Below are 104,750 nucleotides of genomic sequence, written 5' to 3' on the forward strand. Positions count from 1 at the left end.
TTGGTCCTCACTATCTGCATAATGTTGCTTTACTATGGATAAAGTTTACCTGAAAAAGTTTCCCCTTTGGAAGTTTACATCTATGAAATTGTATTTTGAGAAGCATCTCATTGTTTATTTAGGCTTTTGTTTATTTTTTTTATTATTTTTAGTATTGTTGTACTTATTTTTACTGTTCAGCTGCTCATGTTAAACTTATTACGTGTATAAAAAACATTGAAAGCTTTCTAATATGATTAATAATAATCTACACTTTACCCCATGAAATTTATAGCTACAAATCACAAAAAATACGTTTTTCACTTACTAATTGTTACGATTCTTATTTAAAACAGGAAAAGGATGTGGTTACAAAAACAAATTTGATAAGCGTTTTTCCCTTCCTTTTATTTTGTTTCGCAATAAAATTGGAACAGAAATTAAAGCGTTTAACAACAGGCTTCGTAATATTAAAAATGTGTGAGTGTGGTACATAGTTTTTTTATACTCCCTTGCTTGATATCTGACATATTTTTACAGCAGGAATGTTTCGGCCAACTTAAAAAACCCCGGGATCCTAATATAACACTAGATTCCAGAGGTCAAATCCTTTCTTTTTTTTCGTATCTAAGAAAACCATTCTAAGAAAACCATTTTTTACTGGAATGTCCTAACAATAATTCTATTTTGCGACAAATTACATTTGACCTCTGGCAGTAGATACTTTCTAATACGATTGAGGTACAGATTACTGTGAAGATGCATCATCAGGAGCACCCATAAGTACAATTATAACATAATTATATTATAATTGCAACACAAATAACAAAAAGAAGTAGTTCCTTATTTTCGACCCCAGAGCTCTTTGAGATAAACTCGAAAGTAGAGGTTTTAATCTCAAAGAGCTCTGGGGACGAGAATGGTAGTTACCATTTCGCAATAGCAGAAAAGCTTGTTCTTCAAAGATGTGATTATTGTGTCAACTATTCAGCATTATCAAAAACTTTTACGTATTCCGGTGAGGAATGTACGTCAAAAAAATGATGCACAATGATGATAAAAAAAGTGGAGAATGTCTGTTCGGGGCCCTTTTTGGGGCTGGGGAGAAGGGGTTTCAGCGGAAATAAACCCTACGTCCTTTTTAACGGTCAGTAAAGTTATCCACGTCAAAATAAATATGGCAGCTCAGAGGCGGTGCTTGTAGGTACAACAAAGAAGATGTGATAACTTATTATATAGCTACCCATCCTAATGTGGTTAAGTACCAGAAGCCCAGGTTCTCTTTATAAATGCCTGTCCGTCATCGCAAAATATTGGAAAGTCACTTCTAACCCCAAGAAGTGTCTTTTTTTGCAGGTCGTATCCATGTTTTTATAGGTCGGCTATTATATATACCTAAAAAACTGCAGCGCAGAAACAGCAACAGAATGCAGTTTTTACTCGGTCTGTGATCTGTGGATGCGTAGGATTTAACTTTATTTTTTAGTGTTGTTGTCCAGTAACGTTTAATCTAAAAAATGAGCCACAACAAAGAACGCAACGCAATGATAGCTACAATTTTGCCACTTTTTCCAAAACAACTTTAGTATTTGCTAGCTAGCTATCTAGCTACAATCGTGGACAAAAATATTGAGACTAAGGCAGTTTTTTACTTATTTTCCAAATATGGACAAAAGAGTGAATTAGTCAATACTCTGCAGCCGGCAGTCTGCAAAGTCGCTACTTTTGCACACACGCAGGCCAGGCAGAGAGTGTTTGCTAGACATAATTCACGTCGGGGACCATGAAGGCCCCGAAATCGTGATTAATGGCCTTGCTGACGGCAGCAACAAGTAGCACATTTTAAGAATTTCGGATTTACCAAATAACCTAAGATCCGAAGTCCTAAGTCCACTCTGAACATTGAAAATTGAACTTTGACAAGTTGAAGATATGTGAATTTAATATAGAATGAGCCTACACACTTACTTGTGGTTACGAACTTCGAAATTCCTTGTCTTGTCCCAACATATTGTGACAACGACTGTAGCTATATATAGTTCTAGTTTACTATGCCATTTTTCATTCACACTTGCAATATTGAATTAAAATTTGGGGTCCTCCAAACAGTCTTGACGTTAATCATATTATGGTTTTGCAAAATTTTGCTATTCGACTCATGTCTTTGAATCTCGAAGAGCATCATCCAGCACCGACATATCCAGAGGGGTTTTGCTACCAGTTTACCCGTATGGGATCCCAAATTCTTATACCAAAAATGAAGTAAATATAAGCTCTAAGTAGTATGTTTTTCTTCAGCAAATTTGCGATCCTTCAAAACGATTAAACTGCTTGGGTTTGACGTACATGCGATCACATTCGTAACATTTGAATGTTTTGAATTCACGAGCCTACCACCATCTTTACTCACTTGGCAATTTCAAAATAAATCGAGTGAACGATAGCTTCAGCCTATGTAATAGACCTAACTCTATGTCTGTGAACGTAGGCTAGTGAAAGGTTTCCCGTCAAAATCAATACAGCGCTGGGGACAAGGTTGGTAATCACAATTTTATTGGTTGGTAATTCGTATCAAAACTTCGTATCAATAATTCATAAGGCTTAAATTAACATCAGCATTCGGCACTGCCGACGTTACAAAGATACCGTAGTTTCGTCGGCAAAAAAAATTGCCAACATAATTTTGTTGTGAAATTTAAATGAATGGTATTATGAAGAACGTAAGGTATAGAGAACATTAAAGTCACAAAGAATACTGTGAGAAGAGTGCGCACCCATGCAAGTTAAATGTAGCCAGAACATGTGATAGGTTAGGTGTCCCGCACCTTAATACAGCTTTCGGACAAATGTTCTCATGATGTAATACCAAAGAAAACACATGTTCAATAAAGTTTAAAAAATCTTTTTAAAAGGGAAAAGAGAACATGTTTAGTAATAATGATCAAAAAAATTGTATATTGTATTAAAAAGAAGTCCAGAAGTTCTGTCTCCCACACGACACAGCAGGCAATAAGTCAGTCCTGCCCTCGGTTTTGTGAGAAGAGGTGTTCTGCGAAGACTCTAACAATTGAGTCTCCTGTACAGTTCTGCTTTGCATTGAACTGTGCCTGTGACAAGCACTGTCGAAGCATGTCACCGGTGACTTCTTCGATGTTCAACTTAATGATCCCCTGACCTTCAGTTCGTAAATAGCATGTGTACAACTTACTTTTTAATCAGTTTATCTTTAAACACAGAAAGCTAGTTGGAACAATTATGTAAAAAATGCAAGTATATAATAATTCTATAAAATTTTGCTGTTTTGAGTGCCGCAAAGCCATTTTCCAGCAATCTAGGGAACTCAAAACCCAAAATTTCCCCTTCTGCACCAACCTTGGTGGTGCCTCACGGAGATACTAACCTAAGCAAAAGTTGGGTATAAGAAAACGGTAGTCCCAAAAAAACTCTGAATACGTCACTATCCAGTCACCTGTATGGTAATTTTGAGCTCCTCAAATTCTCTGATATTGTCCAATGTCACAATATTCTATTTTTACATAAACTATTTCATGAAAAATGTCCTGCTTCTATCTTTATACATTTGCGGTTGACTTCACCCATGCTCAAGGCACTTGGGCAAAGAAGATTGGTTTGCTCAATCTCCCTACCTTTAATATATGCTGTTTCTTTTGGTAAAAACTTAGTTAGATTTAATGCCATTAATTCCTGGAATAAGTTGCAGTCTTTAATGACTAGAAAATTTGTTTCCCTTGATTATTTAATCCTAGAAGTGATCTGAAAAAGTACTTTGTTTCGTCTTACTAATCCTTCTCGTTTCTCGCATGGTTGTTTATCATTTGACCCACTATTATTACTGGAATTGGGACAGGTAACATTGTAAACAGGTATCCTGCATGGCGCACTGAATCCACTATGCTATCAGGATCTTCACAATGAGAAAAGATTGTGATAGCATTGTGATTACCATTTTAAGGTCCCAAAAGTCATGATGGTTTGCGATGTTCATGTTAAAGTGCCATGTGTGGTGTGTTAAAAATTGAAATATTTTGTTTTTAACTTTAAATCATATATATAATTGTTATAATTATCAGACCATTAACCATGTTTAAATACTGTTTAACTTGTTTTGCTAAACTTCTGGACTGCAAAAGACATTAGATATTTTTAAAAGGCATGTTTATTAGCAAAAAAATTTTTTTATGTAAATGTGGGACATTTAAAGTCTTAAAAAGTTTTTTTTGCATAAGTATATATATCCTAGCCATCAACAAAAAAGAAATCCAAGATTACATAATATCTTGCATGTCTTTTGTTATCTAACTCATGCTCATGCTGTATGTTATTTAGAGCAACAAAATGTTAGCGTTGACCTCAAAAGGAAGATTGCTTTTTCAACAAGGAACTCGTTTGTGCTCCACAGCTGGCTATCAGTTTTTGGATGTCACCACAGATTCGAAAAAAGGGTATGGCATATTAGAAATGAAGAAGGGCCGTGTCAACAGTTTGAGTTTAGAAATGATAACAGAACTGAACAATGCAATAGACAATCTCGAAAAGGACAAGAATTGTCGTGGAGTTGTAATCACTTCAAAAGTACCAGTGTTTAGTGCTGGTCTCGACATATTAGAAATGTACCAGCCTAAGCCTGACAGGTTGCGAGAGTTTTGGATTAGCTTTCAAGATTTAAAGTACAAATTATTTAGTAGTAGTATGGTTTTGATTGCTGCCATTAATGGTGCTTGTCCTGCAGGCGGGTGTGCAATAGCATTCAGCTGTGATTATCGACTATTGTCAGATGGAAAGCACAAAATGGGATTAAATGAAACTTTACTCGGGCTTGCTGCTCCTCTTTGGTTAAGCAACTCCATGAAGCTTCTTGTTGGTCATCGACAAGCTGAAAAGTTGCTTAGTTTAGGTATAATGTGCCCTCCTACTGAAGCTCTTAAAGTTGGCATGGTTGATGAAGTAGTAAAACCAGATGAGTTGATGAACAAAAGTTTGGCAGAAATGGAAAAATGGTTGAAAATTCCAGATGTTGGCAGAATCCAGACAAAAGTTTTAACAAGGAGGAAGTTTCTGCAAGAATTTCAGGATGGACGGGAGGATGATTTAAACTTTTTTCTTCAAAGTATTCAGAATCCTCTGCTCCAAGAACAACTTGGTCATTACCTAGAAGCATTGAAAAAGAAATAATTTGACTTAAGAATCTAGATATATTTATTTTTTTATCTTGTCTCTTTAAAGATCCCTGCTAAGTTACTAGAAATAATATCTTTTCCCTTTTATTTTTATATGAGTTGTTCAGTTTTATAAAATAAACTAGAGATATCTATTCAGTTCAAACAATCATAACCATTTGGATGCATTTGACTAGTATATATATGACCAATAATGACCGCTTTGTGAAGTCCTAATACTCCTTATATATAGCTTAGTAAAATGTGTTACCTATATGGTTGTTTTTTACTGATTTAATTTGGAATGAAACAAAAAAACATGTTTTTTTACGACATGAACATTAATATGTGGCTAATTTTTGTACGATGCCAAACTAACAGTGATGTTTTTATTATTGCATTACAAATTGGCTTTTTTTTCGTAGTACATAGCATGTATAACAAACTGGTGTAACAGAGTAAAATTATTTTCGTATGCTTATATTGTTCTCATACTGTCAAGTTAGGGATATATTTAATGTTTGTGTAATGGTAGTAGCGTTGTCACCTGATTTAAAATGGTTGGGCTCTCAAAATACATAGCTTCACATAATACGCTCTTTTTTTAAAAGCATACTTAACCTCAGATTCTCTAAAATATAAGCATAGAATGAGCATAGAATAAGCCTAAAAACTTTTCCTCCCATTGATTTGTTCCTAAATCAGGTGCAAGGAATACTGTTACACAAAGAGATACATAAAAAAATTGATGCGGTTACAAAAAACAGCATGAAGTGATCTTGGAACTACTATGTACAAAAATGAAACCTGTAACCAAGGCAACAAATTTAATTGAAAAAAGTAGAATAACAACAGAGTGGCTTTTCTTTTCAGAGAGTAAAATTAGTTTTAAAATTAAGCAGATATATATTTCAAGCAAAATTTCATGTTTAAATTGAAAACATCTTAAGCATATTGAGGTTGTATTTAATCTGAACAACTGAGAATCTAAACAATTTAATTTTATTAAAAGTCATATTCTCTTAATTTTTATATTTTTTAGGTTTAAAGTGGTAATAGTATTTACTAATAAAGCACAACAAAATCACAAGGCCGTTATGCAGCAGGTTTAAGCAATTTTATTACACAAAGACAGATGTGGCTTACAGGAGGTAATTTTCAGCTTTTTCAAAAAACTTTTAGTTCAGTGTTTATGTAACAAAACCATGTGTCAAGTACGTTGTGCTTAAAGTCACACTGAATCGCTTAAGTCCTAATAAAGGTTGGCATTAAAAAAATAATAATCCACATTCACATTTACCCACTGCAATGTTTTCTTGATTAACAGACTATTTGTTTCTGAACTGTGTTCCTCTTATGACAATCAATGTCTAAAGACAAATAACATTGCGTGCAGAAAGTGATTATGTCTTTCTTCTGTATCTTTTTGTATTTTTATGCTAAGTTAAGTTAATTTTTATTTGCCCATTTTTTATGTCAAAATATGGCTACCAGTAGCAGTACCTCCAGGACCCACAATAATGTTATTTTCTTTTCTGTTTCAAATGTTTTTGTTACTAAAAGTTGGATAATATTGCTACTGGTCAGGAGGTAAGGTATTAAAGGTGCTGATTGACACGCAGTAAAATATTTTTTGGCTGTGATTTTTGATTGTTTGATTTTTTCAGACACAGATTTAGTCAGTGGTACTGACAGGCTAAACCTTTTCTATTGTTTGAACTAGTGCTAAGCAGGATTTCTGCTGGTAAATGTATTTATTGCATATAATTTCTCTATTTTTTAGTTGCTACAAAAGATATAATTTGCATACTTGTTAAGAAACAAGACAAGTTATGTCTGTCAACTATGCAGCTGGTTTGAGCAACTTTCCTCATATACACAAAGGCAAATGTGGTTTACCAGAGGTAAAAATTATTTGTTTCACTAAATGTAATTAATTTATAAAAATGCTAGTGTTACAACATGTTTTCTTGTATTTGAATAGATTTACGATTCTCCAGATGTTCTGAAAAGAGGAGTAGACCAGTTAGTCGAGTTGATTAAAAACTCGAAGCATATGGTTGTACACACTGGAGCTGGCATAAGCACTGCAGCTGGAATTCCAGACTTTAGAGGGCCCAAGGGTGTATGGACACTGGAGTCGAAAGGCCAAGCACCAGTTGTGAATATTGGTATGTATGTTACAGGCTTAAGAAAGTGTTTTAATTATTTGCACACCATTAAGTGTGTTTGCATGTATGCTGATTCTTACTCCTAGAGTATTGATAAGAAAATCGTAATCAAAAATGTCAATATTTTGGGGTTTTTTTGGTGTATATATTTATATATGCAATTATACTTTAAACATTTTGATGTGCGTATGTTTAAATTTAAAGGGTGTAAAAATGTACGACAACTTGTCATGTTGACCAAATGCTTGGAAAATTTAGTATGCCTGAAAAATCTTAAAAAGTTTATTTTGTTTCTAAAAAATTCTTTGAAATCTTGTTGTTGGTAATGCTTTTTGTTAAGAAAACTTTGGTATTTGTGCACACCATAAAAATTTCGTTTTATTATTATATTTTCAACATTTCTCATCGGGACATACAGCTAGTCTGATGTTTAATTAAACTTCTGAAAGCATTTGCCTGCAAAACTGTTTTTGAAAGCACCAATTTGTCCTGGGAATTTTAGTAGAATTCCTAAAAAATGTCTAAAAACTCCTGAAAGTTTCTATTTCTTATTTTACCGTTCCACCGCAATTATAGTACACTCTTGTACACTTGTATATTTTGTGATCTTAGATTTCGATGAGGCTATTCCAACTAAGACACACATGGCTATTCTTGGCCTGCAACAGTCTGGTATTGTGAAATATGTTGTGAGTCAAAATATTGATGGATTACATTTGAGATCAGGCTATCCCAGGTAAAACTTGTGTGATGACCATTCTGTGGCATCGGTGTGTTAATTTTACAACTTATGTGTGTTCTAAGTATCTTGTTTTCTAGCAATATGTTTGCTAAGGATTTTTAACCCTTAGCCTTTTGTGTTGTTATTGGTGGTCACGGATAAGTCCTAAATGGTATCTGTTTGGTACCCGTTGGAAACCTCAATTTATCTTCTTCCCAATGAAAGTCACTTTTTTATAGCAATCTAGCTCTTAGGAGTTCCGGCGCTCTCACTGTGGACATTTTTTGCTCGATTTTCTATCGTAGATCTACATAATCCATCGTCTATAGGTTGACATTGTAGATGCTGATTTTTTTGTGATTGCTTTTGTGTTCTTGAAGTAAACAGTTAAATGGCTTATTATTAGCTGTAACACGAGACAGCTACACAGTTACCGCGTAAATTATGAACAAATATATGTTACTCTTTGTGGTTGCTACAAGATTGACCCAATTTTTATAGTAAAAATAAAAACCTTTTCTTTTTAACTTATCTTGCTTGAAAAGCGTAACTCTTAGGTTTCTAGCAACATAGAATGCTTGGAATGCTTTGGGAAATCTTAGAAGATACTTTTAATAATATAAAATTTTCTAACCTAAACTGTCGCATTTGTTACCTATTTAGTTCTAATTTTTAAATTTTATTTTGAATTAAAATTAGTATTTCTGTGTTTTTGAATTACCTTCGCACGAACAAATTCGTTTGGGAAAATTGGTGAAATTTTTGTCAAGTGATGAAAATTTTATTCCTAAAGTATGATTTTTTCCGACTGATTTATCTAGCTTTCTTCAACGAATGTGTTGATAGCTTCTTAAACCAGAGGTTATATTCATTATTTTCTGTTTTCTTTGATAAAAAAAACCATCCAGTGAGTAACATAGAAATGCCACTTGAATTAATCCGAAAAAAAAAATTGACAAAAAAATTTGCTAAAAAAGTTTTCTTCCACGAAGATTTCTCTGATAAAGTACTTCAGGTATCTCAGCTGTGTTATGAAATTAAGGGTGGCAGATGATGGTACAAATTATAGCCCTTGAAAAACTCCAAAATATGTATCTTTTATTTTGCTAGATCGCAGTTATCTGAATTACATGGAAACATGTTTGTGGAAAAGTGCGAGAAATGTGACCACGAATATTATCGACGAACACCAGTTTCTACCATGACACAGAAGCGAACAGGTAATGTTTGCATGCAGAGAGGAAAGCGTGGTCTCACGAACTGCAGGTTGGAATTTTTGTTTTTAAATTATAAATTCTCGCGCGCACTATTTTTCTCAAGCATTGGCACAAAAATCAATACAGTCGTACCAGTCTAAAGATGAGTTAATACGCTCAAAATAATTTTCTCTGAAAAAAATATCCGCTTGCGAGAAACATTTACCTTTTTACCAAGTTTGACCACTGCATTATGTATTCCTTGCTATAAGGTTTTGTTTGCACTTTTGTAGAGGAAAGTTGAGAGATACAATACTTGATTGGGAGGATAACTTACCCTCGGGAGATTTGTATAACGCAGAAATTGAATCGAAGTATGTATACTTTTTGTGTGTGGTTTGTATCTAGACTTTGGTATGACGAGCTTTAATGAAGTCTAGGACATTTTTGATTAAAGATTTATCTTTAAGGAGAATAGCGTTGACGAAAAGGCCCAAAGCAGGAAAAACTCTGGTTGATTTTTTTTATCTTTCAGAATTTTTCATGTTTAGAAAAGCCGATCTGTCGTTATGCCTTGGCACGACATTGCAAATCGTACCAAGCGGTAAGCTGCCATTATTTACGTTGAAAAACAAAGGCAAGATGGTGATTGTAAACCTACAGAAAACAAAATACGTAAGAAAGTCTTTTATTTATTCAGTCACATTTGTTGCTAATACAAAATTTTTCAGTTCTCGCGGAACACTTTCCAACACATTATGCTTAGTCTTGGTAATCTATTTGGAGGAGAAAGAGAGGGGAAGTGGGTGCAAAGGGTAAAAATGTCGTTTCCTTAATTATCCAGTAGAATAGAAAATGAAAGATAATTTCCAATTTAAAGCCCTTTAAAACAAAAAATTATGGGAGTAGAAATATAGAAGATTGATTCTGAATTTTGAAGACTCTTCTCAGTGGGCATTAATATTCTATTCACATTGCTGTTGTTTCGGCATCTCTTCGATATCCAGGCTTGATGTGCATTTCATTGCATTTTTAATCCTTCAGCGAGCCGTTTGTTTATATGTTAAGAAAACGTAATTTTTAAACAAAATACGACTATTCTGGAGCTGTGGTGAAGTGTGAGTTGTCATAAGTATTTTTCCAAATATTTTACATACTATCGTAGTAACAGTATTTGATAACCTTCGTTAATGCTTCTGTCGCGATAATTTTTTCTTCATTTGGTTCGCTTTTCCACAACATTTAGAGAGGGGCGTGCTTATAAAATTAATTTTAACTTAAGAGCGATTATTAGAGGGGGGCTTAAATGGAAGGGACTCTAAAAGGGACTTCAAAATTCTTTATTGGTTTCCTTGAAAGTTTAGCTAATTAAGCGGAATTATAACATCATCGTTTAGATGCTCCAAAACAGTTGCTAGTATAAGTAAGTTTTAATAAAGAGTTTGATAAATTTAAACTTCATTTTTATTTCAGGACAAAAAGGCCGACGTTCTTATTCATGCCTATGTCGATGACGTCATGGAACGCGTGATGAAAGGACTGGGTTTGAGTATACCGGAATTTCAGCCAGAATTTTATTTAAGTAGCGTGATTATGTTACCTGACGACCAGCTTAAGATTAAAAAGGTAGATGTTTCAGAAGTTAAAGCAGAGGACAAATCCGCGTCTGAGCAGGGTAGGTTAGACCACAACGATGACGAAAGTAAACATACCGAAGATGAAAAATCAAATGTAATAAAAGACGATAGTTTTAAATCTGACAATTCAAATATTAAGAGTGTTACAGACCAGCTTGGTGTCAATAACAGTAATGAGATTATTCAAGAGATTAAACAAGAAGATAATGCAAATCCTAAGAGTAATGATGAGTCGCACATTAAACCAACGGTAACCAACGGCGGTGCAAATGACAGACTTCCTAAACGTGAAATGACCGATATTGAAATTTTTGAAAATAAAAAACCAAAAATGTGAAATCAATTTTATGATTTAATTTATTACACTATACTAAACACTTTCGCTATTTCGAAAATTTGCGACTTTACGAAATGATTCTACGCCGGTGGACTTTTTTCGAATAAAGCTAAACCTTACTGGACAAAGTGTTTGTCACCTAAAGAATTCGCTATTTCGAAAATTTGCGACTTTACGAAATGATTCTACGCCGGTGGACTTTTTTCGAATAAAGCTAAACCTTACTGGACAAAGTGTTTGTCACCTAAAGAATTTTTTTATTGACAAATACTTCGATCCAATTAAAAACAATAATTCCAATGTTATGGGTATTTCAGGCATCCAAATTTGGACCCAAATTGTGGATTCATCCAAAATTCTCTGAAAATTGTTTTTACCGGAATCCATATGTTAATGAGTTATATTTTCATCACTACTGAAAGTCGAAATGAATACCTTCTCTGATATTTGAACTAGAAGAGGCTAAAAAGCATTTTCTCCTAAAGTTTTACCCTTAAACCTCATAAATTCCTCCTAAATGTCGTAAAATTGTAAGTTTTAAATCCATGACCACGCAGTGTCTAAGTTAAGCTAGTATACAACTTTTATTCGAATATTAAGCACCTCTGAGAAAATTCGTCATTTTTGTCGATGAGAAAAAGTATATACAGTATTATATGTTGTTACTCAATTTTTATTGTTTTTAAAGTATTAAATTTACTGTATATTTATAAACATAAAAGACGAACGTACAAAAAAAAAACACTACCCTGGATTATTGCGGTGAGAGTGACTTTAGCTTTAGAGTGTAGCCTAGTGTTACCCTAACTCTTTATATGCTTGCGACGCCTTGGGAGGAGACGTGCAACAAACAAATACAAATTTATTAGCTTAGCTTTGGAAAAGTTATTCAGAAAAGAAATTAATTTTCCTTGGTATTTTATCAACATATATTTTATAACTTTTGTCTGGGCTTTTGAGATTTAAATGTTCAGACATGGCAAATGTGGCTAGGATGGTCCATTCTGTAAAAAAAAGTTTGTGAATTTAATTAACGAACGCCTGTGGTGCAATCATTTGTCCGCTGATGAAGGTGTCCGCGAAGTAGGGAATCTCATTTCCCCGCTTTAATTCAACGGAAAACGGGTTTACAATCTCTGCCAAAAGTAGTTCAGACAAATGGAATAACTGAAAAATGTCAGAAAAGAAGATAAATAAAGAATTATAATTCCCCCCCCCTCCCTACCCTTTGATTTTTTTGACACAATGTTGGACAACCATAGCAGCAAACTCTACCCCTACAAGTACTGTAAATAACGGTGCCAAAGATGTTCTTAAACGTGGCCCCTCAACACCTTTATGTACATGTCGACAACCCTGGCAGAAGTGTTCGCATTTTGAAGTGTCCGTTAATTAATAAGTCGATTGTATTAGTTTTCTTGTATATTGAGTCTCAAGGCAAGTGCTGCTGAATGCGACAGTCGTTTTCTTGTCATTACACTCCACCTGATTAAAGTTGTTTTCGATCTTTTACGAATCTTATTTAGTGTGATTCTATTTGGCGAGGGTTGAAACATTTGAACTCAATTTTGTAATTACGTCAAAAAAGCCAACTTTTCTCAATACTAACATTTACCTGCTGAGTTGTAGCTAAGAAGCTTGCTCAAAGCAACGCTCGCTTTGACACAGCTTTTATCTTCAAAGCAAGTTTTATGTTGTAAAAAATCCAGCTTTTGTTTCTCACAACAACCTCTATTATTCTCTTAATGGCGCTGCGATTTCTAACAGTTCTAGCTTGAAAATTTAGGCAATGTTTTCACTAGACCTTATTATTATTATTATTATTATTATTATTCCGAATGTTTATACAGGATATAGCCACTTCAGTGTTTGAAACACTGTTATTAATGTGGGTCCTGTGTTCGGAATGTATACATGAAGTATACACCGGCATTACCTACCCAATTTCCCTCACATGGCATGGGTTGACCCGTAGCTGTAGTAAAGACACTTGCTAAACATGCCCGCGCTGTGGACCGAACCACGGACCTTGTGATTACGAAGCGAACTCCATAACCACAAGGCCACGCGCTATGAACCGAAATGAACTTATATCGGCATAAAGTTTCATACCGCAATGAAATTCACGGAGTTGTTTTTCATATCTGTTTTTTTTTTGGGTCTTAGATTTAGAGGTAGTTAGTACAGATATCGTTTTGGTAAAGCGTTAGCTTCCAGCGCAAAGGATTGTGAGTTTAGACCCCGGCTAAGTCATGTCAGGCTATAAAAAAGCGTGGATCGATCCCTTTTTCTTATCGTTTAGAATAAAAATAGAATTGATATTTTAGGCGGTAGTCTATTTTAGCCGCAGTCGTGCTTTCTCAGCTTTCGTTACTTCAATGGAAGTTTTAAATGTACTTCAAGCGCCCATTCGCGACAACCTCTATGGACAAGATTGAAGCTTAGTCAAACTATTAAGGCAATGGTTTTAATGGTTATGTTGGTCATCACTGTAAAAATTAATTACGAGAAGCCAATAATCCGCAAATAATAACGCAGCTTTAGTCACACAAAAGAAACATCAGAAGCAGTTGGCAAAATCACATTTCTTCAGTAAACACAATCATCCACGAAGATTAATAATGTATAATTATCACGTTTATCCACGTGAATTAATGCTGTGAAATGTAGCTTTGTTGAACCGGCAAATTATATTCAGTGAAACGTAAATTAGTACTACTTTTGGGGTATAAAATCTGAAAAAGTGTCAAAGCATTATCAACAAATAAAGTTTTGGTTTGGTGATAGATAGTTTGCCAAAGAATGTTTCGTGGAATTTTCTGACTTACCTGGTCTGTTGTTCATATTTTCTACCTACAGGAATGAGTGCGCATGCATATTGTTCTCAACGCGAAATCAAAACATTACCTTGAACGGAAAATAATCCGTGAGCCTTGCTCTTAAAAAAACTGTTTCCGTATAAAATTTAAAATTTTCGAAAAAATGTTTATTAGATCGAAAAGTCCTTGCAGACTCATAGATTTCAAATTTCCTATATACGATTCTGAAATTAAAATTTGTAGTGGATTCAAGTTGCACTAACAATGGGACCAGATTTCGCAACACCAAAAGCAATTGATGTCACTTTCATGACGTTACATTTGACACATCAGGAGGACGTACGTGATATTTAATTCACAAGTTCGTTTTTATTTTTAATTATCTTTCGTCATTGTTCATTATAATTCTTAAGGATAGACGTCAATAAAAGGATTAATATGTTTGACAAATAGTAATATTCGATGTAATTTATGACTTAGTGTAAATAAAATAAGCGAATAATAATATTTTTGTTTCAAAGTACTTTTAAAGCATAAACTAATAAAGTTAACCCCCTTACCCATCCTGCTAACGTATGTTAGGTACTAAATTATAGAAATAATAACTATAGAAAAAAAATTTGAAAAAATATTTGCAAGATTCCAATAGAACTCTACTTTCTGTCCGTTTTTCAGAATCCCTACTACGAGACTAAAAATACTCAACTATGTTTTTAAATACCGTAGCGAACGCCCTGTAAATAATAAATGCTGATTAGCTTACTTAGCAAAACTGTGGCAAAACAAGTTTTGATATAGTGACGTCGTCATCATTCTTTGTTGTTTACATACATAAGTTTGTTTACATTAAAAAACGATATATATGTCAGCAAACGATATCGTAAACAAAAGTAATTTTTTAATATCAAAGAACGAAGAGTGAACATGGTGGGTGCGAAAGTGTTAGTATTGCTTGTGGTGTGTTTCGCTGTTGTGGAAATTGAAGGGTTTAGAAGACGCCAGTGCAGAAATGATTGCAAATCTGTGAGATGCGCTCAGCCTAAAAATTGCAAAGGTTTGTAAAAGAGTTGTTTAACATTCTCATCTTCATTTCTCAAATTTGCAGCCCTCAAAGTTTTAGTTTCTTAAAGAAAATAAATACTTCTAAAAGCGTGAAAGTATTTTGCGTGATTAGTTTGACTTTTTTGTGAATTTTTTAAAATTCTGAAATTTCAGGCTCAATTATTAAAGATCGTTGCGGGTGCTGCAAGTACTGTGCAAAAGTTGAAGGCGAGCGATGTAATCCATTTACCGCCAGGTGTGACAAAGGTTTACAATGTCGAAGTCGAGTCTGTAGTAAGTTTTGTTGTCGTTGCTTCTTTTCTTGGTTGTTTTTTTTTTGATACAGTTGACGTTATTTATTTATTCGGTGTCGTTGTTGTTGTTGCTGTTCTTGGACCATTTTAATTACAAATACCCAAACACAAGAGGCAATTAAGAAAGTCTTTTTAACCCTAATAACACCGGGTTTCTTGATTTAGTGTAGCACCAAGGGAAGGGGGAGTGGATTAAGTGGCATACTTACAGAATATCAGAATACAAAGAAAATACAAATAAGGTCATTGGGTTCAGAAATGACGTTACATATGCCTAAAAAAAGGCATTTTCCAATCATTTAGTACATTAGAATTTCCGAAACATTGATTGGTAGATTTATTAGATATAAAAAAATTGATTTCATATTTAAAAAAAAATAAAGTTTTGATGACGTCATTGGGATATTTAAAAACTGATAACCGTGCATTCTTTATCGTTAACCGTGGTCTTGAAACATTTTATAGGAAAACCGTGTCCTCGCAAAAGATGCAAGCCGTGTCAGAATGGCTACCTGCGAGATAAGACTGGATGTCGCACATGTAAATGTAGACCCAACAGTAAGTGTAACATTTCGTTCTTATTAAAAACGAAAATACTTTCTGTCTTGTTTCTTGTTGTCGAAATTTCGAAAAGATTTGAAAAAGAACTGTCAATCACGTGGAAAACACTATTTAGACAGTAGGCTACGAAATCTCTGTTTTAAAGCGTGAGCGTGGTAAAAAACGTTTAGAATTAAACTACCTTTATTTGTACAAAATTCGGTTTAAGAAACAATCGATAGAATGGACCATGCAAGGTGCAAACAAAATATATTATCGTTTAAGATTTTAGATCTAACAAAATAAAATTAAGAAGACTGAAATGTATATGTCCTACCAAGGAGGTAACCTCCTTACCTCTTTAAACTTCCTTGGTTCTACATAGCTAAAACAGTGTCGTTAACTGCTTACTTAGACGATCTCCAAAATTTATCCCGCTTTTAGCCATGTTTATGGCCGTGGTCGCAGAAGGTTGTAAAAAATTGATGTCATTTTGTTTTTGTTTTTGACAGCATGTGTTGCTGTTAAATGTCCACCATGTATCCATGGTTACCTTAAAGACAAGAATGGTTGTAAAACATGCAAATGTCGACCAAAAGGTAAGGACATGTGAATAGTACCTTCAGAACACATTTTTTTTTCAAATTTCCTGCAAAGCTAAAGTGGAACTGTTCAGCATTTTTTGGGGGGGAGAGGGCAAAGATTTTTTCTGCAGTATCCAAAAAATTTCTGCAAACACTTATTTCTCTTAAAATGGATCATATAAACGGATTTTTTCTTAGTGACCAGGATTCAATGAGCAAACGAAAAACCGAACTTTCAATTATATTCTCTCATGTAGCTAAGAATTTTAAACGTAAAAAAGTAGAATTCGTGCAAATGTTTCATGTATGTATACCATTTTAAAGTTCTGAACTACAAGGGTTAGTTTTATAAAAATGGAGCTCAACACTCCTTTACCACTTCCTGGTATACGTGGCAGTCACTGGGTTTATTAGATATAATAGCTTTGACTAGAAAAAATCTGATGCAAAAACTATTTGCAAATATATGCTTTAAAAACATTAACGTCTTCATTACAATAAAACTTAAAGCAACCTCCAACCATCTCTGTTTAGTTTGTCCATTAAAAGGTTGTATAAGACGTTGTTCAAATGGCTATCTTACAGATCGAAATGGATGCAATACGTGCATTTGTAAAGGAAATGGTAGGGAGTATGTTTTTATTCACAATAATACTTAGTAGTCATACCCACCCCTATGTATCAATCACCTGCGAGTACCTTTATTTTTCCATCTTCATAACCCTGCTTCGCATCGGGCATGAATGACACTGTCGGGTATACGAAAACGTTTTGTTTTCTGGCGTCCTGATTAATATGCTTTATCATTTTATTATTAGAATGTCCTCAAGTATTGTGTAGACGACATTGCAAATATGGATTTGCTGAAAATGCTCAAGGCTGCCAGACCTGCACTTGCTTACCAAGAGGTATATAAATTGTGCTGATCTCTAACTGTTATTACATCGAGGAATCAGCATATTTATGATTCGTAGCACAGACTAAGAGAATGTCTATATTTGTATTTTAGTATGTCCTCGAATACAGTGCAAGCCATGCCGTTATGGTTACATGAAAGATAGTAAAGGTTGCCAAACTTGTCAATGTAGACCACGAGGTAAAATTCTTTAATACTTTCATCAAATCATGTATTTTCTCATGAATCAAAATTACTTAACAAAGACTAGTAGTAATAATTCTGAACATGATATCTATAACAATTTAATGTGCTTTTATATAAAGAAAATATATGGAATGCTTGTAAATCGCTATCTGACTTTAGTTTGTCCTTTGAGACGTTGTTTGCGACCTTGTCCAAATGGTTATGTAACAGATCGGAATGGCTGCAATACGTGCATTTGCAAACGAAATGGTAGGCAGTATGCTTTTAACCACAATTTTTTCTTGTTACATTGCAAGTAATATTTATCCTTGTCCCTTTGTATCAAGGACCTGTAATTAACTCTATTTTGCAATCTTTAAGAATAGCTAAGTAAACACAATTTTTTTTGTTTTCTGGCGTCCTGATAAAAATGCAATTTCATTTTATTATTAGAATGTCCTCAAGTATTGTGTAAACGACATTGCAGATATGGATTTGCTAAAAATGCTCAAGGTTGCCAGACGTGCACTTGCTTACCAAGAGGTATATAAATTGCATTGATCTCTAAGTGTTATTAAATCGAGGGATCGGTATATTTATGATTCATAGCACAGACTAAGTGAATGTCCATACATGTATTTTAGTATGTCCTCGAATACAATGAAAACCATGTCGTTATGGTTACATGAAAAGTTTTGATGGCTGAGAAACTTTTATCAGTATTAGTATTGTAGTTAGAATATGTGACCAGAAACTGGTCACAAGCAGTCAATGCGTAAACGGAGGCAGTTATGTAACTCAAGAAATCACAATAGTAACTTAAGCCAGTGGGAAATATTTGAGTTCGATACCTCGTTAAAAAACAAAAAACTTAAAACTTAAAATCAATTTTGAATGCAAAGCTCGCTTAAACGGATATGTATGATGGAAAGATGCTTGTGAAACATGTTAATGCACAAAAGAACTAACTTTTATTCTGCTCCGGTAAAATGAAAAAAGTTAACCACCTATTATAGTCTTATATAGAAATCTCGTTTCTCAGTTTTTTCAAAACATCTTCAGTTGTTTAAATGTTTCTAAGTATTGTATAAACGAAATTGCAGCTATGGATCTTTAAAAATATGCAGTGTAATGTTGTCAAAAGGTGTACAAACTACGTTGTGCTTTGATATGCGAAATAAATTGTTTAGTAGTTCTTTTCATCAAGATCTTTTTTAAAGACCTCAAGAAACGCCTACATCTTTTTTTAGCATGTCCTTTGCTCAAGTGCAAACCATGTCGTTATGGTTACATGAAAGATAGTAATGGTTGCCAAACTTGTCAATGTAGACCACGAGGAGGTAAATTTCTTTAATATTTTTATCTAGTTGATGTAATTTCTCATGAATTAATATTATCCAACGAAGGCTAATTTTAATAATTCTGAACATGATATCCATAACAATTTAATCTGTTTTTATATAAAGAAAATATATAGCATGCTCGTATCTGACTTTAGTTTGTCCTTTGAGACGTTGTTTGCGACCTTGTCCAAATGGCTATCTGACAGATCGAAATGGATGCAATACGTGCATTTGTAAAAGGAAAGGTAGGGTATCCATTTAAAACCCAACCACTAGGCAATTTCATTAGTACTACTATTGTTTTTAAAATATCCTATTGCAAATTAGTCAATAAAAAGATAAGTGCTGACAGGTGTGCGTCTGCATGCCTTTTAGCATGTCCTTTACTCAAGTGCAAACCTTGTCTTCTTGGCTACATGAACGATAGAAATGGCTGTCAAACTTGTCAATGTAGACTACGACGTAAGTTAATTGGAAAATCTTTTTTTATTATCGGAGACTCTTATAGCCTGTTTTATTTGTTATAGTTTTGACAATACTAGAAATATTTAGATATCAATGAGCTAAAATTAATGTTCTTTACTCGTCAGAAATATACCTTAAGGGAACTTATTTTGGCGGGAACTAATTTTGGCGGACGAAGGAAATCTAAAAAAAATTTAATTTTGGCGGGAACTAATTTTGGCGGATCAACGAAATTTTTAATTTTGGCGGGAACTTATTTTGGCGGGTGGCGGTTTTTTTTAATTTTGGCGGGAACTTATTTTGGCGGGTCAGCGGATTTTTTAATTTTGGCGGGAACTAATTTTGGCGAGTGAAGGATTTTTTCAAATTTCAACGAAAATTTTCTTTGGTAAAGATGTAGAAATAAGCATTACAAAGCAAAGAATTTTAAAACAAATACTAAAAATCTACTCTTCTTCATCGTCTATGATAATGTCAAATGCATTCCGACTAAAGTCTATGTCATCCTCGTCACGCGTGTACTCCTCTTCTTTGTCATCGTCATTTTCGACTCGCACGTTGATGAAGCTATCCTTTAATAAATCTGGCGCATTGATTATGTCGGTTATGGGCTGAGTAATTACACTATTGCTTTCTGGCAGCGGTGATAGATCTTGAAAAGGGTCAAGGGATTCAAGTGAAGTGGATCCCATGCGAACTGCGTCGTAAATTCCAGATGCTTTCCACCCATTCAAAACGACTTCACGGCCATCTGCCGAAGTGATATGGTTATAAAACTGGAGGAGCCAACTTGCATGAAGAGGCTTGATGGTGGTCAGCTTTAATTGAATATTTATATCTTCGATCTTTTTGTTAAGGGATAGCTCTTTCTCGATCTGTTTTGAATACCATTCAGTGAACAAATTTCTCATGAATTGCTTGCAATGATTATTCACAGTAAGATCCAAGGGCTGGAATATATGTGTCATGTTACTTGGAACCAAAACCAGGAAGATGTTGTTCTTCTTCAGCAATTCGGTAACTTCCTCAGTAATTTGTCCTCGAAAGACATCGAATATTAGAAGAGCAGCTTGCTTTGGGTTATTTAACTTCTTCCTCTGGTCTTCAACGTGCTTTAGAACGATCTCTTTGATGACTTTGATGGATTCTTGTGTATTGCTGTAGTGTTTGGGATTAACGCTTAGTGAGAACGATTCGGGGAATTCAAACTTTGGGAGGCTTTGATTTGTTTTCCCCCCATATATCAGTTGCATTGGCAGAAAAGAACCATCAAGCGTAATAATAAAGGTACCAGTAAGGCATCTTTTGTCGGAAGATCCAACGATAGGGACGGACGATGAACCCTTTTTCGCCATGGTGTGATTCATTCTTGGAACAAACTTAAGAGGTGTCTGGTCCAGATTCATAACAAGTTGGTGAGGGATGCTGTGTTGTTCGATGGTCGAAACAATATCGTGAAGAAATAGTAATTCGCACTCCTTTTTGGCTCCTTCAGTGATTTCAACTTTGGAGGTCGTTTTCATTCTTTTCTTGAAACCCATTCTCTTGAAGAGGCTTTTTGCCCAACTGTTATCAATTTTAATATGCCCCAACTCAAATTGAGGGTTTCGTGATATTAGAGCTTTCGCTGCAGCGGTTGCAACTGTTCTTGAAACAACACCTCCTCGATTTCTCAGTGCAATTAAAAATCTTTGTACCATCTCATCTAGACTGCCAAGGAACAGAGGTCTACCGCGTTTCAAAGGAACAAATTTGGTTACCACGCTACGTTTTTCTCGGGTTGAATCTTTCAGCTCTTTTTTGTAAAGATTGCCAAATCTTCGAGCTGTACTCTCACTTAACGGCCTGTCTTTGGTTTGAAACTTTGTGATTGCAGCCGCACCACCATGAATCGCAACATATTTTCCGATATCAAATCTTTCTTTTTCTGACCAACGGTTGTATGATTTTTTGCCACTGGATTTAACATTTTCAGTCGCGTCTGTAACAGCTTCGTAGTCTAACGAACCAAGGGATGATTCTTGCTGGAAGTCAGTTGGTTGTGGGCCTAAAATGAATAAAACGAACCACTATGTAATTGCGAATTTTGACCAAAAATTAAAAATTTTCAAACAAAGAAAGAAACTTCTTCGCAGGTAGGTATAACAAAAAAAAACATCAAAGAGAAATACTTACTTTGTTCCCTAGAACTGTTTGAAGGTGTTTCGTCTGAAGTTTTTTCCTTTTCAGCGGCCCTTTGTTGAGCTTCTTTCTCTTGTAATTTAGCTAACTTCCTGATGTAAGACATTTTGAAAGCCGGGAGATAAAAAAGGAAACGTAAGTTATCTGTATCCTGTATATTTACTCGAACATAAACATTCCATTCACTTGGCCTATATTTACACTAAAAATCGAACAAAAACATTCTTTTTTTCTTGGCTAAGGCCCGTTTAGACTACCCAATCGAACAAAAACATTCTTTTTTTCTTCGCTAAGGCCCGTTTAGACTAACCAATCGAACAAAAACATTCTATTTAATTGGGAAAGTTCGGTCTACACTGACAAATAGAACAAAAACGTTCTATTTTCATGCTAGGCAATTAAAAAATCGATCGATTGACATTTTTGTTTTTCATCAGAGCTAGAAAAGAAAAGACGTCCATATGGCTTACAACAAGACGTTCGAGTTTACAGCTGCTGTCAGAGGATTCCATTATTATAAAACTTATTGGAAACCTGAGGAAAATCAATCACTGGACTGCTTTCATGAGAACAACAATGTTTTCGATAGATTTGCAATCAAAGTTTGTGAATTCGGAAATGACAAACCAGTTGGCCATTTACCCAAAGAAATCTCAAGGGTTACAAAATTTCTTCTGGACAGAGGAGCGTCTATGAAATCCACGTTGACAAGTGTACACTATCGAAGATCACCTCTCGTTCAAGGAGGCTTGGAGATCCCCTGTAAAATAACTGTTACTTTACCAGGGACAGTAAACAATCTTTTGGTTCTTGCAAGATACCAACAACTTGTAGAAGCCTTGTATACAGAGCCGAAAGAGGAATTGATTCTTGGTTCGTTCTTACATATTGCAGTTATTTTAGATGTCGTGGTTCCAACCGAAGAGAGACCAAAGCGTAAAAAAAATACAGCCAAAAGCCAAAGCAAAGAGACGAAAAAGCAAAAAGATATTCGAAACTTTTTTGGAAACACCTCAGCTGCACCAGCCCCAAAAAGGCAAAAAGTTAACAACAAACCTAAAAAGTCGTCACCATCGTCAAGCAAGGACTTAGAAATCATAAATATTGATTAAAAATTATCTTGTATTAGAGGTTTATTATGACATAATATTTCTAGCGCAAAGGTATATTTCTAAAAGATATAAAAAATTGAAAAAAAGTTGATTTTTGTCGATTTTTTAAGGGGAACTTATTTTGGCGGATCAACGAAATTTTTAATTTTGGCGGGAACTTATTTTGGCGGGTGGCGATTTTTTTTAATTTTGGCGGGAACTAATTTTGGCGGGTGAGTAAAATATTTAATTTTGGCGGGAACTAATTTTGGCGGATTTTGCCCCAATCCGCCAAATCCGCCAAAATTAGTTCCCGCCAAAATAAGTTCCCTTAAGGTAGTTAAAAAGTTTTATATGAGATGGCTTTGCACAAAAATCAATTTGGGCAAATTATACTCCAGCTCGACATGCGCAAATGGATGCTAGCAATAAGATATCTTATTTCATCTTAAATTATTTATTGCGCTAACGATAGTTTGCTCGAAACAGTATAATTCTTTGCACATTATATCATCTAAAACACTAGACAAAATATATTTTGCAAAACGTAGTGTTTCGCCATTTGACAAAACGGGTAACCAATCATATGGCCAGTTCTTTGCAGCAGTCGGATTTCAAAAGTTTTAAATTTGCAGAGATGTAGGCTAATTAATTGAAGTCAAAAATAATGGAATAACCTAAAATCATAGGTTTGCTGTGAAAAACAACTGGACTTAAAAAGTCCGGAGTCCGCTCTACTTATATATAAACTGCTTTCCCAATTGCTCGTGGGTATACGAACTTCGAAATTCAGCCGGGCTTTGCATGTCTTGGATTGTAGACGGAAGGCTATCATCTTATTTGCTAAAAGGATCAGTATTTGCTATAGCTTGAAAAGTGTCCATAGAAGGATGGGTCCTATTTTTACGTTGAAAATGATTGCAACCCAAAGTATTTCTTCTAGGTTGCCCAACCCCATTGTGCAGATACAGATGTCCTATGGGATATGCAAAAACTGAAGACGGATGTCCAACATGCTCTTGTCTTAGACACTGACAGGTAAAAATGGTAACCTTTTATTCAGAGCAGTAAAATGTACCTTGTTTTTGTTCATGGTAAGATCGCTTACTTGGCCCCTAAAAATCTTGACTGTCACCAGTGAATATTTGATGCAAGTACGATTTTAATTGTCACAATTATTTAATGTCACAATGACGAATTGATTCTTTGATATGCGCAGTCTATTTTTAGTTTACATATTTAAAGTGATAACTACTTATAAACTGACAACTAAGCAAAAAGTTAGCAAAAAGACCACGGTTAATTCTTGTTTTTACTGCAATTATAATTCAAATAATGAAGTAGATCCAGCTATAAAACGGTTTTAAAATGAAAAAATTACAACCAGTTTCAAATTGACAAGGGTTGCCATTTTTTTAGAGAACAAATTTAAAGAGATTTGAAGATTTTTAATGAGACTCCTGAACAATTTTTGGTGATATTTTCATAAAAAATATTAAGGAGATTTGAGGAAATTTTTGTATTTTTCCAATGAAATTGAAGAGATTTCAGTTGATTTTTATTACAATAAGGTCGATGTTGTACTGGACAAAACCAGAGATTATAACTTCTTGAATTTTACCTTTTACCTTTCTCCTTTAGGTTATTCTTCCCTTAACTGCAGGTTACAGAAGAAAGAAATGACGTGGAAATAAAAATGATTTTGTAACAAGTTGTAATTTTTTTACTGCAAGTGCAATGCCTTTTGAACCATTTTGAGCATAATGAACACATTTCATGAAGTAATGCTTGGGACTAACTGATCCAAAATTACTATTTAATTTCAAGTGCTTGCTCGAGGAATAATATTTTAAGAACGATACTGCAATGGCAACACCCAGTTGGTCATTGTACCTACTGAATTCTTTATTAAACAACAAATTGATAGTGGGAGTGGTTACATGTGCGCATATAGCTCTGCTCGACTTCTAACATCCTTGCCTATTTTATAAAGGCCTTTAACGGTTATCCTCTGTGTATATAGCTACCAAGTTATTTGCTGAAGAATCAATTATCTACAAATTTTATTTTTCTTGTATTGTCAATAATTCTGCTGCAAACCTTTTCCTCCTTAGACTTTATTTACTCCTGAAAGCTAATTAGTCTCCACTAAAAATCCATTCAGCAAATTCCGGAAATATCTAGTCATCCGCAAAAATATATTCCCCAAAGATTTCCTTGGCAAGTAATTTGCATCCTAGACATATAGCTACCGTAATGGATCGCTTAACAACACATTTGTACATTATGATAATGATGATAATAATTATAAACCTATCTATACATGCCTGCATTTTCTTTTTCTAAATAAATGATTTTTACGCGCCAATATACTGTCATATTCTAATCTACCTTGCAATACACCTTTCTCAAATTTTATAAATTATAATGATTATGACGTCATCCAAAATTTTATAATGGTTTTATGCTCCTGAGGATATTCAGATAGAATATTAAATTATCATGACAAAACTAAAGTTTTTAGACCAATATAATATTCTGGTTGGATTTTATTTAGATTTGTAGAAAATTATTATTTTAAAAACGAGACTATTCTTAGAAGCTTGGCTATATGAAGGGTTTGACCGTAACTTTCAGCTCGCAATTGAGGCACTTAAGGAACCAAAATATTTACAAAATTGGTAATTTGTTCTACCTTTTGATAAAGAACTTAGAGCTGAGAATCATTTTTATTCTCTACCTCTTTAATCGAGTTTGGCATAATTGGTCGGAAAAAAGTCTATTCTAAACAAATGTAATCTAACAATATTTACTTTTTTGAAATTATCGACGGATTTTTTGATGATTTGTTTGGTCTGCGAAGCTCCATAACTGTTAATTTGCGTAAGGTATAAACAACATGCGCCACGATGAAATTCGTCTATTGGCTTTAGCTAGAAATAGACTGTTTAGGTTATGCGCAGCCATTTTAAAAATATTCCACAGGAAATTTAGCATATTTCCAGACACAACGATGGTCTTAAAGAAAAGAAGAAAAGAGCTGTAACAACAAACGCTATATCTCCTGTCAGCACAAGTAATATTAGAAAACATATTTAGGTCATCAAGAGGCTGATAGAATGTAGCTAAAAAATCGTGGCGACTATGCAAAATAAGGGCGATGGGCAGCAAAAAACCATGTTAACAACCCAATTAGAAAAAATAAATCGCCTAAAAGAGACTATTGTAGCTTATTTAGGTCAGTGTTTAGACCGTGCGAAAATGTAATTTTGAAAATTCCAAAAATTAGTTTTTTTGGTGTTGCAGGTTCAGTTTTTAAAATTTCTAATTGAAATTTTCCCACTTGATGTATAAAAAGAAGGGGAATATATATGTACCCCAAATTTTCAAGAGCTTTCTGGGATTAGATATTCCAATAGCGCGATAATTGCAATATTATCTACTGCAAATTTTCTCCAAACAACAATGGAATAATTTCATTCTAAAACAAAAATCATTGGATTTTCAAGCATTTTCGTCTAAAATAAACACACACTTAGACTATAAAAACCTCAATTGTCCTGTAGATGTGCAGAAATTTGAATGATTTACCTCAAACGGGAGCTTTAAGGTCCCTCCTGAAAATAATTGACATGGTAGCTATATTCGTTGTAATTAGTAAGGCTAACCACATAATATAAAAAACACTTATACTGCTACATGGTTAACGTCACACATGCTCCCATAGTTAAAAGTGTCAGATACTTCTTTCAACGTGCCAAAACTCAAGATTATGGTTTGCAAATGTCCATTTTCTAAACAAAAGTGATGAATCCTGTAATTGATGTAGGCAGTGCACGAAATGTCATTGTTTCATTTAAAATAGGGCGACCACTCAAAACTGCACATGCTCTAATCTTACTGTAAGTTTTATCTAAAGTAAAACAGAGTTTTTAATACATAAAATTTTGGACTTTCTCTTTTACGTTCTTAAAAGACTTTTTTCCTTTATATTATTTTAAAGTTTACCCCCGTAAACATTTTATTAATCTAAATCCACTCAATATTTGTTTGGATTTGCGAGTAAAAATTTGTTTTCTATAATCCGTGTTTATATTTAAGATAAAAGACAAAATTTGTTTTTAGACTACTTCTTGTTTGCTCACTACGCCACACAATCTGGATTGCCATTTTTTTAATAAGGTTAAAGTAATGTTTAAAATAACGTCGTTTTTCAAACACGTAACGTCAAAATGAAAGTCGCTTCCGACGTTTGTAAAAAAGTTGGAAACATAGTTTCTTTGCGGATTCTGCACTACAATACAATCGGGCCAGTGCTGTTGTAGCATCACAAACTAAAAATGGATAGACACCCAAATGAAGAATCATCAATTCTCGACGATCGTATGGCTGAAATCGTTTCCAAAACAATAACTATTCCAAATATGGAATGAAGAAAATATTTTTTGTTTTATCAGACGCACAATCCGGGAAAAAATAGTCCAATGATTCACAGTCCGGCGAAACACAGTCCGGTGATTCACAGTCCGGCGAAACACAGTCCGGTGATTTACAGTTCGGCTAAACACAGTCCGGTGATTCACAGCCCAGGGAAATTTTGTTTATTTTTATCCTATTGTAATAATAAAAAAAAAACATTTTCATGACCGTATAGCAACGCTTTTGTTCAATGCTTCACGGTAATTTTTCATGCATGAACCATGTCGGGCAGAAATACTTAAAGTCCGGCGACTAACAATTTCTCCCGAACACATTATACATAAAAATGCTGACCAGGCTTTTCTCAACATGACATTTGCTTGTTTACAATATAGATTTTTCACTCCAGCTTCATATATTATTTTGTTCTCAAGATGAGACGGATCCATGTTTTTTCACATCAGGCAAACTTTTGAGGAGGCTAGTAAGCGTAATTTTCACGAGGTAATTCGGCGTATTTTGAGACTCCTCTTTGTAAGTTTTTTGCGAAAATAATAGTATAGGTATATTGCAAAAATGTTGTAGATGGCTAAAAATTCTTAGAAATTATGTTGAGTAATAAATCTACAAATTTCTAATGCTCAGTGATGCGCACTATAATTCAAACTAATATACACTCCCAATATTTATGTGCACAACTGTTTTAAGCATGCAAAAAGGAGGCCTATAAAAGAAGTAGTTTTTATTAAATGAAAAACATTTAACCAAACACAACAACATATGTAGACAATACTTTTAAAAAATGACAACATTACACCAATTACTACGACTTTGAGAAGGATGGAAAGGATCTAATAGATAAATATAAAAACTCAGAAGTATCTTAGCCATGTAGCATACCAAAAAAAGGGTCATTGAAAAAAACCCTTCCTTCCAGTATTCTTAGGGTTAAACATGCTACTTATGTAATAAAAATTTCGCGAAAATAAATTCTTGCGAAAGTTTATATAATCTTTAAAAAAGCATATCTTTTAAAAAGAAAAAGAACTAACTGAGATGAAAATTAAATCTGAGGTGATTAGAATTCGATAGCCACCACTTCAAACTTTTGTGGAAAACTAAATCCGAGGTGCTCAATAACTCTTCTAAGCACCTGTAGCTGGCGATATAACTTAAAGGTTAGAACACTGCAAAACGTATACAATTTCAATTGCTATTTTCAAAAAAATACAGCGGAAAGCAAATTCTGACTGCGTATGCGAAAGTAATCATTCATCGGTGTTTCGGTGTTTGCTTTAAGCTTTATTATGGATAGCTTTAACTGATACAGTTGATTACACTCAGAGGTAGGCTGTACTACATTTTGAAATGAGATACTGACATACACCGGACACAAATTAAAAGTGAAAGGATTATATTTTTAGTGACGTAAGAAGGTCCACCGTGGTTGACCCCGACACGCAGGATGAAATTTTAGAAAATAAAATTCCAGGATGCCAAAAATTTACATTTCCGCCTCGTTTTATGTAACTTTAAAACAACCTAAAGTTTTTTTTTTGTTTTTATAACAATTCAGAGTTCCCGTTACTATTATCTTTGTTAAAAAATTGGGAGTACATAGGTTGAAAGGTTTGATGACAATATTGACAATAGCACACTTTATATTAGCCAGGAGATCCAGCATAATTTTTCTTACCAGCAGAAAATCGGAATTGCTAAGCTGGGTCTGATTTTTCTGCGGTCAGAACACTGACCGTGCTTTTTGATTGGTTAATTCTATTATTCCTTGCTCGCGTGGGCAATATCGGGAAATGTTTTGTTTAGAGCGCACCTCACTGCCCTGAACAAATATGATTAATTCACAAATAGAGGGTAAGATGTGACCACGCCGACCTAGTGCTAATTGGATGGTTGTAATTTGAGATTTGCTTTTAGGTGGATTTAGATTTTAGGAATTTGCTCAAACATTTGTTTGCGTCAAGCTTTCGTTTAAGAAAAAATTGAATGTGATATCCACGAAGAAAGCTTAGTTATCTAGGCTAACTTTTATATAGGCTGTAGACTATATTATTAACATATATAAACTATCATTTAAAATCATTAAGGGTATTACAATGATGTCTAATTTGTAAAAAAACTCGTGGCACCAAAACTAACGTGTTTAAGTAATAAATGCAAATGCATCGTTATAAAAAATACGTATACTCACAACCTCGATCCCAGGACAAGTTGTCTCTTTTTGAATATCGGACGGCGAGACGAACATGGCCCTGGTGGAGGCTGGTCAAAAATCTTTGATTTTCGCAGATTTTTAATTAATGCACTCGTGTCTCGTTTATCAGGAATTTTATACTTCCTAGTCTTTGGTAAGCGAGTTTCAATTTAATTATTAGGGTCTGGATTTTATCGTGATCGATGGAAAGAGAACTTTTTAGTGAAGACTGGACCTTGAAGGCTTTATGTCGTGATGGCTCTAACGTATATTGATATTTTAAAGCGAATATCTTTCGCATTAAATAATTACATTTTTCAGTTTTGCCTGAAACCAAAGCAAGTCATATGTTTGGAAGCTTTGTTAAAGGGGAATGATGTGGTGGCAGTTCTGCCTACTGGATTTGGAAAATCAATTATTTTTCATTTACTTGCTGATCTCTTCCCAGTTAAAAATAAAAAGAATATTGTTTTGGTCATCAGCCCTTTAACTTCCATTATAAATGATCAGGTGAAATACTTGAATGGGATTGGTTTTTCTGCTGCTGTATTGCACTTGGAACAGAGGAAGTTTGAGGCAGATGAGAGCTTGTTTGGAAGTAATGATGCAGTGGAGGACGACCATGATGGTACAAATATTACAATTGATTGTGGTATTAAAAACGGAGATATTAAGATTTTATTTGCCCATCCAGAATCCTTTTTATCTGATCAAGGGCGTTCAATTTTAAAGAGCAAAATTTATCAACAAAATGTGGTAGCTTGCGTGGTTGATGAAGCGCATTGTGTTGAAATGTGGTAAGTAAACTAGCTCTAGCTGGCTATTCAAGAATATAGATTATAAAATTATAAAAAAACTTTGGTGGTTTTTAAAATTCATTTTATAAAATAATAATGAAGTACTGTAGGTATGTATATAGACCATATCATATGAAATATTTAACAAAACTGAATATATACAGTATAAAAATCTGTTATATATATATAGCTATATGTAATATATATATGAAAATATATAATGAAACTAATATAAACGAACATATCTTTTGACAAGTTGATAATATATATCTGTTGGTACATAATATAATAAATTGCTAATATATTAGCTATACAAAATTTTAAAAAAAACACTCCATTTATATGTTTTAGGGGTGCTGAATTTCGTGAAGATTTTGGAAAATTATGCACACTGAAAGCTCTTTTTCCAAGCACACCCATGATTGCTTTGACAGCAACTGCACCCCCAAGCAAAATAAAAAATTTAAAAGAGAAACTATGTTTCAGTCCTTATTGTAAGGTTGTTGTTGCAAATCCAAATAGAAAAAATATATTTTTAAAGAAATTGCCAAGACGCGGAAACAACTTTGGCTTAAGAAGCTATGACGATATTTTAGTTCCCATTGCTAAAGAGTTAAATAAATTACGGGATGATTATCCCATGACAATCATTTACATGAAGCTAAAATATTGTGGCTATGCTTATTCGTTATTTCAGCAAACAGTAACTCCAAATAACACAAAACTATTTTGTCAATTTCATGCTCCTCAAACATCTAGAATGAAGAAAGAAATCTTAGATGAAATTACAAAACGAGATTCGTCTATTAGAGTTGTGTTTGCAACCACAGCACTCGGGATGGGTGTTAATGCACCAAAGGTTACTGAAGTTATCCACATAACGCCTCCAGCCAATATTGAATCTTACATGCAAGAAATTGGTAGAGCTGGAAGGCGTGGGCAAAACTCAACTGCAACATTGTATTACAATAATGCAGATATTGCTGTTAATAAAAATAATGTTGACGATAGCATGAAGTGCTTCTGCAAAACAGATCTGTGCTTAAGGGAATTTATTCTAAATTTCTTTGGTTTTAAAAAGTATGAACAAGATAATTGTTGCTCAAATTGTACAAAGTCTAATTTGCTGATAAAAGAAACAACATTACCTTGCCGTGATTTAGTATCAGAAGATGCTTTTAAATGCTTACAAACTGAGCTGAAAGAAATTATTGAAACTTGGAGACTTTCGCTATTGACTACCCTTGATCAAACTTATGAACTTCCATCTATCAATAAAAATTTGGTTCAAACACTATTGAGTAAACTTCCATTTATAAGATCTAAAAATGATCTGTTATTTGAATTTCTAGATTTTCCTTTTTCGTTCTTTTTCTCACTTTCAATAGTTTGATTTTTCTCGTTATGCGGAGACAATATGCCACGTTTGACAGACACGTTTTGTCGTAACTGAATTTGATTCAGTTGAACATTTTTCCGAAAGTCTGACATTTTCTCGACAAAGGTGACACAAGACTGACATATAACAGTTGGAAGAGCATCCAGTTCCGTTGTTCTTAACCCACATGTTAGACTTATTTTGTTCTCAATGTTTTTGTTTTTTCCAATATTGCTGAATATTTTTATAAACAAAGATTTTTGTAGAAATTTCCATCATTGGAAGTGTTACGAAAGTAAATCTTCTTAGGAGTAGCTGGCTTAGCCATTCTTCTATACCTTGAATAAAAAAAGAAAATTTTTATATTTAGCAATATAGATGTATATATATAAATGTATAGATAGCTTTGTGTTTTTATCTTATATATAATCCCTTACCATTTTAAGAGTTAACAGAATTCTTGCAATATGTAAAATCTGTGTAATTAGCATGGAAAATACATCCAATCCTTTATCTGTTTTTGCGTTGATGTAGCTAACTGCGCTTACTTTGTATTCTGATGTTCAGTAGTAATAATAATAATAAATAACTAGTAGCTATCTATCTGTAACTATATATATGTCTACACTTCTTGTTTTATAACTAGCTAGCTCTAGACAATCTCTTGGTCAGTTGCTAATATTAATTTGAGCATAAGTAGCATGTAGTTACATACAAGCACATCTGGACTAAGAGTTAACTAGTTAAAACTAATTGAAACCATAAAAGTTTCTTGCCAAAATGTATTTTTCAAATATTTTTTTCTGATACAAAACATGTATGCACAGTGTCGGCCATCTTTATTGTTTACAGTTAGTTTCAGCGTGAATATTTCACGGACCGAGTGACGTTTTATCTTTCGCATAATTAGGTGAAATTCTCGACCAATCACGGCTCGGAATAAAACCAGCCTCCTCCAGGGCCTTTTTCGTCAGACCTATCAATAAGCGCAGCGCCGATGAGAGACAAAAAGCCCTGGGAACGAGGTTGGTATACTCACCAATTTTTGCTTCAACTGGCGTATGTACTTGTTTTTTATTTATTTATACAAACTTTACCCCCAAACTACCTGCTAATAAAAATTTTTGAACAAACACGGTTGTTGTTTTAATGTGTTTAGCTCTGCACTTTTTCATTCACGGATAATAGGCTCTGCACTTTCCCAAATAAAATAGCTACAAAGAACTTTTATTTCGCTGTGGATTTAAAAAAAACTTTATGAGAAACTAAGTTAAACTTACTGTGACACTGTAGGGCGGTTTATACTGACGCAAAAAGGTACGAAAACCGAAAAAATGCGTGCCTGGACGGACAGATTATTAAAATGATACGGTGAGATTTCGTTTAGGGGGAATACTCACGTTCTCAAGACCGCACGAAAGTCGCCTCGGCATTAAACTTTATCATATAAACACGTAACAAATTTCAAGAGTTAGTGGTTACCAACTTTACTCCCCATTCCAGATATAAACAGCAACTAAGCAAGCGAAACTGGAGATTGGTTTTTGTCACACGAACATAAACACACACTCGAAACTTCAGATAAAGTTAGACCTCCAGGCTTCGTCAAAACATTGTAAATCTTTGATCTGACAAGGTCTAACGTCATACAACATCGCTAAGCTTGGTCTAACGTCATGCAACATCGCTAAACCTTTTAACACTTGAAGATTGTAGTGGTTTTTACTTGTGCCAATCCTCATTTTTTTATCCTTACATTTTTGTATAACCGTTTGTTAAAAAATTCTAGTGAGCAAATAAACATTTAGATAGTGAATAAAATCTTGACAAACGCTTTAAAAAACAATAGTGTTTCAAATCTGTTCGATAAACAGATATAAAGATATGAAACACTTGACTGATTCTATAACCTGAAATAAGCGTGATAGCTTGATGGAATATTTGCTGAGCACTGTAGCTAGGAGCGTGGTGAATGGAGGAGGGGTGTATGTTTATGTCACACGTAATCTGTAGGTAAATGTTCTCCTTTTGATATAATCTCATACTGTAGTCCTAAAATTAAGACTGAAATTTAAACAATAAAGAGGATTAAAATTTCAAACTTTTCTGCTCAGAAGGCCTCAATCTTAGTGAAGTCTCCAAAACGTTCAAACCTACAACCTCGCCCTTCCAGCCCAAAAGCTATAGTTGAGCCTCTGCAGATGTGCCTTTCTATGCAATTTTCAGATTTAAGAAAGTGCTTGTACAAGGGGTGGGCTAGAAGGGGAAGCATTTATATTTTGTTTATGGAAAAGGTGCAACAAAACAATTTATGGGGAATTTTAAAGAATGTTCAGATGTTTCTAAATAAGAATAATTTGTTTATGCATTATTGTTTGTTTACAGATGGAAACCGGCTTGTGAAAGTTTCATATGCAGTGTGTTATTAAAGCCTAAAAAAATAACACTAAGACGTGACACTCTTCTTTTGCTTTTGAAGTGGGATAACCACACTTTCAAGTTAATTAATGCAAAAAAGTACGACGATGGAGTGTTCGTGATCATTAATAACCTTTAAAAGCAAGTGTTTTTCTTTTACTTGCTCAATTTTCAAAGTTAGTAAAAGAAGAGAAGATGAGAGGAGATAATCTCCTAATACTGATCCTTTTCTTTGGGCACACTGCTGCCAAAAGGTGAGTGCCTATTGTCAATGTTGATTATTGAATGTGGTTGTAGCGCAGTTGATAAGTGATCGTCTAACACAGATAAAAACAACATAAAGTCAGACTTTCTGTAGCAGGTATGTTAAATAACCATTTCCGTAGATTCCCGCTAAAAAACTTCGATACTCTCATATAAAAGTTTGTATATACCGACCTTTTAAATACAAGAATCGTATTTTTTTTGGTCGAGTCTCGTGATTCCTAAAAAATCGATATTTTAGTGATTAATTTAAAAAAAAAATTCCCGCCAAAAAAATCGAAATCTGTTCAATTCGCTTAAATATGTAAGTTAAATAAGTAAGATTTGTTACTCTTGAAGGTTTTAATTTCGCAAAAATTAATTGCAGGGCTGACTAATTCTAGTGAAACAAACTTTTTTTAAAAAAAGTGTGTACAGACAAAAATAAATTCTTAAAGCAGCCGAAACTTTAACATAAGAAATCTCTCTCCTTACGCGAGGTTTTGTTCTAATGTCACGTCGAGTTTTGTCCACAAGCACATAAGTAAGAAACCCAGAAGCTGAGTACAAAAATCCCCTGAACCTAGATAGACAAACTCTGGATCAGCATTAAAAAAAAAAAACTGAAAGTAAATCAACGTTTTTGACCTGAATTTTGCCACAAAAAGCAACAACTAAATCCGAACGTAACTTAGATAGGGAGATTTAATTTTACTTCGCGACCATTTGTTTAAAAATCATTAACATTCCAATTACTCAAATAAGTGTAGTGTAGATATTGGAAGAGTAAACAATTTCAATTAGCTACGGCTTTGACACTCCACCACCTCCTTTTATTTACCAATGCAAATAAATTCAACCTCGTTCCAGAACTTATATCTAGTGTTCATCAATGCATAAAGTTTAAAAGGTCCTAGGAATAAGGTTGATGCAGAGGGGTTTCCAATTCCAATTTTTTGTAGTCCAGAACGGAGGTGCGTAATCAGCCCGGCCACGATCGCACAACGGGAGGTCAAAAACCGAAAGTGAAAAGAGATGGAAAATATCAGAATATTTGTAAGATTTAAACAGACGATGCAAACTTTCTATTCTCATACTTCATATATCATAAAATGGAATTTGGACTCGAAAATGGAGATTTTTAAGTGGTTTTCTTTGACTAGCATGTTAAGGAAGGAAGGTTAAGGAAGAGGCCTGGTTGCGAATGGTGTGCGAATAAACTTGTCTGTTTCATGCCACAATGAATTTAAGTTGAGCCGTGGAATGTACATTAATATGTTTTGCGTCAGCTTAATCATTCTGTTATTCAAATCTGTATTTACACAATATCCAGTGTATATTTACTTCACTTAGCATAAGTATAAACAACAATAATTATCACCATAAGTTTTTTTATCCTTTTTTTCTCAGCAATTTGAGTGTGTATAATAAATTTAATTGCAGGAAAGCAAGGGTGTTAGTCACTAGAGCCATTACGTCTTTTCTATTTTTTATCTCACAGATATGCGACAGCTTTGTCAAGTCAAAGACACTGGTCAACATTTTGTGTTATAATTTTTATAAGATTTCGCTGATTTTGGCCTAATCTGCGAATTTGTAAACAATTGTCTGATCCACGAAATTTATATAGAAAATTTCCGATAAATTTGCATGGTCGAAATCTCCACTTCCACAATCGTTCGTACTTTCCTTTACTTCTATTGTCACCTCCGCGTTTTCCGATAAGAAAAAAACGAGTAAAAATTATGAGATATGATTTATTCTATATTTCAAAATAAAATACTACTATTAGTATTTACTTTTTCGTCTGGCTTGATTTTTGACAATAGATTTGGCTGTTTGTCACGAAAATTAGCCGAGAGCCGATTTTTCCAGTTTTGAAAAATTGTCAAAATGTCGAAACGCGAAATTAGGTCCCTGCGAAACAAAAGAAAATGCATTATCCGCGAAAATAAGACCCCGCGAAATGCTCGAATTTTGCGGATAAGCTCAACCGCGAAATTTAATCCTCACGAAAATTTATCACAATAAAGTATTGTTTTAGTTTCATGCTATGAGTTTTATTAATCCTGTCTAGAATAAACTATTTACTAAGGCATTATTAATAAGAAATTTTTTATCAGAAACAAAACAAAAATCTTATGATTTTGGCAAAGATAATTAGAACGCGAACAATCATGCAGTTTTCCATATTAAGCATGCTAAATAAGCGACCATGAAACAGTCTAAAAGCAGATAAACCTTGTCCAATAACTGCGAATTGTGCAAAAATAAAGTTACGTTGTTTAAATCCAAAAGATAATTAAATTGATTTAGATAAACTTTCTTGTCAAAGGAAAAAAGTTAATAACAAAAAAATTCTATATGGCAGATACAGTAACGCCTGCTACTGCTCTGTAAGACAGCCAACTCTCTTATTGCAGTCCAAAATAACCTCCATGAATCTTTTAGTACAAATGCTAATGTGTAATGCCTTCTCAACACAACCATCAAAAGACAAATAAAAGAATTACCTTCATATTTTACTTCACCTACGAACACAAAGAACTTGAAATGCTTGCAGTCCTACCGAAGTTGGTTGATACATACCTATCATGTGGAAACGAGTTGATCTGTTTGTCAGTAATCCTAGACATTATCCAAAGAGGAAAACCTTAATAACCACAAAGCAAAATATTTTCTCTACAACTGAATGAACATTTCTGTTACATGTCTTTTAATAGACTTTTTTAAACTCTGCAGAATCAATTTAATAAAAAATTTGCTCAATCAAACTTGTGTGGCTTGGGTCTTGTTAAAGAAGTATGAATGGTGGCACTCAGGGAAATCTGCAGGTTCTGAGTTGGTTTAAATTATTGTTTCTTGGTGAAAGTTTCTAGAATAGTTATAACAGACTAGCTGTATTATTTCCAGAAGTCGTCCATTTGTATTACACACATAAATTTATATATTTTCTTTTAGTTATTATTTTATCTCAACACCTGGAATATATCATGCTGGCGAATATGCAAGTATATTTGTCAACATCGATGAAAAATTTCCAAACTCGGGTGTTACTGCTGTGTTGAAAGATTTACATGGGAATGTTCTGTCGCATGTTTCACAATATATATGGAAAAATCATGACGTGATGCGCCTTTATGTTCCCATCTCAGTGAAAAGGAAAGTGATACTGTCTATAAAATCCAAGAATGGAGTAAAATTTAATCACGAAGAGAAGATTACTGTTAAGACATTGAAAGATACAATATTTATCCAAACTGATAAACCCACATATAAACCTGGAGACAAAAGTAAGTAAGGCCCAGATTGTTTTTTTTGGTTGCTGTGGATTCAAACCTCTTATAATTTCACAGACAATAAACAGTAACACAAATTTTATGTACTTAATGTGATTTTGGAAATGAAAAATAAGTTATATTTTAGATCACAAGAAAATAAAATTTTGTGCAGGAATAAAAGACCGAACGTGATATTACAATAATGTATAATTAATGTAACTACACTATCTAATGTATAGGGAACTTTAATAATTTGAGAAAATATGACGTAGAAGTTTGTTTTTGTAAGAATTTTATTGAATTTAAAAAATGATAAAAATTTGGAACAAACGCTTGTGAATGACAATCCTGATATTTTACCCACTTTGGGGATTTTACAAATTCGGGAAATTTTATTCTTGTGAAAATGTATTCCCTGTGTAGGCCCTATCAGCAGCTATACTTTAGGAGCTGGGAGCATTCTTGTATAAAGTTTGTTGTAGAGAGGTTGTAAATCTTGATTTGACTAGATAATTTTCAAAGGGATAAAAAAATGCTGCATTTTTTTTGCTCATGGTCAAATTTTTGCCATTATGGGTTAAAGGCCAATGTTAATTTGTATTTTCAAAAATTACCTTTGGCCTCTCATTTTTTAGCAAATTTTATGCCGAATCAGAATATAAATATGACTCTTTGTTGTCAAAACAAGATTTTGTATGTTTCGGACAATCACATCAATATCACACACGTCAGAACCACAACTTCAATATTTACAATTGTGCCAACTGCCTGCATCTACAAACGAGGTCACGTGTACATTTCTTGCTAGAACAAGGGAACGGAAAATTATATGGAAGAAGATTGTGCTCAGGAAAAATAATTGGCTCCATGACATCAAAATTTACACTAAAAATGTAAAATTTTAGTGATTCAAAAATATTGTTTTTGCTCCTATCTAATTTTATAATAACTGCAATTAAGTATTAAAACTTTTACTTGAGATGCATAGAAGGTAGTGACAAAAACAACAACATATATTTATGTCGTAAAACTTTCTAACAAAGCTTAATCAACATCGCCGCAAAATAGTTTTCTGATGCATGTTAAACCTTATTGTCTAAACCATTTTCTAACGGAAAAGAAAATTACTACCCGGGCTTGATCCATTGAAAAATTATTTGCTGCTCAAAACGCCCAGGATGTTATTGTGCACGCTTTAAGCTTTACTAATCCTGACGGAACTTAAACTACCAAAATACTGTTGATTCACTATAATAACATATGTTTCTGTTTGTAGTTCGTTTTAGAGTGGTTATTGTTGACAAAAACTTAAAACCACCATTTAGACAGGTACCGACTAAAAATTTGTTAACATTACATAATTTTTATTCCATCTTAAATTCTCTTCAATTTGTGCAGTACCTTCTCAGCAAACTAGTGTTTTAAATTGTGTGAAAAAGTGTTAATGACAATATGAAAAATGGTAAATTTCTTTATACTGAAAAAACGTTGGATTAGATTCTTGCAGTGCTCTAATTGACATTTTAGGTTGGATCAGAAGTGTACATCACAGTAGGCTTTTTTTTTGTAAAATTTCTTATCTTTATATTATCTCACATTTCAGACCAAACTCTCCTTTGGTTTTAAATTTTCTTCTTGGTGATCCAAGTGTGTTTTCAACAGCTATGTCTTTAATTTCCCTTTATTTCTATAGAACGCAGGAGGATCTCGAGTTATGCAATGGTCTAACGTAACATGGGATAAAGGTAAGGTTCTGTTTTTTCGATGGGATCCCCTAAAAAATCACTTACAATTTTGAAAAAGCTTTATATTGCTTTCATTCATATCGAATAGCTTATCCAGTAAACAAACACTTCTTTCAACCGATTGTTAGACTAATCAGCGGCCATATTTGTACACAGACAGACAAAATGCATTTTGATGTGTATGATGTTGAAAAAACATATAATTGACTAAATTATAAATAATTTGGATTTAGGTATTATGAGTCTTGAAATGCCGATATCTGTAAAACCTGTTCTTGGAAAATGGCAGATCACAGCTACATACGGGGTAATAATTATGTGAATCAATGCTAATTATGTAATATTTTTAGTTTCTGTATAAGTTTTTCGAGGGGAATTTACCAAAGTAAAACATATATACTTGGATTTTAAGTATTTGAAAACAAGGCTGACTGTGAAAGCCAGTTAAACATGTTTTCTATGTTTTCGGAAATGCTGTAATCAATTGCTGTATTAGATGAATTGTACATGTCCTTCTTTTAAAAAATAGAAAAGAATGTTTTTGTTTTACACATTATAAAATGATGTATTGCACAGTCATATTGTGAAGCCATTTTAATTCCCCCGCTTATTTTTAACCCTCTTTAAGTATTCCAGCATTAGTTTTAGATTCCATCCCCTTGCATAGCCCATTAAATTTTATCTCCTTTCTGTCAATTAACCCCCCCCCCTCTCCCCCATCCCCAATATCTCTTAAATTTACAGTACCCAATTAAAGGCGAACTTGCAAATGATCTACCCCCAATAAGTGGCGGCGGGGATCACTATAGACAGCTATTATGATGTGAATGTGCATGTTGCAAAAAATTGTAATTAAGGTCTTGAATATAATACGGGGAGGGGGAGGAAGGGAGCACTGTGAATACAATTACAGTGGTAAATGATGCTTATTGTAATGTAGAGAAGAGCAAATGAGAAATTTTGATTCAAGATTGTATTTCGTATTTAGGCAACTAAAGCTACACAAGATATTATGGTTAAAAAATATGGTGTGTATGACACTTTCATTTTTTTTCTTGCAAATATTTCAGATGTATTGATTCTGTTATTCCTTTATTTTCACTAAGAAAGAGATGCCTATATGTTAATTAACTAAAAACATCTTTATTCTGGTCCAAAATATAGCACTCCATTAACGGTTTTAGCGTTTTTTTTAGTGTTTTAAGTTCCTCGCTTTGAAAAAAAGTTAAGATTTGAGGAACAGTGTGTTTTTAGTGCTTCCAAAATTTGAAGTCAAAATACAGTCACCGTCGTATCTATTGTGGTCGATGAAAGAAGTACCAATAACAATATGTGCTAAGTATGTTTGATTGATTATATTTTGTGATATTTCCCTTGGCTGAAGCTATTTTGTTGGCTGCTGAGGCTAACACACAAATTCCTTTAGGATCATTTTTATTCAAACACTTTTTTTTTATTTAAAAGTAAAAACATGCTTACGCCATTCATCCTGTGGACATGTATAAAACAAAATAAACATACAGATATTGAACCTCGTGTTGCTTGCACACAGGAACATATTGAGAAAAAATTCTTTGAAAATAATGTTATTTTCTAAAAAGAAATCATATTTTCTTCTAAAATTCTCAGGTCAATAGGATCTTACTCTCAAATTACAGGCGTGGATATATAAATTAAAATTTCATATTAACGGATTTTGTGTGGAGACTACTGTAAATGCCAAGAAGTTTTCTCTGCAAACTTGTAACATTACAATACGTTTAGAGACTGGAGTGAGCTTATAGTATTACAATAACAAGAAGGATAAGTTTGGAGATAAAGCTTTGGAGTTGAATACCTTATATGAAGTTAGATCTACCACCTGTGAAAAATGCCTTTAGCGGCACTAAACTATAAAGAAGTAAAAAAAAAAGGTGAAAAGTTGGTTTTAATTTCAAATAAAAACATTCTAGTGCATGCTAGATTTGTGAAGACAGATCCAGAAAACAATAAAATAAATGAATTCTTTAACAAATATGCCATACCCTGTCAGCTATTTTTAACCCTCACATATAAAGGGCTATTTTAAAGCATAAGCCTGGTGAAAGCTTCACAACATATATAATTATTAATATAAACAAAACAAATTTTGATTGATATCCCAAACTAACCACAAAAGTGTATACTATAGCTGTTTGGCATAAGGTTATGGAGGTTTTGTTATGTAATTCTTGCAAGAATAAAACGTATAATCATTTTTTAATACTGTAAGCTACATATAAATGCAGAATAAGTTTATTAAAAACATGCATTAGCTCGATACCTACCGTAGCCCATACTTGTGATCTTAAACTATTTTTGCTACTTGCTAACTGGCTAGCTACAGATCTTTGTTTTCATTCAGATCTGGCTAATATGTCTTAGTAATGTCTTAGTCTACCTATAATGTTATAATTGTCGGTTACACAAAAAGCAGGTGCAACTTTAACCATTTTTTAAAAGATATTTTAATTGGGTTTTATTTACTTCCTAATTTAGCATTGCGTTCAATTTGCGTAAAATTATGTTTTGAATAAACCCTGGATATTTAATTAAATAAACACAGTAATCAATTAAAACAGATAAATAATATATGGGAATAGTTTGTAATTATAGGCTAGTTATCGAGGTATTGAGGCTTTCATATTTTGCGGAGCAATGTCAATGCTTAACAGCTTCCTTTGGTCTTATAAATGTTGCAACATCATGTTATTTTCTATCATGTTATCTTCAATTTTTAATGAATAAAGTGCAAAAATATGATCTTTTGTTGAGCAGTCTTTAAACAATGCTTTTTAAATTGTTTATAAATTTTTTTTCTGTCCAGGACTCCCTTCTACGAAAAAGACCAAGGTTATTGACATCCAGTTTAATTCATGTTTTGTCTTTATAAAGGTACACATATGGAAAATCTGTTGTCGGAACATTAAAAGCAACAACGTGTTTTTCATCAATTATTCATGGTCAAAGAAGATGCATGGAAATTTCAAAATCTTTGCTTTTATTTCCAGTATGCTTTTTCTTTCTATCTTCTTGTTATTTTTTTATTTCTTAGTTGAATATAGATTTCAAGAAAGGACACTTATTTTATCTATTCAAATCAAAATACTTTCATTATTTGTCTCATAAGAAATATAAAGTTTTAGCTATCATTGGTTAAAATAGAAGAAAATTGTTGTTATGAATTCCCGCGAATTGTCAAAATGATGGACGTTTTGTATACAACGTTTTGTTATTTTGCTATTTTGTTTTCTGTTTGTTTTCCCTAAACAAAAATTTCTGACAAATTTTATTTTTTGGGCATTAATTTTTTGCAAACTTGACAAAAACCTGTTGAAATCAGTTCATACGTAAGATAGCATGTTTGGTAAGACATGCAAAACTTTCAAAGAAATGGAAAATGATAAAGTTATTTTTCCAATAAGAAGGCAAAAAGAATGTGTCAATAATTTTCATTTTCTGATGCAAGTGATTACAACAATTGTTCATTTTCAAAAAAGCCAAAACTAAAGAAATTAAGGAAAAGTCTGTTGTAACTTATAGAAGTCAGTTGTTACGGTGAAAACAATCTTCTCCTGAAACCCGAAAAGTAAGAAATCTGCTTGTAAATTTAATTTGAAATATTTTTAGATCGATGGATGTCTTACCACCATGGTTGCTGTGGACAGAGATAGAATCAAGAGAGACCATACGAATCCTATTGCTGTTACAGTCAATGCCACTGTAGTAGAAAATGGAACTGGAATAGCGCAAAACAGAATACACACAACAAAAAAATTTCTTACAAATGAAATAACATTAAAGTTTGACGCACCCAAGTATTATAAACCAGGATTTATGTACAAAGTGAAGGTAATATTATTTTTTACTCATGTATATATATGCTCCAAGTGCTTTTAAATGTATAAAGGTTCTCTAGGAATTTTTTTCAATTTCGTAAAAATAATAGATAATAGATACATGAATTTCAGTTCCAGCATGTTTCTAACATAAAAAAGACCACCAAAACGATAATTAAATTCCCTTCACAATATTGATATTGTTATTCCTATAAAGTCCAGTGTTATTATCAATAATGTCGCGTACAACTAAACACTGCGTATGCAAGAATTGATTTTTAACATGCTACATAAACATCTTAGAAAAATAGTGTATGGAGGAGCTTGCAAAGAAGGAGGTGCTAGCAAACATTTTCCAAGAAAGATTGAATTTGTGATAGTATTGTAGCACCTACTAGATTGACCTATCACAGAACTCAGATGACAAAAGCTATCAAGAAGGTTTAATTCTTCACTATTGATTACCATATGTAAATCATTAGGAAAACGATAAATCACTTCTTTTATGTGCCTTTAAGACCCTAGCCAGTAAACTGAGATTTTCTTGGGTATATCAAATTTAGTTTCTCTCAAACGCAAGCTTAGACGCAAGGAAATGTCACATCAAATCTCTAAAAATCAAATCCAACTCATAGCAAACCCTGAATTACAATCAATGAATGAGCATAAATCCGGCGTGGTCACACCTTATTCTCTTAAATAATACATGGAAATTAATTATATTTTTATCGGGTGAGTAGGGCCTTTTGCGCTTAAAAGAAAGGATTTCCGATATTTACCACGTGAACAAAGAACAATATAATTAACAAATGAAAAAGCACGGTTAGTATTTTGACCGCGGAAAAATCGTTTGAAACCCACCGTAATTTTTCCCACCTTAACTGTTCCGATTTCCAGATGGTAAGCAAAATTATGCTGGTTCTCCTGGCTATTAAGACCCATGTATTTCTTTTAAACTGATTTGCAGGAAATGGCACATTTAGCTCTCTTCTATCTGACTTTCTCATTATAACATCTCTTTAGTTTTCTTTATGTCAATTCTAAACAATAAATGCTAATTCAACTGTATTCATGTACAGTTCTTTATTAGTTTTAGTAGTTAAGACAAGTTTGTTAGCATGTAGAAGTTACAATAAACAGCAAACTCAAAATTTCAAAGATTTTGCTTCATTATGATAATAAATAAAAGTGGGCTTTAAAGAAAGCCTCGTCATGGAATAAAAATATCTCCCTTTAAACTAAAAACAACAAAGTATCGAGATTTCAACATTTGTCCTTATTTGTCAAGTCACAATAACGTAAGGAGTAAATGCATTTCCTTTGTGTGCAGACTTGTCAAGAATTTAGGAGCAAAAACAAACATTTACATTAAAATATTTATACAATCTTGTAACAATCTTTAATTTTAAGTCATGACACAAACCATTTTGCAAGTTTTCAATAAAAAAATGCTAAAAATGCCTTTTTTGACAGACCACATCAGATATAGAAATTCTTTCAGCAACTTCTGTCGTTAAAATTATATGCAAGCTAAATTTTGGGTCTACAGCTTAACAACCATTTAAAAAAAATCAGCCTAAAATCATGTCCAATGTGCAGGTGTAAGTTTAGAAGTTTGTTTTACCTCGGTGTACGTTCTTTGTAATACAACGTTTTGTGGCAGTATACACAATAATAGAATGCACTAGCTGTAATCATTCTCCTACTATTTATTCTCATTAGTTATATGCCACAACACCTGATGGACGTCCAGCATTGAACAAGAAGGTGAAAATTATTCTTACATCAAAACGAGGGCATGCTTTAAAAAGACATGTACGCACGTATGAACGACATATTACCAATGGCGTTTACTCATTCAATGTCTATCCAACTGAGAGTGCTGATTCATATCACTATGAAGCTATCTATCGTGAAAAAAATGCATTTTCACAAGTAAATATGATTTTTTTTTAGTAATTTGTATTATAAGTGTTGCAGATCATAGAATGAAAATTCTAGCAAGTAACAAAACAAATAATCTTTTTACTTAATGCAATTACTTTTTTTTACCTTTTCGTCTAGGGAAAACGCAAAAACTACAAGGTATATGGAAGCTCCGAAAGAAGGCTCTCACCCAGTTCAAACTATATTGAAATTGCAAGAATGAGAGATCTCACAGCTGGCAAGACTGCAAAAATTACTGTAGACATTACAAAGCATAGTGAAGTTCTTGGAAAGGACGTACATTATTTGGTAAAAATGATATTAACTAGTTACTTCATTTTTTAAGTTACATTAAAAAGTTCTATTTTAATTCCCATGCGATACTAAGAAAGAAATCTATTCTATAATTCTCGCTGTGCGTCTGTCTGTCTGCCTGTTAGCCAAAATAGTAGCTGCAAACAGCGCAGGTTTCTTTACAAACAGAGGCTATAATGGTACATTACTTACAGTATCAATCCCCATCCAGCCTTTTCTAGATATCAATTTATTGCACTTTTGATCTTCAACAATGGACAGAGGGAACGCTTAATCATGACTATATGTCACGACTACGTTTTAAGTGATGGAAATTTGGTCTTTCTCTTATATATAACGGCAACTGCTTGACTTATGTTTGAGGAAACATACTTTGTAAAAAAGGCTGTGACCAAGCAAAAGGGTTCAAATACAGTTATCATGTAGGGACATCCGACGAGTGCTATTTAGTACCATTAAAAATTCTTAGAGTGGTAAATTATAATTAAAAGAACATACTTTGAAAATAAACAACTGAGGCTCCCATTTTCATCAGCCCTATGCGTGATGACATATTTGTTATTTTTGTAGCTAATATGCAGAGGTAAGATCTTGTTGTCGGATCGAAAGGTAGTTTACCACAAGCACGTGCATATTGATTTTCTGGTCCAACAGGAGATGTTACCTGTTTGTCGAATGTTTGTGTATTACATCAGGAACGATGGAGAGCTAGTCTCTGACTTCAAGAAAATACATTTTGAAATGTCCTTCGAAAACAAAGTTAGTATAGATTTGTTTATGCCAAAATACTTCTTTAGTCTACGCTTCATGTTAGCAGAATATAATTGCAGTATGAACGCTGGAGTTCTCTGTGTGTCCATGAAAGATACAAACTGCGTTTTATAGTTTCTTAGTTTTTTCAACTAACTAACAGCGCTGCATTAGTTGCTAACTGCGTTAACATTTTTTTGACTTTTGAATTGAACTTCTGCCATATTTTACCATGTCTTACTTAAGAAACATTTGTTGATTTTTTAAATAAACATTCTTAAATATTGAAAAATTGAATGGTAGAAATTTTTCATTTAGGTATCACTGTCATTTTCTGATAACAAAAAAAAGCCTGGAGAGAAAGTAAAACTAACATTAAAAGGAACTGCAGGATCCAAATTTGCTTTGTCTGCTGTCGATAGAAGTGTCCAGTTATTAGGTGCTGCTTCTGATCTCAGAGAGAAACAGGTGAACACACTTCTTACCTACTATAAACAATTTTTGAAATTTTCAGGGTTCCTACACCTCCTAAAAGTTCTTAAAAAGTCCTGAAAAAAATGAAATCTTCCTAAAAAATTCCAAAGAAAATTTTGTCTTGTGAAACCTCCTAAAAATCTCTTTTAGCAAATGCAGAACTAAAATTTCATTAATCCAATTTATCTTCCTTAATTCCTGAAATCTTCTGAATGTTTTTGTGTGAGAAAACCTCTGCTAATTGATCAAATTCACTAAAAAAACCCAGCTAAAATTCACCTTAAAAATCCTAAATACTCAAAAAGTTAGTTGCAAAATGAGTGGAAACCTTTGTTTTGTAAGTTGTCAATTTCTTAGTATAAGAAACTCAATCTAAATCTGTAAACATAAAATATGCTTAATTTAGTAAAATTGTAAACTCGATTTTCGACTTTATACCAATGTAGTACATGATTTCTTAATTTCTACTTTGCAATCTCACAAGGTCCGCAAATCTAAAGTATAGAAGCAGTTTGTTTTGCTTAAAGTTTTAGGGATTAACTTCATCATTTCATTAAATATTGTATAGCATAAAAATATGTAAAACTAATAATTGTCACCCTACAGATTCTGGATATATTGAACGAACAAGATGTTGATGGCCAAAAATTTCAAGTCAGAAAAAAATGTGATGTTTCTACACGTTACTGGGGTGAAGTCCTATCACCTCCAACACTGAAGTTCGATAGCAGGCTAGCCATTGAGGTGATATTACAAAATAATATTCTTTATTTTTTTTATTTTTAAGGTTTTTAGCGGTTTATTTTATTGACTTCTATGTTGTTTATGTTAAAACCTAGTAAATTAACCAAGTAAAGTGACATTTTATTTTACCAAAGCTAGATTCCAAAAATTAATACTTACATGTAAAATATGATAAAAGAATGACAAATTAATAAAAAGATTGTGTAGCTATTATTGAATACACAGTCTATGTTAATTGCTCGCTGTCTGTGTGTGGGTAGTTTTTCCACAGGCTAGCAACTACTTCATAACACTTTTCCACAGGCTAGCAACTACTTTGTAACACTTTTTCCACAGGCTAATAACTACTTTGTAACACTTTTGCACGGGCTAGCAACTAATTTGTAACACTTTTTAAAGAGGCCAACAACTACTTTGTAACAATTTTTCCATAGGCTAATTACTACTTTGTAACCTTTTTTCCACAGGCTAGCAACTACCTTGTAACACTTTTTCCAGAGGCTAATAACTACTTTGTAACACTTTTTCTACAGGCTACCACTACTTTGTAACACTTTTTCCACAAGCTAATTACTACTTTGTTACACTTTTTCCACATGCTAACAATTGTCAAACAAACTAATTTAGACTAATCTTGTGATGAGACGCATAGTTAGCCAAAATCATAAAATCCAAACAAGATTTTTCAAAATCAGATAACGATTCGTAGATTTAAAGTGAGGTAGGGCAAAAGACTGCAGGTGAACGCTAAAATATCTTTTTTTAGCTGCCTTTTAATCAAATTAATTAGGTTTGAAACAAACTTACCTGTGAATACTTGTCGAATAGTAAGTTTAGCGATGATATTAACTTTTTATACTTTGGAATTACTTTGGCTAGGTCGGTCTGCATATACACTGATCTAAAGGTTTCTGTAAAAGAAAAAACTCACTTGATGAGCAGTCTCTGAAAAACCCTTATAATTTATCAATACTTTTATATATTTTTTTATTTTTCTTTGTTCCTGAATGCTTGGTGAAAGACTTTTTTGGATAGTGTTATTTTCATGAAACGTTAATTTTCCAAAAAGGAAATATAATGAAATAAACACACACCATTTTGTTTTTCACCAGACGTTTTAAAATGGCTTCTTTTTCCGAGTTCTCGTTTTTGCACCATTTAGCATAAATTAATTTCAAAAAGGTTCCCGTTTTTTTTTTTCTAATAACGTTGCTATGAAATTATTTGTAATTATATATAATTATCTAAAAGAATGCATTTTTTTTTCTTTCTGTTGTCATAATTCGCTAATCAGTAATTTATACAAACGAATCCGGGAACCTTTTCTGCATAATTTATTCAGCTTTCCATTACCGAAAATTTCAATGAGCCAATAGGAAGCTTTCGGAAAAAGACACCACAAACGTAAAGGGATGTATGCGAAAATTTACTAACGAGATATTTGTTTTTAAAGATTTTCGTAGGATATAACACCTCTGAAAAGGCTTTTTCCATTTCCAAATATTTTAATGGAATATAAAATATGTCTTTCGAAAGAAATTTTTTTTTCTATATGTCATGAATTTTTTGCAAAAAAGCTTTAAAAAAATTTGTTTCCTTTACAGTAACCTAGAGAGATGTTGCTTTTGTTCTCCTTTTTTTTCTTGGTTGGAAAATAGAACTAGATACAGATACGAACACATTTTTAAATGTTCGATGATTGTTAATATGGTTTTGAAAACATGTCTTGAACATGAATCCTGAAAATAACCAGTGTGTACAATTTAGTTTTCTTTTATAGGATGCTGGTTTAATATATTTTAGTAATGCGGAAGTTGATTTGGCAGATTGTCCCATAAAATGTATGAATACTGTAAATTCTTTTCTTTTCAAGGCACGCTTTAGAATAAATAGTTTAGACCTTAAATTTCTAGGTTCGTCTTGTACGACTCTGTTTGATGTTGTTAAAGTTATTTAAACTCTTTGGTGCAGTACATTGGGATTAAAGTGTTTTTGCATGTTTTATTTCATAGATAGGCTTAGACTTATAACATTGGCCAGTGCACCTGGAAGATCACTACGAAAAAATCCGTTATCGAGAAAGTACCTCATGAAGGAGAGAAAGGTTGCTAAAGAGACTGAAAAGGTTGTCGCTAAAGTTAAGAAGACCAAAAAAGTCGTAAAGATAAGATCAAACTTTCCTGAAACATGGTTATGGTCAGACGAAACAATTAAGTAAGGAACTTGGTTTTCACAAGCTTGTGTTACTCAACAAGTAAAATAACTTGTCAGTAGGTGTGACACTGTATAACCACAACTTACTATAACTTACTTGTTCTGAACATAAAATACAGTAAATTTCAAAATAATCAACTCTCCTCACCCTCAGGTTTGTCTAAGTTTGACATTCTTTGTCATTGTTAAATTGAAAAACAGAAGGTTTAAAATATTAAATGTATCGAAAGCAAAATATAAAAATTCAACATATTCCTTTTGTAAGTGTTCATACTAATGTTGTTACTTTTAATCAATCCCAGTGCTTCTGGTGAAAACGTACTTGAAGTGAAAGTCCCTGACACAATCACGACATGGTATGCCAGTGGATTTGCTATGTCGACAACAGCTGGTATTGGCGTAGCCGCACCTGCTAGTATCCAGGCTTTCCAGCCGTTCTTTGTTTCACTAGCATTACCATATTCTCTTATTCGAGGAGAAACAGTTAAAGTTCCAACTACAGTGTTCAATTACTTGGATGATTGTTTAGTGGTATGCATGTGATTTGTTTTTGTACTTCCTGACAGACAATAAAATGAAAGTGATTTTAGAGTGTTCGTTCTAGTGTGTAAAATTATTCAACTAGTGTGATTTTGCTGTCACATGGAATAATTTAGTATTAAGTGATGTTTCTTGGGGAGAAAGTGCTTCTTAAAAACTTATGAAAACTTACCTTTTGAAATGCATTTCCAATTGCTTTATTATGATTAGATCTGAAGGATACATATCTTATTCCATAAAATTAACGATTCAAGAAATTAACGCGAAATAAATTAACGGTCATGAAATTAATGCGGTTCAATGATATTGTTTTCAAAAAGGCATTTAATTAATGCGGTTAAGCAAGGTTTTTTTTAAAAATGCAATTATAGCAAAAATTACGGCAAAAATTACGGCAACAGTCCAATCCACGGTAGTGAAGCAGTCTCCTCTATTACAAGGCGGTTTGGAAATCGGAAGAATAAAATCTAAAAGGGTCAAAAGTATATTAGGGCTATTCTTGGATTTTGGACTTCAACCGGAATATAGCATAAAACATATACCCCTCATATGTTGTCTTTTACCCTTTTTGTTTTCTTGCATATAATTACTCCATATAAATGTGTCCTATCTATCTCCAATATTAATGCATTGCAGATGTGGAATGTAGCTTTACTTAGCGAAACATCATTTTATAACTGCATGTACTATTAAACTTTTATACAGTATTTCTTCAACATTTTTATTTTCTGTTAGATACAACTTAGTTTGGACACTTCGAATGATTTCGACATTACATCGGAAAGATTTAAAAAAATGTGCGTATGCGGTAGTAAATCGAACACTTTCAAATTCAGCATTAAACCAAAAACACTTGGGAAAATTGATATCACTGTCAAAGCACTCTCCTTGCAGCCTGACATTTTGATATGTGATTCAAGTAACAAAATGGCAGAGGATGTAACTGCAGCAGATGCGATGACAAAGAAGTTACTTGTTGAAGCTGAAGGAATAAAGAAAGAGTTTTCTACCAGTTCTTACTTCTGTCCTCGTGATCATTCTGGTTTATATTCTGATACTTTAGTTGTAACAATACCTCAGCCTGTTGTTCAAGGATCAGTATATGCTGAGTTAGCAGTTGTGGGTAGGTTTTATGTACATTTAATAACAGGAATATTTTTAGCGGAGTGGATGCAGCATTATTAAGTTAATATTGAATTCTTTGGGTCACAGCATGAATAATTGATTATTAACATCTAGAAAAATACAAAACAAAAAAGAATTGATTAAATAAATAATTCTATACTATTTATCATGTTAATATTAGGTGATCTTTTGGGACCCAGCATGGATAATTTGGACAAACTCCTGGCAATGCCATATGGATGTGGCGAGCAAAATATGTTGAAGTTTGCACCGAATATTTACATTATGGACTATTTAACTGCAACCAACCAGTTGACTGAAAAAGTGGAAAGAAAAGCGAAAGAGTACATGAGATCAGGTAAAATGTATTTTTGTTATTATATAGTAATCCACCCAGGGTAATTTATTGCCAAAAACTACAGTTCTTTGTAAACTGATAACTTCTATACCTTTTCTTGAACGATGCAGAACGATGCAGATACCTAGTGAACATTCTGCTTTTACAGATGCATTGTGCATACCGTAAACACTCTCATATGAGCGCCCCTCTTAAATAAACGTCAACCATTTTCCATAATTATTTTTATATGCTGCCCTATCGAATAAGCACCAATGGGTGATTATTTGAATATATTACTAGACCCAAAGGGGGTGCTTATTCAAATATTTTGGAAATCGGAAAGGAATACCTTTTACTAATATGTCAAAATGTTTCTATCTTTTTGTTTAAACAGTCCGCTCATAATTCATTGACGTAAAAGAAATTTAACCATAAACATTTATGCTCAGAGACATGCTATATTGCTTCTGTTTTTTCACTTAACGACCATTACAGTTTTCTAGCATAACATTTTATATAAAACACGAAGAAGATTTTTTATAAGCGCCTTTGTCAATTTACTGCCTCTCTGATCCGATTAGGTATTTGACTCGATTGACCTGACTCGATTAGGCATTTACTCTAAGTAAATGCCTAATCGAGCAGTTACGGCATTAACTTCTTTTTAAATATGCTACTTACAATCTACCATATTACGATACTATCCACGCAAAGTGAGTGCTCAAGCCTTGCGTGGAGGACCTTTAAAGTTGGGAAAACTTGTACTGTGCAATTGTAAGGATAAAATAGTACCGTTGCACTTTTTGAAACTAAATAAATAAACTAAGATCCCAAGTCCTAAGTCTATTTTGTAAGTATTGGCAGTGTACTTTGCAAGTCGAAAGAGTCATCTGTATCTGTACGCAGAGTATAAATGTCCGCAAACTACTTAAATTAGGATGTCTTTGTTCTAATTATTTTGTTTTTTCATGAAAGGTTATCAACGAGAGCTGACTTACAAGCATTCAAACGGAGCGTATTCAGCTTTTGGTGAATTCGATAAGGAAGGAAGCACCTGGTTAGTACTTTTATCGTCTAACTTTGAAGTTTATTGCTATTCAGAATGTATTTACTTTCACAGCTTACATTTTCAGGCTTACTGCATTTGTTCTGAGATCGTTTTCTCAAGCAAAAAGATATATTTTTATTGACGACAAAGATATTGAAAATAGCAAACGTTGGTTACTTTCCTTGCAAGATTCGTCTGGTTGTTTTAAAGAAAGCGGAATGATCCATCACAAAGAGATGAAGGTAGTTCTCTGGTTTGAATAATTAACGCAAGAACCGTAATTAGAGCGTTTTGGATGGAGTCCTACCAAACTTAGATGACAAAACATCTTATCCTGTTTACCTTTCATAGGGAAATAGTTCTACAGAAAGCAATAATTACAGTATTTGTAGTTCTTGGGTCTATCTCTATTTTAGGGTGGTGTGAGCAGCGGCATAACAATGACAGCTTTTGTGGTCAATGCTCTTCTGGAAGCTGAAGTTCCACATGATGTTAGTTTATTATTTGCTTGTGAACTGTTGAATCTTTTGTAGGGTGACTTGGGAAAAAAAAAAGAAATCTATATTTGAGTAGAAGAAGCAGAAGTCTTTTAGCCTATCTTCTTAAGTGTTATGTTGCTTTTCAATTTGAATACATTCAAGAAACTCAAAATATTCATACAGATTTATATTTTATACTTTTTGTCAGGATTTCAAAATACAAAGCGCACTAGGGTGCATAACGAATGGATTGGACAAGATATCTGATCCATACACTACAGCATTGCTTTCATATACATTGTCACTGGCTGGTAACACTAAAAGGTTTGATATGTTGAACAAGTTGGACAGTATGTCAAGTCAAGCTGGTAAGCACATTGCGCCGTATCTATTGATTCAAATTACATGTTTTTTTGTAAGAAAATTTCAAGATGCTTATGTAAAGTACTTTTTCAGGCTCAAAATATGCTTAGATTATGCCTTTATGGCAAAAAAATTTATTGGAATATTCTTACAAAAGACATGATCAAGCTCAAAATGTGCTTATTTAAAAACAAATATTGCAATTTTAAACATCTATATTTACAACTTAAAGGTACTGTCCGATTAAAAATCAACTAAAATTTTGACAAAAAATTCTTATTTGGAACTGATTTCTATAAAATAATTAAATAATTATTTGTTTTCTTTCCTAACACCAACTGAACAATATCTCATTCTTGTTTACAAAAAAAGCATGCGGTCTCTCGCTTCGATTGTTTATATGGATGGCGGATGATAGGCACTAAAGCGAGGCTGAAATAATATGTCGCGTGTGACGTATTTACCTGGAGCGCGCCGAACTGACCAAAATAGATAAAACGTGGGCCAGGGCTGATATTTTATTATATGTTTAAAAATTTTGGTAATTTTACCCCCTGAATTGTGAAAGACCGCTTTTTATGAATTATTCATATGGAATTAAAAAATCGAAGGCGAGAGATGTGTCTAGACCTTAAGGTAAGCACACACTGTGCTAATTCTGTACGAACCTAAGTAAGAAGCTTTCGCTAATAAACTTGAAGTTCAATATGACTTTAGCCTTAGGGTTGCATAGTTGTTTCAGCTACTCTAAAGACAACCAATCAATAATTAAAAATTAGATTCCTCTTCACTAGATGTCCCGCCACAGAGAGATTAGACTCAGATCCGACATTCAGTAAGGTTGAGAGGCAGAATAATGTCTTGGTGCGCTGTTGTGAATTGCACTAACAACAGTCGAAAAAAACAGGATAAAATTTTTTTTTCGCTGCTCAAGGATCCAAAAAAAAAATCTTCCGTATAAGGAAAAACCAAAAGTCAGAGAAATATCTGAACTGAGGAAAGAAAAGGATGTTAAGGAGGTGAGTGGGGGCTGGTAACTAGGTGGTCGTTCGAAACTCTCTGTCATGGAGTGCCACCAAAGATGTTCACAGCGTACTCTTCAATAAAACCACCGCTCGGAATTCTTCGTGTTCCGTAATACATTTTTTATCTGAAAAATATTACAATATTACTCAATCACACTCGCATCTAAGAATTACTCATGAAGGAGTAGAAACTTTTATACCATGTAATTGAAAATATTTAATAGAGTCCAGTCTTTTTCAGGAGAGGCGTGCGATCGCACGCGCACGCCTTGGCACACGCCTAAATCGTTTCAGGCGTGTGATTAATCGCACGCCTGAAAAATAAATATTGAGTTTTCAAAATCAACCTATAAAATCCATTTTGTAGCGTGCGATGCCAGCCCTCGAAATAATTTTTGGACAGTCGTCAGACAAAACGTCCGATAGATTTCCGTATTGGTCGGACACTTTTAGATCTCAGAAATTATTGAATAGTCCTGGTCCTTTTAATCCACGAGCAAGCCTATTCATAGCCAACCTGACCATCCTAGCTAATTCACCGACTCCTGACTTAGTTAAAAGAACTACGTAGACATAAATCTCTTTTGCCTGGCCCCTTCGTCGTTGGTAACCAGGTCTTACACAAGAAATCCAGCCATGCGGTTCTTAACTAATGCGGATGTGAACGCCGACGAAGCACGGATGAAGCAAGTCTGCAAAACTGCACTTACAGGCGGAATAGACATTTTATCATGGATTTAATTGTAGATAATTTCTTCATTTGACAAAATAATTGGAAACCATAGCAGGTTCGAATTTAATGGATTTTTTCTTTATGCCTGTAAAACCGAAACCCACGGGCGGTATAAATTTTTTTCTGTAAAAATTTTGGTAAAGTGTAGCTGAACTTTTTGAATGAATTTTGAAGTTTTGTTTAAGCCACGTGGATTAAGATTTTTTTTAATTTGAAAACAAAGCATATTTTTGCCTATTTGCTTGTGAAAAATAAACAATAAATATAAAAATGACAGTATAGTCATGCATACTATTTCGGACATGTAGAAAAGGAAGTTAAGATTGAGAGAGTCGCTATACCAGTAGACGCTCGATCATCGTGTTTGGGGTTCACGATTTAAAACGTCCCCCACTTTTCTACCGCAAAATGAATTCGCAACAAAAATAACCTCGGAGCCCGTATCGCAGGCGTAACATTCTTTGCACGTGCGTTTTACATCGCACGCGTTACTTCATTTACACGTGCGAATCATCGCACACCTACTCAAATATTTCTGAAAAAGACTGAGAGTCTGTCTCGTGACTGCAAAAACATTCTACACTTAAGAGGGCATCCTCTCACATTTAGGAGTAGGAGCAACAAGGTTTCCAATGTTATGTTCGTCTACGTCTTGAAAAGTCGGAACTAGCTCATCATTCGCTGTTCTTTCCGGCTCGAATTGAAATCCTAGAACCTGCGAATTATTTTCATTCATTGCTATCTTCATGAAGAACTTTTTTAAACAAAGGAAAAAAATTATAAATAAACATTTAGTCGTTCGATGCGCAATTCGGGGGGATTCGCCTAATAAGAAGCCAGGTAACTACGTCACAAGCAAAAATGTACTGAATAATGAATTGACCCAGTCCTTTTGCCGCGTTTGAAAGTTCGTGAAGATGGTAGGCTAGTGCAGCAAGATCAAAACAAACAAACGATGGTGCTAAGTATTGGATAAATCTTTGTTGTTTAAGAGTGCAATCTTCGTTATTTTTGATACTTAATAAAACAAAAGAAAAGATATTGTTTTTTAATCGGACAGTACCTTTAAATCTCACTACATATTGGATAATTTAGACACACAGAAAAATAGAAAAACTGCTCACAAAGCAAAAAAAATTAAAAAACTTCAGAACATTTTCTTAGGCTTCACATAATGCTTAGCATATACTTGAAAAATGATGATGCGGATGCCTATAAATGTCATTCTTATAAAAAAACATGAACCTGCCTAGTTATCTTGTAAGTTGTGTTAATAAATGAATCTATCCCATCAATCTCTATTAAATCCTTGCTCAAGTCCTTGTTTAATTTGTATATTTATATCGCCTATTTGTGGTACTCTAGCCCATTTCTAAATCTCTAATCTTTATTTCCCTTATTTTCAGATGGCATGTTACATTGGGAAGCGACATCCGTAAAAGATCACCGTTCGAGCTTCTGCTATCAAGCCCCTTCCAAAGACATCGAGATGACAGCGTATTCTTTGATGGCTTACATTGGTGGTCGATCGCCGTTCAAGTCAAGAATCGAACATTTGAAAATTGTAAAATGGTTGGTGAAGCAGAGGAATTCATTTGGTGGATTTGCATCCACGCAGGTTAGCTTGTACTTTTTACAATGGTATTATTAGGTGACATTTTAAATTATTATTCCTCTGGTTGAAGATATTTAGGGCAACATTTATTATCCACAAAGTACTGTACTAGAATTGCTTCTTAGCTAACATACATGCAAAGATAATACTTATATTAGACTCAAAACTAGTTGGGTTCATAACTCTATGAAGTAATGTTTCCTCATTTTTGGCTCATTGCATGTTATACCTTGTTGACACCCTATTTTTAAAAGTGCTTTTCGCATTCTTTTGTTTTTGTTTTTTCAAAAAATTACTTTTAACTTTTTGGAGGCGTTGTTTTTTTTAAAAAGAATTACTTTTTTCTTTTTTAAGGAGTTGTTGCGTTGTCAAAACTATACGTACTTACTAAGATTTTGTTCTGTAGGACACGTGCGAGACTTCATCACAGTATTCTGCAGCCTCTACTGAAAAATAAATCTTACAATCAATATTACTTATAGGACACCTGCGTTGGACTTCAAGCTCTATCACAATATTCAGCTGGTGCTTTCGCAAACATCTTCAACCTTACCATTATGGCAACAACTCAAACTGGTTTCACGAAAGAGTTTAGAGTTCGCAATGATAATAAGTTGCTTCTACAAAGAGCTAAACTTCCAAACATACCAAGTAACGTTAGTTTACAAGCAACTGGTGATGGATGTACTCTAGTGCAGGTTTTTTTCTTGTTGCTTTATCTGCCTGCCTGCTTGTTTCTCCGCCTGTTCATCTAACTGTCTGTCAGCCTAAATTTATGCAATTCGTGTGTTGCTTTTCAGGCGAATGTAAAATACAATATACCTCTACCGAAGGAGAAGCCTTCGTTTTATTTGAATGTTACAGTTGATAAATTAAAAACAATAAATTGTGAACACAAGATTAAAATTTGTGGAAGGTATGGTTTTTATTTGTTTGTTTTTTTGTATGATCGCTGTCTCTTTTTCTGAAGCCGCTTTTTCTGAATTTGTTGTAACAATCCCTAGCTACATGAAATCTGGAAAATCCAATATGGCACTCATTGATGTAAACATGGTGTCGGGATTTGAGCCAATCGTAAGCGAGTTGGATATGATCATGCAGTCAACCAGTGCACCATTTTCATATTTTGAATTCAATGATGGTGTTTTGTCTTTTTACTTTGATGACGTAAGTAGCTTTAAAAGGTTAATGTTTTTGTAAAATCCGCTTCGAAGAAAAGTAGGTTTCTTTCATATTGGTGATATGGGTGGGTTTCATATAAAATAGGTTAAAAGGTGTTTACGAATTTGCTGCTAAAATATTTTACCTTTGTAGTTTTGCTAATTATGTTAATTATGCATGATATAGTATGCATGAGATAAATGGTTTGCTATGTCTGACTTATGAAGGTATAGTATGTGGTGATTTACATAAATATTAATATTAAGCTAATACCAGCAATTGCTTCTCAGCAACAAGCTGATGTCATAATTTTGCATAACTGGTACGTGTTAAGTCCTATATCACGGAAATTAATAAAAACTTTTGAAAAAAATGTTTCTTTTCGTAGGAGGTGCATTTTAAGACGTTTACATAAAAACTGAATTTGCAGCCATCTTAAAATAGGTAAAATCGTGAAAATCGGCGTGAAAGAAAAGATAGTCCGGGGTGTGACGTGGAGTTTTAGTGAAATGTCAGGGAACGCTTTTCATACAACTGTGACGTAAGACGTAGCATACCTGAGTACTGGGAGAGCGATGGTATACCTAAGGGAAGAAATTATTGCGCCAGAAAATATTGGGGACGAAAATATTGCGGAATTAAAGATTACGAATTTACCTAAAATTCACAATCTTTTCCTCCGCAATTCCTAGAAAAATAACACAATTCGCAATCTTTTCTTCCGCAATTCCTAGAAAAATTACGCAATTCGCAATCTTTTCTTCCACATTTCAATTAAAAAAAATTCGCATCTAATTTTTGACGAGTTCTAAGAAAAAGTCGAATTACTTCTGTCGTTGTATATGAAAGTTTACAGGGGAATCCCTTCAATTACTTGTATCAGAAGAAATTTTTAAAGGACTACATCCTAATGAAAAAAATTAAGCGATTTCGTGGAAAAATTTATGGATCATTGCTTCAATTCGCAATTACAAATTCAGCAATTTTTTTGACACAATATCAGATTCGCAATCTTTAGTTCCGCAATTTACGATTTTTTTACCATGAATTTGCAATCTTTAATTGCGCAATGTTTCTTGCGCAAACGTTTCTTTCCTTAAGGTAGTTATAGTTGCAGGGAAAGACTGTCACATTCACAAAGTTGGAATATAAAATGCTGGTATTCAGAATTTCATTGTGACCTACCAAGCTTCGTTTTTTGTTAAAGAAGGCTGCCTAATAAGTTTAATCCATTCTCTGCAATATTTGTCCTTGCAATAAAAACTAAATTTGAACAAAAAATTTGTTACTATCGCACCGAATTTTCTCGTGGGTGCACGATATTTACTCGTTACTACACGATAGTTGCTCGTCATCACACGATATTTTTTCGTTACCACACGATATCTGTTCGTCAACGCGCCATTTACTGCAGTCAAATTAATTTATGCGTTCCCAAACGTAACAATTCAAGTAAATATGCATGGAAGTTTTCGAAATTTAATTTCCGGCATATTTTCTTTCAGTTGGACCAATCATCTACATGTGTAACATTCAAAGTTGAACAAGTAGCAGAAGTTGAAGGACGAAAACCGGCTGCCGTAAAGTTGTATGATTACTATGACACTGGTGAGTGCTTGCATTTTGTGAATCGCTCTGGTTCTTACGGAACTAAGAACAAAAGCGATTCAGGCGGAAATATCTCGAATACACTAGAAACTATTTTTTTTGTCGAAACAGTTATTCAGTTTAATTTTTGCACGACTTATTTTAACGCATTTAATTTTTGCATACAATTTTTAATTTTTCTTTACAAAAAATAAAATCGTTCAAGTTTTATCCTGTGTTAACGAAGCGTAATTCGAATAATATCATAAAATACTTTGGCACGAATCTAAATGTGTTTGCATGAAATCTATCTATTTGTGAGGTTGGACTTGTTAACGATGAATTTTAAGAGCTGACAGTGAATGGCCATTCCACGTATGTACGATTTTTTTTCTTGCTTTAGACAAGTCAGCCACGACAATGTACAACGTTGAGAGGTGTCCAGAAATCAACGCAACATAAAGAAACTAATGACAGGACCCGAAAAAAACTTTTGACTGTTTAGTTTTGTTGCTAAGCACCTACGCATTATTGTTAACCAATCATTTTGTATTATTATTAACCTATCATATTTGTGATTATTTTTGAGTGTTTTTGTGAGTGTAACAAGTTTGAGGTTTTATAACATTGCTTTTAATTGTATCTTAGTAAGCGGTCTACCTTCATATTTATTTTCGTCCAGAGGGTTTGGTGTATTAACTGAAAAAGCTAGTTATTAGCGCATATAAATTCTCGCGCTAGATCATTTTACATACGGTTGGTCAATTTTCTCCCAATTCGTTTTATGAGAATGACAGTTGCCATGTCAAGTGTATTGTCAGAAGATGTCAACCTACTTCCTAGAGTCTCTTCTAGGAAAATTGTCCTGGGGACGAATTTGAGAAAATACCATAGAGCTCTATAGAAGTATTCACCAGTTGGGTAAAATCTTTAAAAATATTTTTGTATTTTCAGTTTAAAGATATTTGAAAAGAACCTAACAAAATCCTTCAATGCACAGTGTAACTTGTTGACATAAAACATTTTATTGACTGAATCGATTTTTGAAAATAGAAAAATTTTTCATTTAGGATGCATTCTTACCATCAAAATGTTTTACAGATCAACAAGTTACACTGTGCATTGAAGGAAGACCTGTGGTTCGAGTACAGTGTGGAATATTTTTACACGTGAATTGCTTATCCACGTTTGGCTCCTGAAACCACAAAATTTAAACTTCCTTCTTAAGATCTCTCTTATGTAACAAAATTTTTAAAGGAATGACGTAAAAAATAACTGATTTTGTAAAGAATTATAAATTTTTTGCTGCAATTGTATTGCCTGTTGATTCGTTGTGAGCAAAATGACGACACATCGGCCATAAATGTGTTCTAATATCTGTTTTAAAAAAGTCAAATCAACCCATTTATTCACGCATAACCAAAAAAGTGTCTCCTTAATGAAGCTTCCGCCGTTAAAGAGATTGCGCTTATAGCAGCAGTTGCTTAGAACAAGTTATTCCGGTTTTTGAAATCTTTATTAAGTTTTATTATTGCAGGAAATGCAGGAGCATTGGATTAACTGCAATAATAATTTAAAGAATGACGTAGATACAGCTAAAAAACGGTAAAATAAAAGAAGTACAACCTACCTGAAATTGGCCACGGCTGCCACTCTTTTTATAGAATAAATTTGAGGAGAGTTAAGGACTTTTGATGAAAATTCTGAACCATTTTTGCGAAGATGGTGGTAGTTTCATAAAAGTAATAAGGAAATATGAGGACATTTGCATATTTTCCAAAGAAATTGAAGAGATTTGAGTAAATTTTGAAGGTAAAAAGTAGCAGTGCTAAGCCTTTCGACAATAAAAAATTGTTACAGGTTGTAAAACTGAAAAAGATTTAAGTGAGATTTTTTTAGAAATCTTCTTGCAGACCAGCATTGAGGAGTTTCGAGGAAACTTTTTAAAATTGGGGAGCTGGTGCAATTTTTGACGAAGAAAACAATAACGCAATTCACCTTTACATTTCCCATTATACCTATTATATATCGCAATTTTACAATGTCATCAGATATGTTAGATGTAAAGGTTTGATGCACATACTTTTTAAGCTGAACCATTTGGTTTTCCTGAATCCATAGTACTACAAACGACTGTTTTTGATCTCTACATGACTGGAAATGTTCTTTAAACTTTACAAGAAGTCGCAGGAAAAGTAGCCACAACTCTTAAAGCAACTTTCACTTTTTTAACTCGAGTAAAATTAACTGCTTTTAACTTGAGAAACATACTATTAGGTGAACAAATCTAAAAAACATAGTTTTTTAAATATTACTCTAAACCGTATCGTTTTTTTCCGGGAGATTAGTGAAGCGACTATACCAAGGCAAATCAATCTTTCAATTCTGAATGAATCTAATTCTAACATAGGAATCGTAATATTTCATCAGAAGGAATTTTCTGATGGTGTGTTTGATCAGCAAAGTGTCATAAATGGGGTTCGGGGACTTCCTTCAAGAATTGCCTCAAAACGGCATTCTTTTCTAACCATCAAGTAAAGTATTCCATTTAAAACACCACACAGCTGAGAAGAAAAACATTTTGATTGTTCTCCCTTTTTTAGGTATAACATCTTTACAAACGAGAACGAAGTTAGAAAAACTTTTTAAATCTACTTTGCATTGTTGTAAACTTTTTGCTGTTTTCAGAACTCACACTCGCTTATCTAACTTCATCAGATTTAAAGATCTGTTACCCAAAGAATTAAAGTCAGGCATCATTTACAAATATAAGTGTAGTGGCTGCGACGCCACTTATATAGGTGAGACGTTCGCGTCACCTAAAGGTTCGGGCAAGCGAGCGCCTCGGAGTGTCTCCCTTAACAGGTAAGAAATCAACCTCATCTAATTGCACGGCAATTAAAGATCATCTTAAAGCCTGTCACATCACATCATCTCTTGACGATTTTAGTATACTCTCTAGGGGTAACAACCGGTATTTGCTAGAGATTAAAGAGAGTTTGTTCTTAATGCGGGATAGTCCCCATTTGAATAACAGCATTAGATCTGCTCCATTGTATTTTATACAATTAGTATTTAATCTGTAACTATGGTTACTGTTAAATTTGTATATATTTAGGAGAACTTTGTACTTTTTGATTGCTTGAAAATGGGTTTGTAAAACACCCAAAACGTCGCAAATAATGTAGTTTTTAGGTGAGATTTAATTTGTAATTAGTTATGTTCAAAATTCAAATCCAAATTTTTTCAAATAACTATTTTTGAGCCTGAGTTTTTCATAGTATACTTCAATAAAATTTTTGCCATTAAGAATAACCTAAGCATATTTTGAGCCTGAAAAATTACTTTTCATAATCATCCTTAAGTGTCATTATGGAATTTCGATTGGTTATAAAAAAATGTATCCTTTTAAAAAGCATATGGTTGATGGAATGCAATTAAATACTCTTATGCCGTTTCTGGGTTGGAACCAGTGTCACAAAAAAATATAAGTGGTGATTGGTGCAGAAATTGGGTAGAAATAATTTTGTTTTGCTGATCAAAACATTTTAATGGAAGAAATTTGATCAATTCCCTTTTAGGATTTTACAATTATTGCATAGCTACTGACCTTCTTTAACTTTTGTTTTTTTAATTTCTGTCGATCTTTCCCATAGTGGCAATCCAAATACCTTCTTCCTAATATCATATATGGCACACCAGTAACATCCCAATAAATTTTATGGGCTTTCTCGTGTAGATCTAAACAGCGAAGACACAAAAAATGAATAATTACTTGCTTATACAGCTAGTACATTTGTGTAAACTACCTCCGAGTTATAATTCAAATTTTTTTTGAAAAATACTCTGCTTTTTCATTTTGTGGTTTTTATAGGAAGGAAAATTTGACTATAGATAACATCTGGACCTAATAAGGTGGCACTTGATTTTTCATAAGTGGCATTGCAGCCACTGTAGAGCACATCAATGTGCTCTACAGTGGCTACAGGGCTTCTACTTTCGAAAAGTACACAACTATTTTGCCAATATCTGTACTAGAATGTACTAGCTGAAGTCCACTAGTCTCACCTAATTAATCATTGTTGATAGTTTGGTTTGCCCACCCACCCACCACTTTTCAATAATTCGTTTTGTTATTATGTACATCAATCACTTCATCCATTGTCATGGATGTCTACAACTGTTAACGTACCGATTACTCCCGCAATCAACCATTACCTACGTAGCAACCCGAAAATTGGGCCATCATTAGACATAAGATAAACACCTACTTCTATGACAACAACGATCAACAATGCTAGATGATTTACAACATCACATGGATGGGTCGATTGGCACATATACCCAGTGCTCTTGCCTCAAAGTTTTCTCTTTCAACAAATTAGCTGAATGTATTCTCGGATTTTGGTTAACTGGCCTTATATTTTCTGATCATTTTCATCATAATTGGCCAACATATTTGTTTTTAACACCAAAATTTAAGGAAACATGCAAAAATATCACGGTCAATCTCTTAAAAAATTTAAATTAAATTAAACTTTAAATTAAAATAAATTCTGTTCTAATAATGCTTTGGTATTCTAAATTTCAAACATTGAAGAAAATCAACAAGATTTTAAGTAAAAAAAGTTATATTATAGTTAAAATGTTTTTTACTGTGGTTAGTAGTATCTTTTTACTGACAAGTTTAAGTGGCGCCATAGATTAGTGGTTAGCTCTCGTACTCTGTGCGGGGGACCAGGGTTCGATTCCTTTTAACGGCGATTCAAAATAGGCGAGTGAATGTTACCATAGCCTCAGGAGCCATGTGAGGGAAATTGGGGAGATGGCACATTGTGAGCCGTTGGATGTTGCCAGGAGTTGTCTAGCAGAGCGTGGGCCTTAATTGGTTCTGCGTAGCTCAAAAAGAGCATTAAATACTCTAGGACTCTCCATCTAGACCATGGTCCCTCCTGGAAATAATAGACAGGGTATATCCCTGGATACTTTGTGAGGCTAGCCATGTAAAATATGCATATCTATCTATCAATCTATCTATAAGATCCAAAGAAAAGAGCTTAGCTAGAGCTACTGCTAAGCTAGAAAGTAAAATATATTTTTATAAAACCCAGCTATAGCTACAAAAATGCTAAACTATACCTATAGTACCAACATTTTTAGTTGTTTTAATAACCAAAAACCGTTGGATGCGTTCTGATTCATGGTTTTTGATGGTGTCGGATACTTGTTTGCCATGGTTTAGTTTAGCTCTGAAAGAAACTGCCAAATAAAAACATAGAATACAGCAATTTGAATTTTTTAAAGTCACAATTTGCATTATTCTATATTCATAACCGGTGAAACAAAACGTCCAAAAATATAAGCATTTGCAGCAATAAAAAAATAATAATAATGTTTTAAAAGCCCCGTTGGTCGTTATAGATAGATTTAATTTTACCCCCCGGTTTACCATGGGCCGTATCTCACGGAAATAAAGTTTATCAACTGAAAAAAGAAAACCAAAGCAAGGAAGGTTGTCTCTTTTTCAGAGTAATCCTGAAAAAAGTTATTTCAAACAATGTTTACTCATCATGTTGTTAAATTAAAGCTGATTTGTTTCTTTTATCATTTTTGTGTTCTGGGAACGAGGTTGCTTTCTTTTTTTAAAAAAATATCGAATTCGAATGGTAATTCGAATCTAAAGCGTAAAAAACAAAACTGTTGTTGTAGAGCGGCTCTTGTTGTCGAGCGAGTATAAAAAATTTATGTTGTTGTTAGAAATATTTAATACAAAGAAGAAAAACGTAGATGATATAACGTCAAAAGGAGAACTGATTGGAAATGTATCAGACAATTGTAGCTAGCTATACATTATCAATTTGTTTTCTTTGGGATGAAGCGAAGTTTAGTTATCGAAGTAAAAAACTGATTGGACTTTTATCCAGAGAACACTCAATCAAGTCTAGATATATTCTTAGGATATTCTTACCTTCTGACCTATTGTTCAGAGTATTTTCCTACTAAAAAAGTGCTTCTTAAAGAAATTATTTTCTGGTTCAAGACACAACAACAAACTTAATATTTAAGGAAAATTTAGCTCTGATAGAAACGGCCAAATATTGCTCACAATCTGCATTATATTTATAACCGCTAAAACAAAACCTTTCAAAAATATAAGCAGGTCCAACAATAAATAAGATATATAAAAATGCAAAGGGTCTAACAGAATCGAAGGTGTCTAACAACGGTTATGTAAAAAGCTAAATCTGCTAAACTTGCTTTGCAATGTCAGAAGTATACACCAGGGGAACTAGTATACCAGACATTAGAAATCGTTAAGTCCCACAAAAAAGTTTATTGCTAAATATCCACAATGCACAGTTTGTAATGCATCATAGCAAATCAGCTATTTAGTCTATTGTATACAGCAACCCTTCCAGTGCACAAACGTTCCGTGCAAGATAACAATGCAACGTTTTCGAATTTAAAAATCGAATAATGTTTCAAACGACCATAGCGAAACAGATGAACTTCTGACCCTGATATATCAGTTCGGGAGATGACACTAAAAGGGAAACGGTTTCCCATGTTTTATAGGGAAATTCCCATGTCATACCGGGAAATGGTTTCCCATATATATAGAAAACTCTTTCCTAAACTATTTTTTTTGATTTTAACTTGGGTTTCTCTTTTGGGAAACCGTTACCCATTCTCAGAACCATTTTACGGAATTGCAGAAAGAGGCTACAATAATTTTTTTTCTTTCGGTGAAAATTCGCGGGAAAATATTCCCTTTCTATTGGTTAAAAATTTGTAGTGCGCTTGTTAATCAGCTCATGCGCAGATTCCTTTTTATTTTGGTGGTTTCCATAATGGGAAACCATTGCCGTATTTCTGGCCTGTTTGGGGTAAAGGTTTCCCAAATGGGAAACTGTTTTCCAAATAGACCATTTCGGAGATTATGTGCCATTATGAATCTGCGGAACTTAGTGGTGCAAGTTGAACTTTGGACTTCATGTTTTATTCAGTCTTTTGCCTAACGGAACTGCTGGCGGCAGGGCAGTTTTGCTTTTTGTTATCTGTTTTTATCTTCTTGATATTAATTTTATGATGTATATTTTGAAAAATACTTTTATTAGGCAATTATCTGTACTTTTAATTTCTTTTTGTACAATAAAGGCAACTTAATATATCCTAAAAACCTTTAAACTAGCTATATAATTAGTAATTGATGCTTGGTTAAAGGTGATTTCATTGTATATTTAGAAATTGTGTTAAAATTGTGAAGCTGCTTTGTGCAATATATAAAGATATTGGCATTGGATTTTTAACTTGGATTATACTTTACTTTAGAGAGAAATTTTGGATATCGGAAATACCTTACTGGATTTGGACTTGAACTTTGTTTTTGAATTTGTAAAGAAATGTTTAAGTTGTAGTATTTGTGAAGAGTTATAATCCATTGTCAAAATATTTGTCAAAACTCTACAATGTTATCTATTCCTAAAGTGAAACTTAAGCTCGCAAAATAATCTGGCTTCTTCTCTATGATAGTGTAAAAAAATTCAATAAACTGCCCATAGAGATACGGTGAAGAGAGTCAGTCGCAAATTTTAGGAATAGAGTCATTAGTCATTTTAATTGCAAATAATTTTTATTATTTTTATAATTTTGTTTTTCTGTAATAATTACACTAATCTGTATGTTTGTCCCTTGATTCGTCTTAAACACTCCTATCTTTGAGTCTTTCAAGAGTTGTATTAGAAAGAATACCTGTCTTTCTTTTCTGCTTTCGCTATTGCCATATAATTTTTTGTACGCCTCCCTTATTGAAAAAAATCAAAAAGGGAAAAATGTAGAAATTAGTTTACTAGACTAAAGTGGTATTCAATTTTTTGTTTTTCTATGTTATATGTTTCTGTTGCAATGTATATTTTACATGATGTTTTGTTATATATATATACATATGTTTTTTATTGGTTTCTTTATCAGGACACGCAATTATAGCAGTAATTTATTACTAAAGTGTAAATATTTTTGATAAATAAATAAATTCTCCTGTGAAGCTCGTTTGAGTTATTGGCATAATAAGTTCCATTGCAGAAAAAGCTCTGGCGATTAACTCAACTATTACTCAGTCCACGAACGGACAAGAAGTCAGTCAGCTGCCTCACACTAAGTTCTAAAAAATCTTCATACATTGTAAGAGGCATAATTCGATCGTAAATATATGTTTAAAGTTGATTAAATATCCACTCAGAGTTAAATTTTAAATGTATTAAATAGGAGTCAAAAATAATAATAAAACACACTCAGTATTACCTACGTCCTACACGTGTATTTAATTGCTATTTATAATTCATTAATAGATCAAAGCAATACGCCTAAATGGATGTGGTCTGGTGTTATCAATGTTACTTAGATAAAAACATTACGAAGACCTAAACACGCTAATAGTGTATACAAAACTTGTTTCTTTTTGTTTGTTTTAAGAGAGTTTTCTACTACAACATATAGAGTTCAAAGTTCAACTTGCACCACCAGGCTTCGAAAATCCATAATGGCACATAATCTCCGAAATGGTCTATGGGTAGTGGTTTCCCTTTTGGACTCCAGTCCTGAACTGTATAGCTAGCTATATTCTTACAAAAAAAGTTCTTAACTTTCTGGACAAATACTATACTCATTATTCTGAATATATTCTTAGCATGTCCATGTCCTGAAAATATATAATGCCTTAATAAAATAAAGCATGCTATAAATAGCCCATAGTTAATGGCAAATTCTTTTTATATTTTAACAAACAATCGAGGTTGGACATAATCTTAAGATATTCTTAACTGACGCTAAGTATATTCTTACAAAAAATATGTTCAGGCTAAAGACAAAACATATTTAAGGGAAAGTTTAGCTGGAAGCGTGTAAACGGCTTAAAAACTTTATTCACCTACAGTACCGCTATCAGGAAGCCTAACATCGTGATCGTGTATCATGCGCGACACCCACGATCCACGATCCTATCGTGTCTGTCATGATTATAAAAATATTAGTTATTAGATCGCGAAACTATCGTGGTGATCATGTTCATCGCGATGGATCATGAAAACCCTGATAGTTTCGCGATGGAAATCACGATTCATTTATGCAAATTTCTGTTTTTCTTTGATCTACAAAAGCTCTCCTAAATTATTAGAGTTGCGAAATACGAATCATTCAAGAAGGCTAACACAAATCTTTTTTAGGAAAGCCTATTTAATTGATTTGTTTTTACTTATGGCTGCACTAGTTATTATAGATATGATTAAAGGAATACGACGAATTTATATCTTGCGCTCAGTAGCTTTTTAGTACCTTTAAAATTCAAGCTTTTTAACTTCAAGCTTTTTATAGTCGTTTTTTGAAAAATAAAACTTGAAAATAACTAAAACAAAATAATTAAAACATAAAAAAAATCATTAACAAAACAGAATATTATTTTAAGTAATGATTTTCATGATCCATCGCTAGCCTTGTTATCAGCCACCGTTCAACTTCGTAACTTTATTTACATTAAATATTTTTAGTTGCACAAGTAGTAACAAAGTTTAATAACTTTAATACTAAAACACTCAAGATTTTTCGGACAAGTGTTTTAATTCCCGGCCGTGAACGTGAACATTGATAGAACATACCCTTCAAGTGTTCCCCACGCTGAAATTAATAATTTCTGTGGGGTGTACAGGAGTAAAGGAATTGTGTTTTTACTTCTCCTTCTTAAATTTTTTTTTTAAGTTCTAAGATTTTAAAGATTTAAGATCGCACGCGTGGTAACTTTGATTTTTCGCCTGCGTAAAATTGTAATTTCCCGCTTAAATTTTTTAAATTAAAGTATTTAATAATTTTTGTTTTGAAAAAATATAGTTTCTACAAGTGAATGTTTTTTATAACTGGTTTCACGCTGCACACTTGCCGTCCTGCTCCAGTTGAACATGATACATTTACGTCATTATTTGATAACACATTATGTTTAAAAGAATGCCTTTACTATTTGATATGCCACAAATACGTAGTCATTATCAACTTTTGATATCTTAGACGTTAAAAATGGCGCCTGGACTAAATTTATACTTGAGACAACGTATTGTTAATCTCGCTAATTTAGGAATTAAATTTACTAAAATTTCATCAATATTATTGAAAGAAGATAAAGCTTTGGTATCACGACAAGCAATATCTAACGTATATGCGAAATTTAAAAATACAGGTTCGATTGCGCCAAAATCAAAACCTGGTCGACGCAGGATTTTGGAAACAAGACATTATGATTTTATAGACAGTTGCTACGAAAAAAACGATGAACTCACGTCAATAGGTAAATTTTTTAATTAAAAATATTTTTTTTATTATTTTTTACAAACTTAATAAGCAAACAAAAATTTCACAGCAAAGCCGAAAAACTTCTCTGTCTTAAGAAAAAGCCCTGAGTACGAACTTGTCTAAAGGAATGTTTGTATTATATTTTTATCAGAAGAATGAAAAAAAAATCAATTTAGTAACAATATTTTTATTCGTTAAATGAAAAGTTATATGGTTTAGTTCAATTCTCTCCCAATCAAGATAGTTTTTTCTTTTCTACACTTTGTAAAGTTTTTGTAAATTTTTATCATAAAAATAGTTAGCTACTTTAACATAACATTTACAACTTTTTTCCAAAGAGAGTTTTCAAATTAATTTGATCTTTATAAAACCATCCTGAGGCATGACTAAGAATAAATGTGCTAAAATAAATAAAATAAATTCTTTCTGCAGATGCAGGAAAGCCAGTCTTAAAACGAAACCCAGTAAAAAATAAAATTTTGTGAAACGTATTAAGGATGAGTGCGAAGTTGAAACAACGTTAAACGCGATGATGTGTTGCCAGATTTGCTATATGTTTTTTGCATTAATTCTAGATATTTTTGATTTCTCTTTCCCCTTTTAAAAAGATGTTTTAAACCTTATTCAACATGATTTTTCTTTGGTATTACATCACGAGAACATTCGTCCGAAAGCTGTATTAAGGTACAGGACACCTAACCTCTCCCATGTTCTGGTTATATTTAACTTGCATGGGTGCACACTCTTCTCGCAGTATTCTCTGTGACGATGAAGGTCGGACTGACTTGTGGCATGGTTCCAAATGGTCTTCCGTCTTTCGTTCGAGTCTCAGTGTAATGCACCAGCCGAGCATAAGAGTGTCAGCATGAAGGAAAGGGGCCGACTTTAATGTTCTCTATACCTTTATATAACTTTCACAATTCTTCCTAATAACACCGACCGCTTTTTGATCGCAGGCTTCATAAGCTTTGTGTTTTTGGTGCCTCTTATTTAGCACATTCATTTAAAATATAAGAAAAATATATCGTAGATAAAATAAAATCACGACCGACCGACCGACCGACCGGGTCAGTGCTGAAACCCTCACCTCGGTGACGGCAAACAAATTTTTAATTCCAGCCTAACAAGAAATCATGGTTGGTTAAAAATCACACATATAGAAAAAACTAGTCAAGAATAAAACCTATCGCGGACGTATATTTTGATTGAGATTTTTAAGATGTGAAGAGGTCGTTAAACTTCAGCAAATGAAACTGGCTAAAAAGAGAATACGGTGATCTTTTTTTAATTGCTTTTGATTTAAATTGTTATTAAAGCAATAAAAATTATATAGCATTTCAGTGAAACAATTGCATCGTGACGAACACGATTTTATTTTTTATATGATCGTTAAACTCATGATGCATCGTGACACGATAGATCGCGTCTCCCACGATGGCATTATTTCACCTTTGAGCACAAAGATCGTGGATCGTGGGTGTCGCGCATGATACACGATACACGATGTTAGGCCTCCTGATAGCGGTACTGTAAATTCATTTCTCTACCAGATATATAATCTAAATAACACACCTGCTTCCCTTTCGCTTTCTCAGTAGGCCGCTGAATCTGTTTTGTTATGATTCGCACATGTCCGTTTCCTGTAGGCATTGCACGAAATGTTACTGTTTATTTCACGCTGCCGAATAACAGATATTTTGTTATCTTACCCCAAGTAGGGCAAATTTCTTTAAAGTAAAACATTTTTTAACTCATCCTACTGAAGATTTTAGACCAAGTTTGTCTGTTTTTAGACCGTCACATAACCTGAATTCTTCTGAAAATTTGACGTTGCAATGTTCATTCATTGTGTTAGCTGTTAAAAAGGACGGCGAATTTGATATCGTGCTCCCACAAATACTCCTTTTTCAATGCTCGACTTTTTGCTTTTTTTTTTCATACTTGCGCTACGTAGGGTGAAAGCACTCGGTGTAGGGACAAACAGTTTTATCCGACTTTGTATAACACTTAACTTTCTACGTGCGACCACATTATTTTGTTTAGATTTTACATAAAAATGCACAGCACATACGTTCACAGCTTCACGTTGGCTTGTTTACAATACAAGATTTTTCACCCTAGTTTGCAATTTTATTTATGTTCTAAACTCAAGTACACATTTGAAATATTCTCAGATCCGTTAGTTGGGCTACATAGACATCTAATGTAACTCCAATTTATAAGAAAGACTCAAACTTAATAATTAGTAATCGGCCAATTTTGCTATTATCAAATGTCAACAAATTTTTTGAAAAAGCACTTAAAAAATGTCTTAATAAATTTCAGTTTGGATTTAGAGAATGTCATAGCACAAAACACGCATTAATAGCTACAGATAACTGAAAAGATCAGAAACAGCGACAGTGGTGGTGAGTATGGATGCGGGGTGTTTATATAGATCTCCAAAAATCCTTTGACACAGTCAAACACGGCATCCTACTAAAAAAACTTAACCACTATGGAGTTAGAGGTATAGTTAATAATCTTCTGCAATCCTATCTCTCAAACAGATCACAATATGTTACAGTAAATGTTGTCAAATCTGAACAGGGACCTCTCTTATTTCTTATTTATATAAATGATCTATCTACATCCATCAAACACTCTATGGTATTTCATTTTGCTGATGATACAACATTATTAAATTGTAGCGCCTCCCTGAAAAAAGTTAATGAACAAGTGAAGGTGCTACGAACCGGTTAAAGTGCTCACATTCTGTATATCCTGCGCACATATTAAAAATCCGGCAAACACTTTTTGTGCAATGAACATACCTGCGCAGTTTGCTCGCTGGTTCATTATTTTTTTCAGAAAAGTATAGTACAAAGAAACATTTCATCAAGACTCATTCTGGAGGAAAGCATGACTAAGGCTGGAGAAGATAAAAATTCTAGATATATCTATATGTTCGAGTCTGTCTGTCTGTCTGTTCGAGTCTGTTTATGGCGCCGTAGATTAGTGGTTATATGGCGCCGTAGATTAGTGGTTACATGGCGCCGTAGATTAGTGGTTATAGCTCTCGTACTCTGTGCGGGAGACCGGGGTTCGATTCCTCTTGACGGCGATTCAACATGGGCGAGTGAATGTTACCATAGCCCCGGGTTAACCCAAGCCATGTGAGGGAAATTGGGAAGATGGCACACTGTGTGGGCCGTTGGATGTTGCCGGGAGTTGTCTAGTAGAGCGCGGGCCCTAATTGGGTCTGCGTCGCTCAAAATGAGCATTAAATACTCTAGGACTCTCCATCTAAGCCATGGCCCCTCCTGGAAATAATAGACAGGGTATATCCCTCGATATTTGTGAGGCTAGCCATGTAAAATATGCACATCTATCTATCTATCTCTGTAAATTACATACATGCCGGAAAAATAGCCATTTTTGTTTTTCACTGCCTCCAGCTCGACTTTCGTGTAAGTCACTAAAGTCGAAAACCAACAGCCGTTCTGTAGCACCTTGCGTAAATTTTTGTAACATTTGTCAAAGTGGTTAAAAATTCTAAAAATTGTTTCATGTTGTAAATTTCATAAATTTCAGGTAAATTTATTTGTTCTTTCTAATTAGGGTTATCATTACGTTTCCATGACTTTATAGGCATTTAAAATAGTTTAACCCAACTTTTAATCCAGAGTAAGGGATGTCCAAGACTGGAATGTGTGTAGTTTGATGACAATTTTCATTGTTGTCACGGTCAAACTGTACAACCCCTCTTGCTCTGCTGAAAAGTTTTGAAAACAAATTTAATTTACCATACAAATTGTAAAGTTTGTATTTATTTAAATCATGAAGGATGTTTAAACAATAAAAATATATGTCTATACTTGTTTTGTTATTATTCTTAAGATTATAAGCAGTTACCTTCTGCTTTAATCAATATTCAATCATGATTTTTCTTGAATAAAAATTATATGTTATTGTATTAATACAGATCAAAAAATGAAAACTGAAAGTATTGAGTTTATTTCATCCCTGCAGAAGAACACATCACATATTAGAAATATATGTATCCTGGCTCATGTTGATCATGGTTAGACCACTACTATTTTTTTTATCTTGTTACATAATTTTGCTGTTTATTTATTTGTGTTTGTACAATCACAGCATGTTTTATTCTTGCTACCAAACTTTTTAGGAAAGACAACTTTAGCAGATTGTCTGATAGCAAGCAATGGCATCATATCAAGTAGGCTTGCTGGAAAGGTAGAGTTAACATCTTTTTTAAGTTTATGTCATAAATTTTGCTGTGCTGTTTCTTTTAGTTTGGACTTTTCTTATTCTGCATGAGTTAAATTGATTTTATTTGTTTTTGTCTTCTTAATTGTAGCTCAGATACATGGATAGTCGAGAAGACGAGCAGAAGAGAGGCATTACCATGAAATCAAGTGCAATTTCACTTTTTTATAATTTAGGCAAGTTTAACTATCATTACATCATTGCATAAGATTTATTAGTTGTACATTAGCATATAATCCTTCTTAAGATCTCTTTAAGCTTCTTTTAATATAGGGCAAGACTGTCTTTGTCAACTTAAACCAATAAACACAAATTATTTAGTTGCATGTTTTGTGCTGATTAGTGCATTCCTGTTTCTGTGTTTGTAAACCTACTTGCAAGGACCTTTGGGTTCCATTTAATCCCAGTGTGATCTTATGTTTACCCAGTAAACAATGAATGCAGTTTACTTTACATTTAGTCATTTGCTGTCATGTTGAGTTCATGCTGAAATTTCATAAATGATACCTTAAGTTGAATAATTACAGTTGTTTCTCGTAAATTTGAAAGGTAGTAAATATATATATTTAAAAATGTGTAATAAGTGGAAAAAAAATATCAGCCCTCATTTTTTTGTTAAAAAGGCCAACTACTATCAATCTGCTTCCTCAAGTCAGTCTGCTGTCAGAGACAGGAACATTACTTCGGTAATGTAGGCTTTTCAAGGGCCGTGTGATACCACACACAATGACAATATAATGACTGGTATGCTATTAATAGCACCTTTGAAATATAATATTTGAAATAAAGAAGCATGCCTATAATGTTTGAGTTTTTTGCCACACTATTATCAAGATCTTCCTTAAAAACAGGACAAGTAAAATTCCATAAGATTTTTCCTGTTTTAGGAATACCCATTAATGCAAATAAGTAAGAAGTGGGAAATTTGGTTAAAGGGGAACTTCAGTCAAATTAGGTTTTCTTTGTAAAAGTAGTATCTTAAGTAGAGTAAAACGGGCTGGAAACTCGGGTAAACAATCACGAAACTGGGAAGTCAAATGAAAATGATAGGGAAACGAGGAAACGACTGAGAAGCAGGAAAAACTGGGGGATTGTACTATTTAATTGTTATCATAAAGCCGTAAAACTTGAAAATAGCTATGTCGCTATATTTATTTCACATTGATGCTAATACGTTGCATTCATTTGAAGAATTTTATTCACATTTTGATCAACAACACTTTTCCTTACTTTGTTTACATTATTATCACAGCACGGTTACCATTTTTCGGGGGCAGTTTAAAGTACAGCTGTGTCGCTGTATAGTCCACAATATATGTTTTCACTATTAGTGCTAGAGGGGAGGACAAACAAAATGAAAATGTAAGACATAATATAGTTTTAGTAAGTTCTAATGAACACCTTTTTAATTTTTATCGTTTGAACTTGTGGTCCTGAATTTTCAAAAAACGTCTTAGGTTTTCATGTAAGTACGGGGCCAGCGAGGGACCAGGAACGATTGAGAGCGAAGCACTGACTCTAAGTGTTGCAACGACAACAACAACTGTTCGAATGTGACCGCCATGATTGATTTATTTCATGCACCATGCTTTCTGGTCGTTTTCTATAATTCTTGATTCTCATGTTTTCCAGTTTCATAACGTTTTCCCCCGTTTCCCTGTAGTTTCCCTGTCGTTTGTGATAGTTTCCCTCGTTTCTGATGTTTCACATTATAGTACTTACGTAATAAATATTGATACACTTTTGAATTGCTAAAATTTTTATTTATGCCTTTACGGTCTTTAAAAACATCTTCAATATTTAATGCTGAAGAATTTTTCAAGGTTGGGTAAATTGAAAAAGATTAATATACTAGCCAACTATCAAATGTCTCATTGCGCAGAAAGTTTGAAGGATCAACAACTCCTTTTAAATATTTTGTTTATTTCTCTAACATTATTCATTCATTGATTAAATTTCCTGCAGTTCTGGCAAAGCTTTTGTCATAGAAAAACATTTCAACAATTTCAGATTATAGTTTGTTCTTTTCCATTAAAAGTACTTTATTTAGCTTTTTTGATTCTTTAATTTTTTTTTTAACATACAAGTTCACAACTCTGTAGTTCTGTTCCCTGCTGAGGATTTTTATAATTATTATAAACAAATCGGACATTTAATTAATCCACCGCAGTAAAGTGATTTCAAAATATGTAAATAAAAGATAGAATGATCATGCCGAAATCGTGAGATGACACTAACAGGGGTAGAAATATATAGTTATAACCTTTATATTTCGGTTCAATCATTATTAATCTTATTAAGCAAAAAGGCATAAAACTTTATTTATAGCTGTGTTGTGCGCATGCACAAGTAAAAAGGCTAAAATCTAGAAAATAGAACTTTTTTTAACTGGAGTTTCCTTGTGTTCCACTGGGATAATCTACAACAAAACATCCTTGTTCACCAGATATCTAATCCGTTGTAATAATATGTCCTTGTAGTATTATGTAATACTAGTCGTTGCCCGTGGAAAAGTCCACGGGTTCGCCCGTCCTTTATATTTACCCGTCGCAACAAAGTGGATAAAAATATTTTGCATTTGATTTCGTGTTTCTGTAACATTATTTTCTAACTCAGCGGGGGGTCCGCGCAGAGACGGACAGACGACGGCTATTATTATAGAGATGTGTCTGTGTGTCTGTAATAGGCAAAGTGGATGTGTTCTTTTTCCTTTATTCTCTTTGAAAAAATATGTCTGATTTGATAACTGCCTGGACGTTACAACACAACGTTAATGCATGTCGACTGATGTCAATTCACTAAGTGGGAATAACGGTTTGCAGTGCACTTTTAAGTTTAGGGCTAAATATTTAAAATGAGTGGAAATAAATGGCAGGTGAACAACTGGGACTAAAAGGGACCAATTTCCTAAAGCTGGTTTAACCCCCAATATCTCTTTACCAGTTTGTCAAAAGCACACAATCTTATACATCTTGTGATCAACGTTTCATGCTTTACACAATAGATGTCATGGGTAAACGAGAATTCAAAAACATGTTTGGGATATTTGAAATTTTTAAAGACCTGCCTAAGTTCATTTTTTTCACAGACCTTTCTGGCTACTAATACAATAATACCTTAAGCAGAAATTTAATTTCATTTATTAATGCACATAACCTGCCAAATGCAAAAAGTTGTTCTGAAAATTAATATTTTTCTGTATTAGAAAATGGTCCTTGTATAATAAAATCATGGAATGTTGATTTTTGTAAATTATTAAGATTTATGTGTTATCTTTGTTAGATCTTAAGAACTACTTGATCAACTTGATAGATTCACCAGGACATATCGACTTTTCTAGTGAGGTTTGTTTTTTGTATTGACTTCCTTAACTTTGTTCTATTTCAGTCAACAAAATTTTGTTGTAGGGGAACAGAGGTTTGTTCACCCTAATTTTACCTAAGGGGATTAGTAAATGGTCTTTCGTTGCCCTATTTTGTTGTTAGGGTAAAGGTTACTAAACAAGTCGTGGCCACAGGATGCATGCATGGAATCTTTGATCAAATGGCAAATGTGATATGTTTTTCACAATTTTGTTAATGTATGAAATATTCTGACAAATTGCTACTTTTATGTTAATTCCTGTGGATTGTTCGGCAGGCTAATGACTAGTTTATTATATTTTCAGGTATCCACAGCTGTAAGGTTGTGTGATGGTGCACTTGTTGTTGTTGACGTAGTGGAAGGTGTCTGTCCTCAGGTATATATAAACAAATTCATGTCGGTTTATGCATTCTGTATGTAAAACAGTAACGTTATTTTCTGAACAAGCAGAAACAACTATTAGTAAAATCCAAATAAAAGAGTGGAAACAACATTGAGTTTATGCTGGTGTGAATTTCATGCCAATATATAATGCATAAACCACCCCTTAACTACTACCGTAGTATGCCCTTATCAAAATAAGCAGCACTCGTTTATGGCGTGATAAATTTTATTTTTGGCTTTGAAAGAAAAAGGGAAAGTAACAGAAAAATAGCAAAACTGAGTAAATGTAACTACAAATATTTGTGATCCTTGATGATTGGTCAATTTGTAAAAAAAATAAGATTGCTGCAAATGTGCTATGAGTGTAAAATATTTTATTCTTATTATAATACCTGTATACGTCTGTCTGTATGCTACGCAAAATGGTAGCTTAGCTTCACAAGTAGCAAGACGCACGTGATGCGGTATAAAAAGGACGGGCAACCTGTGGATTTTCCACGGGCTAATGACTAGTTCTTATAAATTTAACATTGCCATGTCGACATTCTTGGTGTCCTATTAACTCCTTTTTTATTTAGACTAATGCAGTTTTAAGACAAGCCTGGCTAGAAGGTATAAAACCTTGCTTAGTCTTGAACAAAGTGGATCGTTTGATCACAGAATTAAGAATGTCTCCCATCGAAGCATATTATCATTTGCAGAAGATCATGGAGCAGGTGACATGTTTCTGTGCTTTTTCAGGGACCCAGGTTTGGGAAACTTACTCAATTTGATCCCATGTTGTCCCTAGTTAACCATGCGGTAAAAAATGACTGAGGTCACCACTCTGTTAAGTTACTTGGCCTCAAAGTTTTAATGGAAAGGGATAAACTTTTATGTAAACTTGATTTTGTAGTTACAGAGTTAGAAACAGTATTTCAAAAAATACAGTTTCGCTATACCATAAATATGATGGATTGTAAATACACTTCTAAACTTCTTTAGGTGAATGCAGTGACTGGTAATCTGTTCAGTGCCCAAGTAATGGAGCAATCTACTAAAGATGAAAATAAAGAGAATATTACCTTAAATGAAGGGGAATCTCAGGTATTAATTTTATTTTATTGAAGCTTTATTTTGGTCAAAAGAGGATTTTATTTACCCGTTTTTAGAAAAACTGCTGTCTAAGTAAAAATGATGATATCAACAAATTTTTTCACACCATATTCTCATATTGAATATGGGTGTGTGCTTTAGCACCACTATACATTATGCTTGCTCTTGTCCATTTGTCAAAATCTTTGATAATTTCTGTAACTGTTATTCAAAAAGTTTTCTCTCACATTTGATGTACATTCTTCTGTACAAACTGTGTAAACCTTTTTCACATACTAATATGTTGAACATTATTCGCAGGTGTTTGACTGGAGTTCTGGACTAGATGAAGCAGATGATGAAAACATATATTTCTCTCCTGCACAAGGAAATGTCGTATTTGCTAGCGCTATTGATGGCTGGGCATTTGGGTATGTTTAAAAGTAATTGAAATTGCAATAAGTCCCCCTATATTGACACTAAAATAATATAATATAAGAATATCTTGTGCACATATTGATTTGTCAACTGTTATGATTTATGATTGGGAAAAAACTAAAAAACTCAATTGATTAGGATTTTAATGAGTGATTTCTGTTTTCCTTATTTCCAAGTCTTACTGTTGCTGTCCTGTTTTAGAATTGACACATTCGCAAAACTGTATTCTGAAAAGCTAGGCATTTCTTCAAACATTCTACTGAAAACGCTTTGGGGCGATTACTTTCTAAACTTGAAAGCAAAGAAGATATTTAAAGGCGCACACGTGAAGGGGAAGAAACCACTGTTTGTTCAGTTTATTTTGCAGAACATATGGGATGTCTACGAAGCTGTGTTGTTAAACAGGTTGGTGTGAATTGGTATATTCCCCCTTAAGGTTTTTGCCTTTCTTTAGATAGTCTGTTTTTTTTGGATTTTTTTGAATTAATTCCTTAAAAAAGGGGAAATTATGCTTTGAGACATTTTCTTTAGAGGAGTAAAACCTCTAGTTTGTTTCAAAATACATAACAGGTTAAGTTATATTTATTGCGGTGGCTAGCCACCTCTTTGTAAATTACCTTGATTGGGCTGACAATGGGCATGCGCTTAGCAAGATATAGAGAGCATGTGTGATCTCACAAGTCATGGTGCTAACTGCTACTCCATATGATCAGAATATTTACATATCTGGGAAACTTTTTCCTATTTTGACATCATTGTAGGAAACTTTAGCAATAGGAAATTAGAATATTCACAGCAGGGTTTTTTATTGCTGCAGAAGAACTTGGAAAAATTAGGGGATTCTGTAAAATTTTAACTGCATTTGCGGATTTTAGTTATTTAATTTAATATGATAAGTTCAAAGGGGCTAATGCTTATTAAACACAGTAACCTATTGTTTTTGTGTTGTTTTAATTCTAATTTCAAGGGAAACAACGCAGCGCTGAGATGTGATGCAAAAAAGGTTATGGAGACAGCACTTTAGCAAATATTAAGAAAAATGGGCAGAGAATAACGCTGATCCTTACATAAACAGCCCTAAATAATGCTGGATAAAACTTGCCTTACAGCTGTAGTTTAGAAAAAATATTATGGACGATGTCTCTCTTAATACTTGGTATTTTTTATTTTATACTTCTACATCAATCTTTTTTTAGGGATAAGGAGAAAATTGATAAAATTGTTGCTAGTTTAAAATTAAAAATTTCAGCACGTGATTCAAAGTATACAGATTATCGAATACACTTGCACGCCATCTTGCGACAGTGGTTGCCTTTATCAGATGCTTTGTTGGGTATGGTTTGCAAAGTACTGCCCAGTCCCCTTGATATGAAGGAAGAAAGGGTGAAAAACTTGATGTGTAGTGGATTTAAAAAGTTTGAATCTTTCAGCTCCGAAACACAACAACTAAAATCAGGTAAACATCTGTTTTTGTCCATTAGCATTTTAAAAGATTTTATCTTTTCCTTTTGACATCACTTCACGGTTGTCAGCCACCTAGATTGTCCGAAACAAAAGGTCTTCTCGAATATCCTGAGATACTCTAAAATTTGGTCCTGACAGTTAAAAGGATTCTGAAATATCTAAAGAACGATAAATTTGAACAAAATGTATTACTGAAATTACTTGAATATGCTGAATTCTAAAGTGTTTTAAATTTCATGTTTGTACCAAAATCAGGACAGATTATGGAATTTGTCTATTACGTTTGTTGGCAACACTATAAAGGCTGATTATACTAGATATATACTGAATATTTTCCAATTGCATTCTTACTTAGAATAACACTATTCATAACTTCAGGTGGTTATTTCTGCAAAATGCTTTCACTTATATGGTTGCAACACCTGCTCAAAACTCCCCTATTCCTTTAATTTAGAAAAGTCTCCTTAAACCTCATAGATTTAAATTTCCCCTTAAGTCTTATCGATTTTAATTTTTTTTTCAAAATGCATAGAATTGCCACATGGGTGCAGAAATAATTTGTTCTTCCCTCATGGCATTACCTTTAAAATCTTCTCAAATATTTTCAATTTTTTCAAGGAAATGTTGTCATCTACTCAAAAAAGCTTACAAATTCTCAATTATTTATTGTTAATACTTTATTTTGGATCACAAAATTAAGAAAGGCAATTTCCACCTTTTTAATACTTTTATTTATCGATAATAAGTATCGATGAAAGCACAACAAGTGCTCAACAAGACAACCACCTAAGATATCAGTCCTATTCTCATGCCTGGAGCTAACCAAACGTTTATAGTCCCTGGCATGACTCCACCGGAGATTAAATTCAAGACCTCCTGCAAACGCTCTACCCCTGGTCAACCACTCTTAGTGCAATTCATCACCAGTCTCCTTCTTCTTTTTCAGATTTTTTGAAATGTTCTTCAGCTGACGAAGCACCTGTCATTGTATTTGTTTCAAAAATGTTATCAGTTCCAACCAGTGTATTGCCACACAATAGAGCAAGGTAAAATATTAACTTTAGTGAATTGTTATGATACACAAACTTAGTTTTCAGCATCAGTGGAGTGCTTCTTTTTCTTTAAAAGACCTTTATAATGCTGATTTTAAAAGTTGGTTATTATCAGAAAGCATGATAGAAAAACCTATGGACAAAGGATCTTCACCACGATCATACAATTGAACGATAATCATAATTGATTCATTGAGAAACAATAAAATAAAGAATTTCAAACTAACAATGGGGGTGTGTTTATTATGGGCCTAGGTTGGTTTTTTAGATTTTTGTTGCGCTGTGTAACAAAAAATTTGTAGTAGAGTCTAGGACTAAGAATGCGCGGAAAAGCGTTGGAAACTTAAATTAACTTTTACAAACTTGTTCTCAGTGGTCTCAAAGATTTTTTTTAGCCTGTACAATTATTCGTTGTTTCGAATGCCTTTTCACCATTTTTTTATTTACTGATAGACCTCTAACGAAAGAAGAATTAACAGCTCGTCATGAAGCTGTGAAGCAAAAAATCGCGGAGCGTGAGACACATAATGAAAACTCCACCGGAGATGATGTAGACCAAGTGACAAATACAAATGCAGCTGACACTTGTGAGGAAGCGACCCCTACGGTGGAAGCTACCAAGGATGGCGAAACCTTTATAGCGTTTGCACGAATATTTAGTGGCACGTTAAAAAAGGGAAGCTCGCTTTATGTGTTAGGTCCAAAATATGATCCCTCGAATGAACTCGAAGAAGTGTCATCGATGACTAATGGAGAGAAGTATGCAGTTACTTGTGATTTGGTTTATAATTTGGCTGCTCGAATTCCACAAATACTATTTCCTCATTGTAAAGTTTGTATGTTTGTATCATCAAAACTTTTTATTAATATGTTACGAATTCACTCTTTCTGTTTTTGACTACTTTTCCTCCACAAAAATGGAAAAAAATGATTTTTTTACCATGCGTAAAATTTCTTTTTATAGATCCGATTTAAAGTGTAAATTAGCAGTTTCTATAACTAATTCTGAAGCAATAGTTATTAACGCAGGATTCCAATAGCTTGTCGTTGCTCTATCTATATTATAATACCCGTATACGTCTGTCTGTCTGTCTGTCTGTAAAATTGTAGCTAAGCTGCGCAATAGCGAGAAGCACGAAATGCGGTATAAAAAAGACGGGCGAACCCGTGGATTTTCCACGGGCTAACGACTAGTTTCTTATAATTGAGCGAAAACTTTTGGCAATGAATTTTAAAATCACCAAAAATTGCTAGCCTTCGGATAAATAATCATAATTTTCCACCGTGTTCAAGGTGTAGAATCGTCCTTTGCTCTTTCTAACAACATAGTATCGACATATGAGGCATAAAATAACATTGAGAATGCCCTAAAAATGTATTGAATTTGCCAGGTCTAACATATCACAAAAAATTATCACACTCCACTGCTAGTAAAGATCATTTTCTGTTATTTTTTTCAGTGCAAATGATTTGGGCAACCAGCTTCTTGATAAACACATGTCAAGGTGCAAGATAGAAGATCTTTATTTAATGATGGGTCGAGAATTTGAGTTGTTTGATGAAGTTCCAGCTGGAAATATATTAGGTAAAGTGCTTGTGATGTGAACTTCATGGTGAATATCTATTTCACATTTTAACAGCGAGTTTATGTACAACAGTAAATCAATACTTTATTTTCTATTTCTTATTTTCATTCATGAATTCTGCATTTTGTACAATAGGATTCCTGAAGTTCCTGGTTTACTGATGATTTTTTCAGTTCAAATCTGAAATTAAAATCACTTTTTTATCATCCTTTTTTTGTAGTCAGTAACAAAATATTTTTTATAAAAAAAGAATAATTCTGAATTTTCAAGTTTTTTTGTAGGATCTTACGTTGTGTCGTAGTGACTTGACAATTTTAAATATTTCCCATCAATTCCCATGTTTGGGAATGTAAAAAAGACCTTAAACGTGTAGCGAAAACCTTGAAAATGGCAGACACTTTATTTCCTCGAAGTAAAATAAAATGTTTTATCGGAATACAAAAATAATAGCACAACCTTTATTGTTTTAGGTATAAACGGTTTAGGCGATCATGTTTTAAAATCTGCAACAGTCAGCACTTCTTTAGCTTGTCCACCATTTACGCCGATGCATTTAGAAGCTATGCCAATAGTCCGCGTGGCTGTGGAACCGAAGCAACCAAGTCAGCTACAATTTCTTATAAGTGGTATGAAACTGTTGAACCAAGCGGACCCGTGTGTGCAAGTGTTATTGCAAGAATCAGGTATAAATGCATTGTTTTTGTTTGTTTCCTTGTTTGTTTGTTTTTTCGTTCGTTCAGTTGGCCATATAACTATCAAATTTTCCTTATTTGATGCAAGAAACTTTGCACCAAGGACTGATTGGGCGATAGCTTTTCGACAGCCTCAAATTGATGGAAAATTTGATCCCACGAATAATTAGAGCTTTTGGTTATTGACTTACCAACTAAATACCAAGAAACAAGTAGCTAATGCCAGCAAAAAGGTGGAAGCCAATACAAGTCCTGAGACATCTTATGTGTTATACCTAGAAACTGTTTTTCAGTTTGCCAAAAAAAATGTACGAAAATTAATATAAACCCTAGTTTAAAATGTTCATACTGAACTAAATTATTCGTCGAGCCAAGGTAAGTGTCAACCCATATGCGGGCTTATTTTTGCGTCACCTCGAAATCTCAACAAATTTGGGCCATTCAGATATTTCAATTAAAATTTGCATTTGTTTTTTATATTTTTTTATTACGTTTAGGGGAATACATAATAGTGGCTGCAGGCGAGGTACATTTGCAAAGATGTTTGGACGATTTACGCCAACGATACGCAAAGATACAAATACGCGTATCAGATCCTATCGTGCCGTTCCGTGAAACAATCGTTGCGCCCCCTAAAGTCGATATGGTTAATGAAGAAATAACCGAAGAGAATAAAGTCACTGCGCATTACACACAAAGGCTGCCAGCATTTATGTTAAAAGAGATAAATGTTTTTAGTGATACTATTCACAAAGGAGGAGAACTTGCCACCGTTTCACAAGACAATGGAGAACAGGCAAACGCAGATGGCGGTACGGAGAGGTTGACAAAAACACAGCTCTCTGAACTTCGTAAAAGCAACAAGATAAAAGAGAAATTAGGACTAATCGAAGCGCTGACATCCAACAAACAGTATTGTATTTGTTTACACGCGAAACCAATTCCTCGAGATGTGATTGGTTGTTTAGAATCGAACGCGCATTTGTTGAAAATTCTTCAAAAAATTGCCAACGAAAACTCAGCGGACGAGAAACAGAAACTGTTAAATAATTTAACGTCGACTACCAGAAATGAGATACAAAAATTTTACGACAACTTAAAGACGTTGTTCGCTGCGTCTGGAAAGCTATGGAAGGGGGCTGCGGATAAGATTTGGTCCATGGGTCCGAAGGGAACGAATAATAACTTGTTATTGAACAACATAAAAGATTACAATCGAACTAATATATGGCAGGGAATAATAAACTCATCTAATGCTGATAACACATTAAGAGAATTTGATAATAGCATTGTTAGTGGTTTTCAAGTGGCTGTCCAGGCGGGCCCGATGTGTGAGGAACCTATGATGGGAGTAGCCTTTTTTGTGGAAGAGTGGAACATTTTAGGTAAAAAATTTACCTTTTTTCTTACTAAGCTTGCCTTTAGTGTAAAAACGGCTCAAGTCTTGTAAAATTTAAGTATTGCTCTTTGCGACCTTTTTTAGAAACTTTGAGACTGCAAATAAAAGTTTTAAGGATGAAACAAAAATTTGAGTTGCTTGAAAAAACATTTGTTTTGAAATTAAGAGAAATGTCAAGTCCTGTAAAAACTTAATCTACACGCACTAATTTAACGCTATTTTTATCGTTTAGAAAAAGTTAGTTCCGATGAAACGTATGCTCCACTTTCTGGTCAGTACATATCAGCGGTGAGAGAAGGGTGTCGATGTGCTGTGATGGCACAACCCATGCGTCTTATGGCGGCTATGTATAGTTGCGAGATTCAAGCTACTTCAGACGTGCTCGGGAAAATGTATGGCGTGCTTGGCAAGCGAGAAGGCAAAATCTTAAGCGAAGATTTAAAAGAAGGTTCGGATATTTTCCAAATCAATGCTGAATTGCCGGTCGCCGAAAGCTTTGGGTTTGCTGAAGAGATACGCAAAAAGACAAGCGGATTGGCCAGTCCGCAATTAGTGTTTAATAGATGGGAGGTAAATTTTAAAACATTTGATATAAGTTTTTCTAATTGTTTTTCTAATTCTAATTATATTTGATCTCTGTGATCATACATGTATATACACGTATCTCTGCGCAAAATGGTACCGCAATAGCGAGACACGAAAAATGCGATATATTCGAATTTATCTACGACCACCGATTTGTGTCTCGTGTCACGTGTCTCTGCGCAAAATGCTACCACAGTAGTGAGACACGAGAAATGCGGTATGTTTGGATTTATCCATTAGCCACTGACTTGTGTCTCGTGTCACGTGTGTGCGCAAAATAGTACTGCAGAAGTGAGACACGAGAAATGCAGTATATTTTAATTTATCTACGACCGCCGATTTGTGTCTCGTGTCACATGTCTCTGCGCAAAATGTTACCAAAGTAGTAAAAGGCTAGAAATCTAGTATAATAACAATATTCACATGTTGTCTATATGTGCACGCGCAATGCATAATGATTAGACAAAATTTATTTTTAGGTGATTGACGTTGATCCGTTCTGGATCCCAATAACGGAAGAGGAATACGAGTTATATGGTGAAAAAGCTGACAGTGAAAATCTAGCTTTAAAGTATGTCAATAGTGTACGAAAACGTAAGGGTCTATACATCGAGAAAAAAACTGTGGAATTCGCTGAAAAGCAAAGAACACTGAAAAAGAATAAATAAGTAAATCAATCAATTAAAACTAAATATAAAATTGTATTGTTTTGTTTTCTAAACCGGTTGTATCATCCCACAGTAAATCAGAAAGTAAAATGTTTGTGATTTTTGTTTTGTTGTGTGTTTTTTTTATTGGGCGCGAAATGTTAAGATATTTGGTAAAGAGCTGGCGAGAACATGTTTACAGCTTTTAGGGCATGTTTATTCACTGCTGTAAACAGCCTCGAAAAAATACTCTTAGATCAACTTGTCTTATAAACGAATTCCTGAATGTGCTCGTTCCCAGCGTTTGTCGTCCGCTTTCTTATATCAACACCGTTAGACGAATAAGTAGGAGAAAAAGGCGCTGAGAACGAGATGGGGAATTTGTAATTGAGGTTATCGTTTTTTACTGCTAAATGGCAAAACATCAAAGATATTAAAAAAATTGTGAATTGACAGGTCTCTTACTGAAAATCATTCAGCTATAAGTTGTGTCTATGGTCACATAATCTAGGTTGAACCCCCAAATTTATGCATACAGCGTAGGTAAATGATTTCCATTAATCGCCGTCGTGGACTTGGTTTACGGCGGCAAAACAATAATTGTGACGGCGAAAAAAAATGGAAGTCAGTTACTACAAGCGAAGTATATTATTGCGGAGCTAAGCCAGCTAGCGAAGCCCATTAGCCATTTAGGCGAGCGAAAATAATTCTTACCAAAGAACTTTTTTTAAAAGTTAGTCAGGTGTCCACTTATAACCTTTAATCCAGTTCTACTTATGACCTCTAGATTTGGGTACTGGGTTTGAAGTGACTTTTCGGCGCGAAATGTGCAACTCAAAATGGGAAATCGATCACGACGTTCAAAATTTATTCTCTTAAATAAGAGAAAAGGAAAAAACGGAAACAATAAAAATTGCTAAAAAAAGTTAAAAAGTTTTGTCATTTTAGCAGAGTGAAATAAAAAAATATTAATAAAGTTTATCTTTATGCCTGTTTTATGATGGCTCCTTGAATCATTAAGGTTAAAAAAACCGTCAGTGCTTTAAAGAGGAAAAAAGAAATAAACTCAGGTTTGTAACGATATTACTTTAACTTTCTTAGGTAAAGAATCAATCGTCTTTTTATATTTATTTTGCTAGTTAACAATTTCTTGGAGGAAAAAAGCTCCAACAAACTTCCGAACCTGCTTTTATTTTTATTTACTCTACAATAAAACCATGTCTTTTATATTACTCACCAGTACCTACAACATCAGGGTGATAGTATAGATAGTTTTAGTATGGAAGTATTATTTAACAAATATTGTAAAGAAAATAGATAATAGCCGGTATAGAAAATGTTTAAAACTCCCTTTTCTTGTACCCTTTCTTTGTTTTATAACTTAGTTTAGCGAACAAAAAAATAGAATACCATTTTTACTGTATTGATTGGTAACTGTCGAAATTTAAAGCACGCAGGGTAGTGTAATGTTGTTGCGTTCTCGTCCCCAGAGCTCTTTGAGATAAACTCGTTTATCTCAAAGAGCTCTGGGGTCGAGAATGATGTTGTTGGTGTTATCTAATGAAACATAACAAAAAAATCAAACTTAAAACGATGTTTATCCGTTATGTTGTAACTTTCGAATGTTAATGTGTCCCGTCCAAGTTCAGTTCAAATGGGCGTCCGGAGTATAGTCCGGAGTAAATAGTTTAAAAATTAAATTCTGTAGAGAAAACCAAGAAATTCTCTTTGTAATAATTTTTTGCAACGTGTAGCCGTTTGCACTTGCTGAAAAACGAATGCGTTTATAATAGATTCACGATTTTTAATAACTTGTACGAAATAGAAGTGCGCTGCACTTACCTTGACTCCCATTGTGAAAAGAAAGAGCCCTGGGGCGAGGTTTCCTGGGGACTTTAAATTGTTATAAAAAAATTTGCTTGCGAACATAGGGCACCTCTTCCCGCTCTGCAACCCTTCATATATTGATACATTTTATAAACATTTTTGTTCTTTAGTGAAGTTAAATTTCGTAGAGGTTGACTGAGACTCAATAATAAAATCCTCAATAAAAGGAGAGAAACATTGACCTGGACCTGAAAGATAATGGTAGGTTTTGTAGTGTGTTTTTTCTTTAATTTATCAATCTGTCATTTAATATATTACCTGCATTGTCAAATTCTCCCACGGATTTCAGTAATGTTTACAATGTTTTCATCTATATTATAATACCGGTATACGTCTGTCCGTCACGCAAAATGGTAGCTTAGCTACGAAAGTAGCCAGACGCACGCAATGCGGTATAAAAAGCACGGGCGAACCCGTGGATTTTTCCACGGGCTAACGACTAGTTTTTAAATAAAATTCATTGGACAATCAAGGAATAAAGAAAAAACAAGATGGTAGATATGTACCAGTGAAAATTTTATGTAGCGATGAACCGATTTCTTAATTTGCTTTTAACAGGTTTTATTTTTAACATTGTTTATATTTAGTTTGCAATGGTCATAACGTCTGTTATTTCCCACAATCAAACTTACTTTTCAGTCTCTAATACTCAGTCAGCAACCTTGTTCCCAGAGTGTTTTGCCTTGTTGATGAAATAGATAGCGGCGATGTTGGTCATCCGTAATAACGGCTCAGGGCCAACAAAACCCTGGGACGAGATTGTTCAGCCAGGACATTCACAACAAACAAACAATGGCGATTTTTTAGTGTTTTGTTTTTGTATATTTGTGTTTTGATACTTGTTAAAATAAATGTCTTTTGTTATTCTACGTTTAAAAAAATTGATGTTATAACATACCTAACTATAAATAGAACATCAATACGTCATTAATACTACGTTTTTGCCTCGTTTACTACACTTAAATATACGATAAAAAGAGGCATTAAACAGAGCGATAGAAAAATAAAAAAAGGACGTGTTGCGAATGTAAAAGAAAACCATTTCTGTTTATCTCCGTAGCCTAAGATTAGCACAAACTATCTTAAGAAATTTGGCCACAAAACTTTATAAAGAAAAACAGAAAAAAAACTGCATGAAATTTCACATTTTGTACAATAACAAACAACAAAAAACAAACAAACGAACAATCGAAAACAAAAATAAAATTCTTGTTAACAATCTTGAGACATTGGGAAATAGAAGTTTCCTGCAAAGAAATGGAAATAAGGTTTAAACGAAACAGAGGGAAAACAATAAACATCTGATAAAATTCTCTGGTAGTGCTTTGAAATAGAAATAAAGGAACAAAAAAGACACACAAAACAAAATTTTCGTTTTTATTTTTGTTATCGTTACGCTAGCAGTCACTCTCCATCGCATCACCAGTCTCTTCACGATCCTGTTGGTACGCGTCCACGCGACTCTTTTCCCTTGTTGATTTTTGTTTTAACTTTTCTAAATTAGTTAACGCTTTCTTATCGATACACGGACACGGGTCAGACCAGTAATATACCTCATCGTCCAAATCTTTCTTGCAGCAATCTCCGCCATCATACCTGCAATGTTTGTTGTTGTTATGGCAATCACACATACCGTCATTGAGCTCATAGTCTTTACAAGGATTTAAACAAGCTAGCTCTGTTAGCCTGGGTTTCCATTCTTTGTTCGGCATACAGTACAAAACCACTTCTTTCGCATCCTCTTTTCCCTGCATACAGAGAAAATTGTAAAAATATGCACGCTTTTTACACTGAATAGCTTGGAAGGCTGAAAACTTTGCTAGAATTAATCTTTGTTTTATTTTTCCTCTCACAACTTGCGTACCAGGACTCTAAGTTTTGCAACAGGTGCAGAACGTTAGCAGCAAGTCTCTTTTTTACTTTCGCGAACAAAGAGAGATCAGGAAATGTTTTACCACGCTATCACCTTTTCGACATGAGAGATGAAAGACAAAAAAACCTGAGGACGAGGGTGGTCACGCTATATAAGGGTGTAATTAACTCTACGCAAATAAATGAGTAATGAAAGAATGAATAAGAAAATCAATCAATCAATACGCAATCAAAGAAGCAAAACTATGCTTCTATACTCTATGTTCTTATTACGAACTACGTTTAAAAATTTTAAGGGTTATTTTTAACATTCAAGTCCTTTTCTTCATTGACTGAATACATGATGCCATGAAGCTATTGGACAAACTTTTTTAACGCGACTTTGTGTGACGCCACCAATTTGTTCAAAATTAGACGCAATTAAAATATAGTCATACCTTAATTACAATATCTGGTATAACATTCACTCTTTTCATACACTGAGGTCGACAAACTGATCCAATTGTAAAATCTTTACAAGCAGTTGTATCCAAACCATGAACGGATGGAAAATTAGAGCATCGACCTTTACTGCCACAGAAATCAAATGTCGAAGACCATTGTCCATTGTGCTTGCATGTTACTTTGTAAGGAAGTTTCTAGAAGAAATGTTAAGAGTCGGATATCATTATTTATGCCAGTCAAACTCGAGGTATGAGCATTAAGATATACTAGTCGCAAGCACGTGGGAAACCCACGGTAATTTACCAATGGCAGCTACCATCTTAATATAAATAACTCTTTTATTTATGTTTAGAGCCGCTGTGGTTAAGAGCGTTAAAAACACCAGCCTTCTCCACAGAGCTCTCTTCCCTTCTCTTAAAAACAACGTCTCGTAAGTTGCATAACTAGGCAGAAATAATTCGTGCATATGCTTGAGTTCAGCTGTAAAAAAATATTTTTCTAAAAATACTACTTATTCCAATAAGTACTATTTTTAACAAAAGTTTTAACCTCATCACAAGGAATTTTTCTTTCTCGGACTGGTGATGAGGTTGGAAATGTTAAGAACGTTTTTGTTGAGGATTTTAAATCGGCAGAATTAGCATTTTCGGATAGCCAAGGCACAGCTTTCTGCGACCTAGCTAAAAGTTTTAAAATACCCGGGGATGATTTTATACTAACTCAACAATAACCTGGGCTAATTTTATATGATCAAAACAATACCTTTGTTCCAAGACAAGTCGTACTGCAAACACTTTGAAAGCGATTCTCGTCAGTACATTTATACATATATCGATTCATTGTAGACAATGATGGACAGGTAATCTTCTCACAATATCCATCTTGCTTCCATTCTCCAATGTCATTACATAATATATTTACAGTGTTTCCTCCACTAACCGTGCCGACTTTGTAGCGCACTGGTCGATGGCCAGGATTGCATCGATACCTGCATAAATAATCGAAATCTTTGTAAATGTTTTAACTTGCTTGAAGAGAAGTTACATATGCTAATATTATTTCTAATGAATCTTAGCCTGGATATGTTTATAAGCTGTTTACGTATTTGTAGTAAATATTTTATAATAAGTCTAAGGAAGGGGCCTTAGGATTGACTCGACATAAAATCTCAAATTGCTATTAAATATGAAGTTTTTTTATTTCGGAGTTGTGCAAACTACACATGCGCTGAGACTTTGTGTAATTTTGTAAATATGCACAATGGTTTCATTCTGGGTAAGTCGGGTTCACATGAAGAGTGTTTCATTTCGTCCGAAATCAGGTATTCATAAAATTATACCGATATTTTAATATAGCGCCCCCCCCGCCCTAAATGAAACCTCATGTAAAGAATACCTTACTCTCCACCAGTGTGTATAAAAACGAGTGTGTGTAATTACCATTTTATATTAGTACGAAGTTTTTGTTTTCAAATTTTGTTTTAACTTGTTTTACAGAAACCTATTACCAGAAACCTCATATTTTTTCAGGATTCTGTCCTGCCAACGAACTGAATTAAGTTTAAACTCTTCAAACGTTTTACTTCAAAGATATGCCATGGAAGTTCCATTAACTGTTAAGATTAAAATCATCCTTGTCCCCAGGGTTTCTTGGCCCATAAACTGTTATTAAAACAAAATGCCCTGTGGACGAGGTTGGAATAAAATAAATCAAAATAATTTCGCAAAACTTAATGAAACAACTACCTACGATGCAGTTTATATTTTTAATTGGACGTATAAAATGCATTTTTTATTAAGCTTAACCCCTAGAAATAATCAGCACGTTTGATGTCATACCGAAATTGTTTTGGTCACTTGAAAATACTTCACAAATTGCACTTTGGTTTATTAAAACCACTGGTTGTTCCCTAATCATGGATATTACTAACTCGAACGAATGAAGCTAGGTTGCACAATTTTTCCATTTTCATTAAAATAATATTATGTTACGTTTTTTAAGGTTCAGAGTAAACGAGGCAAACCTGTTTATAGTCTCGCTTAATCTGACTCCCGGTTAACATAACTGCTTATCCATACGGCAAGCCTTCTTATACACGGGCTAAAATGCGATACCTTTGACACAAGTATTAAACTTTGATGTTTTGTCATTGATTTAGGTAGAGATACAAGAATTAAGGTGTTTTCACTTTCTTGCGACGTCACAGGACATCTCTGTTTATCCATTATCAGGATAAAATACCGCTGATAACCACGATTAAGAATCTATGCAGAAACGCGCCATCTTGTAATTTTTTCATTAGAACAATTAATCTTTCATAATCACCCAATAGGATTTCATCAAATATGGTTGACATTGCTATGGTTTCGGCGCGTGCCACTGTGATTTAATTATTCTTATGCATTATCTTTGATGGATGCTGACACAAAGCCAACAAATAGATTTTGAATTAATCTACCAATCTAATCTTAAGATTTACTGAGCGATTGTTTTAAAGAAGTGTGTATCTAATTGGGTGCAAAAAAATAGACAAATTAAAATTCCGTGTTTGTCTAAGAGCCAATTTAACTTAACGCCTTTAGGACGCAAAAAGACAAAAATGAAATTTTGATAAATTGATACTCCCACGAACAGTTGCCGTATAAACATTCTAAAGAGCCTATTACCTGCATCTAGTACCCATCTGGAACTCTTCAGTATCTGTTTCACTGCACTCGTTGGCAATGGAATCAGATGTATATAACAAGCTGTCTTTCACATGAGTTGGTTTCGAGCAAGTCACGTAACAATGGGCATTTGACTTTCTCCAAGTACCATCTGCTTGACATAATAAGTTTGTATCTGAACCTGCCAGTTTTGCGTTCGATTGGCATTTATATGAGCAAGTGTGACCATAGGTAGTTCCTAAGCAACCTACAAAAACAATACACACTGTTTTTATTTTCTGTGTCTTGTTAATACGAAAACCTCCTAATAATTAGTGCGTAGAATATGTTTCCATTGAAAGCCCCCTCCCCAACATATTACCCTACCCACCCCAACCTTTAAAACAACCCCTGCCCTTAAAAACATCACTCCTAATCAGAACTGATAAGCAGAATGTAATAATTTTTATTATTGTTTATTGCTAGACGCGACAAAAAGAATGCCATACATTCCAGTGGTTATTTTTAGTCTATCTGTATTTGCAAATCAAAGATCTTAAGGTCATGTGTTTACATGGTAAAGGGAGCTTCCACGCACGACGACCTACCTAAAAATTATACCCTCATCTGACAGTTAATTTGGTTACCGGAAATGTCAGAGTATATCTTGACATGCACCTTATAAAAATCGCTCCTGTCAGAATTAAAACCTAGCGTAAGATTCATTGATTTAAGTAAATGCCCAGGGCGTTTATTTGGTCATTGGCGGTAACCTGCTAGTCAATCTAGCTAAAATAGAGCATTGTAGTATTATGGGTATTTTATGGGTATGTTAATAAAAAATTATTTATAAGCACCTACTAGCAATAGCATGTCGTAAATTAGGTATCCCACAATCCACTGGAGTACACGTCGATCCCTTCATCCATTTTCCAGCATCGCAATGAGCTTTAAAATTGTCTCGTGGTAAGTAACCATGGTGACAGGTGACGTAACAATGATCACCGTCGTTATTTCCAGTACAATTTAGTTTAGCATGCGCCATTTTAAACGGGGCGCACGCTAGAACTTCCGAATTATATAATCGACATTTCTTTGTTCGGGGATCATACAATTCATTGTGTTTGCATTTATGATAGTACTGGGTGTCTGCCGTCCTTAAAGCTATTCCGGATATACCGATACTAGCGGCACTTGCATTGAATTTAATACGAACGCCCACAGTCTTAAAAACAGGTTGCGTCATGTCGTGCATTACATGCACCGACATCGGGTTATTTTTGCAACTGACGGACGTCTCTTTGTTTGTAGCTTTGTGATATGCTCCAGTTGTATCCTTTAATTCTATCTCAATCCATGTGTTACGCTGGCTTTCATACGCTTTGCCATCGGAAGCTAAGTAAATGATCACTGCTGCTGCAATAACTTCGTTTTTGTATGAAGCTTCGATCCAGTAATCGGTCAGTCCTGTTTTAACGCATGGTCTCCAAGCTTTTTTTGTATTTATTTCTTCGAATGAAGAAACGCATTTCTGAAAAATGCATACAATGCTATCAAACTATATTTTTCCCTATTTATTCAATTATTTTACATTAAGGCTTGTTTCTATTTAACTGCAATTTCCTTAACAGCGCGATTACACACGCGGTAACAAAAAAAGCACTTATGAGATTTTTTAGGCTTTAGCAGAAAATGCAGTCAAATGGAAACGAGCCTTTAGAGGCCCTATTGAGAGAAAGAGGTATTGTTATTACTGTTAGCATAAGTCTAAGTGTAAACATGCCCTTGTAGCAAAGAGGCAATAGCGAAATTAGACAAATGTAATTTATTCTTGCACGCAGAAAACAAGAAGATTATTTTAGGTCGCAATATTAGATTAGAACAGAAACAGTTTTAGACTTATAATCCCAACGGAGGAGTGCAAATCAAAGTTTAAACAGAGAAGTACAAAACAAAGTTCAATATATTCATTTAACACGAACCAAGTTTAAGCATGGCTTTCCTTCAATGACAGTCTCTGGACACGTGAAATCGGATTGTCCTTTTTGACCAATTACTCTGCTCGCCCATTGGTCTGTAAATCCAAACGGTGCGTAGAATCCACAATCATGATTACTCTTTCCTTTCTCGAAGTGTTCGCAAATACCTAGAACAGTGAACCAATACATTACAAAGCACTTTGAATTCGTGGTTGTGACAAGTTAGTTCCCAGGAATTACTGCTAAAAGTTAGTTCCCAGGAATTACTGTTACAAGTTAGAAATTCCTGGGAACTGTTGCAAGTTAGTTCCCAGGAATTTAATGTAACAGTTTACTTCCCAGGAATTGCCTTTACAATTTAGTTTCTAGACAGTAATGTTGCAAGTTAGTTCCTTGGAAGTAATGTAACAATTTAGTTCCCAAGACGTTATTTCACAATTTGAGGAGTGTGAAGGTTTAACCTTGAATAATTAAGTTTAATAGAACTAAGAAAATACTCTATCCTACCGTCCTGATCATATTTGTAGCACAGACTCGGTTCATGCTGACAGTTAAACACGGCTTCCATCTTACAGCTGATACTGCATCCGTCCCCATTTCTAACGTTTGCATCGTCGCACTCCTCGCCAAGTGATTTTTCAACAACACCATCTCCACAATAACCAGATGTTAACTCAAACAACAAAGGGAGGGAGAGGGAGCTTTTATATTTCCCCGATTGTACTTGAATTTGGTACTGATATTTCTTTTCGCGTACGATTTCACTAAAAATATATATATATAAACACTATAAAAACTTCAGCCTCGTCCCTGGGACTTCTTTTATCTTTTCTGACACTGAAACGGCTACCTTTAGGTGAACTTACCTGGAAACGAGGTTGTACAAATCCGACATATAATAATAAAACTATAGGCAGCGAAGCAATATTTGACTTACTTATCTCTAAACCTCACACCAGTAACTCTCTTGAACTGCGAATCTGCGAATCCTGGTGATCGGTAGACATTATATCCAATTCTTAATTTACGACATTTTTTGCAATACACATGCTCTTTCACGGATGTTAATTGTACGGCATCGATAGCTGCAATGTTATCCGTTGACGTCAACAAGTATATTCTCACTTTTGCGATAAGTTTCAAAGACGTTATCTGTTTGGAATATGGTACGTTACATTGTGTTGATGCTGGACCTAGCGGTTTAAAAAAAATAAGTAAATAATAAAGTATGGTTTCCCGCGTAAACACTTTCCTAACTTGTGCCCAGGACCTATTACTTCATACTAACGGCGAACAGCTCTTTCTCATATTTTCTTTGGTGTAACAATGTTTCTCTCGAGTTTTAAATGAAATAAACCAAACAAAATTTAGTCTAACTTTTTTCTTAGGAAGTGTTACTATAAAGAAACTCGTAAGAGGGAAATGCCGACATGTCGTCTATTGGCTATAACTCATAATCACTCAAATTTGACATATTAAAATAGAGCTCCATATCGATGAGAACTAAATATGCCACCTGTCACCTGTCACAACCTCGTCCCCAGGGTCTTGTGGCCCCTGAGCCGTTATTACGTTGCCACCTGTCAGTGTTCTGGTTCGCTTAGGTTGCGGTAGCATTTGGCCAGAAATCAATTTTAAAGAAATTGTCAACGAAAAACAATGGAAATTTCGAGTGTTTTTAAAAATTACTGCGGTGTCTTAGGGTTAGTATATCTTCTTTACAGAATTCCTTTTCTTGGTACGTCCTAGATTAGACATACCTACACACGGGAAAAGGGAACGAAGGGAATTTAGGCCTTAACTAGAGTATAATAAATATAAAAAAGTCGTACAGGATTACACACAAACATAAAAAAGATGAAATATAGTGTCACCTAGGGAAGTGGATGTCGTGTCTGGATGAACGAGTTGTATGTCTTTAATCGAGTCTTTTGAGTTATACGTCACCCATATTTTAATACCAGTCGCTACAACTATCTTTTCAAACGAAACCTCTAACATGCAATCTTTTGTACCACATCCATTCACTGGAGACCAGGCTTGGGTTGTCTCTGCAATTGTGCAAGTATCCACAACATCTGGTGGCCCCACGGCTTTACCTGACCTGTAATTAGGTTGAGTGATGTCCTGTGGTGAGTAAGCGTGAGAGGCATATTGCTTTAATGTGTTTTCACTAGGATTACATCTATGGCACCCATGTTTGACATATTCGTTTCCAAAACCTATTGGTGGCATCCATGTTAATTGCACCTATAAGTAAATAAAACTCAGAAGTAACTTCATCATCACCTTCCTATGGGCATATAGTAGTCAGGGATGCAGTATTGTAATAAATAAAATATAGGTTCCATTTTGAAATAGCATTGTGGAAAATATTTTAGAACTATAGAAAACCAGAGAAATTAAGAATACTTTATTGTTTTTTAAGTTAGGCTGCGCATGCGTAATATAATATGTGACCTCAAACTTTCGGCTAACTTTTATACCGATGACAATATAAAAAAATGTTCTTTTCGAAAAAAAAAATTTAATTAGAAATTAAAAGTTAATAAGCTTTTTATCTTAATCTTTTTAGCGTTATTCCAGGCTTCAATTTTTTTTTTAATTAGAATACGTAATTTAATTAACTAAAAAAAACATAGCGTTCTCTTGTTAACAGATGTCAAAGACATTATGCGTTGGATGTTACCAATGAGGGTTTTTCGAATAGGAGTCCAGTGCATTTCATGCTCCCATTAGAGCTACGAAAGCCGTGTAAGCGCAGCAATCGCCCTGTCAGACAACAGCGTAACATATTAATTCTATTTCCATGCTGAACGCTCTAAGCTAAAAGGAATTATTCGCATTTTTATAGCTTCTGGTACGACTTGGCCGAGGATTAAACACACAGCCTTCAATACTGGCAGAGAACGCTTTATTACAAGGTCACCATCTGGCTTGTTCATGGAAAATCAGGGATGCAAAATATAAAAGCATAAAATGTAAAATCATAAATTACCTGAGTAGGACTTGAATTTAAAACACGCGGTTGAAGCGGTATTATAGAAGGTTCGTTTGTGTCGACTCCCCATTGTTGGTACATAAGATCAATATAGCAATGCATTCTAGCTTGTTGTTGAAGCGTGAACTGGTTTGGACATAACCCTAAAAAGAAGATATTTTCACAGCTTTGGGTTGATTTCATATGTGTTGGAAACTGAGTTTAAATGATAACCTGCATCCCAAGCCGAACCCGATACTGTAAATGCCTTTCCTAAATTTTATAAATGAGACATTTAACAACACATCTGTTTTTGTTTACCATATGTCGAATATCTAAAATAACATCACTTATGATGATTTTTGAGTAGGGCGCTCATCTGTTGATCCCAAACCATTCCTACTGCGCTAGTAAAGAATTTAGTTCTTATATTTATATTCCTGTTCTAAACAAGTCCATATAATACAAAATTGTTTTAAACAATATCAAAGGTAATTAACAAAAAATTCGCTGATTTACAGCCTTGTATGACACTATGTCAAACATAACCATAGTACACTTTTTGCCATATTGTTTTAAACCAGGAATTTAAAAATAAAAACTAAATTGTGAAATTTTTAAAAAGGTTTGCATACCTTTGGTATACCCCATAAAGTTTCGGTATGGAGTATTTTTATACTTTTGATTGCCACATTTAGACTCACTAATAACTTCATCTCTACAAAACAAGTTAGTAGGTGTCGGGTTCGTATCTTCACACAAGTCCCCATGTACCATTGAAGGTTTTCTTTCAGCGCATGCGTCGTCACAACGTAATTCACTCACTCCCTTGTGTACATGCCATAAACCCAAGACGTGCCCTATTTCATGAATAATATCGTTTACTGCACCCTGTGGAGAAGATCTGAAGTTTTTAAAATTCATAGTTATACCCCCCATTAAGCCGTAAACGTCTTGTAGCCAGGGAAAAGTTGCTTTTCCCAGCATGTCTTCTCGGAGTTTGACAGGAATCAAATTTAAATACTGTTTGTTGGATAAATTAATCTCTTCTTTTAATTCTCTCTCTGTTATAAAGGCTCTGTTGGGTGACGATTTATCAAAACAAGTTTCGGATATGTTTGTGTTTCTAGCCAGTGGGTTGCAGCAATCGCCTCCATCCCAATCATCTGATTTGTTACCAGTCCTTAAAATTTTATTGCACTCCCGATTACATACGTTGTTTCTAAGTTGAGTACTTGTGTTGCATTTTAAAGCACAATCTGGCTCCTCTGTCTTTATTTTGCACTGGTCTCGTTCGTTCTCGCAATAAGCGTAACATTTGAGAACAACAGTTTTGTTACGAAGTTTCGTATTTCTAACCAGGTGGGAAGATCCTTTCCAAGTGATGTTATAACGTTCAAACACTTTATTAATCTCCAAGTGTTTTTGCGAGATTTCTTGTCTCGATAAAATAGGATCGCTACCGTCGTCATTTGCGATATTTATAATTCGATACCGTAACGTTTTCCGTTTTAAAAATAAATCGGGATGTCCGGCGTAATTACGAATTATTTCCGGGTTATCACATATCATTTCGCCACATTCTGGAACCTGAACTTCGATATTATGAACGTCTTCCGTAAATTTATTCACTAACAACTTCGGTAATTTTCCGGTAACGCCGTAATAATCTGTCTCGTTACTGTTACTAAACATAAAATCTTCATACAACAAAAGGTTTTGGGTATTTTGTTTATTTTTATCTGTTCTAACACTACGAAAAATATCTTCATGTGTCTTAGCTACATTCCAAACCCCTAACTTATCAACACTGCCACGAAATGAAGTGTGTTTGAGAGACGTACCTCCGACTTCAAGTGATGTGCATTTATGAAATATATTTGATAAAAATGGTCCACTTTGCCCATGACTCGCACCAACTTTGGCTTGATTAATATATAACTCCATGCGTTTCCCATCATACACTGCTGCCACGTGGACCCATGTATGAATTTTAATTGGCTCATGGGACACCAAAACGGTCTTCTTTTTACCAATTTCTGTCTGTAAACTGAAAAACACTTTCATATTTTTTTTGTCTACACTATCATGAACGCCGATCATAACAGCCACAACGTCGAACACGGTACAATGATTAAAGATTACCAAAATTGGTGCTTGATTGATTTGCCCTCCCTCGAGGTTTACCCAGCATTCAATTGTAAAATTGTCTAAGTTGAAAGTAAGGTTGTTATAACGAATAATTTCATCACCTGAAAAATACGCAAAACGATTGTCTTTCGTTTCACTGCTGTAGTTATCTGTCTCAAGCATTAGATCGTTTAAATGCTCATTGCGTATGTCTCGTCTTAATCTATTATGATTCTTCTCGATACAACTCGATTCACCACGCGTTGCAAAAATAACGTAAAACTTTGTCACGACTTGGATATATATTATCAGCGTTAAAAGAACATAAATTTTGATCATGCTGGACTGTGCAAAAGAAAAAATGAGCAAGCGATATAAAACCCTAGCATGTTATATATATAGCTATGAATTATTCTCCGTTTCATTTTTATTCCATTTAAAGAAAAACCACCAATAGAATAAATCTTTTTACGCGATGAATGGTCCGAATAAGTTAAAACGAAATACGTCGTTTTAACCGTTATTGATTTCTTAAATAATGTATTTGATATGATGAAATCTTTAGAGTTGGTTATGCATAATAGCTATTTCTTCCACCATCCAGGTTTTAAACTTTTAATATATCCTAAACAAATGAAAAAATTTAAACAAACAGAATTTAACTGAAATGCTGCTGCAAAATTTTATATAACTAGTAAACACAATCATAGATTTTAAAGTTTGAACTCCAATTTCTCAGGATGAATGAAAACTTCGGTTATAAAGTATTCTCCTAAAAGTCTTCTTCAACGTTTAAAAAATATATCAGAACGTTTCGCATTGTGTGAAAACCTTTGTTAGCTTCTACAAACACCATAACGTCTTACATTACACCAAGGTTTCTCTGCAGTCCAACTTTAAAACAAAATGTGCAGGAGAGAAGCATGTTTGCCTCTGTCATCTTGTTGTCTCGATAAAAATATTAAGTGGTTCTGACTCTAATTTAATGAGGTCTAATTAATAAAAACAATTCAGAGATTTTCGTGTGTTTATTTACATAATAAAGGAAAGCTTAACTTGTAATTGTTGCTTGCCACTAGATATATTGACAAAAATAGGATAAACTAAATTTAATTATTTGAACAAGCGAGTACAAGAAAACTTTTAAGTAGTATAACTTCAATTTCCATTTCTTGTTTATTTTACTCAGTATTGCAGTATGCATTTGTCTGATTTTAAGATGTGAAAAGAAACCCTGGGTGATGAATTTTTATGTTTACTTTAAAATTTGCTTGTTGAGTGGTGGTTTTAAGGTCTTTTTAAGTGACCAAAATTATTAAGCTGTGTAAAGGGGTGTAAAAAGGGCAAGCTTAATAAAATAACTTCCTATAATATATTCCTATATTGGAATGAAATACCTTAAATTACAGTAATAATATACTTCAGTTTATAAATTTCTTTTTCTTCTGGCATATTTATTTCACCTACTTATTATATTTTTTAAACTCTTGTCTGGAGACGCAAGCAGGACGAAGATTTAAACTTAAATAAACTTTTGCTGCTTTCATTGAGACAAAATTCCAGGATAAGGAAAAACGCGATGTTACAAATCAACCAAAAAAAAAACCATTAGTACTAACATTGCATCATCATTGAACTATAAAGAATATAGACAGTACAATTAAATGTACCATATATACCTGTCATTACAGAGGCATGAATTTATCAAAATTTAAGTCACGTAGTGCCAATTTTCTGTATGCGGTTTTGTCTCAGAAACCGAGCGGCCGACTGGTTAAGGTTTCTTAACAAATCTTTTAATTTATATACAAAAAATGATGAAATAATGCCACCGCTTTTTATTATTTTATTTATCATCTAAAATAATGTCTGTTTCGTTAAAATCGTTAATTTTTAAGCAGTCTTACGATTTGCCAGAATAATATACTCGAATTTCATCCAATTCCTTTTTATAATGATACCTAAATGTCATTTGAATGCAATAGATTGGTGTGGAAGGAATGTGTAAAAAAGGTTTCTTACTTATTCAAACTAGTCAAATTTTCTCATTTTTGGAAGGCAACTAGTTAAGTGATTTTTTAAAGAACATAGATTCGGGTAGCTGAATTACTAAAGCTATTAAAACATCCAAAATGGTACTTTAAGTGACCCAAAACCCTACTGATGATTCAAATAGTAACCAACAGATTTATTATTTACTCTACCGACTTGAGTGATAACTTTATTCACTTTCTTTGAAAGTTAAATAATTCTAGCTGATTTCATGCAAATTTCTGTAGGTTTTTTTGTAAAAAGTTCTTTCTAAAGTTCTTTACAATAAATGTCTGTGTTATTTTTTGACCAATTTCATTTCTAGTACAGTGTACGATCTTTGTTCTTATAAATACAATCTCTGGCATAAATATTATAAATATTGCTTTTAAAATTTTCTGACCTAAAAAGTATCATTATTTAAATACCTTATTCAAAATAGATAGTGTTTCTGGAAGAAAAAGGTTAATATGACAAAGTCTTTGAATTTTTTGATAATTAGTAACTTGTTTTAAGTTCTAAAAATCAAAAGAAACTGTAATTGTGAGTACAGTATATTTTAAAAGAACGTAAGACACATTCAACATATCTAAAAAAAAAAAAAAATCTTTTCATAAACAAAACATCATCAATATATATAATCCGATGAATAAACAATATAAATAGTATAAAAATAAATAATATAAATAAAGGCACTGAGAATTTTATGGATAGAGATATTCAGTGAGCATACATTACCGGTCCAAATTTCGTCAGTCTTAACCATTCAAGGCTTCAAATTCTACCACCTACTCACAATTTCGCCACTTCTTGAAAAAAATCTTAAATGATTTTTAGCATCGCTTTTGTGTCTATGTGATCAGCTATCTGACTGAAATAATTTTTAGGATTGTCTATATAACACTAACGAAAATTATCTAATGACCCATATTAGTATCTAGTATAAGTGATAACAGAGGACACGTATATATTATCGATAAATGTCGATAATTATGGTATTTTTATGATGTTTATAAAGTGGATAATTTTAATTTTTGTATATACCTGAAGATTATACTATGTAACAAAAAGCTTCGTCAAGAATAAAATATTTTATTACATACGTGTTTTAGTTATTAATGTTTTTATCTAGCACAACTTTCGTCTCCTTCATGAAAAGACTTTTCCGAGAAACACTTACACGCAAACAACATATACATGCATGAAACTTCAGAAAAACGTAGGTAACCGAATAAGTGTTGTATATAGGCTAAGATGCAAGTTCTTCTATCTAATCATTGAAACCGAACATATTGTTCTTGAACGTCATCTTTTAATTCGTATTCCTAATAAGATTAATTATAACTCGGAAAAAAAGGATTAGGAAAAATAATTGTAATTGTATTATCTGATGAACAAAAAACGTACATTTTTAATGATCAAAATGGTTTATTTTTAGGCTGTAATGACAGGAACAGGAACATGGTATAGACAATCCTGTGATAACAAATTTTAAGGAGAGCCTTACGGATAAAGTTTTTATCACAACTTCCAATTTTGTTTTCTTCAAGGGACGAGAGAAATACATGAAAGAAAGAACTTATTATGTCATCTAGAGTTGATTCAACAAATTTTATGATTTGGTATTTTTCTCTTTTCCAAAAAAAAAAGCTCGATTTTAAGCACGCTTTACATGATGAGTTTAAAGGAACTGATTAAAAATAAATTATTTCGAATTGAACCATAACAGGTTCTATTCAGAATAATTATTTAAAAAAACCGCCTGTAAATTTTGAGGTCAGTTTATTGGCTCTTTCCTTAGCTTGCGGCTTAGCGGGTTGTATAAGCTTGTTAAATTGTCGTCTGAGGTTTACGAAAAATAATGCTTGATTAAGGCTAGTGAAAAAGAAACAGCTGGGTTGTCATCGATTTTGACGGTATTTTCCCAGTACCATATTCCTTGGTTTGTTAAGCAATTATAAGGTATTGTGCTTTCAGAACACACATTATCCGGCGTCCTTTGACTTTCTCCAGCGATATTCAGTTTCC

The 104,750-nt window shown here is 33.7% G+C and overlaps 8 protein-coding genes and 1 long non-coding RNA gene across 16 annotated transcripts; 6 read left to right on the forward strand and 3 right to left on the reverse strand.

The window, feature by feature from the left end:
• Window positions 1–4,291: 4,291 nt before the first annotated feature.
• On the forward strand, window positions 4,292–5,637 carry LOC130640079 (enoyl-CoA delta isomerase 1, mitochondrial-like). The gene has a single exon (XM_057447124.1). It carries the CDS (start codon window positions 4,336–4,338, stop codon window positions 5,170–5,172), a length of 837 nt encoding a protein of 278 aa, XP_057303107.1. The 5' UTR covers window positions 4,292–4,335; the 3' UTR covers window positions 5,173–5,637.
• A 537-nt stretch (window positions 5,638–6,174) lies between these two features.
• LOC130640063 (NAD-dependent protein deacylase sirtuin-6-like) lies at window positions 6,175–11,220 on the forward strand. The gene is made up of 8 exons (XM_057447123.1): window positions 6,175–6,307; window positions 6,940–7,060; window positions 7,141–7,327; window positions 7,940–8,063; window positions 9,159–9,314; window positions 9,538–9,618; window positions 9,796–9,919; window positions 10,718–11,220. The coding sequence occupies exons 2-8, from the start codon at window positions 6,989–6,991 to the stop codon at window positions 11,216–11,218; spliced, it is 1,245 nt and encodes a 414-aa protein (XP_057303106.1). The 5' UTR covers window positions 6,175–6,307; window positions 6,940–6,988; the 3' UTR covers window positions 11,219–11,220.
• Window positions 11,221–14,555: 3,335 nt separating this feature from the next.
• Window positions 14,556–24,999, forward strand: LOC130640111 (antistasin-like). Of its 6 annotated transcripts, none has more exons than XM_057447127.1 (14): window positions 14,556–15,091; window positions 15,253–15,372; window positions 15,858–15,950; window positions 16,445–16,531; window positions 17,051–17,140; window positions 17,335–17,424; window positions 17,526–17,612; window positions 17,778–17,867; window positions 18,051–18,140; window positions 18,848–18,937; window positions 19,096–19,185; window positions 19,316–19,402; window positions 23,621–23,715; window positions 24,319–24,999. In XM_057447127.1, the coding sequence occupies exons 1-13, from the start codon at window positions 14,962–14,964 to the stop codon at window positions 23,710–23,712; spliced, it is 1,236 nt and encodes a 411-aa protein (XP_057303110.1). In that variant the 5' UTR covers window positions 14,556–14,961; the 3' UTR covers window positions 23,713–23,715; window positions 24,319–24,999. The 6 variants fall into 6 exon arrangements, with proteins under 6 accessions (XP_057303110.1, XP_057303111.1, XP_057303112.1 ...); XM_057447128.1 differs by lacking the exons at window positions 23,621–23,715; window positions 24,319–24,999 and adding exons at window positions 21,671–21,721; window positions 22,024–22,130; XM_057447129.1 differs by lacking the exons at window positions 23,621–23,715; window positions 24,319–24,999 and adding an exon at window positions 21,671–22,130.
• On the reverse strand, window positions 19,552–21,716 carry LOC130640095 (uncharacterized). The gene is made up of 2 exons (XM_057447126.1): window positions 21,581–21,716; window positions 19,552–21,452 (listed from the first exon to the last, which is right to left on the reverse strand). Exons 1-2 carry the CDS (start codon window positions 21,690–21,692, stop codon window positions 19,852–19,854), a joined length of 1,713 nt encoding a protein of 570 aa, XP_057303109.1. The 5' UTR covers window positions 21,693–21,716; the 3' UTR covers window positions 19,552–19,851.
• A 3,750-nt stretch (window positions 25,000–28,749) lies between the features above and the next one.
• LOC130651353 (ATP-dependent DNA helicase RecQ-like) lies at window positions 28,750–31,498 on the forward strand. Its single transcript, XM_057456060.1, has 2 exons — window positions 28,750–30,105; window positions 30,457–31,498. Exons 1-2 carry the CDS (start codon window positions 29,564–29,566, stop codon window positions 31,496–31,498), a joined length of 1,584 nt encoding a protein of 527 aa, XP_057312043.1. The 5' UTR covers window positions 28,750–29,563.
• Window positions 31,499–34,008: 2,510 nt separating this feature from the next.
• Window positions 34,009–60,091, forward strand: LOC130640206 (alpha-1-macroglobulin-like). Its single transcript, XM_057447135.1, has 30 exons — window positions 34,009–34,155; window positions 37,106–37,437; window positions 38,702–38,754; window positions 38,953–38,976; window positions 39,119–39,170; window positions 39,404–39,477; window positions 40,159–40,198; window positions 40,425–40,509; window positions 42,084–42,198; window positions 42,819–43,040; window positions 44,750–44,962; window positions 45,092–45,262; window positions 45,839–46,027; window positions 46,337–46,486; window positions 47,099–47,236; window positions 49,017–49,077; window positions 49,249–49,450; window positions 49,753–49,981; window positions 50,726–51,113; window positions 51,297–51,473; window positions 52,431–52,512; window positions 52,589–52,745; window positions 52,920–52,994; window positions 53,191–53,350; window positions 56,510–56,721; window positions 57,201–57,416; window positions 57,519–57,634; window positions 57,723–57,885; window positions 59,385–59,487; window positions 59,870–60,091. Exons 1-30 carry the CDS (start codon window positions 34,097–34,099, stop codon window positions 59,926–59,928), a joined length of 4,317 nt encoding a protein of 1,438 aa, XP_057303118.1. The 5' UTR covers window positions 34,009–34,096; the 3' UTR covers window positions 59,929–60,091.
• An 857-nt stretch (window positions 60,092–60,948) lies between these two features.
• Window positions 60,949–71,881, reverse strand: LOC130640248 (uncharacterized). Its single transcript, XR_008982373.1, has 3 exons — window positions 71,374–71,881; window positions 63,077–63,207; window positions 60,949–61,169 (listed from the first exon to the last, which is right to left on the reverse strand). It is a non-coding gene; the product is annotated as an uncharacterized LOC130640248 (long non-coding RNA).
• LOC130640222 (elongation factor-like GTPase 1) lies at window positions 71,881–86,883 on the forward strand. 2 transcript variants are annotated; one of them, XM_057447136.1, is made up of 18 exons: window positions 71,881–72,310; window positions 73,766–73,864; window positions 73,970–74,037; window positions 74,162–74,246; window positions 77,353–77,414; window positions 77,738–77,809; window positions 78,396–78,533; window positions 78,802–78,903; window positions 79,213–79,322; window positions 79,531–79,734; window positions 80,526–80,785; window positions 81,740–81,839; window positions 82,299–82,604; window positions 83,306–83,430; window positions 83,902–84,114; window positions 84,621–85,508; window positions 85,755–86,092; window positions 86,587–86,883. In XM_057447136.1, the coding sequence occupies exons 1-18, from the start codon at window positions 72,220–72,222 to the stop codon at window positions 86,773–86,775; spliced, it is 3,450 nt and encodes a 1,149-aa protein (XP_057303119.1). In that variant the 5' UTR covers window positions 71,881–72,219; the 3' UTR covers window positions 86,776–86,883. The 2 variants fall into 2 exon arrangements, with proteins under 2 accessions (XP_057303119.1, XP_057303120.1); XM_057447137.1 differs by lacking the exons at window positions 71,881–72,310; window positions 73,766–73,864; window positions 73,970–74,037; window positions 74,162–74,246; window positions 77,353–77,414 and adding an exon at window positions 77,597–77,650.
• Window positions 86,884–88,923: 2,040 nt separating this feature from the next.
• On the reverse strand, window positions 88,924–101,315 carry LOC130640179 (pappalysin-1-like). 2 transcript variants are annotated; one of them, XM_057447134.1, is made up of 12 exons: window positions 100,406–100,493; window positions 99,197–100,248; window positions 98,580–98,725; window positions 97,456–97,831; window positions 96,519–96,774; window positions 96,089–96,345; window positions 95,585–95,748; window positions 94,464–95,133; window positions 93,624–93,870; window positions 91,720–91,945; window positions 90,951–91,151; window positions 88,924–90,389 (listed from the first exon to the last, which is right to left on the reverse strand). In XM_057447134.1, the coding sequence occupies exons 2-12, from the start codon at window positions 100,131–100,133 to the stop codon at window positions 90,039–90,041; spliced, it is 3,831 nt and encodes a 1,276-aa protein (XP_057303117.1). In that variant the 5' UTR covers window positions 100,134–100,248; window positions 100,406–100,493; the 3' UTR covers window positions 88,924–90,038. The 2 variants fall into 2 exon arrangements, with proteins under 2 accessions (XP_057303117.1, XP_057303116.1); XM_057447133.1 differs by having other exon boundaries at window positions 99,197–101,315.
• Between the last annotated feature and the right edge of the window lie 3,435 nt (window positions 101,316–104,750).

The sequence above is a fragment of the Hydractinia symbiolongicarpus genome, chromosome 1 (assembly GCF_029227915.1).
Source record: "Hydractinia symbiolongicarpus strain clone_291-10 chromosome 1, HSymV2.1, whole genome shotgun sequence".
Lineage (NCBI taxonomy): Eukaryota > Metazoa > Cnidaria > Hydrozoa > Anthoathecata > Hydractiniidae > Hydractinia > Hydractinia symbiolongicarpus.

Coding starts and splice junctions, on each gene's coding strand:
- LOC130640079 (XM_057447124.1), top strand. CDS start 4,336: ATGTTAGCGTTGACCTCAAAAGGAAGATTGCTTTTTCAACAAGGAACT.
- LOC130640206 (XM_057447135.1), top strand. CDS start 34,097: ATGAGAGGAGATAATCTCCTAATACTGATCCTTTTCTTTGGGCACACT. Junction 49,451..49,752: donor TGGTCAGACGAAACAATTAA/GTAAGGAACTTG, acceptor AATCAATCCCAG/TGCTTCTGGTGAAAACGTAC. Junction 53,351..56,509: donor CAGTATGTCAAGTCAAGCTG/GTAAGCACATTG, acceptor CCTTATTTTCAG/ATGGCATGTTACATTGGGAA.
- LOC130640063 (XM_057447123.1), top strand. CDS start 6,989: ATGTCTGTCAACTATGCAGCTGGTTTGAGCAACTTTCCTCATATACAC. Junction 7,061..7,140: donor GCAAATGTGGTTTACCAGAG/GTAAAAATTATT, acceptor GTATTTGAATAG/ATTTACGATTCTCCAGATGT. Junction 9,315..9,537: donor CGTGGTCTCACGAACTGCAG/GTTGGAATTTTT, acceptor GCACTTTTGTAG/AGGAAAGTTGAGAGATACAA.
- LOC130640222 (XM_057447136.1), top strand. CDS start 72,220: ATGCGGGGTGTTTATATAGATCTCCAAAAATCCTTTGACACAGTCAAA. Junction 72,311..73,765: donor TAACCACTATGGAGTTAGAG/GTATAGTTAATA, acceptor GTATTAATACAG/ATCAAAAAATGAAAACTGAA. Junction 79,323..79,530: donor ATTGATGGCTGGGCATTTGG/GTATGTTTAAAA, acceptor GTCCTGTTTTAG/AATTGACACATTCGCAAAAC.
- LOC130640179 (XM_057447133.1), bottom strand. CDS start 101,030: ATGATCAAAATTTATGTTCTTTTAACGCTGATAATATATATCCAAGTC. Junction 97,832..98,579: donor TAAATTCAAGTCCTACTCAG/GTAATTTATGAT, acceptor ATTTACTTATAG/GTGCAATTAACATGGATGCC. Junction 95,134..95,584: donor GAAAGCCATGCTTAAACTTG/GTTCGTGTTAAA, acceptor TGCATTTTTCAG/AAATGCGTTTCTTCATTCGA.
- LOC130640111 (XM_057447127.1), top strand. CDS start 14,962: ATGGTGGGTGCGAAAGTGTTAGTATTGCTTGTGGTGTGTTTCGCTGTT. Junction 15,092..15,252: donor TCAGCCTAAAAATTGCAAAG/GTTTGTAAAAGA, acceptor CTGAAATTTCAG/GCTCAATTATTAAAGATCGT. Junction 16,532..17,050: donor ATGCAAATGTCGACCAAAAG/GTAAGGACATGT, acceptor ATCTCTGTTTAG/TTTGTCCATTAAAAGGTTGT.
- LOC130651353 (XM_057456060.1), top strand. CDS start 29,564: ATGGCTCTAACGTATATTGATATTTTAAAGCGAATATCTTTCGCATTA. Junction 30,106..30,456: donor GCGCATTGTGTTGAAATGTG/GTAAGTAAACTA, acceptor TATATGTTTTAG/GGGTGCTGAATTTCGTGAAG.
- LOC130640095 (XM_057447126.1), bottom strand. CDS start 21,692: ATGTCTTACATCAGGAAGTTAGCTAAATTACAAGAGAAAGAAGCTCAA. Junction 21,453..21,580: donor AAACAGTTCTAGGGAACAAA/GTAAGTATTTCT, acceptor TATTCATTTTAG/GCCCACAACCAACTGACTTC.